Source organism: Mesoplodon bidens (assembly GCF_964165515.1).
Source record: "Mesoplodon bidens genome assembly, chromosome: 2".
NCBI classification, from domain to species: domain Eukaryota; kingdom Metazoa; phylum Chordata; class Mammalia; order Artiodactyla; family Ziphiidae; genus Mesoplodon; species Mesoplodon bidens.
Genome location: NC_138177.1, coordinates 78,286,082 through 78,407,977, shown reverse-complemented (window position 1 = coordinate 78,407,977; position 121,896 = coordinate 78,286,082). Strand labels below are relative to the sequence as shown.

Below are 121,896 nucleotides of genomic sequence, written 5' to 3'. Positions count from 1 at the left end.
GAACCAAGTATCAGATCGAGGGCACTCAAAAACATGGTCTGAACCGCATCATGGCTCACCGAGCTTCACCTACTCTCACGCATGCACTCACATCTGAAGCCTGGAGCACGAAGGGGAAGTGAAGCAGGAGTAGTAAGTCCCTACTGAAGTCCGACTGAAGAGACAGCCGAGGAGGAAAGAGGGGAACATTAAGACTAGAGTCACTTTGAGAAAGAAAGATTTATTTATGAAATCAAGGAAAATTTCAGGGCTTGGGGGTGTTGGGGTAACAGTTTATGGGGTTGTATAGAGGGAGATTGTTTAGGAAGACCAGGGGCTGGAGAAGGTTCCACTTCTGTGTTATCATTAACATCACTGACCATTCCCACAGCTCAGCCATCCTGGGATCCGCTTCCAGGAGCTCCAGAGGAAGCCAAGGGCCTGGCTTCCATTACCAGAGCTGTTTCCTGACTCATACTCGAACTTAGCAAAATGATCTCCCCCTCTCTGGACCCTTCTCTCAGCAGTTTCTTCATTCTTCCCACCCCACACTGCATATATAATAAGGAATGTAACAGTCCTTTTCTATTCTTTGGTAACTCTAAGGGTAGAAAGGAAAAGAGAGGTTCTGTTCCCCTTAATAGAAATGACTTGGACATTTTGATGCTCTTCTGGCAGCTGCACCCTTCTTTTTCCCCATCAATTCCTCCTCTCTTCATTCTCCCAACCTTAAAGCAGTCTTTTGCCCATCCACATAAACCCCAAAGCTGACCCTCATCTTCTTTAGGACCTAATCTACACAGCTGCTCTTTTCCTGGCCAGACCCTGGAGCGAGGCTCTGCAGCCCTCCAGTGGCCCCCTGTCTTCCACGACGGCCCCTCCCCACTCTTCTCTCAGCCCAGTCAGTCTCCACTGCCAAACCGCTGCCGCCTGACCCAGCATAACCCAGCGGGGGTGGGCTGCGAGAAGGAACTGGGAGGGATCAGTGTGGCGGCCACCAAACTGCAATTCCAGATTTTGGAGGAACTCACTTGCCTCACTCTCACCTAGCAGTCTGGCTGGTGAAGGGGCAGGAAGGGGAGGAGACCCAGGGGAAGTGGCCCAGAGAGATACACTTTTTCAGTCTGAGAACAGAAATGGGGGGAAGAAGCCAAAGCTGAGTATCCTTTCTTCCCTCTTCCAGGAATCAGACTTTTCATCCCTCTTTGCACCTGGGGCAAAGAACACTGACTACATAAGACCATGCACCTCAAATCTAGACACATGGTTTAACACATGATAGAATATTTTAGATTGTACATCTTGAAGAAAATCTAGGTCTCTCCATCTATCCTTCTTAAAAAAGATAGTGGACTGAGGAGTCCCAAGGTAGAGAAAAAAAGATTAGAGGTGTGTCAGTCAGTAAGAAGCAGATTTGAGAAAGAGAAAGGAAGAATGTCAATCTCCATTTTTACAGAGGGCTGTTTTTCAAACTGTGAGAATGCTGTTTTTCAAACTGGGTCTTGACCCATTAGTGGATGTATTGTAACCAATATTTTTTGATGGAATATAGAACGGAATAGAAATAGTAAGGGTAAATATTATTTCAGGTATGTACACACAGGATGTAAAATGTATTTGTTACTATGGATCATAATCAAAGTTTGAAAGCAGCTAACTTATGGGGCCATTTGTGATCAAAAGGAATGAAAAAGATTCCTTCCCCCATGCCCCTTTAGGCAGAAAAAACAATGACACCCAACATCATCCTGCCTCCTGCTTTATTCTCCACAGAGCTGGCTTCCATCCACACCTCCTCTGATCTCATCCACGCTGATTCCAGGGTTCAGGTTCTCAGGTCTGGGGTCCATAACGTCAGGTGAAGCCCCACCCACACACCTGTAGTGGCCAACCCACCACCCACCACAGCCTGTTGGAGGCTCTGGCAACCAGGGATGCTCTATTCCCTGAAAGAAGAAATTCAAGGATGAAATACACACACTTCTATACCCTCAGTCTCCTCTCACCCATGCCAAGATGCTAAAGATGATCCGCATCTATCTGGACTGGAGAAGATGGCTGCCTGCATAGGGGCAGGGAGAAGGATGGAGGATGACTACACTTTGAATGAATGGTGTGGCAGTGAAGGAGAGATTCTGGAATCTGTAGAGTCCCACACTAGGAAACAACTGTGCACCACTATCCCACCATTACTCATCTTTCACTGGTATCTCTCTACCCCAGACCTTAGGAGAGTCATTCATCTCCTCTTTTCTGTCTCCATCTCATAAGTCAGACCCCTTCAGTCTACCTGCTCACTGATTCCTGACTCCACCCAGTGATTTCCCATATCATGTCTTCTCAATTGACCTCACCTCAAACGCTCTATGCCCCACAGGACTCCCTAGTGTCAGCTACCACATGGGGCAAAAGGAGACTCCAATTTCTATCCTTAAGCCTCCTTTCTCCCAAGCTCCTTCCCTCATCACCCTCAAACCACAACTCACAACAGAGAGATCCCATATTCTTCAGGGCACAGGATGCCTCACTCCTCCTGGATGCTGAGGATTCGCAGTAGGATATTGTACACATCCTGTTCCATGTAGCCCTGTAGGCAGCATGAAAGAAACAAAAGGAGATGAAGAAAAGGAAATGAGAGAGACAGGAAAGGGAGAGTTTCTATGGTAGAGTAGGATGCTACTAACTACGTGCCCTCACTTATACTACTTAACTTCTCAATAGCTGTTTCCTAATCTTCACAAGGAAGATAATAATGCCGACTTTTTAGAACTGCTGTGAAGGTTACAACTGTGAATATGGAGCAAAGCACCGGGTACACAATAAGTGTTCGATTCTTTATAGTTATTATTATTCCTAATAAAGGAGCGGGCCACCCACCTCTTCTTCCTTGGCGAGGGATAAGCTGGCTCAGGAGGACACTGAGAAGTGGCGTAGGGGACAGGAAAAAGCCTTACAGTCAATCAGGGAATTGAAAAGGAGGGGCAAACACCTCTCCCCCTCATATTCATGCATAACTTCTCTCAATCTGCCTAATGAGATCCAGAAACCTGGTACTGGGACATCTAAAGTCCAGCTTCCTGAGAGACGAGTCTGTGCAGGTTAGAGAAGGGATGCCAAATGCAATGCCCCCTGGCCAGCTCTCTGCCTCTACCTGCCCCCAGGCTCACCTGAGCAGCATTCAGCAGATGATTCCTATAGGTGGAGATGATCTCTTCGTGGTTCTTCTGGGAATCCTGGGAGTGAGCATCAATGGGAGGTCATGTGCCCAGCCTCTCACACTCACCCTCATCCCCCAAGCATGAGGAACAATGAAGTAAAGTGCTCAGCTGTGCCAGGTAGGCTCCCTTGGCCCATCACTGGCTCAGCCTAGACCACTGACAAGCCAGGCCTCTGGAATCCCCAGAATCTCTCCCACAGGTACATCACTTCACTGTGCACCCTCTTCTCTAGCAGTGTCCATTCCCCTGAGGGCCAGACATACCTGCAGCTGTCGGGTAAGGTGAGCATTTTCTCCCCGAACTGCTAGAATCTCCTCTGAAAGCTGCTCCAGCTTCTTCAACAATTCCTTGATCTGAGGTCAAAAGGAAAGAAAAGGAACCAATGAGGCCCCAGTCATTTCCCACCCCAATACCACCCAAAGTCAAGGTGAGTTTCCTTTTATTGGGTATTTAATATCTGCCAGATGCTTTTACACACATTGTCTCACTTAATACTCAAAACAGTTCTTCTTCTGTTCTGAGAAGAACAATCCTTCTCTGAGGGAAGTATTATTATTCACATTTTGTAGATAAGGTGCCTGAGTTAAGTAATTTGTCAAAATCATACAGCTAATAAGTGATGAAATCATAATTTGAACCAAGATCTCTTTGAATTCATGGGCCACACTCTTAACTCTGTCCTGGATCCTGACTTACTTTGGCCTACTGACCACTGAGGAAAATGGAGATGAGTTTCTGTGGTTTGTGAGACTGAGGTACAAATGCAGTTAACGGTAACCAGCAGTAATAGGAATAGTGGTAGTAGGAATAATAAAACTAGCTAACTTCTACTGAGTACTAGCCATTTGCCAAAAGTTGTCCTATTTTAAATATAATGTCTTATTTAATGTAATCCTCACAACAACTCTGTTATTATCCGCATTTTATAGATGAGAAAACTGAGGCTTAGATAACTCAGCCAAGATCAATCAGTTTTGGTTTTTTTTGTTTTTTGTTTTTGGCCATACCGTGCAGCTTGTGGGATCTTAGTTCCCCGACCAGGGATCAAACCCAGGCCGCCTGCAGTGGAAGCGAGGAGTCCTAACCACTGGACCGCCAGGGAAGTCCCAATCAGTTCGTTTTGAAATTGAAATTCAAATGCAGACAACCTCAGTTCAGAGCCCACTATACTATTTTCTTTTGTTCATTTGTCTACTTTTATCTTCCCCTTCAACACCAACAGAAAATTCCTTTCTTTAATTAGCCCCACCCCACACTGATTCCTATTCTGTATAACGTTCCTTCTATTTTTATGTCCTTTATAGTCCATAAAATGTATACTCCCTATATTTTTTAATCCTTCTAAATCTGATCATGTACACAAACTTTGGTAAGTCTGAATTCACTCACTGCACAGGTAGTTCTACAATTACTAAATTCATTTGTAAATCGATGTTTTCGAATTTGTAAAACATGTCTGTTGGAAGCCTGTAGACTTATATTCACCTTTGGAGCAATCATTAGGAAACTTGGGTATCTAACACAATGGTTTTCAAACTTTTGTTTTTCTCTGCATTGGCACCCTCTTTGCCAATGGAAATCTTTTGTAGAGCCCACTCTGACTGAAGTGGGAGGGGAGAAAGGGACTACAGTCTAGTCTACTTCTCTTAACCCGTCAGCAACCCCTAGCCCAGGCACCTCCTCAGAACCCTAGCAAAACCACAGGGACTCACCACAGCATCCGCTGTCTTCGCAGGCTGATACATTACCTAAGTCAAAATGCCGATTAAACCATAGTACCCCAACGGTGGTAGCCCTGACCACACTGCATCTGAACCCTGCGTCCGAAATTCTAATACCTAAGCCCCCCTTCTCTCTTGTATTTATAACTTACCTCACCTCCAGTCTCAATCCCAGACCCCCTCAGACCCAGGAGAACATAGTGCGGTCCTTGCAAATGACTGGTGTTCTGTTTGGGGTATTAATCGGACGAAACCAAAGATAGATTCTGGTCAGCCAACCCTAAACACACAGAAACCTGCCCCTTCGGCTCCCTTCGGCTGCCTGGTCTGCTCACCTTGGCCTCCTTGTCCCGGCCAGCCCCGATGAGATGCTCCACCTTGTCTTTCAGCAGCTCTGCCGTTTTCTCCAACTGCTCGGAGCGCCGGCGCAGCTCGCTGGCCTGGCGCTCCTGCCCCGCCGCGCGCGCGGCCAGGTCCCCGCTCCTGTGCCGCTCCTCGGCCACCGCCTCCCGCAGCCGCCCCATCTCCCGGCAGGCCGTGTTATACTTTTCCAGCAGGGCCTTTAGCTCCTGGCCCCAAGCCCGGGCCTGGGCCACCAGTGAGCTCCGAGTTTGCTCGTGCTGCCGCAGCCCAGCCGCCTCCCGGGCCCTCAGCTCAGCCACCTCCTCCGTGGCTTGGTAGAGCAGCTGCTTCAGCTTCCCGATCTCCTGACTCTTCCCGCTCATCGTGGCCTGAACCGCCCGCAGCTCTTCCTCCAGCTTCCCCAGGTCTTGCTCCAGAGCCTCAACCTGGGGGAACGCTGAGGCCTCTGAAGAGGCGCCCTGTTCCCCACGTCGGGCAGGGGAGCCCCGCAGCTGCTGGTTTTCCTCTTCTAGCCGAGCCAGCACCTGCTGGGCCTCGCGGTGCCTGGCCACCAGGACGCTGACGCAGGCCTGCAGCTCCTCCAGGCTCTCAGCCGCTGGGCACCGTGCACTCCCCCTGCCCACCAGGTCTGGGGGCAGGCAGTCCCACAGTCCCCGGAGGCCTCTGCTCTGGGAGGCCAGGCGCTTCCGCAACTTCTCGGTGGCCTCCTTCTCCAGAGCCAGTTCATCTGTCAGCAGCCCCGTGCTCCACCGCAACTGCTGTAGCTGGACCTGCGCCTCTGGCTTGGGCACGCACTCCCACTGTAGCCGCTGGCTCAGGGACGGCAGCTCCCCCTGCAACCACTGCTGCTCCTGGCCCAGCTCCCCCAACTCCTCCAGCAAGTTACTGTCGCTCAGCCTCAGTGCTGACACCTCCTTCTCCAGCTGTCCCTCTGCCAGGCCCCCTCCTGGCATCTGTTCCCCTCCAGGCGTCCCTAGAGGCTCTCCCCAGGCCCCAGGAGCCCCTTCCTCCTTCCCTTCACCCTCTTTGGTGATGGCCCCTGGGCCTGCCTTTGGGGCTCCCTCTCTGGGCTCCTGGGCAGGGGCCTCAGGTTTCATCTGTAATCCTGCTTTTGCCCGATCTAGCCTCACCAGCACCCGCTCCAACCTGGCCTCCATCTTCTCCCAGGCTGCTGCTGCAGCCTCAGCCCGGGACGTCCCCAGAGCTCCCTCCAGGTCTGGTCTTGATAAAGCCCCCCGGGCTGCATCCTTTTCTCGCCACACTGCAGCCAGTTCCTCCCTCAGCTGTAGCAGGAGCTGGTTCATGGCTGCTGTGCACACTGGTTCAGCCACTGTGCCTGTTGGTTCAGCCCCTGGGGCCTGGGGCCTCGCCTTCTGGCCAGCATGCAGCTGGTCAGTATGATCAGGGCCAAGGGCCTGCCCACCATTGGTGGTCGGTTGCTGTCCTATGGATTTCCCAATGGTCTCAGACCTTGCGCTCTGGGGTGGCTCCTGTTCTTCTGGTTGGGACCTTCCATGGGTGTCATACTGGATCACCCCTCCAGCTGAATCCTCAGCCTTCTTGGAAGCTAATACTGGCTTTGCTGCAGCTGCGGCTGCTGCCTGTCGCTGCTTCTTTAGCTCTTGTATGCACGTAGCCAGCATGTCGAGGGTACAGCCCTGCTCCATGCCATCTCCTCCAGGCCGGAGACTAGAGCGCAGGTCTCCCAGAGCTCCGGGCTCTTGCGATAGGAGGAGCCCCAGCTCCCGAACCTGTTCTTGAATCTGGTTCTCCAGGCCCAGATAAGCTGCCGATTGAGCCTTACACTCTTCCGTATTTCGCAGCAGCTCCTGCTCCAGCTGGGAAACTTTCCTCTGCTCCTCTTCATACTTCCACTTCCACTCCTCTGAACATGGATCTTCATCCTCTTCTTCCTCCTGCTCCTCCTCAGGCTCTGCTCTCCATGGGCTCTTAGGTGGAGAACCCACCTAATGGAGAAAAAGGAACAGTGAAGTAAACCCGGGCAGCTAGCCCAAGAGGGCCTTTCTTCTCTTAGACTGTCTCGATGCCCCCGGTGATCACTGCCTGGGAGATATCCCAGCGGGAAAGCCTGGGGTGGGTCAGAAGCAAAAGGAGAAGGCACTTAGGGTCTTACCTGGGATGCAAGATCTGGGTGTTGAACTAACCCCTGACCTATATGAAAAGATGGGGAAAATGAGAGAGGAGACAGGGCCCACGTGCTTCTAGCCCACACTCTGCCTTCAGACTTTCCATGAAAGGAGTGGCCCCTCAGTGTTAATCCTTTACCACACTTGTCGAATAGGGAAAGCCACCCCTATTTGATGGATCCCTAGCTGTCCAGCAACCTTCTTTTCCTATCTCAGAGATATGCCAGCTCATTCATTTCATTCACTCACTTATTTATTGCACACTATGCCAGGCACTGTTATAGGTACCAGGACCTCAATGGTGAGCAAAACAGAGATGGCCTGTCATCTGAGGGGGTTACAGTCTAGTAGGGGAGAGAGAGAGATTGACCATCAAATCACATAAATAGATGTACAATTGCAACTCATAAATGCTAGCAATAGTACTAGCCAGAGTTGCCTTCAGTGAGAGACAAGGCTGCTTTGAAGAATTTTGTGACCATGCTTTTGGGAATTTGGAGTCATCTCATAGCAGCAGCAGTAAATAAGTAAACTCTCAACTAAAGTGACAATTATTATTGCCATGGAAACAAATGGGATTCTAAGACACTTCTCTGATTCTAAGGCTATCGAGGAGCATCTTGAAGTTACAAAAGGGTATTGGCTTTACCTCCCCGCCCCTGCCGGTTCAGGGCCTGCCGCAGCAGCCTCCACAGCATCTTGTCTTGTGTGCGTAGAGCATAATGCAAAGCATCATGCCCCGTGCTGTCCACCGCCCCTGCATCTGCTCCGTAGCTCAGGAGCAGTTCAGCCACCTCAGTGCTGCCTTTTTCACAGGCCAGGATCAGAGCCGATCTATGGGTTGGGACAAATCTGAGCATAAGCTTTTCTCATGGAACCCAGGAGTCCTGGTTTCAAAAACTCCACTCACAAGGTCAGCTCTCACTCAGTGTGGTCAGGAGAACCACAGACCAACACCAGCCAGTGACAAAGCATGAGGCCAGACCAGAACTTTTCAAATGTCATTCCTTGGAGCTGTAGCATCAGAAAGCAGGGGGCCAGTTGGAAGGGCTCCACTTCCATCTGCTTTATATATTGAGGTTCTGCATAAATTCTTTACTGGGGAAAAAGTATTCCATTGATTAGAAGATAGTTTGAAAACCAGTAAATTAAACTAGTGGATCCAGAGGTATTGATTCTACTTCCAGAGTCACCTATGCTAGGAAGATGGCAGTGTCAGCAACAGAATAGGAAAGTATAAGGAAAACGTTCTCAACTCACCAAGAGGAAAACAGTGAAGCAACAAACAGTGCTCTTCTGAACCACCACTGAGAAGGAGAGAGGTTCCCAAGAAAACAGAGACCAACCTGCCTTCTTCCCCAATACACACGCACACACACACACACACACACACACACACACACACTTTGCCCAGTGGCTCCTTTCTAGATTGGTCAGGGTCGGGATTTGGGGTGGGAAGACGGGGAAGGCTCACTTGTCATTCTTGTCAGTGACATTAACCCGGGCGCCTCTCTGCAGTAGCTGTGAGCAGATAGCTGCGTGACCACCCAGCGATGCAATCATCAGGGGTGTACGTCCATCCTGCACAGATTGTGGGAAGGGGGTTCACGAGGAGCCGGGGGAACCAGGGCTTTGACACAATGCAACCAACTCCCCTGTTCCCGCACCTCTCCAGGAAAAAGCCCCAATCCTGGGGCTAAATATTCCTTCTCAGAGGGTTAGAAGCTCTCCAGAAGATAAGCCTTAAACCCTCTGTGTGGAAGAGGAGGAAGGGGCATGGGGAGAAGGAAGAGGAGGTGGTGCTACACAACCCCTGGTCATGGAACTTGGCTAATTAAGTTCAGAGAAAGCATCAGCCTCCCCATGTAGGGCCCTGCCCAGCTGCCCAGCTGACACTCACATTATCCAGGACATCCAGGAAGGCTTCGTGATCACACAGGAGGAGCACACTTGAGGCACAGCCAGAGAAGGCTACGGAGGGTTGCGGGATGTTCAGGTTAAGGGGAGGCAGGAAGGACACCTAGTGAGACCATGACGCAGCATCCCCTCCGACCACTTCAGCAGTCAGCTCTGGCCTGCCCTTCCCACCAAATGTTATCCCCCCCCTCCCTCCCCACCCTCTGGTCCCTGTGGTCCTGTTTCCCACCAGTCCCCTGTCACACACCTGCCCAGTGCAATGGACTACGATTTTCCACATCTACAGCATCTTCATTGGCACCATGCTGCAAACAGCCACAAAGGGAAGCAGCATGGAGCGTGGTGTTAACATTCTCATCCCATACCCCCTGTTGGGTCACCAGCTTTCACAGTACTGTGGGGAGGGGCAGGAGGACCATGACTTTGGCCAACTACTAGGCAAGTCCAATGTATTCCTTGCAGATGATAAGCAGCCTTGAATTTCAGCCCTGGTTCATAAACCTAGGGCCTAAGAAAAATCATATTATAGGTAAATAAACATGTTAGGGAAAATGACAGCGGAGTCTATGTCTGGTACTTTAGGATCATAATTGGGAAACTTGGAAAGGGCCAGGAAGAACAAAGCAGAACATCCATTTGCACAATGGCCTGTTGAACTGTGCCTTTGAACTTTGGGAGACTTATTTCTGAATTGTCCACATGTCATTTCACATGTATATTTCTCTTTGTACTCCTATACCACAAACTCCTCAAAACAGACAGCAGGCTTTGGGTTTAATGTGAACACCTCTGCCATCCTTCCACCTGCCCATCATCACAGCAGTTAGTCTCTGCAGTGCCTCTGCCAGTGGCTGAGCTCAATACATGCATATTGACTGACTGGCAGTCAGTCCCTGGCAACGCTGCTTTATGACATGCCCTCAAGGGCAGCATTAAGCAGGGTGCCTGCACATAGCAAGTGTTAAATAAATGTTGGCGAACTAATGAATAAGTGATTACTAGCTCTCTTATTGGGGATGAGAGGGGTACATTTGACCAAATATTGCTGGTGAGTACAAGACAGAGTAAGGAGTCTCTGGGTCCTCTTCTTCCTTTCACAGGAGTAGTATCAGGGGTTGCTCTTACCTGCAGCAGGACCTTGACACATTGTGGCTGGCAAGAAATGGTGGCCAAGTGCAGGGCGGTTCTCCCTGGAAAGCGAAAGAAGGGGAGAGGGAGGGTGGGTGGCCCCATGCATACCGATGACTCACAGGGAGGGAAGGCAAGAGACGCACATATAATCAGGGAGATTAGAGAGAGAGGCTCTCAGCCACATGGGGCCAGAAATTCCTGTTCCCCAAGTGCCTGGTACCTGCGGTGGAGGTGGGAATGGGGGTGAGGTAGGCCCAGCTCGCAGGGAGCGGAACCCCTGGAAGGAGACTGGCCAGAACTTATGAGGAGAGAAGCAGGAGGGCTACAGTTGGAACCTCCAGCAGGGCCCAGCACTGGCCCCCCACCCCCCGACTGCTGCTGTAAAGGGAAAAGCAAGCAGCATGACCCAGTGCTTTAGTCTAACTCACCATCGTCATTCTTGCTGTTGATGTCAGCCCCATTTGCAAGTAGTACAGTCAGACATTCTGTCAGGCCTTTGGAGGCCGCCAGATGAAACCTGCCAGAATCAACGCCGAGAGGCAGAAGGATGAAGGGACCAGGGAATGAGGAATGGGAGACCCTTAATAAGCACCGCCTACTAAGCTCCATCACCCCGAAGCCAATCCCAAAAGCAGAGAGGGAAGCTCCCGTAGCCTGACTTTCTGAGAAAGAGAAGCCTATATAAATGGCCTACTGTTAAAACTTCAGAGGAGGCTGGGAGCAAAGGTAGAAATAAGAGCTACAGATCTCAAGCAATCTCAGAGTACTGCAGGGGTGTACAGGGAACACATAATTACCTGTAACTCAGCACAGGACACTTAGCAGACTGGAAGTGTCACAGAGTGGGCCAGAGCAGAGGGCTGGACATTTGCAGGCTGACTTGGGAAGAGACAAGGGCTAATATCCCTCTTGTCCTAATCACTCCTTCCAGCCACATGACTCTCATGACTCTCATGGCCACCACTGCACTCCTAATTTCTCAAGCATACACACCCTCCTATTTGTACAATGAAGAAATACTCTATTTAGTGTATGTTTCAGTTTTCCTTTCGTTTCATGGGCTTTATGTCCTTTTTTGGTCAATTTTGTTGATGTGGGTCGTGAGGTGTGTGGACCTCAGGGACAATATCTTCTTCCCCCACTTTGTGCAGCACTTGATATGTAGCAAAGGTTTACTGATATACTTGCTAATTAAGACAAAAAAGGGCTCTGACGTTGTAGGCATTTCCTGGTCTTACATCATATTGGGGTTTGGGGTTTTTAAAGAGAACCACATACCAAGGGTGGGGATCAAGAAGGCTTACTTACGGGGACTGGCCATTCGAGTCTAGCTTGGTGGGTCGGGCAGATTTCCTGGAGGCCAGGGCAGCCACGCATACCAGGTCCCCCCGCTGCACTGCCTCCAGAAGCTTCTGATCACGGCGGTTCCATCTCTCCACCTGGTCCAGAGCCACAGATTGTGTGAACATAAGAGGCAAGGGTAGAGTGGAGAAAGAAAAGAAGAACATGGTTAGGATGCCAAGCAAGGGAAAAGGGACATCCCTGAGATCCTTTCAATGTTCCACAAGTCGCTCAGTCTAGATCATTTAGTCCTTCTAGGTGGGCCAGTTAAATAGTCACCAACTCTTATGTCACTGGGGACATTATTGCCAGCCCTGGACCAAAAGGTGCTTGGACTCTTGAGTTAAAAATCATTTTTGAGGACTGAATGCGTAGTATTTCAAATGTCTTTTTATCAGCATTATGATTATTGTTGTTAGGTGCACAACCTCCTAGCAGTCGTAGCCATGACTCCCTTCCCTTTTGCTCTTTAGGTCTTGCTGGAGCAAACTGAACCAAACTGACCACTCTGGACTGGGTTCGCCTTGCCTCTCAACGCCCCACCCCCGTGCTCCTCTGTTTCTTTGTTCTCAGATATTTGAGAAATCAAGGCACCTAGCTTTGGGTCATAGATAGGAGTCCAAATACCCATCCATAGCATCTCTACCCATTGGCTTTGGGGCCCAAAACTAGGAGCAGAAGCACAGAATTTTCGTTTTCCCTTCTCGTACCTATGTCCTCTGGCTAGTCCTTCTTCCCCTTCCATGGCAACAACAACCAAAAGGCAAAGACAGGTCTCTAGCTAGGCTTGAGGAGGCAGCTTCCCTCCTCCACCCTTCCCTCCCTCCTCATTTTCCTGGCAGGGAGCAGCTGTCCCAGACAACAGCCATACCTGGGCACGCATTGTTCTACCGTGCCAGCTTGACTTTTACAGGTGGTGGGGTAATTACAATAATTGAAGTATCACAGGACATGAGAGAGCTGTGTAAAAACACCCAGAGCTGAAAGCACAGAAAAGCCTGGTTTGGTCCAGAGAGGAAAGGAAAGGAAAGGAAGAAAGGATGCAAAAATCTGTGGAATGGTGAAAAGGGCCCTAGGTGAATATTTGTCAGCAGGCCTAAGTTCACGGCCTGGTTCAGCTACTTCAGTAATTCACATACTTTAGCTATGTGACCTAGAGTAAGCCACTGAACACCTCTAATCTGTTTCCTCATCTATAAAATGTGGAAAATAATAACTACCTCATCATGCTGTGAGTATTAAATGAGCTAACGTATATAAAATCTCTCTGTAAACTGTAAAAAGCTATACAAGTGTATGGCATCCTTATAAAAAAACAGGAAGCAGTGGGGGACTGGTGGCGGCACATTGCATTTTATGAGGTGTAATTGCAAAAGAAGAGGCTATAGGAGAAGGTGGGGAAAAAAGGGGTCTATGGAAGCCAACTCATTTTCAGATACATAGCCAGGGCAAATTATTAATCAAGAACAGGAAAGACTTTAAATGCCTAAACCATAAAATTATCTAAGATAGATGGATTCTGAGGTAATACTCGTGAGGTAATTCCTCGTAGCCCATTTAAGTGCTATTTCAATTACCCTCTCAACACCCCTAGAAAGTAGTTAGGGCTGATATTATTTTATCTAGTTGACAGAAAAGAAACTGAAGCACACTGAGGTTAGATAACTGTCCAGGCTCACACCACAAAATAGTGGTAAAATTGAGATTAGAACCCAGGCCATCAGATGCCGTATTCTAGTTCTCACCACCAGGCCATTTACTACAGAGCTATGGAAGGTTTACTTATTTTCAAATAAACAGTCTAAGACCGCCTCCAGGGTAAAGCCACCCACCTTCAGATACTACTCTGTACAAGGAGAAGAGTCTCCAAACAGATTAATTCTCAAAGGACATAATAAGCAAAATGACTGCTCCACATACCAACAGACTGAGATGTAATAACAGGTTATCCAATGCCCCCTGGGGGGCCATATCACCCTCAGAAAAAGCAGACAGCTAGAACTACACCTCCACCACAGGACACCACCATCAGCTGACCTCAATCTGAAGTTCTCTGTTTAAAATCCTGATTCTAACACTTTCTATCCTTGTGAATTGAGGCATGTAACAACTTTTTTGAACCTCAGTTTGCTAATAAAATAACACTATATAAAGCACCTAGCACTGTCTGTCACGTAGTAGGTACACAATAAATGTTAGTCCTAATCTCCATCCTTCCTAGCCTTGCTTGGCCCATTTTGGGTGTTCCTGGGCTCAGAATTCTCCATCCAGGGGAGTGGGAGGAAGGGATCTTGATCATATCGGGTAATGTATGCCAGTCAAGTTGTATAGATGGTAAAGGTGCTTCTTAGCAAGGTAGATAATTCTCTTTCCAGCTAGATAGTTCTAAATCCACCCAATTTACTTCCTATAATCTTGTTATACCAAGAAGAATTTAGAATAGGTAGAAGTTCTTCACAGCCAAACCTCCACAGAGCTAAGGTGAAGAAGAACAGAGGGGAACTTCCCTGGCAGTCCGGTGGTTAAGACTCCACACTCCCAAGGCAGGGGGCACGGGTTCAATCCCTGGTAGGGGAACTAAGATCCCGCATGGCCACATGGCATGTACCAAAAAAAAAAAAAAAAAAAAGAACAGAGGGATGCTTCCGAATTCCAAGATCCAGTCTATTGTTCACCCCAGCACCTTGGGAAAGAGGATAACCATCACAGCCTCAAGGGAGCAATCACCAAATTAATCAGCAGACTCAAAACAAGGATAAGCTTTGTATCTCCCGTAGGATTGGGCGGGTGGGGGGGTGGCTTTGTAGAAGTAATTGCAGCCTCTCCTTATCTCTGGCCGTGTGTCTATGACCATCCTATCAAGACGGAACTCACCAACAGTAGAGAGAGAAACAGCAGAGAGAGTGGCTACCTCTGTAGGACAGGTGAATGGAAATGGAAATGCTGCCCTGGAGGAACCAGGAGCTGTCTCTCAATTTTTTAAATGCAATTGACATTCCTCTAAGCTGATCCAGTGCCTACTGTTTAAAGCTATTTTCTGACTTACTTCCTACATAGGCAGAGTAAGCTGCCTATGTAAGACACCCTCAAAGGTATCCTCTACTTGACTAGATCAAAATGAGATTATAGGAGCTGGCTTTTGTTTGTTTGTTTCTTAAACTTCCTATATGTATTCTGGATGACTTAGATTAATTTTTAAATGATCACAGATCCTTCAGTCCTTATCTCAATCTGAGGGTGCAATCTGGATCCAGGGGTGGGAGCGGGATGGAAAGGGGCAATCTTCTGCCATGACTGGGAAGCCAGGCTTTGGGAGTGGTCAGGAAGGCTGTCACACTATTTCTCTGACAAACTGGTTCAGAGTGGTTAGCCATCCAGGGAGTGGAGGAATTTATCATGAGAAGTGTGGGGAAGTTTCAAGACGAAACAATTTACAGCTTAAATTGGTTTATTTTCAATCTCGTTGGATCCATACCCTGACTGAAGAAACAGTTTTCTTTCCAGCTAAGTAGTTCTAAATCCACCTAATTTACTACCTATAATCTTGTACTAAGAAGAGTTTAGAATGGGTAGAAATTCTTCATGGCCAAACCTCTGTAGAGCTGGGATGAAGGACAGAGGAATGCTTTAGAATTCCAACATTTAGCCCATTGTTCATCCCAGCATCCTGGAAAGTAGGCATTGACCAACAATTGGAGAATCAGGATGAATGAGATAGTTTCCTGATTCCTAAGGAGCAGGCAGACTCCACAAACCTGAAAGGGCAGGGCAATGTGGAGGACTTTCAGTAACTAAGGAAGAGTCCACGTGAATAAGAAAATCATCCTGAGTTAAGACATTCTGGGCAGCCTCAGTTTCTGGTACTTTTAGTAGTCATTCAGTAAATGCCTTTTGATTGGTTGATTAATGTGTGGAAACTAAGTGGGGAAGCAAACGTTAAGTGGGATGAGAACAGGCCTCAACAGAGTTCCTACTCTTGCCTCGTAGGTCACTTCCAGGCTTCTGTGGCCTGCCCATGCAGAGTGAGCTGAGCATTTCTCACATTTGCTCAATGAATGACACCACAAAGTCAAGTTAGTCTAAGCAATATTACTACAGGTAGTTGGCTACTTCACTTCAAAATGAACCGTCATCCCAGTCTCCACACAAAATTTCATCCCTAGATAGGGGGTCTCTCTGTAAGAGATCTTCGGAGAAGAAGAAGCTATACCCTCCCTTAGCCACTCCCTTCTGTAGTCTTCCTCCCTGTGTTTTGTTCTGGGAGCACAGTGACTTCTACTGGGGACTCTCAGAGTGAATCCATTTTATCCTCTTTGCCTCTCACCATTACCGTTCCCCAGCTCAGTCAAAGGAAGCAGAGAGTATAGGCCCTAAACAACTGGGTGAGGGTCTAGAATGAAGGAAGATTCTGGGGAGAAGCAGGCAGAAGGCCTTGAGTGGCCCAAGAACCAGTGTGATGACCAGGCACTGCAGTGAACTGGCCAGAGTGGATTCTGCAGGCAATTTACCCATTCCTTGGGGAGCAGCCAGGCAACTGTCCTCCTCTGGCAGTTTCTGTCGGGCTGGCCAGGCCGGACTGCAAGATTAACCCGCAGAGAGCAGGCAGAAGGAGGTCGGGGAGTTGAACTGCCACTGGACAGAGAGGAGCAGAGCTTGAAGGGGAGAACAGGAGAAGACGGCTGCTGTCAGAGCACCGATTGGAAAGAGGTTTGGAGTGATGTCTGAGAGCCAGTGGGGGTGATGAGAGAATGGAAGTGGAAGCGGCATGGGGTGAGATGGGGGCAAGGACAGAGAAGACTCTGTGAGGAAGGGCTAGGGGAAGGCACGGGGCTGGAAGTACCTGCTGGACTGAGAGCAAGGATTAGGACATATAGGAGGACAAGGCAGGGCTGGTAAATGGGGCGTGGGGCAGTACTTGGGAGACAGAAAGGGGCTTGGGGCTGAGCAGGGGCTGGGGATAGGACAGATGCTTGAAGGTAGTTCAGTACTGGGAAACAGAGAAGAAGTAGAGAATATAGCCTTTGGGAGGGGGCAGGGGCTGCCGGAAACATATCAGAAGAAGTTGGGGATGTAGATGCTTGGAGGACAAGAAAGGGCCAAGGGAAAGGACCTTGTGGCGGACAGGGTCTTGAGGAAGGCAGAGCGGGAGGGCTGAACTGCGGGAGCGGAAGAGCTAGAAAGACCGATAAAGAGAAAAGGCGACGGTGCGTGGAGATGGGACTCAAGACTTTTGTCACCACAGGGCTTGGACCCCAGCCCCATGCCCATCCTCCCAGACATTGCAGCACATACCGCCACCTGTGAGCTGGAGCAGGAGAAGATGCGCTTCATGGCCGGGGCCGGGGCCACGGGGGGACGGGGACGCGCGGAGAGCGGGGTCACAGGTTCCTGAACCCACCGGACTCGTCTGCAGCTGTGTAAGAGAGCTGTCAAAAGCAAACCGGGACCCGCCCCAGGACCCACCCCGTTCAATCAGAGGCAAGAATCCGAGGGCTGGGCTTAAAACTCCGCCCCTGGCCCAGCCGCACTCTGCCGTTGCGGAGGCAAAAATCCTGCAGTCTCCGCCTGGGCTTGGTCTCAAACCTCACCCTCCCAAACCGAACCCGCCCCCAGCTCCGACCTGCTCAATCGTAAAAGGGACCTCCGGTCCCCAGACCCGGGCTCCGGCTAAAACTCCTCCCCCTGCCCCGCCCCGCCCCTCCCCTCCCCTCAGTTCCAGGCTGCGGCTCCACCCCCAGCCCCGCCTCAGCCCCGCCCCCCGGGGCGCAGCCGCAGGAGTCTCCCGGTGTGCAAGCCTCTTAGCAACTGTCGCATTTAACCACTGGTGACGACGATTTGATTATATCCAGAGACGTTTGCCAACTTAGTTACCTCTGCTTCCTCCCCCCATTCTGCGGCCAAAAACCCGGGCACAAAGAAGGATTTGAAGAGAGCAGTTTGGAAACGGGAGGAGATTGTAGTGCCGAGCAAGGGACTGAGCGTCGATGATGCACGACCCACCGCAACGTGGAGAAAGGGGACCAGCCCTAATATCCCAACGCACCTCTACGTTAGAAAAGGGCACAGGGAGAGGAGGGATTCTTTTTATTCTAAGCATTCCCTTCCACAAAAATACTCACAAAACTGTCTTCACTATTTCCACTGCCCTTTAAATTCAGATTCTCAGCAATTCATGCTTGAACAGTCAGTCTACCCGGCTCTCTTTTCTCCTCCCTTCAGCTAAAGAGAGCACACTCAGATGCATATGAAAGCCTACAGGAGAAAGGTCAGCGTTCTTAACGTGGTTTACTAGGCTTATCAGGAGCTGCACTCTGCCTGTTCAAGTCTCATCTCTCACTACTTTCACAAACAGTCTAATGCTCAGGCTGCTCTAATCTACTACAATTCCCTTCCCGACTGGTGATTAATCCTCCCTGGAATGCCTCCTCTCACACTTGGTGGCCCCTCAAGACTTTTTTTTTTTTCTGTAAACTTAAAGTCCCTCCAACTTCACCTAAAAAAGTGTGCCTCTTGTGTGCAACACATTTCTAATACTGATATGTCGTCTAGCAACCAGCTCTCTGTATTTTCCATTATATGTTTACATGTTTGTTTCCCCTACTAGACTGGGATCTTTGATGGTAGGAGTTGCATTTTATATTATTCAAATTGCCTAGCACATATTAGGTGCTTAATGTCTGATGAGTGAATGAACAAAAGAATGAATAAAGGAACAAAGGAGCAACGATGAGAAGAAAGCAACACCTGTGTGTCTGAGGAGAGCCTGGTGTTTCTACAGTTGCTTCTCAAACTGGCTCTGCTTCAAAGGAAGAAAGAGGTAACAGGCTTTTTGAAGAATAGGTTGGGGTTAGAGAAAGTCCCGTTCTGGCGCTGAGGAATAGAGAAGAGAAGGATCTCTAGGTGGAGAAAAATATTAAAAGTGCTTTTTTAATCATGTGGAGAGAGAATTAGATGAACCAGTCCTCAAGGATATCCATCACCCTTTGCAGGCTGACTGGGGATAAAGAGGGGAAATCTGTCAACATAACCATGGCCTTAGTCCTTGCCCCAGAAACAAGTGTGCTGCATAAATGTTGATCAAACTATAGCCTATATGAATTGTACTAAGGGCCACCATGGATCCTCCTGCCACAAAATAACTCACCAGCTTGGCACAGAATGGTTGTCCCAGCCTAATAGGCCAGGTAACTATAACAATAGTTACCATTTATTAAGTACTTACTATATGTTCACTTGAATCATCTCATTTAGTCCTCACAACCCTAATAAGTTTAAAGTCAAGAAAGTCAAGACATTGAGAAGTTAAATCTGTTCAAGGTCAAGCAGGATTTAAGTGGTAAAGCTTAGATTTAAACCCAAGTCTGTCTTCATTCTTTTTTTTTTTTTTTTTTGCGGTACGCGGGCCTCTCACTGCTGTGGCCTCTCCAGTTGCAGAGCACAGGCTCCGGACATGCAGGCTCAGCGGCCATGACTCACGGGCCTAGCCGCTCCGCGGCATGTGGGATCCTCCCGGACCGGGGCACGAACCCGTGTCCCCTGCATCGGCAGGCGGACTCTCAACCACTGCACCACCAGGGAAGCCTCTGTCTTCATTCTTAACCACTGCTCTACACAGCCTTTTATCTGAGCCTCAGGGTAGTTATGACTTGCCCAAAGCTGCTTAGCTCATAAATGGCAGACCTGGGATTTCAGTATAGGCCTATGTGTTTACCAAACCTAGACATTTTACACTCTACGCTCACTTAAGTAGGTGAGGATTGCAGGAGGCTAGAGTACATCTCCAGTGGGAGAGTCACAGAAAACATTTCAAATACTTCATAACCTTGCCTTCCAGGGACTCAATTGTATAAGGTCTCAAGGTAAACCGAGACTCCACCTCTCACCCTTTGTGAACAGTCTATATCCCAGGGAACTCAAAGAGAGCCAGAAGTCATTTGACACTGAACTTTATTTGTTCTGACCATCTGATATACTGTCTACCCTGCTAGGAAACAGAGACAATGTTGTCTGCAAAAGGCCAGAGACATGCCAAAATAAACACTGTGACCAGATCTCAAGAACAGCCCTGGAGGACAGAGTCTGTGGCGGCTAGTCAACTGCCCAATCGGGTCCCCTCTCTTCTCAGCTCTAAATGGGTGCTAATTCTTTAAATGGCTGTCAGAGCTGCCCTCTGGAGACCAGTAACTAACTTTGGTGTCCAAAGTCTTGATTACAGAGAACAGTGTTACCCAGTTGTCAATGAGAAACCAATTCTCTTTACTGGCCATGACCAAAAAATGGGAGGCAGGTGGTGGGGTGGTCCAGAGATAGAAACTAACTTGAGAATTTCCAGTAAACATCAAGCAAGGGCTGTCCAACTGATTGTACCAGAGAAGCCCTACAAGGTATGACTGGAGATGCCCCAGAAACTTTTCCTAGGAGCTATTTGTGCTACATAAACAGTGCCAAGTAAGTAAGGGCTTCCTTCCCAGAGACCTCTTGCCACCTACTTCAGCTTCTTCCTTAATTCAGACCCCATGGAGCTGCTGCTTCCCAAATCTAGTAAGGTGAAAGCGTTTCCCACCATCAACTCCCTTCTCTCCCTTCTCTCTAGTTTCTATAAGGAGGCTCCAAGGAGGGCTCATGAGTGTGTGAGGCCTGAGAGAGGAGAAGACTGCCTAGGGTATCCAGTCTTCTCTGTTATTCCAGCTCTAGCCACGTGGGGGCCCCTGGCTCCAGAGAATCGGGCACCCAGCTCTGGCTTTGCTCCCAGGGAAGGCTGGAGAGTTGGGAAACCCTTGCCCAGCAGGCCTGGGGCAGCTCCGTTTCACCAGCACCTGAGGGCGGGCGAGTGCACCACCAAAGTCTCAGGTTTCAGGGGGATGGCATTTGCCTGTCTAAAGGCTTCTCTGTTCCTTGGAATTGTACAGAATGTCTCTTGTGGCTTTTCCTCCTCCCTCCTTTTTTCCTGTTGACTCTCCCCATCCGGCCCTCTGAATCACCAGACTCCACAGGAAAGCAGCAGATGTTGACTTTACTTCGTTCAAGCCAACGTCAGCTCTCTCCTGTGGAGTGGGGAGAAGGCAGGAAGGTGAGAGGTGGGAAATGGAGGAAGATAACCCTCGTTCTTTCCAAATTGTGAGGGAGGATGTAGAGGGAAACTGAAAGAAGTCAGGGACCTAGGCAAAAAATTCTTGATTCCTGGGGATGGGGAAAAAAGGGCCCTACACTAAGGCCCCAGTGTTGGCTCTGGAACCAGGATGGTAAGGAGGGGAGCACAGGGTGGGAGTGTTTAGTGCCAGCCCTTCTCGTCTGAGGTAAGGCCTCATCTCTTGCCAGCAGCATCCTCATGACTCAAAGGTCAAGTCAGGCTGCAGGTCTGGGGAGATAGTCCAGAGGCTTCTTCTTGTCCCATCTGAGCCCCCAAACCTCTGCTGTTATGCAAGTCTTTTGGAGAAGCTGCCAGGGAGGACTTTCTAGGGCTTTATTCTACATTCATTGCTCCAATTTCTCTTCTCTTTTTTCTTCCTCAGGGATTTTCTTACGGGCAAAGAAGCCAAGCTGTAGGGAAAGAGATAAGAGTCTTCACCAAATGCCCTGCCTGGGGACCCGGCCAACAGCCCTCAGATGTATCTGAAGTCTTCAATTTTGTTCTGCTTCCAAAACTGAGATTCAAATTTATTTTATTTGGCTTAGTTTAATTCAACCAACATTTGTGGAGGACAGTGAAGGAGATCTGGGCATGACACCCACAGCCTGCTTAGCTGCCCAGCACAAATCCAGTTCTCCCGGCTATAATCAAGGATTCCTTAATTCATGAGCACCATGCCCCCTACTCCCCACGACAGCAGTGCTTACCTTCCAAAGGCAGAAGACAAGGAGAGCAAGCAGAAGCAGCCCTCCCAGGACACTGCCAATGAGGATCCACAGGGAGATGAGGACAGGGCGGGACTGAATCACCTCCAGGAGGCTCTGCATAGGAAGGAGAGTTGTTTTTTATTTCCACCCTTTTGCCCAGCTAGCCTCACCCCACATTATAGCAAAGCCAGCCGCAAAACAGAAGACTAAAAGGAAAGAGACTGAGGTAGGAATGGAGGCAGTGGGACCCCACCATTCTGATTTATCACTTCTGACTCCCTGACTGCTGCCTAGTGAAGACACCTCTGTTCTGAAAAAGCTCACAGGTGCCCTTAGGCCACTGCCACCCTTACTAGTTCCACAACTCTCAGACTCAGTCTCCAGCCCCACCTCACTCCAACGGGAGGCTTCAGTCAGCTGTAGGACACTGCCCTCCTCAGTTCCCAGCTCGAAGGTGCTGACCACTGTCAGAGACTTGAATTTGGCCTGTGAATGGAAAGACATTTAAAGTGAGCCATCATCTGAACTGGGAGATTGGGATTGACTAATATATGTATAAAATGGATAACTAATAAGAATCTGCTGTATAAAAAAATAAAAGAAAATTCAAAAAATTTTTTTTAAAAATAAAGTGAGCCATCATCAGGTGATAAGGCTCTCAGAACCCTAATGGCCAAGATGAGGCTGAGGGGCACAACTTCCAGGACGTTCAAAACCAGAGGCAAAGGTTGGAGACCGATGGGGAAAGAAAAGAAGGGTAACAGATGGAAAGCCTATGGCCCTTCATATACTCTGTTGGCTCTACCTGAAATGCATTCAACTCCTCTTTCTTTGGCTAACTCTTACCCTTCCTTTAGATGTCATCCCCTCTGGGAAGTAGGGAAGTGTTCCCTCCTAACCCCCATCACCCTGGATCAGGTTATGATATTCTGTTTACTTCTCTGTCTTTCACCTCTGAACTATAAGATCCTTGAGGTCAAGGGTTGTGTGTTAGTAATTTATGTGTCCCTAGTGCCTAGCACAGTTTCTCAATAAATCTTTGTTAAAAGAATAAGTAAATGAATGAAAAAAGGATACCAAAGAGAGATAAAGAGAGTACCAGACTTAGGGAAGCATGGCCTGTCAGACTTAACTTCCCTGAAAGATGCCTACATCCCAGGGACCTTGTGTAATTCAAAGTATACGGAACACGGGAAAGCACAATATAAACCCCTAGTACTAAACAGCTGTTATAATTAAGAGGTCATTTCCCTGCTCAGGAACTCACACGACTCCTGACTGCCTATCATATTAGGTTCGATTTCATCTTCCCGGCTTTAAAGAACTTTCATAATCTAGATCTCTTTCACTATACAATATCACTTCCCACTACCCTCCATGCTTACCCTGCATGTAATATCAACTATTTACTCATTCATTTAATAAAAATGTATTAAATCACTACAATGAGAGGCATGGTGCTAAATGTTGGGGATATTCTCCTCAGTGTCTACCTAATAGAGGGCTTTTTATATAGCAGGCATTTGATGGGTTGATTGAATTTAGGTATCCTATAAATGTTGATTGATTATTGATATAACACTAAGAGATGATAAATGGAGGAAAATACAAGAATAGTAACTAGCTTCTAGTGAGTTCATCTCATTATTCACTTAGTCTTTACAACAACCCCATGAAGTAGGTCTTTTCTTCCCCATTTTAGAGATGAGGAGAAAGAAACTTAGAAAAATGAAATAACTTTGTGAGTAGGAGGCAAAGCTCGAACTTGAACATGAGTCTGTCTACTGGAAAAGGCTATGCTAAAGTCTCAGATAGGAGCAGCAGGGGAAAGCAGTGGAAAAGGAAAAGTTTACCCTTCGGAAAAATTCATTGTGAACCAGCCTCAGTAGTCCAACAGAGACCTCAGTCCCCTTTGCCAGTCGTCCAAGGTGGCACCTCATGACCTGACACCGGGAATTGTTCCCATTCTACCAGAAGAGAGAGACAGATCAGGACGCTGGGGTGGAAATATCCCTCACTCCCCACTCTACTCTCCAGCCCAAGGCTCCAAACTCTACTGCTCCCCCCTGCATTCCCACTCTGGACACTTCTTCACCCTCTTGTGACTCATACCAGCCAGCTTGTGTGCTGAAGCTCCTCTGGATGCACAGGGGGCTCTGGGGGCTCAGTCAGGTTCTGCACTGTGCAGCTTGCCTAGAGGAAGATCCAACTTGAGGGACCCTCTTGATGGTGAGAGGCCGGCCACTCCAGGCTGAGCAGGAGCACACCACCCACACTCTTGTAGTTCTCCCCTGGGTGATCCCTTTCTTTCTTCTCAAAGAAGCTACATATGTGAAAGAAAGGCGCCCCCAGGGAGGGAGGAGCCCTGAGAGCAGTGACCCAGGACACTGGGAGCTGGGTGAGTCCACCAAATCAAGATGGCAGGGTTCCATACGCCCCTAGCCCAGACTCACATTGTTAGTGATGACTTGAGACAGTGACAGGAAGTAATTGCCCCCATGGGCCACAGCTGGAAGGAGGGCTGAGATGATGAGGCCACTGACCACATAGCAGCCAAGGTTCTGAACCTAAAAGGAGGATTGGAAATGGGAAGAGGTGAGAGACAGAGAAAGACCCTTCCTCATCTGTTCCCCTTTACCCTCGATACCACTGAAATCTAAGAGAGACTCCTCCCATCCTTTTCCCAGTAACTCCTCCCCCTCCCTCTGCTTAGGCCAAGATCCCTCCAGCTTCTCACCCTAAGAGTGGTTTTGAATTCAGGGCCAGGGCCCACTGGGAGGGTCCCATATGGGTGAACCTCATAGCGGTGCAGAGTGGACTCACTGCGTGGACACCAAGTCAGGAAGCACATGGTCACAGCCACGACACAGACACAGGGGCACATGATCAGCACACAGACATGGATTCAGGGAAGGTAGGGCCAGCACATGGATAAACAGATGGGGGTACATAGAGAAGATAGAAATGAGACATGACACAGACTTGGTACACACTTTATGACCACATCCCATATCCCATCACACCAGCTCCAACCCCCAGGGCCCAGCAAAGCCCTACAACTAGGATGCATAGGTATACCTATACCTAAGAAAGAAAGATGCTTAAGAGAAGCTTCAGCGTGAGTGGGACTGAGGGCAAAAAGATAGAGCAGCCCTAAGGGTTTGGTGTTTGGGAACACTGAAGCACATGGAGGGAGAGTGGGGAAACATAAAGAGTATGAGTCTGGGGTCAGAATGGGGTCTCAGTGGGGGAGCTGAGCCATACCTAGAGAATAGGAGGTGAGGCTCATACTGGATGTAGGCTGAGGTCTGGGCTGTGTTATCATGAAGCGTGCCATTTCTCTCCAGGCTATTGCTGTAGGGTCAGGGGGAGAGGCTCGCATCCCAGCCCTGTCTCAGACACCCCTCTCTAGAGTAAAGGAGTCACGCTGTTTCCACCCCTGCTCCCACCCGCACACCACCACCACCACCAAGACCCAACAGGAGAGGCCTGGGAGGAAATGCCCATTGTTCTCACCTGGTGGCAGTCAGCCTCACAAGGACCTGGCTCAGGAGGAAGGAGCAGCTAAACTCAAACTCTAGCAGAAAGGTCACCTGGGGGAGAGGGACATGGTAGATTTCTCCTCATGGGACAACTACAGAGGAACAGAAGCTCTTGTGTGTCTCCTTTCCTAAACTCCCAGGCCCTGGGAGTTTAGGATCTGAGTTTAGATCAGATTCCAGCCCCTGATCTCTCAGAGGCCCTTTCTCATCCTGGGCCCCAACTCACCTTGGCTCCAGCCTGGAAGACAGGATGCCCCACGCTGCAAAGGCGGGCATGAGGGGAAGGGGCTGCACACTCCACCTTCACTGGGCCGTCCCCCTGAGAGCAGAGGAAGGGGGGTAGAGGCTAAGGTGGGGCTGCAACTGCCCTCCTGCCTGCAGCCTCTAAACACTGCAAGCCTTTCCCTAGGGCCCCTCACAGCCAATACCCCAATCATCCTCCTCCCATATTCCCTCCTCCAAGGGCACCTGAGGAGTAAAACTGGATAGGTGAAGGTTTCTGGAGAAGCTGAGGCTCAGGCTAGTGTTGTAGGCATTTTCCTTCCTGTTCTTCAGAGTTGCTGACACCAGCACTTTCCTCCGACCACCTCGAACCACGAATGGGTCCTTCCTAGGAGTCGTGGATAAAAGAGAGCCCAGAGTTGAAGGAGCGCCAGAAGCCTCACTTCTGTCTTCCTGGTCAAGAAACAACTCTCCATCTCCCTTCAAGTCCCTTCTGATCTGTCTCGGGTCACCCCCATTTGGCCAGTTCACGTCCACCCCACCTGGAGCCTCTGATGTCCATATTAGCTCGAAGTACCAGATCTGTGACACATTCATTGTCAGGGCCACAGTCCTTCGAGAAGGGGACCTAGAGGAGAGAGAAGGGGCTGAGGGCTGAGAGGAAGGCGTGGGAGAAAGGAATGGGATTGAGGGAAAAGTGAAAAGAGTGGGTGCCCAAGTTAGATTTCACTGTGATCTCATGTCTCCTCCCTCCCCTTTCTCTTGAATTCACTGAGAAGGGCAGTGTTGGGACCCAGGGCAGGGCAGGGCTTGGCACTTCTGACCAGCTTTCGTATGGAGGTGGGTGAGCCCTCATCCAGCACAGGCCCTGGCTTTGTGGTGTTGTCCAAAGCAAAGGTCACAGTCAAGGCCACTGGCCGGAGGTAATCTGATGTATCCTGAGAGAAACCAGAGTCAAGGATCATGGGGAGCCAGGATTAGGGATACGACCCAGGAATCCTAGCAGAATGTGATAATTATGGCGATATTTACTGAGCACTTTCTAGGTGCTGGGCACTGTCCTAAGGTTTTATCAATACTATTACATTTAATTCTAAGACAGCTAACTCCTATTTTGTAGTTGTTATTATTATCCCCCCTTTTCAGGCAAGGAAACTAAGGTTTGCAGGTTATATGACTTGCCAGAATTCATAGGTGGTAAACGGCAGAGTAGGATTCAAACCCAGATCAGCCTGACTCCACAGTCTGCTCTTTCTCACTTTCCTGACTCTGGCTTTCTTGCCGATCCAGCAGAAAGTCCTCCCTCTGATCCAGTCTTCTTCTCACTCCCAGGCCCTGATGCAAAGCAGTTCCTGCCCCCTCCTCACCAGCACATGGAAGTGCAGTGGCTCACAAGTGATAGTCCCCACACTGAGCCGGAGCCGCCGAGGGGACAGCCTCTGGCCAGAGCCGTCAAACGCTGCACGGGCCCCAGCTGTCCACTCATCCAGCGATGCTGTGAACCGCACATCTGAATGGGGCAGGCAAGAGTGCAGGTGGAGAGGGGTCCCAAGACCATGGCAGGCAAGGGGTTGAGAGCTGCCTAGCATGCACGCTAGTCACTCACGGAATTGGCGATCCCAGCGGCCGGGAGTGCGGGAGGTCACTTGGAAGCAAAGGGCTGCGGATAGGCAGGCTGCCTCCTGGCTGCGTCGCTTGCAGTCCCTCTGAACCACACTGATGGCCGGCGGGGTCACATCCAGTGAAGGGGCCAGGTGGACAATGGGCCGGGAGCTGGGAACAGGGTGGGAAAGAAAGTCTAGCAGAGGGAAGAAAGCCCTTTGAGAAAGGCAGTCCCCAGTGTTTGCCTCCCTGAGGTCAAAGGAAAGAATAAGGAGCTAGGGGACACATGTGTCCGCCTCCCCTGAACCTTCTGACAGAAGTAAGATAATAGCTAACATTTTTAAAAAATTAATTTATTTTTATTTTTGGCTGCCTAGGTCTTCACTGCTGCGTGTGGGCTTTCTCTCTAGCTGCGGCGAGCAGGGGCTACTCTTGGCCTTGGTGCATGGGCTTCTCATTGCAGTGGCCTCTCCCGTTGCGGAGCATGGGCTCTAGGTGTGTGGGTTTCAGTAGTTGTAGTACGCGGGCTTAGTAGTTGTGGCACACGGGCTTAGTTGCTCCGCGGCATGTGGGATCTTCCCGGACCAGGGCTTGAACCCACGTCCCCTGAATTGGCAGGCGGATTCTTAACCACTGCACCACCAGGCAAGTCCCAATAGCTAACATTTAATCAGCACTTGCCGTGTGCTAGGCACTGTGTTTAGATCTTTTCACAGATTATCGCGTTTAATCCTCACAACAAACCTCTAAGACAGGTACGATTATTATTCCCATTTTATAAAGTAGGAAACGGAGGCACAGAGTAAGTTGATCAAGAAAGCCAAATGTAACTTTGTGACTCCAAAGCCCTTGCTTTTAACAGCTATGCCATGCTGTCTACTGCCACCTGAGCTGGGGCCACTCACCTGAGCAGGATGGCTGCCCCTTGGGCACCCACAGCGATATCTACCAGGTCATCTCCATCCAGATCTAACCGGCCATCCACACTTCGGCCAAAGTAGCTGAGGGCCTGTGGCATGGAGACAGCAGCAATCCGCTGAGAGGGAGAGAGGAGACACTGAGCAGAGACTCACACAGCTGGTTTCCCAGGCCTCCCACCTGGCTTTTTCTCATTCTCCCCTCAGGCACGAGGAGGAATGAGAGAAACTTGCCTGTGTTCAGGAGTCTCTAGAACAACAACATGTTTCCTACCCCACCGCCTCACCTTTTTGACTACTGATAAAAAAGGCACTTGTTCCGTTTGGGTCTCAAGCCCAGGGGAGCAATGATGACCAAAGGGTGCACCTCCTTTCCCCTTCCTCCCACCATGTCCCTGCCTCATCGGGGCACTCCTGACCTGGGCAGGACAGGGCTTGACTCCACTCTGGGTCCCGTGATAGAGGTACAGTGCTCCACGGTGCCCATCCTCCAGGGGCGCTCCCATAGCCACATCAGCAAAACCATCTTGGTTCAGATCAGGAAGGGCAGCCATGGCAAAGCCAAACCGAGCATCCTGCGGGGGTTCTGGCTGAAGTGTTCCCTGGAGTGTCAGCAAGGACTGCTGGTGGAGGTGAGGAGAAGACAGAAGATGCTGATTTGACAGTCCCAACCTCTCAGCCAGCCCTCAAATGTGTGTGCCTTCCCTCACTCCCTTTGCCCCCACAGACAAGTTCTAGGGTATCCCAGCAAGTCTCACCTGGCCCACCAGATACACATAAACACGTCCTGTCTCCTTGTTCTGGGGCCCCAGGAACATGGGGGCAGCCACAAGCAAGACGTCAGTTGTTCCATCCCCATCCGTATCCAATGGGCAGAGCTCACTGCCAAAGTACGAGCCAATCTGGAGAGCGGTGGGTAGTGGTGACCCCAGAGGAAAGGGAAGGCAAGACTATGGACAATTGGGAAGCACCTGCCAATCTGCTCCTCACATCCCTGACAGACTCTGCCAACCAGAATTCAACACAGACTTTTAAGGCCCCTCTCTTGTCCCTTCACTCTCTTCCCCCACAGCCTGAAGGTCCCTCAGAAGCCAAGGGTCTCACCCTCCCTTGGATGCCCTACCTGCTCCCCCTGGAGGCTCTGGGCGACCCTCACAGCCCCATCTTTCTTAAGCTGGAAGGCGATGACCTTTCCTCGATGTCTAAACCGAGGAGCTCCTGAGAGAAAGAGGCGGCGTCCACCCCGCAAAAGCATGGAGGAAACAGAGTAACCTAGAAGTGGACAAGGAATCGGGGGTGAAAGGGAAAGAAGATGGGGTCAGAGTAGGAGGTTTCCCTAAAGGCACAGAAGGGGGTCCCAAAGGAAGGTAGCAGGAGATCAGTGAGAAATTGCATGAGTTAAGAGTGAGTACCTTATACCCTCCATCCCACCCCCCACTGAGGAAGCATTTTTTTCCCCCTCCACCATCTAATCCTTTGCAGCTCTCTGCTACTCACCCAGGTAGGCTGCATGGTTCTGCAATGCAGGGGGGAACTCATCTTCCAGGGCCGTCCGTGGCGGGAAGAGGCGGCGACCTTCTTCAAGCCATAACACTGAGCCCCCCCAGTCATAAGCCCCTACCATCCCGAAGAGAATCCCATCCTGTAGGGCAGAACCAGATGGGGTCGCTAAAAAGACAGTGGGGAATAAGAAGAAAAAGCTCTCCAGGAGTGAGAGGGTCACTGAGGGCATGCTGGGGTTAGCTGGTGAGGTAAGGGAAGGTCAGCATGGACATTGGTTAAAGGAGGAATCCAGAAGAGCCCTGGGGTTGAAGCTGTCTGAGTTAGAGGCTGGAAGGAGTCAGACGTTAAGAGGGTTCAGAGTCTGTCCAACCTTTAGCCGATGAGTAGAGAAACCAATCTGAGACATTTCCAACCCAAAGGAGCTTTCATTTTCTCCGTGGGACCCTTGAGTGTGAGAAAACATCATGAGGCAATATAAGGGAAGACAGTTTCCCCTTTGACCTTCTGAACTTACTCCAGAAGCCCACCTATACCCCAGAACTCCCCCTACCCTGTCCTCTGTTTCTCCAGGGTAATCATTACCCTCAAGGCCAAAAATCCGGTCCCCTAATGCATCCACAATGTCAGTCAGTGCTGCTTCATCTGTGACATTGAAGAAGAATCTCTCGTCTGGATCACTGGCAATAGCTCTGATTTCCCGCAGGAAAGAACTGGGGTCTCGCTGCCGCCGGAGGTAGTGACCAAGGACCTGGGGTCAGGAGATAAAGGTGGGGTCTGCTAGCTGTGTGCTGTGAGACGGTAGAGCTGTACAGGACACAGCCAACTAAAGAGAAGAAAGGGAATATGGCTGATGTCTGGGAAGTGGTCAATGTCCGTTTTCCTTAAGTTCCCAGTCCTCAGTGTCACCCTCCCCAATCCCTTCTATACTTCCAGATCCAGAGCTGTTCTCACCGCAATCCCATAGCGTGTCACTCTTCCAGCTTCGCAGGCCTTTAGTGCTGTAGGAAGTTCCTCTCCATCATGTGACTCTCCATCAGTGACAACCACCAGTAGCCTGGCAGCCTCTGGTCGGCCCCCATGGGACTGACTGAATCCTTCTGTGCTGAGAAGATAGAGAAAGGAGTGAGGTGTGATCAGATGTGTGCAGATAGATACACATACACATAGTACTTAACACTGTCGGCAGTTCACCGAGGCCAGGCCTCTTGCCTTTTAGCCCATCTCCCCAGCTGTCTAGCGTAGAGACTGGCACACAGTAAGAGCTCAAATGTCTGAATGTCATAGAACATGTAGAGCAGCATATCATCAATGCAAGTAAGTATAAAATCCATTCACTCATAGATTCATTCAGCAAATATTGTATTTAGGAAGACAAATATTAAGGGAACGTAGAATAAAGGAGAATGGTCAGGTCAGGGGAGTCTTCCCAGAGATGAGTTTTGTCACGTTTGGAAAATGGGCTAGGACATGAGTGGTGGAAAACCCGAGGGCCAAGAGCAAAGCGGGAGTGGAGGTATATAGACAGAGAGAATTGTCTGCAGAGATAAATAAAGCAGAAACATGGAGAGACACAGACACAGACAATTTGTAGAAATGCAATGAGTGCGATGACAGCCAATTTAGCCTTCCCCCACCTACATTAGTGTGCAAACAAAGATAAGCTGGCAAGACATCTTGGGATGTACACACTGCACTCCAAAGCCTCCCCTAACCCTTCTGGCTTCCCAACCCCCTTCCCAGTGCCTCACCAGGCCATCATTATTGCTTGAGCAGTCTTTGTTTCTCGTCCCTCCCGCCGGCTCAGGTTCCTTGCTGCTCTCACCACTTCTTCTTTGGTTCGGAAATCTCCCAGGGACCACTCATGTACAGAGCTCTCCCCATACTGTACCAGTCCCACCTGAGAATAAAGTGTGCACTCTAATGGAGTGTGTGTATGGGGGTGGGGGTGGAGAAGGTATGCGAGGGAGGGGAGATGAGCACCTGGATACTACTGAAGATGCTACCTACATTTATCTCCTCTCTCCCTGTCTCTCCCCCTCCAAGCCCATCCATGTTGCCTTCTCTTACCTGTATCTGCTCCGGGTCAATAAATAATCTCCCTACTAGTCTTCGCAGGAAGGTCTGAACTTCAGACCAGGGGTAGATGCTGTTGGAGCCATCCAACACAATGACGACATCCATGTATGTGGGGCAGCCTAGGAGGAGGGGTATGGTGATGGGGAACAGAGGGGTAAAGGACATTGGGCATGGGGGCAACAAGGGAAGAGGTCACATTTAATTCAAACATTTATTAGGCACTTCTTACATATAAGGAAGATAGTGTGCCAGGTCCTGGGTAAATATAAAAATGAATAAAAGAGAAGATGGGCATATATACAATTGACTAAAAAAACAAAGAAGAAGGAATCAAGTGCTAGTAGAAACATAGCACCACTATATGATGTGAGAGAAAAAAGGAGGGTCAGTCCTGTTGATGGAGAATCAAAGGAGGCAGCGACTGAGAAGATACTGAAGACTGGAGATGTTTGAGGAGAGGAGACTAAACAGGAAGGCATTTGGGTGGAGAACACTTTAAACAAAAAGAGATGGAGGTATAAAAATAGATGACACATAGGAGAATGGTGAGGTGAAGGCTATAGCCAAGGTGCAGGGTATGAAGGATATAGTGAGAGTTGAGTTTTTGAAGTTGATTAAATCAGTTCATGGAGCCTTCACAACCTGGTAAAGAGTCTGAATTCTCATCTGTTAGGAAACATGGAGCTTTTGCGGACATGTTAGGTAGCAGTGAGGATAAGCCATGCAGTTCCCCTGTCAAGCATCATACCCTGTGGCCCCATCTTTTTCCCACCCTGCACCCCGTTCTAGGGACTGAGTCCTCAGGCCCTTCTCCTGGCTCACGTTGTACAGTGGGTGCCAGGCTTCCCTGGGGCCGGAACGAAGCATCTACACGGGCACATATCCCAGAACTGAAGACAGATGAGCCACAAGCACGAGACCAGAGAGGGGCACAAGCCTGGGGATGGGTAGAGGAAACAGTTATTCCCAGGCTTGGGAGGGCACCCTCAGAACATGCTCTTTGTCAAAAGAGGCATTGAGACCACTCCCCAAGACGCCCCTCCTTGCTTTTTAGGGTTTTTAACTCCTTGACCCCTCCACATAGACCAGTTTCCCTTATCATACCACGCTTTTCTCTACCACAAACCGTCAGAGACCCCACCACCACCCTTTCCTTAGCTTACCATGAATCCCCCATCACCAACTGTCTCCAGTAGAGACATCCCCAGGTGCATATTCACAGCAGGACGAGATGAATTTCCCAGTGGGTAGTCACCTGGTTGGAGTGGAGTGGAAGAGCATGAGATCATGGGGTCACAGATGGGGTGATTGAGTTCAGGGTGATTTTGGAAGAGGATGAGAAGAGGTCCAGATCAAGTCAGGAAGAGGAGTACATGGGATATGGAGGTAAAGAAGTAAGGTGTGATATCACTCATATATGGAGTCTAATTTTTTTAATGTTATCTATGAACTTATTTACAAAACAGAAACAGACTCACAGATTTTGAAAACAAACTTACGGCTACCAAAGGGGAAACATGGAGGGGGGAGGGATAAATTAGGAGCTTGGGATTAACATACACACACTACTATATATAAAATAGATAATCAACAAGGACCTACTGTATAGCACAGGGAACTCTACTCAGTTTTCTATAATAACCTATATGGGAAAAGAATCTGAAAAAGAATGAATATATGTATATGTATAACTGAATCACTTTGCTGTACACCTGAAACTAACACAGCATTGTAAATCAACTATGCTCCAAAAAACTTAAAAATAAAAAAAAAGTGAGGTATAAGGGGTCAAAGCTATTAGTGAATCAATGTTAGGGGTTAGGAGTGGAAGAGTGAGGGGTCTTCTTACCCAAGTGGCCCTTGGCACATGGGGCATTGTGGGAGCCCCCTACAGGGCAGCGATAAACATCCCCCCTTCGGTCACCTGAAGGCCCATCCCAGGGGGCACCCACCAACATCCTGGGAGGAGGAAATGAATACAAGCATAGCGTAAATATGACACTTGAGATAGGCCAGAGGGAAAGGGCATGGTGACAGCAAGTCTAGAGCTCCAGCCATTTCCAAAAAACCAGATTAGTTTATATTTCCATCTACCTTGCCTCCCCTTTAACAGCTCTATCACAGTCCCAATCCCACGGCCCTCTGGTTTCCTCCTCACCATCGGCGTCCACCCCCAACATGTTGTAAGACACTGTATCCAAATTCAGTCTCCGGTGGCCCTGGAAATAGGCGTGGGTGATGCACGTCCAGGTTAAAGGGGGAGCAGAGACCTGGGGGGCCAGGATCATAAGGTTAGCAGGAATCAGCCAGAGAGCCTAATGAATGCCCAGAGGTACAACCAGAGAGAAACCATGAAGGGAACTTTTTGATCTCAGCCTATCTCCCTTCTTTTTACTCATAAGCTGCCCTGGACTCTGTGAATGTCATGTACTCCAAGCAAGGATGATTTTCTTCCTGTGTTTGGGTCCAGATGTCTAAACTGTGGCCCTCTGCCATGCTGTTGCACAGATGTATTTCCATTCCAATCCCCCAAATTTCATTTACAGACATGTCTGGAAGGGTCAAGTTCCTCTTTTCTACATCATTCCTCCTACACATCCTCCTCTCCAAGCTGTGAATCCTTACAAATTCTCCCTAAACCCAGGACCATAGGGAAAACAAGAGGAGGTTAGTGAACACTGCATGTCTGGGTCTCTTCTTCTCTTCCTGTCTCTTCTGGACTCCCAGTATCATTGTTACACTCTCACTCTCTTTCTCCAATGTCTAGGTCTCTGGCTGATTCCAGCCCTGGAAACCTCAGTGGTAATTAACTGGGTGGAGCCACTTGCCTGCCTACATACATGGTTTGCCATACATCCTTTCCAAGGGTCCCATCACTCCCAAAGTTTCTCACGATCCACTTCCTTTCTAATTCATCCCCCCTCCCAACTGCCCTCTGCCTACTTGCATTTCTTCCTTAACTCTCAGCCCACTCTAAAGACCCCCTCAATCATGTTCTTGCTGACTCTTCCCTCCCAACCCCAATCTGTTTAAAATCAGAGCTGGTATTTTAGGAAACGAAGATTACAGGGCACTGATGAGGAAAAATTCCAGGCCTCTTGTCCCTCCCACGGTTCCTTTCCTGTGACTTGTTCCTTCAAGTAACCCCGTCAGGCCACCCCACCACCACTTTCACCAATGGCTATAGCTCTGTCTCAAACCAAGCTCATTTTCAGAAAAGTGTTTTGTACGTGAGCCTTTTTGCATCCAGGAAACTGGCAAGGCTGTATGACCAGGAACTGTAGCTCATTGGTTAGATAAACCCAGAGTTCTGACCACACTGTTAGTCAGTTATGTCTCAGGAACCCAGAGACCACCAAGGGCAGGGAGAAGTAGGGAGGGAGATAATAGTAATCAGACTAGCCATGTGGAAGTTCACATCATGTTTCTTTTTGGTCGCCTCACTCCTCCAGGGCTTAGGACAAAGTTTTATTTAATTGGACACAAATATTACACAAGGCACTGGACAGCTTCAGCCCTTGCCAGGCAGTAATATGTGTGGGCAAAAGAATGCAAACCCATGCGCATGTGTACGCGCACACACACACACCACACACACACACACACACATGAAACATAGAATCAGTTAACCTCTTAACCTAAATCCCAAAGAATTTTAACCGTAAAGATCCCAATGCTAAACAATCCATATATCTTCCGTTCCCACCAGAAACCAAGAAGTTAACCTCCCTCACCTGTCAGGAACATCAGGGGCAAGAACAGGTGGGGGATGAGGGGGAACTCCATGTCTGGATGGTCTCTGTCTGCGTGAGAAGTCCTCTGTGCCTCTGTCCCTCTCCTTCTCTGTTTTCTGTACTTTCCCTCCCATCCTGCCCCCTCCCACTGGCAGCTAAAAATAAAGTTGGAAGGAATGGGAGGAGTAACGGTGGGGAAGTGTGGGGAGCCCCAGACCAAGGAAAGGAGGAATGAGCGATTTTAGTGTATTTCTCTGCCTTGGTGCTGCCCCCTGGAGGCATCATCTCAGTATCCAAAGAGAACACAATTCTTGACTTTCTGTCCTTTCTCCTCCTTTTTTTTCTATCCTTTGTTGTTGCCTAGCAATAATGCTTTCCTCAGGTTTGGAATAGAAGGTAGGAGTGGGAGATAGATTATTTTTACCTCCTAACCTTATTTATCTCGACCTGGAATATGGAAAATGAAAGAGCTGATAACAGTGGTATCATTTCCCCACCTACTCAGAGTCCCAACATGTGAAGACACAGCCCACCCACAAACCAAGACTTACCATCCGCATTCCACTTAGTTCTGTTTGTGACTCTTAGCCTATGCTGCCTTATGGCATTATAGTTTTTGGAGGAACTATAAACCATGAACTGGTGTGGGGTATGCTTTGTGGAACCAGTATTATTACTTTAACATTAGACCCCCATCTCCTCAACTAAGCTATAAACTTCTGAAGTTGGGACCATGGAGCCTCTTAGCTTTCTGTATCTCTACCACTTAGTATTATGCCCTACATACTGTAGATGCTCAGTAAAAGCCTGTGGGTAATAATGCCAGTGGCTAATCCTATGGAAAACCCAAACCATAGTGACAGAAACAGGGGTCTCAGATGACCAGAACACATGGGACCAGACCAAACATCAATGAGCAAATTGATCTTTAATTTGCTAACCTGGAAGGCTTTGCTATCCATCATGGACTTGGGCCTCAGCTATTTACACAGAATCACTGTACAGTATTTACAACAAGACGCTAAACATAGCATCATTCTGGATAGGCAAAGAAGGGGTATGGAAAGGCTAGAACAAAGCCCTGAAATCAAAGTGTAAGCAGAAACCTGCAGGTGTGAGTGGAGGGAAAGGTAAGGGCAAATCATGAGAAAGGTTGGTGAGGTAGACATGAGAGAGGAAAAGGAAGCATGAAACTACTTCTGGTGCATGTGGGAAGAGTCCACTGGGATATAAAGCCTTCAAAATTATAATCTGGAGTCTGAAGGGGAAAATAACGGCCACAAGTCACCTTTGTGAGGAAAAAGAAGAAGGCAGTTAGAACCTTATAGACTATACCTTCTACCTTCCATACCAAAAAGTAATCCTGCTGATTAAATCCCTATGACAGGGGACTGAGAAGGTACAAAAGAGATACAGAGACAGAATCTTAAATAGAATTAAGAGACAGTAAAAAGAGTCAAGAGAGACACAGACAATGCAATGAAGGAGGAAAAGAACAAAAGCTCCAGCAGACCGGAACACGTGAATCATCCAAGTGACTAAACAAATCACCTCTCCTCACCTCATCTTCCCCAAAGCTCCTCCTCTTACTCCCAAATCTCTGGATTTTAGCTTTAACCAAGGAGTGGAGTTAGAATGAGGCCGGTACATGGGGACAATCTAAAATTCCATCTCACCAATTCAGATCCCCTCCTTATCCTGTACCAGAATATCAGGGCTTGAGTCGGAGCCAAGGGCAGATTAGGGTGAGAATAGACAGGATGGAGGACACGAGGCCACAAAGTCCCACAATTCCAGGACCACAGCGCCAGAGGCCTAGTTTGTCCAGTGGAATGAAGAGATCACAGGCATTTCTGACCACGTCCAGCAGGAGAGGGGGATGACCTCGAAGAACCCGAGCCAGGAGCAGGACTCGGAGCCGAAGCTTCAGAGCCACCTGGGGCAGACCTCCTCCTGGAGCCCCTGGACCCCCAGGTCCCCCAGTTTCAATTCCTCCTGGGACTCCTCCTCCAGAACCCTTCAGTCGCCGACTACAAGCTGAAGACTCTTGTTCCATCAGTAGGCGAATCTCATAAGCATCACGACTCAAATTCATGATGAGGGAAAACAGATAGTACCTGGGATACACAGGGGAGAAAGGTCAGTAGAGATACATATACCCACTTAGCATACCCAACAGAACATTTAAACTTTTTCCCCCATAGTGCAAAAGGATTACATATTAGAATACCAGAAGTGAATGTTATTACCCACTATTAGAAATGTCATTCCACCTTTCCGTAAGTAATGAGTTTATGTGTACCTTAAGATCCTGGCTTACAATAATGAGCATCATGAAATATTCCAAGATCAACCTCATATTTCACTTGTCCACTTGGCAACGCATTAGCACACACACATTCAACTTGAACTACAATAATGCAAAAATTTTTTAAAGAACACCTTCAGGGCTTCCCTGGTGATGCACTGGTTGAGAATCTGCCTGCCAGTGCAGGGGACACGGGTTCAATCCCTGATCTGGGAAGATCCCACATGTGCGGAGTAACTAAGCCCGTGTGCCACAACTACTGAGCCTGCGCTCTAGAGCCCGCGAGCCACAACTACTGAGCCCACGAGCCACAACTACTGAGCCCACGTGCCACAACTACTGAAGCCCGCGCGCCTAGAGCCCGTGTTCCGCAACAAGAGAAGCCACTGCAATGAGAAGCCCGTGAACCGCAATGAAGAGTAGCCCCCACTCGCCCCAACCAGAGAAAAGCCCGCGCACAGCAATGAAGACCCAATGCAGCCAGAAACAATAAATAAATAAAATAAAATAATAAAATAAATAAATTTATTTAAAAAAAACACCTTCAGTTGTTTCAAAGACTCAAACACATAGACCACTTAAATCCAATACTTTTGTTAAAAGAAAACAAACAAAAAAATGACACCTAGCTTGCCAAATGTGTTAGATTATAAATTCCTTAAGAACAGTCTACGTTTTTTGATTTTTAATCCATTCTGACAACAGTGGTCTGTATTCAATATAACTGCCCTACCTCTAATACATATCCTGAATCCACATCTATCTATTGTACTCCACCACCACAGTCTAAGCCACCATCATCTCTTGCTTGAACTACTACTTTAGTCTTTTAACTGGTTTCTCCACTGCCACTCTTGTCCCCCACCCCCAAGAATCTAGTTTCATATAGTAGCTGGCATAAACGTAAATCACATTATACCCTTTCTTAAAACTTTCCATGGTTTCCTTCCTATCACATCTAGAATAAAATACCTTAGACAGGCTTACAGAACTCAACATCTGACCCTGCCTCTCTAATTCCGTCTTGTACCATTCTTTCCTTCAATCACTATGCTCCAGCCACATTGGTTTCTTTCTATATTTTGATCCCATTAAGCTTGTTCCTGCTTTAGGACCTTTACACTACCTCGTCCCTCAACCTGGGATAATCTCTCTCCAAAATCTTCAAATGGCTGGCTCTTCCTTGCACTTTAGGTCTGAGCTTACATGTCACCTCTTCAGAGAAGCCTTCTCTGACCCCCGATTCTAGAGTAGCAAGCCATTTACTGTCTATCACATGACCCTATTTTAATTTCCTGCACAGCACTTACCACTCTCTGATGTTTTTCTTATTTATTGTTTCTTTGTCCCCTCCCATTATAATGTAAGCTCCATAGGAGCAGGGATGTTGTTTGTCTTTACCACTGTATCCCTTTGTCTAGACCAGTGCCTAGCACATAGTAAGAGCCAAATAAATATTTACTGAATGAAAGTATAAACATGGCATATAAACTCTTCTAGGGAGTTGCTTTTCCATACCACTCCAGCCATGCCTCTGCCCCCACCCTTCATACACCATAAGTCTTGTTATAACTGTAATCACTGAGAAAGATGAAGAGAAAAGAGAGACATAAGTGGAGATGGAAAGATGCTAATATAATGTAAAATAACAAAGCAAATCATAGGGAAACAAATAATATGTATAGAGATCATTTTATTCCCAAATCATACTCCTTTCCACCTTCATTACAGCCTGCTCCTTAGTCCAAGCCAACATCATTTCTTGGCCATATTAGGGCATCTTCCCCTCTTTAGCATTACTGCAATCCATTTTCCACACTACAGCAAGAGGGATCTTCTTTAAATGCAATTTGAATCATGTCACACCCCTACTTAGAACCCATTGTACTTAGGATAAAATTTAAACAAAACTATATGAAAAAAATCCTACCATTACCTAGAAGTCCTTGCATGAATGATCTGGCCCATGTCTACCTGTCCAGTTTGAACTTATGCCCTTACTCAATACCACCCACCACACTGGCTTTCTTTCTACTGCTCTAATTCCATGAAGTTTTTCTTGGTTCAAGGCCTTAGAATGAGCTATTTTCTGTTTGGAATGGTCTTCTCTGCTAACTGTTTGCTTTGTATAACTTCTACTCAGACATCAGGTCTGAAATAAAATTTAATTTTCTCTAAGAGTTCTTCTCTGATCTTTCAATCGAAATTAGCTCGCTCTGTTATATATCTCTTAACACCCTGTACTTCCCACAAATATTTGGTTTGGTGATGATTTGTTTTAATATCTGACTCCCCCACTAGACTAGAAGCTTCATGAGAGCAGGAACTACAGCTCTTTGGCTCTTTGCTTTATTCCCTGGCTCACAGTAAGCAGCTACTAAGTATTTTTAGAATGCATGAATGAATGAGTAAGCAGTGAGGGGCATAAACCTGTGGTAGAGACAAAAGCGGAATTAAAGCAATGCAATGAATATCTAGTCTTGTCCGATCTTAGTCATTCATCATGAAAGAGCATCTGTCTTCCATCTGCCCCCATTCATTATTCTCTGATGGTTTAAGATCTAAATGAAGGTTAGAAGCCAAGTGATTAAGATGGGTATATTATGGGAAGACCCTAAAAGATCATTCTCTTATGAAAGGCAAGCTATGCAGTATGGAGAATACGATAGGTCTTGTAGGATAAAAGGATATCAAACCTGAATGAACGCTGGGCCCACTTCTCCTGATCCACACGGGGAGCAAGTCCAGACTTTCCAGCCCACAGGACATTGTCACAGGCGAAGTACAAGGCTCTATTGAGGTGACTAACAGTGATGCAGAATCTCAGGACAACATCTGATAGGTGCACAGCTCGTTTGGCCGACTCAAGGGCATCTGCTGAGTTACCGAGGCGTAGAACTTGTGGGGATTAGCAAAGAAAAGGAAGGATTTGAAAGTAGAGAGGCAAACAGAGAGCAAGACACAGAGAAAGAGAGAAAGCAAGAGAGTGAAAGTCAAGCAAGTGATAGAAACAATAATGAACATTTTTTTTTAAAAAGAGTAGAAATAGTTCAATTTTTTTACATCGTTTTTATTAATTTGTGTCCCAGTTTAGTTTTCTCAAATTTGCCTCATTCTTCCCAATCCTTCATTACTCTTACACCTGCTCTCTCACCTCAATCGGGAGGCTTGCAGAGGATACGGGCAGAGGCAAATGAGGGAGAATCGGCAGAGAAGGTCAAAAACAAGGAGGGACTAAGGAAGAAGAGCTGGGGATGGAGGAAGCGTTGAGGTAATAAAAGGAAAGGCACAATTACTTACGCTTTCTCCCTAGGCTCAGATGACCCTCCAGTTGTCGAATCTGTTTCTGTAACTCAGAACTGGCCCCATGTTTCTGCAGTGCATGGCCAAGAAGGGAGCAAGCATACTGGGCGGCCCTGGAGGAGAGAGAGGAGAAAGAGGTAAGGTAAGGTGGAGACCTCCCTCCTCTCCCCCTCAAAAATGTACTTCAAAAGGCAAGTATGGAATCCCCCTTCCCCTGTTTGAGACCATTCCCTTTCCTCCTCTTCATGGCCATATCTCACTGTTTCTCCTCCAGGCCAGGGGAAGAGACAGGCGTAAGAATAAAAAGGAGCCTAGAAGGGGTTGGGAAGCACTACTTCGAATTGAGGAAGTAAGAGATCTGATAATGTAAGGCCTGAAGAGGACAATGAAGGCGGCAGGGGGTCCATCACAAGCACATCAGTGTGAGCATGTATGTGATATGTGAGGGAGTGGGGGATAGTTGGAGGACAGGTTATTCTTCAAAATAGGTGAACTAAGAGATTTTCCAGGCCCTTGAGATGAATCGAGACTAGAAGGCAAGGCGGAGGCAGAGGAGCTAGCGGGTGACAGTAGGGTGGGGGGACACGGGAACTTCGGAGTGCCTGCTCCGCTCTGGGAAGAGTCCAGGTCGCTATCTGCCACGGGGCGAACGCTCCTCATTCCACCATCGCCCAGTGAGGAAAGTGCTGGTCTTAGGTGAACACGCAACCCTGAGAGGCCTCCCCACCGGCCCACTCGTGCCTCAGTTTCCCCATCTTTCCCGTGAGCAGAAACGAACCATGGCCTCACGGCCGGCTCAAATCAGCCCCTCTCGGTCCGTCCGGGCCCCCGTAGCCCGATTTGACCCTTTTTGACCCCCGTAGTGTGAACTGACCTCGCCTCAAGAAGATCTTCCTCTGCCCGCCCTCCCCCCATTCCTATTCGGGCCGCACCTACACAGCCGCTCCCGGGCCTGGCTCTGAGCGCTGAAGCGGACCCAGGCGTCCATGACAGCGGCAGCCCCGGCTCCACAGCTTTGCTCCCGCCCCACTTCCCGCCCCTAGTCACGCCTCCTGGACGACCCAACGGTGCCGCGCGAGGGACAAACATCATCAGAAAATAAAGGGAGTGGAACCGGCCCCTGAAGCGGAATTTCAGAACGAGAAGCCCTTGTCTCTGGGCCTATACCTGCGTATTTTTTGTGCGTGTCTCTGTCGCCTTGTCCTCTAATCAGATGATCTCTGTTTCCTAAGCACACCTCCAGAGGCACATTCTTCTTTAAATATTCTGGACTAAGGGCGGGGCTTGCAGGAGTCCGGGCGTAGCGAGACGGCGCCGCAGTGCTCCCGCCAGGGCCGCTAGGATAGAGTTGCCCCCAACCCTGGGGTGTTTCCAGCAGAACACCCCCAACACACACACACACACACACACACACTCACTCACTCACTCACTCACTCACTCGCACGCTCCGACCGAATAGAGTTGCCCCCAACCCTGGGGTGTTTCCAGCAGAACACCCCCAACACACAAACACACACACACACACACACACACACACACACTCACTCACTCACTCACTCTCTCGCACGCTCCGACCGAATCCAGGCCTGTAGGGGCTAAAGAAGTCTATGGAAGTAGAAGCCAGCACCAGATCCCTGTTCCCTGCAGGACCCTGAGAGTTGGACAGGTAACCTCCAGAATACAGAAGGAGAGTCTCCAGAGACAGAGGCTTTAGTGGACGAAATTCGCAAAATAACCAACTCATATCCTTAAAAGGAGAGAGAAGAAACAGTGGACGCAGCTAACCTCTTCAAACCCACACTTCATCCCCCTACCCCTTTCCCTTCCAGGTCACCATGTCGGCAGGCAACGGCACCCCTTGGGGGTCAGCAGCGGGGGAGGAGATCTGGGCGGGATCAGGAGTAGAGGTGGAGGTCGCAGAGCTGCTCACCTTCTCAGCTGCCGCCAAGGTCCGAGTGGGAGTGACTGTTGCTGTTTGTTTCTTCGGCTGGAGGGAACCTGGCCGTGCTGTGGTCAGTGACACGGCCGCAACCCAGTCAGTTCCGCCCCTCTCCGGTAAGACGACTCTGCCCATTTAGCAGCTGCCTACTTACTGGTCACTTTTGTGGTTATGACCCTAGATATAGTTATGCCACCTGGAATATCACTGTTCAATGGCTGGCCGGGGACATCGCATGTCGGACACTCATGTTCCTGAACTAATGGCCATGTATGCCGCAGCTTTCCTGCCTGTGGTCATTGGGCTCGACCGCCAGGCAGCCGTACTCCACCCGCTTGGACCCCGCTCAACTGGAAGGAAACTTCTGGGAGCAGCCTGGGTACTGGTTTTCCCGCTTGCCTGGAAGGTGAGTGACTTGTCGGAACTCAGGGCTAGACTGGATAAGAATTTGGGTACACAACAGGAGCCTTCGGATTCAAGGGGTGTGCTTGGCCGTGGTCACCGTTAATCCTCAGCGTGGGGGCCTCTGCTATCTCTCTTGCAAGTTAAGATCATTGCATGTTAATTTGTATTTCTGTTAAGAGCCTTTGTTTTTACTACACTTGACTTCCACCTTTTGCCTCCTCCGAGTCCCACCTTCTTCAGATTATTGCAGAAAAACTCTAGGGCATGGTGGAAACATATACAGGAAGACATTAAGAAGACAGTGAAATCAGGGGCTTTGGGTAAAACTTTGTGGTACATTCATTCATCAATTCAGAAACTAATGTGCATCCCCCAGGTGCGTTCAAATGCTCTATCAAGGATAGAGCAACAAAGTCCTGCCTTCAAGAAATTTATAGACTAGTGCAGAGTCAAATTAGTACGCAATTACAATACAGCATGCAGTTAAGCATTATGCTAAAGGTAAGCATAAGGAACTAAACTGTCCAAGACCCACGCTTGGACAGTCAGGGAAAGCTTCCTGACTTCCCAGAGATGTTACAATTTGATTCTTGAGAGATAGGTGTTAAGACAAATTACAGCAGGAGGAATGCTGGAGAAGGTGGAGGGTGGATGATCTCAAAGTAGCTGCAGCTAAAGTTGAGGACTAGAAATGGTGAATAATAAGCCTGGAGGGGAAGGAAGAACCAGATCACAAATATTAAGCTTGTACTTTATCCTGAGGGCAGTGGAGAGACACTAGAGTAAAAGGTGGAGAATGACATAATCAGATTTGTATTTTTTACTCTAGCTTTATTGTGGGTGTCAAAACTGGAACAAAAGGGAGCATCTGAACTTGAGTACCAATTAATCAAATCTCAATATTGAAAATGAACTAGAAATCTAGAAAAAAAAAAGCTAAATATGAAGCAATTTCTTCAAAACAACCAAAACCACTACCACCATCTGGGAGGAGGGTGTAAAGCAGCATCTCTGAGTCTAGGGTTAGGATTGTCAGGGAGAGGGCTAAAATTTCAGTCTCTGGAATAATGCATTACAGAGTCAGATTTAAGATTTGATCCTTAAATCCTCAAATATTAGGAATATAACTAACAACAGTTAGTCTGACTGCAGTTCTAAGACAAACAAAAAATGTTGCTTCCAACAATATGTTGCAAACAGGACCTCTGCTACCCAAAGTTTTAAAAAGCAGCATGTTGCCTCCGTGCAAAAGGAATAGTTGGGTTTATATGAAGCAAATTTTAGATGTGGACTGGGAATTAGAATTAGGATTGCTTTTGTTGTTCATTTGTATTACTTTGCTCTGTTTTTCCTGAGTCTAGGCTCTACCACTAACTAGCTGGATGACTTTGGATAAATCACTTGAAACATATAGGCCACAAGATTATGGAATAGAAGATGCATTTCCTCCTTTCTTAGAGCCTGACAATCCGACGACAACAATGCAATCTCTATTTGCTTCAATAGCAAACTGACGGTAACATGATTCAGGTGCAAAAGGTGTTATTTTGGGTTCTAAATTAGCGACCTCTTGTATAAATTCTGCATTGCCCATATGTTGCATTTAAAATATTAGTGTCAATAAAAAATTGTTAGTATGGTAAAGGGAATATTGGTGTAGTTAGAAATTATTTTTGTAGACTCAAGTTTTCAAGTATCAGAGGTAAAGACTTCTACAGTAGGTGGTAAATTGCACATAAAATAGGGAAAGAGTCAGAGGTAGGGCTATGGACCAAAGTTTAAGTCCAGGAGACTTGCCTATTTTTTAAATTAATTAATTAATTAATTAGGTTGTGCCAGGTCTTAGTAGCGGCAGGTGGGCCCCTTAGTTGTGGCATTCGAACTCTTAATTGTGGCATGCACGTGGGATCTAGTTACCTGACCAGGGATCGAACCCCGCCCCCTGCACTGGGAGCGTGGAGTCTTCTACGCCACCAGGGAAGTCCTGTCCTGCCTATTTTTAAACCCCTTCTCACAACGTGTCAAGTATTTCTAGGCACGGTGCAAAATCGTGCCCCCACCCCACAAGAAAACGGCCAGAAACATATGGACTCAAGATAGGGGAAGAGGAAAGACCACTTCCCAACTAGCTCAGAATAGCCTGATCATAACTCCAAGCAGTTCATAAAATTGTATGTCTGTGGCTCATACTATTCACCTTTCCTAAAAGTCCCTCATGCCTGTTGAAATCACTTTCCAAATGCCTTCCTTGTATCTAGAAATTTGATACCTACTAAGGTTGCCTTTTATCAAACTAGTAGTGACTCAATCTACCTTACCTGAAACCAAGGTACTAACCCTGAAGCTCTCAACTGAAAAATGCTCATTACTGATTCAAACCAAAAACCTAGCAGTTTACCAAAAAGGAGAAGGGGCAGCCAACAGCATTTAGAAAATGTTAAATTTTATTAAACGTTGTTTCACCATTATAGTTGTAACGACTACTAAAGGTCACTTTACAGAGTGACTGCAAAATGGCCTGAAATTTTAGCAGCACCCATTTTACACAAGATTTCTTTTTTCCACAGAATCACAGACACATCAGGAAAATAATTTCAGCTAAAAATGTTGGTGAGGAAAAAAAAAATGTTGGTGAGGTGGTAGAGATATCCTTTGATAAAATGCAATGTTAGAACAGTACTTGAGAAGACAGGGTTCTTTAAGTCCCAGATTTAACAAACATAGCCTAAGAGGAAGATAGGGATTTTCAAGATACATTCCTAACCTTTTAAATATGGCACCATGGATGTACCATTACTCAGCACTGCAGGAAATTAAGAACGAATTGGGATTATGCACTATATTAGCTCCCAAGTTTTCTCAACAATCTCATTTAAAAAAAAATGAATGAATTGGGAAGAGATAGTGTTGAACTGGTGGGTAGGTTGGCATGGGAGGGAAAAGGTAGACCAGTTCTAATAGTCCTTGACTCCACTCCAGCTGTTCCTGTTCCATACCGTCCGCTGAGCTGGTCCAGTCCCTTTCAGTGTCACCAAAGGCAGCTTCAAGGCTTGATGGCAAGAGACCACCTCTTCACCTTCTGCTGTCTCTTTCTGCTGCCACTGACTGCCATGACCGTCTGCTATAGCCGCATTGTCCTCAGTGTCCAGTCCCCAGACAAGGAAGGGGAACCATGGTGAGACCCCAACCCCCAGGCCCTAACCCGTACCCTGAAACTATTGCCTCTAGCCTCATAAATTTGATAGCTATCTATCAAACCAAAAGTGAGTTGCTAACCGTATCTCTAGCAGCTGATGCTGCACATAACTTTATTGAATGCCTTCAATTCTAACCAGCCACTAGCCATCATTCTCTGAAGTGGAGTTAGCTGGGCAAGAATTAAGAAGGGTGATCAGTATTCCTTTGCTCTTGAACACCAACAAGACTTCAAATAGACTTTGTAGCTTCACGTAACACAGCACCTCAATCGAAACTTTTGCAGCACGTCTGTCATAATCTCTGGTGGGAGGGGAGCGTATAATCCCAGGTTGGGAAGGGGAAAAGGGCTTGTACCATTCTCTTCCTTTTAAGGGGAGAGCTCCATCTCACTATTTCTGCCCATCCATCAACTCAGAAGCTGAGTGGTTCTGAATTTGAGTGTATTTTCTAAGTTCCCAGCCCCTGCCGGTGAATTTGCCCTCCGCCGCTCCTTAGACAATCGCCCCCATGTTCATCTTCAGGGTTTGCGACTGGCCCTGATTGTCTTGCTGACCTTCGTCCTCTGCTGGACATCTTATAACCTGCTGGGTCTTTGGTACTGGTTCTCTCCCACCATGCTAACTGAAGTGCCTCCCAGCCTCAGCCACATCCTCTTCCTCTTTGGCCTCCTCAGTGCTCCTCTGGATCCTCTCCTCTATGGGGCCTTCACCCTTGGCTGCCGAAGAGGGCACCAAGAACTTAGTATAGACTCCTCCAGGGAAGGAGGTTCTGGGAGAATGCCCCAACAGGAGATTCAGGCCCTTAGACAGATGAAAGTAGAAACAAATGTGGCAGCAAGAAAGGCAGGAGAAACGAGACATTCCTATGACATCCATTTGCTCAGGAGAGCATATATAAGAACAGAATAATTACTCTCTAGTATCACGAGAACATCTCCCTTGTACCCCTGCTCCCTTAGCTTCCAACTAAAAGAAATACTGAGCAGTGTTTCTACTTTGACCCTAGGTGAGACTTGAGACTATATTTAATGTAGAAACTCACAGAGAATTCAGTCCCTGGAAGAAGTATCTTCACAGTGACCCAAAGTGTCTTACTGTAAATAGTGCTTCAGAGCTTGCAATGTTAGAACAGGAAAGTAATTTTAGAAAACAAAAATTGGACATTTATTCATAACTCAAAAGAAACACTAAGCAGGTAGGGTAAGAGATTAAGTGTAGACACAGTGAGTTCCACCCCAGCCCTATTTCTCCAAGGCTGCATAGTCAAATGGCATATCTGGAGAGAACACCTGGACAACAGAGGATGGGTCAGCGACGCCTCCGGTCTGGACTCCTGCTGCGTCTGCGGCCACCTCTAGGGAGAAGGAAAAGGGGCAGGGTCCATCAGAGGGACATAATACCATGTCCTTATTCTGTTTTGCTCATATTTCCTCCACAAGGATAGTGTTTCCCCTCTCCACTTTACCTCCTCTTGCCCTTGGGTGGACCCCGAACAAAACACCAGTCTACGCTGATCGGCTGTCCCATCAAATCCTGGCCATTGAGTCCTTCCATAGCAGCTTGGGCCTCCTTGTATGTTTCATACTCAACTAGAGTATACCCCTGGACCAAGTGAAAAGACAGATTATCAACACTCTCCTATTCCATCAAGCTTTTTTTTACTCAAACAGAAAAATCCATAAACTCTAAACAACAAATGTACATCATATATCCCTATTATATATACAACTTGTCTGTCTGTTTCTGCCTGTCTCTTTGCTATGTCTAACAAAATAAATTCCCAAAGTCATTTTATTTCAACTTTACTCTTGGCCAACCACAGCAAACATGGGAGAACTACCAATGCTGTCTAAGGGTTATGGGTGAAGAGAAGCAATGGGGTATCACTCAGAATACCTTTAGATATCCTGTACGTCTGTCCAGGTTGAGGTGGATGTTTTTTATTTCTCCATACTCTGCAAATTTATCATGGATGTCTTCTTCCGTGGCTTCCTCATGGACTCCAGTAACAAAGAGAATCCAACCTTCAACAGCTGTTTGGGAAGGGAGGGAGGTTGTTTGAGCACATGAGAGAAAAACTTCAAGCAAGATCACAGAAGTAGAGTGTGTGCAGACTCCACAGAGATTGGTTAAGCTACCTCTGACCCCATTCCTACTGGGTTTTATTTCATTGGCCCCTAATTCTCTACAGACAGACAGGCTCCATTTACTTACAGCGCTGTGGTCCGGGTTCATCGCCATCCTGCTCCACGCTGTCATAATCCTCACGCATCCGCGCTCGAGACCCCTCTTCTATTAGAAAGACACAGGAGATCACCGGAAATCCCCCTCCTCCCACTGTTCACCATGAGTCTTTATGGGGACTCCAAAGCTCGTCGCTCTCGCCATTCTAGACCCCATTCCACCCACAAACACTCACCGGAGCCAAAGCCACGGCCTTTCCGTTTCTTCGCTTTTTCTTTCAGTTTGTGGATGCTCTCTGCAGCCCCAGAAGTGAAAGAATAAGTGAGAAAGATAATAGTTATTTACAACAATAGTCTCCTTCCAAGACATTATCTGAAACCAGACCCCACCACCTCCAGGCTCAGTCCCTTCCCGGCCCGCCCCCAATTGCTCCCATCGGGGGCGGAGTCTCCAACCAACCGAAACCCAGTTCCCCGGCTCCCATCCTCCCTGCTGGGGAGAAAGATTGTATTTTCCTAATACGTCCTTCTCTCGCACCTTCCCCGCTTCCCGCGGCCGCCTCCACTGTCCTCACCGTCCCCATCCTCATCCATGGCGAAATCCTCGCCCCCGGCCTCATGAAGATCCAGTACGTCCGCCATCTTGCCTAAGCTCTAACTCTCGTCCGTGACGCTCAAGCACTTGGCTCCTCGGGAAACTGTCGCGGATGGGAAAGGTCGCCAGTCAAGTTGACCAATTAAAAACTAACTCTAAGTCCTGCCCTCGGCGCGGTAATAATACGCAAGGAGGCGGGCCTACTTTGGGAAGATACCGGAAGTGCTCCTGTAGTCATCTTGAGCGGGTCGCGAGCAGAAGGGGGCAATCCTGTGTGGGACACGCTGGGGGTGTGGGCGGAGTTAGTGACTTCCTCTTACCTAGAGCAGACGACGAGAAACACTACTGACAGGGAAGCCCAGCCTAATTTTATTAGAGGGTTGCTTTTCGTCTCTTTTCATTCCATACCAGGAAATGGAAGTTGAAGAAAGTTTTTTCTCTAAAAACTTGCAGGCCTATACTGTTCCGAGGAGCAGCCGGATCTGTGATGGAAGCATTAAAAAAAAAAATTGTTCGGTCAGCAATGCTTGCCTAAAAAAGCTGTTTCTGGAACGTACTGCAGCACGGGCTTTCTCTCTCAGAAAATCAGCAGACCTGGGTGTCCGTGTTGATTGATGAGACAGATATCAACTTTTCTTTTTTCTTTTTTTTATTCTATTTATTTATTTATTTTTTGCGGTACGCGGGCCTCTCACTGTTGTGGCCTCTCCCGTTGTGGAGCACAGGCTCCGGACGCGCAGGCTCAGCAGCCATGGCTCACGGGCCCAGCCGCTCCGCGGCATGTGGGATCTTCCCGGACCGGGGCACGAACCCGTGTCCCCTGCATCGGCAGGCGGACTCGCAACCAGTGCGCCACCACAGAAGCCTAAACTTTTCTTTTTTAAAAAAATAATCTCTCTGGGAATTCCCTGGTGGTCCAGTGGTTAGGACTCCCGCTTGCACTGCAGGCAGGGTTCAATCCCTGGTCAGGGAACTAAGATCCTGCAAGCTGCCTGGCGCGGCCAAAAAAATAAAACTAAAAATATCTCAAACTCTGCCTACCACCTCTGGGAATTAAAAAATTATGGCTTTAAACAAAATAGGGGCTTTAGCTTTTTTGAGGATAGTACAGATATTTCACGTTTAAAAACCCAGGAGTTGAGGCAAGGAAAATATTGCCCCCACATTCTGGAATCTGACGTAGGCCTTACAGAAACAATAGTGGACTGCATATTCACTTATTAATTTTTAAATCAGTTATGAATGCCTATATGTGTCTAATATTAGAAGAGGTGCTAGTAAGACAAGGGGAAATACTTGCCTTATCAACAATCATTTATAACATGATGAAAGTGATCGTTGCCATCACAACGCACTAAGGCAACACAAAGAAAGTTTCTAATAGGACGGGAAGTAAGGAGAGTGCATTTAAGGGAGGGCTTCCATTTAAACTGGGCCTTTAAGTCTGGGTAGTTTTCCTGGCAAAGGAGTTGTAGTGAGACTAAGATACACTAATCCATTCTCTGCAGTATGTAGTGTGATCTTTTAAAAAATCAGTTGGTCACATCTCTACTAAAAACCCTTACTTATTTTTGCACTTAGAATAAAGTTCAGACTCACACAGCCTGCTCTGCCTATGTCTCCAAACTCTTCCACCACCATTCTTCCCTCTCACCCATTAAGCTCTCCCTATACTTTCCCTCAACTGTGTTCTACTCTCTCCCATCTCTGGACTTTTTGTAGCTCTCTGTCCCTGATGCTCTTGCTCCAGCTTTTCACACGGCTAGTTCAACCCCGTCCTGTAGGTCTCCCTGAGATACTACTGTCACCCAGAGGGGTCTTCTCTTATCTTTCATTCTTATTTCCTTCACAGAACTTAAATTCAAATCTTTAATTACCTTGTTTACTTTATAACTTGTTTATTTTCTGTTTTTCCCCTTAGAATATAATCCTTACGGCAGAGATTCTTATGTACAACTATATCCTCAAAGTTTAGACCAGTGCCTGGTTCATAGTAGACATTTGGTAAATATTATTGAATGAATATCAGAATGGCAAGAAATTCTATATGCTTGATGCTGTGTAATCAGGAAATAAAGCTGGAAATATAGTTTAGGGCCAAACTGTATGTCATGCTAAGGATTTGGAACTTACCCTATAGGCAAGAAATTTTTCTAATTCAATATTTTAGTATTCATAATTTTTAACATTTGCAAATAGTCCCCATACTATTTTCAATTTGTGTTTTTTCCTTAAATAGACTGGCGTTTTAAACAAATTTACACTAAATTTAAATATCACTGCCATAAATGGAAAACATATTTTTCTATTACAAATTCAGCTAAAAGCATAACTAGTAAAAATGAAAAATGTTTGGCCATGTACCACCTAAAATCTTCTCAGATAATAGCAAGGGTTCACATATAAAATTTGGGAAGTGCTGCTAAAGGTACAGATAGCTAAGTGATGGTTTAAGCAAGGGAGTGGTACAGTCATAAATATTTTAGAAAGAAATCTGATAGTAGTGTGGAGGATGTTAAGAATGAAGGTAGAGACTAATTAGGAAGCTACTGCAGTGGACCAGCCCCGAGATGATAAAGGACTGAACTAAGACAGTAGATATGGACAAAACAGATTGGGAAGTTTGTACAGAAAGTAAACTCAACAGTAAGTGACTGATTAGATGATAATAGGGAGGCACTGAGGATGGCTCTGAGGTTCTAGCTTAGGTAGCTGGGCAGATAATAATTTCAATAGCAGATCTGGGGAGTCAAAGAGGAGCACGTAGGGAGAAATGGTTTTATTTTAGATATGTAAGTTCAAAGAGCTTGTGTCATTCAGATGGTAATGTCCAATATGTGGAAATATAGATGTAAAAGCTCAAAACAGTTTGGGGTGGGAGGAATAGTTTTGAGCATTGTATGATAGTGGGTGAGATTGCCAGTGGAATGGGTAGAGCTTCAGGAGAAAGGGCCAAGAACAAAGTTCAGCCTCCTCAAATGTCTGGAGAAGCAGAGGCAGATGCCTTCCCCCAGCAGTACAACCTTATTTCTACCACCCAAAAAATAACTAAGAAAAGTTCTTTTTTCATATATATGTAAAAGAAAGGGTCATTTTGGAGCTCCTCTGATACACAGGTCTCAAGAAAGAATCAATCTGGCTCACTAGACAAAAATCTATTTTTAATTGTATAAAATTATACATATAAAATACATAAAAAGTACTAAAAGGTAAGTAAAACTTTAACACCAAAAGTAGACAGATCAGGGAACAATTTTTCTCAAGTTCTTTGGGATCTTACTGGTTGGTATTTGAGAAAAATAATCCAGGGGGTGCAAAGACAAGTTCTTCCCGTAACTCAACACCCCTTAACACTTCCCAGAGAAAAGAGCAAAGGAGAAATGAGGGTTTATGATATCTGGATTATAAATATCAATAAAAATTGAATAGACACACCTATTATTTAATGTAGGAGCCTCTGCTCCAACCCTACATGTGCTTCATGGAATACAGAGATGGAGCTTGGTGAATTCAAGGAAATCCCTTTCAAGCACTAATACAGTTGTTGCTAGATTCCTTGCCTCTGATCCCATATGTACTGGTCACTAAGATGACTTCAAAAGCAAGAAAGCTGACTTTCATCTTTTCCCTAACTGATCCAAAAGAGCAAACTGTAGCCTGTTTCCTAACCCATTTCTAAAAGCAAAGTGTATAACTGTTAAATGGAAAGTGTAATTGCAGGAACATTAAATTTCCCAAACTCAGTTTACGAAGTGCACTGACCTATAATATAGTATAAAGGCGATTACAGAAACAAGGAGAAAATATATCTTAGAGAGACCTACAAAAAATTCTCCCAAAGGGAAATGATTTAGCTGTACTCCAGATCATTTCTCTCCTATTTTACCCAGGAAAGAGGTGGGGGAAGAGAATAGTATTAAAAACACAGGTAGCTGATCATTGATTCTTTTTCCCCTCCTGCAGTCTCTCATGGTTCCAATTAGGAAGTGCCATAATGCCAAAGTCTCATCTAATTTTTCTGATCAACTCGTGCTCTAATAACGTGGAGGAAGAGGAAAGAAAAGAGGGAAAACAAATGTGAATCTAAGATATATACATCTAAGGTCGTAAACAGCCGCCACTTCCTGGGAGTAGGAGGAACATAGCCCTCACCAAATTGGACAGATAATGTTTCCAAAGAGCAAAACGATGGGAGGAGAAAAAGGAGGGAAATATGCTTTATCTTCTACCAATCTTTGCAGGCAGGAAGATCTATAGGCAGGGCTTAACTAAGCTAGGTGAGCAGGGGAGGAGGAGTAAAAAAAGAATACTGAAAGGTAAGCAACTTCAGCCCTGACCCCTTCAGTACAGTAGAGTATACTGGAAATCTGGACTACTGGTATGGTATGGTATGCATGCCCCAGAAGCAACATAGGTGATAAACCCTTACAGATTGTGTTTATACTCCCTCTCTTGTTTCTGGGCAGTTTCTCAGCAATGATTTTAAAAATAAGAAACCAGATCTCCACTTCCTTCCAAATAATAAAGTAAGGAAGCCCCAAAAATGCAGTACCATTTGGAGGCAGAGGAGGAGTAAGGTAGTGGTGTGTGTGGGGGGGTGTAGGTTAGGAAATATCTAGTTACTGGAGGAACAACTTGGTACCAAGTAGCCCCAGCTCAAGAGAAACCAAAGCCGAAGTCTTCATTTTCATGTCCTGCTGGGTCCAAGAGAAAGCAGGAATGAGGGTGAGGGTGGGGCACATAGTCCTTATTCAAGCTCCCTGTTATTTTAAAAGAAGGAGACATGAACAATTAATCAATCATTTTGTGCTATTGAAATGACTACACAGAGTTACTGGAGTGTAAGAGCTAACAAAGCTCCAAAGACAGCCTGCTCTTCTTGTAAAGTGGTGTGGAGATGTTTTAAAAGCAACTGCATCCAAAAACTACAAGTAAGAAAAGGGATCTCTCAGCAAGTAGGAATCCAGGTGTAGAATTTATACATATATATATATATATATATATATATATATATATATATATATGTATGTATTTTAAAGTATAAAATTGAGAAAGTATGTACAGAAATCACACTAAGTCTTAGAAAGGACATATAAAAAACGGGCCTGGAGAGGATGGGGAGTATGTGGGTAGATGCCTAGCAATTGGAAGAATGCATGTTGCCCAACTGCCCAGCAGCCAGCATGAGAATATCTTTCTTCTCCTTGTGGAAGCGCAGCTCCTTGCCTGCCAGCCGGGCTTCATCCAGCTCCCGCTCAGTAGAGGCCAGCTCTCTAGACAGCGCTCCTGGCACACTCTGCTCCCGGCTCACCCAGTCCAATGCCATTTGGTGGCGAATATCATCGTCTAGGGCCCGGTGTGAATAATGAGCCAACACTTCCTGGAGGGGGAGAGGAATGTCAAAGTCACGGACAAAGTAAAGGTTCATACCACATTGACCCAACTGGGACTAGGAACTCTCAGCCTTTGAGTCGTAACTGAAGTCAGCACTAGAGTCCTTTGAGGAGATTCTTAAGGGGAACTTCCTGGTGGGAGAAGCAAGGCAGGTAAAAGAATCACAGTTAAGATTTTAAAAGGAAAGATTATGGGAATGAAGCCTTTAAGTAAGGCTTTTAAGATTCACAACCCGGTAGGCTTGCTTATTCTAACACAACATCCACCTCCAAATAGTCCTTCTGGGACTTCCCTGGTGGCACAGTGGTTAAGACTGTGTGCTCTCAATGCAGGGGACCCGGGTTCAATCCCTGGTCAGGGAACTAGATTCCACGTGCACGCTGCAACTAAGAGTTTGCATGCCACAACTAGGAGTTCACATGCCACAACTAAGGGGCCCATGTGCCGCAACTAAGACCCAGTGCAACTTAATTAAATAAATAAATAAATAAATAAATATTTTTAAAAAAATAGTCCTTCTGCCAGACTCCCCTCACCCATAGGAACTCTTACCTGCCGAGAGCACTGTCTTTCTCTCATGGCCTTAAGGCTGCCATTCCAGTGCAGCAGTTGAAAAACTGTCATTAGCTCCTGGAGGAAGAAAATATGAAGTGCCAGGACAGTGGCATATATATTGGGGGGTTGCATCAGAATTAAATGGAGAAACTTTCACAAAATGTATTTGTGGCAGCATCTCTTATACCAACTCTGATATGTCCTTGGGGGAAGGAAGATATTTATATTTTGAAAAATATCCTAATAATCTTTTCTGCCTTCCTTTCCAATTCAGTGTTAGTAGGAGGTGCTCGCGCATGTGTGTGTGTGTGTGTGTGTGTGTGTGTGTGTGTGTGTGTGTGTGTGTGTGTGTGTGTGTGTGTGTGTGTGTGTGTGTGTGTGTGTGTGTGTGTGTGTGTGTGTGTGTGTGTGTGTGTGTGTGTGTGTGTGTACAGGCTGACCCATGTTATTAGAGCCAGGGAAGTAGGTGGAATAGTATAGTACCTGGAACTCCAACATTGACTTGCCCTTGTTGGATTCCAACATGAATCGGAAGGCACCAATCCCTGTATTTGGGTTGTCAGCTTCTTCCCTGTTGCCCTGGTAACAGAGGAAAGGAAAAGACAAATAGATTTTCAATCAGGATTATCACCTCAAAGAGCACTGTCCAAGAGAAATATAAACGCAAGCCACATGTTTAATGTAGTTGCCACATTACAGTAAAAATATACAATAAATATTAATTTTAATAGCATATTTTATTTAACCTAATAAACTCAAAATATTATTTAAACTATAATCATTATAAAAATTATTAATGAAACATTCTTTTTCTTGTACTAAGTTTTCAAAATCTGGTGTCTCTTTCATCTTACAGCACATCTCAATTCATACTAGCCACATCTCAAATGCTCAATAGCTATATGTGGCTAGTGGCTATTCCGCTGGTTAGCACAGTCCTAGAGACCTCCAAAGTCACCACACATTTTAACTTAGGTGACAGAGAAAAGTCAACCTGGTTTTCCCTATTTTACAAAAGGGGGAACACTGAAACATAGAGAAGAGTCCTGATTTAGCTAAAATAACAGAGTGAGTTCAGCATACAGCATTGGACTAGCCTAGAGGACAATTGACAAATGCATTTTAAAGGGCAAAAATAAAAGTCATAGCATGGCAAATTCTGGGTAGCAGTTTTGCCTCCTGGACATTTGCTTCGTGTGTCTTCTACTGGCGACATGACCCTGCAGGGGTAGAACTAAGATACATTGTCCTACCTGCAAGCCTAGTGTGTACAAAAAAACAATACAGTATAGAAGTTAAGAGCATGGACTAGAGCTCCTACTAGTCTTGCGGCCTTGGTGAAGTTATTTAACTTCTCTGTTTCTAGCTACCTTAACAGTAAAATGAGAACAATCATAGATCTACCTTACGGGATTGTTTTAAGAATTAAAGAGTTTTTAAATTTAAACTTAAAAAGAGATAAATGCAGTCTAACAATTCCAATCATATAATTTGGGTGCATTATTGTATTGGACCTGGTGTCCAGTTACACAATCCAAATCCATTCAGGTACTGGCTCTGGTTTGTGCTATTTGGTGGTGGTTTCATATTATTGGAGATAATTCCAGATCCTAGGTCTTGCAGGGACTCCCAAAATAAGGGCATCTCCTGGTTTACTAGTGACCCTTTTGTCAACCTGATCTAGAAGAATAAGGCCAGGAGACTACTGGGAACACAGGGATCCAACTTTCTCCTCCTGCTTCCTGAGAGGTTTCCTGCTCTTTCTAGCCAGTTCCACACGCCCCACACCTCCCAAGATAAGAACTTTATTCTGCTCTCTTTGAGCAAGGGGACTGGATAGGGGTCAGGAGCCAATCAAGTTATATCCAAATTCAGTTTATTGTGGGATGCTTTATCATGAGGTTTTACTGTATATGTATCACACCTAAAATAGTGCCAGGCACTTAGTAAGTATACCATAAGTGCTAGTTTATTATTATTATTTGCTTTCACTGTGCTAGAATTAACAAGAAGTCAGAACTACTCAAAGTCAACCCACTTTGTTTTGTGGCTCATGAGAAACAATCATGCCACATGTAGTTAATCTTTGTGGTGAAGCAAAGATCACAAAATTTGGATTTAGAAGTGAAAATCTAGAGGCAGGAAGGAAAATGGTGGTAATTTTCACCATTAGGATTTAGGGCTCTAAAGCAAGCAATGGTTTTCATTTTTATCTATAATAGTTCAATGCGATACCTTATTCAGTACCTCCAAACTTTTCCATGATATGGCCCAAAGAAAATAATGACCCTATCTGTACAGCCAACTGGGATATACAGAGAAGGCTGCTGGCAGAGCAGCTGCCAGCAGAGGCTGTGGGGAAGAGGAGTCCATCTGCCCTAGGCCTTGTTCAATTTCCCTGAGAGTTGAGGGGATCAATATCATGGCACATCGGTAACCTATTTGGAGTACACGAGTGTGGAATGACCCACCATTGGCAAGTTCCACCACATACGACACTTCTACACCTAACAAGGTGATAAATGAGCTCCATTTATTCAATAAACATTTAATCACAGAATACTTGATTAGTGGTAGGAACATTAGAATATAATTGGAAAGGAATTAGAGTTAATTTTAATTTAACCTACTTATTTTACAAATGAGGAAACTCAGACCCACAGAGCCTAGGTGATTTGTCAAAAGACATAATATAGTGTCAGATTCAGGACTTTTGAAGGACAAAAGCTAAAAGCAAAGAATGTGGACATCACTCTGCCCATGGCTAAGACCAAATGAAAATTGTTATTCTGGACTATGGGAATTCCATTGGGATATTAACGAGAAATCCATTAAGTTCTCAATTTGGGGGGTTAATCAAAAAAGAATAGTGGCATGAGAAGAATAATAGTTTACATTTCTTAAACACTTTGTAGCAGACACTGCTGGTGACCTATCCAATATCTATTTCCTTCTTCCTTACTAAAGAACCTTAATCTTATTCTAGTGCTTATACATCTCCCAATTGCCTCAGAGAAGAGTGATTTTATCCTAACTCCAGTAGGTAAATCCTAATCCCTTTTGCCTGTAACTGGTTTTAAGGTGGGAATTCTGGGCATTGGGTGGTAGAGGGGAGTTCTGCTGGAGAGCTTCTGGGAAAAGATTCCTTACTACTAAAGAGACATGAGAAAAGATGGTCTCTTTCTGTCTCTGAGTTTAGTTTTGTCTGTATTTAACAACTGGAACTCTGTAGCTGTCTTGCACCCTGAGGGGAGTCAGCCCAAGGGCAAAGCCAATATCTAGAGGATGGCTGAGTTGAGAGATGGAAAGAATTTGGACCAGTAGATGATGACATTCTTTTTTTTCCCCCCAGGTTAAATGTCTGCTTTATTCAGATCCAGTGACCAGAGGCCCAGGCAGCCAATTTTGCAGGAGATTTTGCACCTGAGTGTCTCCCTGCCTCACCCTCCCAAGAGTGTGCTCCTACAGATGGGACATCAGAACTCATCCTTTATGTCAAAATGGGACTGGTCTCCAGGCTTGAAGTCCAGGTTGGGGCTGCCATCCTAGATGATGACATTCTTGATCCATCGAATTATCTAACCCTGAAATCTGCCCTACTTCTAGACTTCCTATCATGTTAGATAATACATTTCCTTCCTTTATTTATTAAGTGAACTTGAACTGAGATTTTCTGTTACTTGCATCCAAAGGCACCTAAACAGATAACATGTACTAAGTGCTGGAACATATTCTCTTTTATCCAATAATCCTATGTGACAGGTATAATTGTTATCGTATTCTACAGATGAGGAAACCAAGACAGATTAAATATCTTGTTCAAAGTCACATAACAAGTAGAACCATAATTTCAAAAGGATGAATTCACAGCCCGTGCTCATAACCACTGCTTTCTATAATCCAATCTAATGTTTCATTTTATAATACACTAGGTGACTTAAGAGTGAAAAATGTGCTTTCTTAATTTTAACTGATTTGATTAATATAAAAATGTTTTTATTCCCTGCAGATACTGCTGACTGGGGCAAAAAGTAATAGGAGAAAAACAGATGGGTCCTAGGTTACAGAGGGATTATGATTCAGAGTGTTCAATACTAATCTACAAAACAGATAACTGAAGGAGTTTAGTATATGTAATTACATCATAAATGCAAAGAAAACATAAACAGAAGATTGATCTGACTTTATATCCCTATCAATGGTCTTGTGCAGAGGGAGGAAGAAGGCAGTGCTAATTTCTAAGATGTACCTCTAAGCTAGAAAAGTCTGTAAGTTGACGGGTTCTAGTCTTGGCTCTACCATTTACAAGCTGTATTACTTTAGGCAAAACTTCACTTCTGTGTTTTTAGTTTCCTGATCTGTAAAATAGGGGTAATAATAGTACTTATACCTCATAGGATTGTTGTGAAGATCAAATGAGATAAAATACATATAAATCCCCTAAAACAGTCCCTGGCACAAAATAAATACTCAATTAGGATTAGCTATGGTTATCATCATTATCATTATCATTTGAAAGAACAGATGTTCTTTTTAAAGGGAGTAAATAAATTACACTCCCCATTCCTAGAAACATAAAAAGAAAAGACACTTGTATTATAAAGTGTTTTTCATTAATAAGATGAAGTAATGGAGGCAGGAAACAAGTGACAATAAAAACAGTCATAAAAAAAAGAACAGTGAAGGAAGAAGGGACTAAGGTCTTAAACCAAAGTTGGGAAAAGTGAAATTCAAGCTCAATTTTTATTTTGTAATACCTCTAAATTTCCATGAATCTTGAAATAAAGGTTTCTAGATACCAAAGAGACATAATGAAAGAGACAAAATGACAAAAACAAAAACACACATAGAATTAGAGACTGAGACATGTGGAGTATATAATACAAAAGACTGACAGAAAATAAACAGAAAGAACAGAAATGCAGACAGGAAAGAAAACCAAGAATTCACGCTCTGTTTCCCAGGAATATACAAGATTTCCCAATCAGCCAATTCTCCCATCCCCCACTCTCCTCCCTTCCAACTCCAAGTAACTTACATTGAAAGATGCCAGGGCCTCAGAGACACTCTTCTCAATGAACTCATCAGTGATTCTTCGGGAAGGATGTTCATTAAACACAGAGTTCATTAGCGCAATCTTTGCAGCACTCCGCCGGGCTTCAGCTTTTGTGGGGCAAAACTAGGCAGGGAGACAGAGAAAATATGTGTGCATGTGTATCTGAGAGAGAGGAAGGAAAAGTGGGAGGGAAACACTTGGGATAGAAGACACTTGGATACTCTTTGGCAAAATCAGTTTGTTCAACACACCCTCCAAAGTTTTTATTGTAAAATGGTTGGGGCATTTGGAAACATAAATTTGATTCAACATCCTGAAGTCATTAAGGAGCTGGAGACAGCTGTAGCTCATACCAAATTGAATGCAGGATGAAGAAGACTGCTGAGGTCAGCATATAATCACTGGATATGAAAAATACCCCTGTTTAAACTGTCAAGAGAATTAATTACTCAAAAGCCAGATTCTGGCCAGTCTGTTAGAAATTTGTATCTTGTTCTCTTATTCTGCAGACAGGCAAGAATTTTTTCATCCCTCTAGATAACCTAAGATTAAAACAAAGCTATGTCTAGGCTGCTTCTGCAGAGGAGCCCTCTAGTCTCTATCAGAAGCACCCATTTGGGATTCTTGGACTTTTCTTTTCGCTATGTGCAGGCAGTTTCCCCAATAATGTAGTCAGCTACGGAGCTATCCCTGAACAGAGTCTAAGGTCTGAGGAAGGATTTTATAGTATTCCCCCACCCCCTCCCAGTAGAAGCAAAGAGAAGAGAGGTGGCTAGGGAAAGGAAAGCTGACCCGAGGAAAACAAGAAAAAATTTTAAATTAATTCATGTTTTTACATTGTATCCAACGTATGTAGTATCATAGAACAAGACTGATTTTCAAAAGTCTTAAATCACTCAATTGCAGATACCTAGCCACCTTTATAATTCATCTTCACTAGCTGCCTCAAAGGCTTCTGTGTCCTCTGTCATTTATGATTAGGATGAGAGAAAAGGAAGAAAGTGATGTTATAGTTTTAAAAAGTAGATCAGGTTATGTTTGCTACTTAACCATCCATAATATCAGTAATTCCCAGTTTCCTTTAGCTGACAGGTCTCTCTGAAACAACATATGGAGTTTGGTACATTAATCCTGTCTTCTTGCTTATTCAGTTTCTCTGTTTCCACTTCTCTCACTATTTATTAGCCTGCTGCTCTTTCTACTATATAGTGCTCTTTCTGAAAAGTCATCTATGAAGAAAACCACCAGGAGAAGTTTCACCTGCCAAAGTGGATATAAAAGATATAAGCTAAAAGGGGCCAAGATAGATAAGTCTACTCTTTCAGGAAATAACAGAAATCAAATTACTCTAATGGTCCAGTTTGGGGCATCCCCATAAAATTATTAAATCTTTAATCAACAGTATGATGAGGTGGGAAAAGGAAGGAAAGGTCTTATTTTCTAGTAGCAAAAGATAAACATTAGTCATCTTGGGCATATGTTTATTTCTCTGAAATGGCTGGGGCTCTGAGAGAAAAATTTAGTCACCCGATTTGAAATGAAGCTTCCTTAGGTCTGTTTCCGTTTGAGGCAGGAACTGAGCTACAATGGCACTCACTCATGCAACAGATTTATTAAGTGTCTATTCTCTGCTGGGCACTGAGTTTGATGGTAGAGATTTAAAACTGAACAAGAAAGAAGACAGACACTACCTCTGCCTCCATGGAGCATAGTCCACTAGGAGAGAGAAACAGTCAATTATGATATGTTTTGATAAATGATATGATAGGGGAAGTTCAAGGCACTATGGAAGCACAGAGCAGAGGGTATAACTTTGTCTAAGGGTTATACAAACCATACAGAAAACAGAACAAAAGTGTCTAGTCTCTTCTCTAAATTCCTACTCAGGCTCTAAGTTGACATTTCAGGAGGCTACCTTCCTATCTGCAATGTGAAAAATCCATCTTTGATGAAAATATTCACACTAGTCAAATTTCTCGTTACTCTGTAATAGCATCAACGCTTTTCATCATCATATACTACAGGACTTTCATATAATTGTAGAATGCTAGTACGAGAAATACTGGTTAGAAATAATCTAATCTATCTCCTTCATATTATAGATGGGGAAACTGAGGCCCAGAGAAATTACTCGACTTGCCCTGTTAGCAGTCAGGGCAACAAGAATTTGGATCCCCTAACTCTTATATGAGTACTATTTCCACCATATATAGTCCCTCTCCTTTGATCTCTTAGAGAACTCAAACATTGCTTTCCTTAGTGATAGCCTATGAAAAAGTACCAGGGGCAATGAGTATTATTCTATGTCCTCAAAAAGAGATAGCAGGAAGTTGGAAAGCCAGATTAGAACGTGAGTTAGATGCTAGTAGGCTGCTTTTCTTTCAGCCTTCAAAAACTCAAACCCACTTTGAATTTGAGCATGGTTAAAAGAAATGCATGCTACTGAGGTTTCTTCTGCTCAAATGAGCCTCAGATGCTTATCAGAATGATTTGCCCAGAATTGGTCCAAGTCCTCAAATATGTGACTTTGGATAGAGATTTCATGGCCAAAGTGATAGAGAAAGACATTAGTAGCACCTAAGGGTTTATCTTTGCTACTGTTGCCTCAGAACTCTTACCTGGAAACTCCCAAAGCAACTTCCCCCAGGCAGGGTGACATAGCAGACATAGGGAGGGCTGTTGGAGGGAACCATCTCATAAACCACGAGAGCCCCATTCTTCAAGTCAGCCCCACGGGACTGTTTCATCTGCCAGAATTCCTGAAGTGCCTCCACCACATTCACTACAAAAAGAGAAGTAGTTAAGTTCAGCAGTAAGAACACTTCCAAGCAGCATTCTGCCTCAATACAGTATCTGTAACCTGTACTTACACTAAGAATTGAGCCCCCTTATCTCCCTACCTATTACCATTTAAAATCATTTTAATTAATAAGCCTATGCTGTGATTAAGTCCATTTGCATAGGAAGACCAGAGTATGCCTGCCCTCCTCCGCCACCTCCCTAGTTCACATTTGATTAGTCCTAGACACTAAAGGAGAAGAGCATAAATATTGGAGGCCAGAGTTTCCAAGGTCAGCATACCATTATCACTGACTGATGAAGGACAAGTAGATGATTCCACAATTGGTCAGCTGGCCTAGAATAGTAATAACCACCATGATCATAAGTGCTAACATTTACTGAACACCTACTGTATGTCACATTTTCTCCAAGTGCTTTACCTATTTAATCACAATAACCGTATGAGGCAGGTACTTTTATTTTCCCCATTTTACAGATGAGGGAAATGAGGCATAGGGAGGTTAAATAACTTGCCCAAGGATATAACAGCTAGAAAGCAGAAGAGCAAGAACTCAAACCCAGGCAGTCTTGGTTCCAGAGTCAATGTTCTTAACCATTATATAATACTGTCACTCAAGGAAATATGGCCCTATTAGCCATTCTCAAGGCTGTGCTTCTGGTGAGCAAACCCATGACTAGATTCCTTTTCCATCCTGGAATACTATGTGTATACTATATATATATGAGAAAGAGAGAGAGAGAGAGACACACACACAGAGAAAGAGAGAGAGAGAGAAAGGGAGAGAAAGAAAGAGAGAGAAAGAAAGAGAGAAAGAGAGAAAGAAAGAAAGAAAGAAAGAAAGAAAGAAAGAAAGAAAGAAAGAAAGGAGGGAAGGGAGGAGGGAAGGGAGGAAGTGAATGAATTCTGAGGCTTTCCCTAGGCATAAATGATCTTTGGAAGGACTGTATATTGGGAAACACTCCTCCACAGGTCTCTTGCACTACTTTCCATCTTGCTAGGTATGCCAGGATTTCAAGGCCCTGACTGCTCCTTACTTGGGCCCTTTCTCAGGATTGAATTTGCAGCAAGAAACCTTGAGGGATGAAGTAATGTCTCCCTCTGGGACAAAGAACAAGTTTGTTTACTGTTTGCTATAAAATGGCAGGTTCCCCAAGCTCGGTGTTCCTCTCCTGTAATGCAACCCATGGCCTGTAAGCATCCACCTGAGCCCTCCACATCAGACTTGGGAGACAAGGGAAACCAATGCAAGCAAACAGGATGCTCATGCTACTTGCTGTTCTATGAGTAATGAAGTCCTTTGTCTCTGACCCAGAAGTCTCTTGACTTCTGCCAGCATCCATGAAACAGTAACCGGCTATGTTATTAGTTGTATATAGGGTAAAATCAAACTCCAGACTTGACACTGTATTCCAGAAATTCCAGAACAGTTCCCTTCATCCCTCAGTACTTGGATTCAATTATTCCACAAATATGTATTGAGTACCTACTCTGTGCTAGACTGTGTGCTGGGTGCTAGGCTACAATAGTGAGCAAAACCATACACTGTTCCTTTTCCTATGCAACTTACAGTCTAAAGAGGGAGAGAGAGATTAACCAAATATATAATCTCATACAAATGAAAAATTGCAACAGTGATAAATGCTATAAAGGAGTGGTAAATGGTGGTAAATGTAGGAGCATCTGACTAATTAAGAAGGCCAAAGAAAGCTACCCTGACAAGGTAATATTTAAGCTCAGATATAAGTATGAATTCCCTAGGCAAAAAGATGAGAGAATAGCGCTCTGAGCAGAAGGAATAGCATGTACGATGGCTCTGCAGCAGCAGGAAATATGGTGAATAAAGGGACTAGTGTGGCCAGAAAAGAGAGAGTGAGGGGTAGTATAAATGCAAGGTGAGGTTGCACACACACACACACACACAAACAGAAGGGACCATATCAGGTCAGACCTGGTGGGTCATGTTAGAACATTGGCTTTATCCTAGGAGCAATGGAAATCTATGGAAGGGTTTTAAATGGAAGGAGGGATAAAATCAGTTTGTTTTTGGAAAGGATCTCTTTTTTTAAAAAAATTTATTTATTTATTTATGGCTGTGTTGGGTCCTCATTCCTGTGCGAGGGCTTTCTCCAGTTGTGGCAGGCAAGCGGGGGCCACTCTTCATCACGGTGCGTGGGCCTCTCACTATCGCGGCCTCTCTTGTTGCAAGGCACAGGCTCCAGACGTGCAGGCTCAGTAATTGTGGCTCACAGGCCTAGTTGCTCCGTGGCATGTGGGATCTTCCCAGACCAGGGCTCGAACCCATGTCCCCTGCATTGGCAGGCAGACTCTCAACCACTGCGCCACCGGGGAAGCCCTGGAAAGGATCTCTTTGACTCTAAGGTTCCAAACATTTCAAATGGCTTTAACTAAAGCCTCGTAATAAAAATTCATCACACACATTCTCCAATATCTTCCAACATGACCACTCTCTACTCTTAGTTACAACAAGGACTCATTAATTCTATTATATTACATCAGTTAAGATCGGACAAGGAGAAGATACCAAGATGGGACAGACAGGCAAGAGATTTACTGGGGAGGAAGCAGGAGAAGGGAGAGCCTTCAGACCATGTTCTAGGTCTGACACCTGTGGAAGGAGAAAGGGAAGGCAGAAAGTTTGGATATGTGAGTCTCAGACTGCAGCACCATTCCAAGAAAGGTTTGGCCAGGCCAGTAGGAAGTCCTCAAGCCAAAGGAATCCCACATCTCACTAGGACGCGCCTGAGTTAGTACCCCTGCTGTGCTCAGTCACTGACTGGGAGCAGCCTGCAGGATGTGTGGCCTCAGTGCAAATGTGGTGATGAACTCAGAGGGGACAGCAGTTTAAGGCTGTCAGTCAATTATGCTCCCTGCAGCAGGAGATATTAAACACGTTTTCATGGCTGCCACACACACACATTAAACAAAAATTTGAGCACTTAATAGGTGCATAGCTCTATTCTAGGCATTAGAGATGCAAAGATGAAGAACATACATTCCCTGCCAGGAAGGTGTTCAAAAGCTAGTGGCCAATAATAACTTATCTTACCTGCTCTGCAACTGAAGCAAGCACTCCATGTACCAGCCAGGGTTTGAAAAGCAGCATAAGCTCTTTACTAATACTATACATTTAACTGACTTTTAAAAATGTTCATTCTTCCATTAAAAGACAGCATGAAAAGAAAACTCTCTTTTTCCCACCCTTGGTTTTAGCAGAGGCTCTTCAGAGGTCACTGCTGCCCAGAAACCTTAGCCACCCTTGTTCTTTTCATTGAGATCTTTTCAGGCCCAGTTCCCTCTTTGAGACAATTTAGCACAATGTGCTGGGTGACAGCTCTTCTGACATGCAAACAACAGGGAGAATATTGAAATAAAGAGGAAGGGGAGGAGACTGCTATAATGGGGAAGGTCCTATTAAAAAGCATATGTCCGGGCTTCCCTGGTGGCGCAGTGGTTGAGAGTCCGCCTGCCGATGCAGGGGACACGGGTTCGTGCCCCGGTCTGGGAAGATCCCACATGCCGCAGAGCGGCTGGGCCCGTGAGCCATGGCTGCTGAGCCTGCGCATCCGGAGCCTGTGCTCTGCAAGGGGAGAGGCCACAACAGTGAGAGGCCCGCCTACCGCAAAAAAAAAAAAAAAAAAAAAAAAAAAAAAAAAAAAAAGCATATGTCCATTCCACGTCCAGTTAAATCCCTTTTGGCACAGAGTACAGGACTATTTTTTTAATGATTACTCAAAGCCAAATGAAACAGGGAGTCTTATTTCAGAAATGTGAGCATGAAATGAGAAACTGGTCAAAGTGATCAGGAAAAAAGCAATGAATTGTGATCTGCATTTGAAAATGCTCATAAGACTCATTCATTTCTAGAGCTGAAAGGGACTTTAGAGATTATCTAGTCCAACTCAGGCTAAGAAATGACTTGGTTGAGGTCACATAGCTGTGGCAGAAGTGGGGCATGAATGTAGAAATTCTGATGCCAATGTTTTTTCCAATTTGGGAATCTTAACCCAGGGTCCAAGGTCCAGTCCATGGTTGAACTTCGTGGGGGTTCACAAGTCCCCTAAAACTCTAAGTAAAATTAAGCATGTGTGTGTGTCTGTGTGTGGGTGTGCATATGAGTATTTGTGTGTGGGTGGGTGTAGGGAGGGTGCTCATAGTTTTGATCAGATTTTCAGTGAAGAATCATGGATATAATGGTTTATGTAAGGATGGTTAAAGAGACAGTGAGGTAGGAGGGTAGCAATTACTGAAACATAGATATCTGACAGCTACAATTAATTTTTGGAAGTCACTGATGGATGAAAGGGACTGAAAGGGGACACGAAAGACCAAGATAGTGAGGAATATTTAAGCGCTTGTACCGTAATGTTGAACAACAAGAAAGATAATACTTTTGGTTTTTCCTTAGGAGATAAAATATTAGATGAATGTCTAAGAGGTAAGACAGACAGATTGTATACCCACCAGAGTAAAAACATTAAAACAACACATGGGGACTTCCCTCGTGGTCCAGTGGTTAAGACTCCATGCTCCCAAGGCAGGGGGCCTGGGTTTGATCCCTGGTCAGGGAACTAGATCCTGCATGCTGCAACTAAAAGCCTGCATGCTGCAATGAAGATCCCACTTGCTGCAACTAAGACCCAGCGCAGCTAAATAAATAAATATTTTTAATAAAATAAAATAAAACACCACATGAAACTATAATAAAATTTTTATAAAAATAAATACAATCTTGTAGTGGGGCAGCATGGATAAATAGATAATAAACAGATAATGAAGTTGAGAGGTGAGTGAGAAGGTTCTCTCTGATCATACAGGATGATGAGAATAGTCTGGCCTGGCTTAATTCACATTATTATGAAGATAGGGAAGCTGGTTAACAATACTTCATCTGACATTTCCTATTTCAATTTGTAGAAGGTATCCCTGAATAGCCCATAGTGCATAGTCTCTGGAAGGGATGGAAGGGAAGGAATGAAAAGCAATGTGACTTTGGGAGAGGACTATGGCAAGCTGAATAATGCCCCCTGCCAAGATGCTCATGTCCTAATCCTTGGAACCTGTACATGTTACCTTATGTGGCAACAATTTTGCAGACGTGATTAAGTTAGGGATCTGAGGATGGGGAAATTATCATGGATTTTTGGTGGGCCCTAAATGTAAACACAGGTGTCCTTAGGGAAGGAGACTTGATGAAACACAGAAGAGGAGAAGGCAGCATGAACATGGAGGCAGAAATTGGAATGATGCAGTCACAAGCCAAGGAATGCTGGCAGCCCCCAGAAGCTGGAAGAGGCAAGGAAGCAGATTCTCCCCTAGAGCCTCTGGAGGGAGCACAGACCTGCTGTGACACCTTGACTTTGGCCCGGTGATACTGATTTTGAACTTCTGGACTCCAGAACTGTGAGAGAATAAATTTCTGTTGTTTTAAGCCAACTTCGTGATAATGTGTTACAGCAGCCACAGGAAACTAATACAGGGTCTAATCCAACATTCCAAAAATTAGAAACATTTTCAGATCAATCATTTTAACTACATACTCACTCACAACAAAGAAGCTGTCTGTGATTCTGAGGGAAAGGAAAAACTATAAACAGAAAACACCACACAAGATTCATTTGTTCAGCCTAGTGGAGTAGCTGGGCAGAATTTCCAATCATGTAACCATATTGTGATATAAAGGGACAGCAATAATTTTAAAATAGATAGGTTTGAAGAGGGCAACACAGAAGTTACAGAGCAAGGAAAGTGACTTGGTCACTCGGGCAATCGTGCCAGCTTAGAGACTACCAGCTGTCAGCCAGTAGAAGAAGGGGTCTATATGCCATGTGGAAAAAGGGGCAAAGGAAACGGTGATGCCAACAATACCTATCAAATGCACAGTTATCAAAGCATATCCACATGCATAATAATAGCAGCCACTCATTGAGTACTAACAATGTGCTGCGTGCTTTACATTCATTATCTCATTTAATCCATGTGGCACTATTAAGATAGGTATTATAATACCTATTGCACACATGGTGAACAAGCTAAGGAACAGGCCACAGTGGCAGAACCAGGATTTAGAACCAAGGTTTGTTTGTCTCCAAAACCAACCCTCTTTCTGTTGTACTATCCTGTTTTATTGCACCATTAATCCTCACAGAGGCTCTATAAAGTGGACTGTGAGCTCCATGAAGACAGGGACAGAGTACCTGTCTTGTTCACCACTGGTGATCAATAAATATTCGTTAAATGAATGAATGGAACAGATGAGGCTTAGAGAGATAAAGTAATTTATCCAAGATCACACAGCCATTATTTGACAGGGCCAGGTTCTCTGATTCCAAATCCTATGCACTATAGACTGATTAAGATCCTGTAGCATACTGAGCTAGGTGTGTATCTTGGGCAGGGACTGTGGGGAGAGATATAGGACAAACAAGTGAAATAACAGAAGAATTTAAAAAAATAAATGCTGAGGTCCTACATGAGTCAGGTAAATCTAAAGACTGTGCCTGGAAAAGGTGAATTTAGAGCAGTCAGGAAGAAGATGATGAAAGATCTGAATTGAAGATGATGCAGTAAAGCATTGCTGGATTGAGGACTGGTCTGGGCAAAGACTAAAGTAAATTATATTCAGGGGAATACAGCCAGCCCCCAAATACCATGCCATCAGTCACAAAGGTATGTGGACATATGCCAATGGCAGTTTTACCTATTAATTGAAGCAGAATAAGTGATTCCATGTGGTGAAGGACTTCTGAGCCAAATCAGCAGAGATTCCGCTTGCCTGAAGCTAAACTATCTGCCAAACTTTCCCAAAGTACTGGCTGGACACCCAGACTGGAAATGAGAAACTCAAGAATAATGAGAAGGACTGTGGTGGGAGGTAGGGAGGTTGGAAGGGAGAATTGCTGGAGAGTCTGAATCCTGACTGATTGCTCTTGGTCAGTACAATCCCCTTGTTCCCTCATCCTTTCTAAGGAAATGAAATAGGTTTTACAGGATGCTCAGTTTAGACAAGAGCCTCTCCAGGTAACCCAGACAAGAAAACTGTCACTCCTCTACAATTTTTTTTTTTTTTTTAATCTTTTTTTTTTTTTTTTTTTTGGCGGTACGCGGGCCTCTCACTGCCGCGGCCTCTCCCGCTGTGGAGCACAGGCTCCGGACGCGCAGGCCCAGCGGCCATGGCTCACGGGCCCAGCCGCTCCGCGGCACGTGGGATCCTCCCGGACCGGGGCACGAACCCGCGTCCCCTGCATTGGCAGGCGGACTCTCAACCACTGCGCCACCAGGGAAGCCCACTCCTCTACAATTTTAATAAACACCTATAAGTTTCTAAGAAGAAGGCTTCAGATTTAGGGCGCTCACTCCTGGCTACCCCTATGCCCAGAGGCAAAGACCTTCCCTTGGTCTCGACTTAAAAGAGACCTGAAGCAACAGGACAATAGCTAATGGCAATTCCATTACATTGCTCTGTTAAGTCTAGGAATTAAACTAGAAAAACAATTATATTCCCTCATGATGAATTTCAGGATCATGTGCATTTGCATTCCCAGCACCTAGCAGAGTGACTGCTCCGTGGTAGGAGTTCAAAATGCTGAAGAACAAAGGGAAACTGATGGGAAATGTATCATTGCACATATAAAGCAAAATGGATCTAAAAATCTGTTTTCATAGGCATCATTGGTTTTACACTGTTAGGATTTAACAATGAGAGAAAATGATGTGTTCTTCCCAAAGAAACATGAACCAATAAATTTGAGAGAATACTTATCATTTTTTAAAGTACCCATTATGTGTCAGGTGCAATATCTCATTTAGTCCACATCATAATTCTTGAGGAAACTGAAGCTCAATGAGGTTAAGTTGCTTCCACAGAGACACAGCTGGCAAGTGACAGAGACTTAATCTGGGATTTAATCCAGACTAGTCTGACTCCAAAGCCTGTGTGTGTGTGCTGTTTTCACTGCACTTTCTCAGGGAGGAAAAAAAAAAAAGTCATTACTATCTACAGAGAAAGCCCCACAACCTTTCTCTGTATTAATGTTAAACTAGAAAATTAAAGATACAGTCACTTCCAGGTCAGGCAGGACCTAGCCAAGCAGAGAGAAGTGATGTCTCAGAAATTCCAGACCTGAATGCTGTATCCCACACCGCTCACTATATATTTCTTGTTACACTATAAATCTGGAACTCAAACTCAGGAAATTCTGCACTGGTTAAGCAAAAACAACAACAAAAATTCTCACATCCCCCTTTTCAGAAACGCTGGAAATTAGACATCTTTAAAATGAAGATTTCTAATGGAAATAGGGTTTCTGCCTGGCTCATTTCCACTGAATTTAACATTGAGAGAGCCAAGGCCTGGGATTTATCCTCAGTTCCTGGGCAAAGGCCAGGAAAACAGAGCCAGCCAGACAGAGAGGCTGGAGTTGTGAGGCTCCATACTTAAAAAGACACCAAAGAGGTATTAAGTCACAGGAAGCTGGTGTGGGCTCAATGGTATATGGGTCCAGATTTAAAGGCACAATTATAGCGAACTTGTGAAAGCACTGCCTAATTCCCCAGCAAATCTGAAGTTGCATTGGAAATCTCAGAGTGACATAAGTAAGAAAAGAATTTAAAAGTCAAGGTTAAGGAGATGGAGTAAACTAGCAGGGAGCCCAGGAATTGCTGAGATCACAGAAGAAAGACTGAGAGGATACGGATAAGAAATGTCTTGGATCTGAGATAAAGGATAGGATCCCACACAACAGGGACTAAAGGCAGAGAGATGTTAAGGCATTAAGCTACAGGAGGAATTCCATTTCTAAAGGAGAAAAGGTTGGATAGAAAAGAGGGTTATATCTGTAAAAAGGGGTCCCTGGAGAACATAGTAGTAACTCAATAAAGGGGAGGGGTGGGAGGCTTAAACGTGTGTATGAATGTGTGCGTCTGTGTGTGTGCGAGTCTGTGTGTGTGTGTAGCCCAGAAGGAAACTCCCCAAAAGGAAATGCATGTGAAGGCTCTGCGCCAGGAAAAGCGATCCAAAGGACTGTGGGAGCAAAGCTCCCTTACAGAGAGGGTGTCCCACAGGAGGCCAGACCCCGCAGACTCACCTCGGCCATAGCCCTGCGTGTGTTTGGCGAAGCTCCTCACCACGGCCTCCACGGCCTCCCGCAGTACTGCGGGGCTGCCGGCAGCGCCGGGGGGCAGCGGCAGCCCGGCGGCCCCGGACAGGAGCAGAGGCGGCGGGGGCGGTGCGGGGGGCGGCGGGGCCGGCGGGGGGCCCGCCTGGGGTGTGGCGGTGGCGGCAGCGGCCCCAGTCACTCCGGGCCGAAGCGCTCGCAGAGTGCCCCTCCCGCTGGTGCCCACTCCAGGCTGCAGCCGCTGCGCTCTCAACGTCTCCATCCCGGCCGCCAGTGGAGTAGCGGCCCAGAGCCTGCCAGCCTGGCGAGCTAACGGTCCCAGCCTCCCCCGCCAGCGAGCGCCCAGGGACTGAAGGAGGTGCCGGAGCCCAGCCGTCAGTCAAGCCGGGGCTGGGGGGAGCCAGGTCCTATGCCAATCACCAGAGAGGGGGCGGGAGCTGGCCGGCTGCTGCTCCGCCATAGGCAAATTACTGAGGAGGGCGGAGGTTCTGAGGAACCAATTACAAAGAGAAAAAGCGATATCCTCTATACCGGAGAAGCTTAGCTTGGGCGCGTTTCTGGGAGTCCTGTGGGGAGTACTAGAAAGCGGGCCAGACCCCAGGACCGAGGCTAGAGGCAAAAAAAAAAAAAAAAAAAAAAGGCCTGGATGCATGGCTGGGGAGAACTGTAGACAGAGTGAGAGGATTCTTAGAGAGCCTTTGTCCGACCACTTCATTTTACAGATGTAGATGAGGAAACTGGCTCAGAGAAGTGACGTGACTTGTCCAAGATCACATACAACTGGTGGTGGAGCTAAAGCAAGGAAAGACACTGGCATTTAATGAGCATATACTTAGTGTTTGTCAGACACTATACAATGTACTTTAGTGCACTGTCATCTAATAGTCACAATCACTAACTAGACTTTATTATTTTACGGATAAAGAAACTGACAGAGAGGCTAGATAAATTGTCCAAAATTAAATAGCCAGGAGATGGCAAAGGAGGGTTCAGACATAGATCTTCTGATCCGCAATATTTTAATCTTTTCGTTATACCACATCGTTGGGTCATTTTCCGATTTCACCTATTCTAGGTTGAGGGAGGGAGTAAGGAAGAGTAGAAGGGGTTGCTCCCATACCTCTCATTAGAGCAAGGAAGAGTTAGATTATAGGAAGAAAACCAGCAAGCTGAAAGGTCCAGGGGGACAGATTAAGACAGGTACCTTCGTTCACAGGTACCTGTCAGGCTGGGTTCCTCCAATTACTCTTACATGCACACACACGCGCATACACACACACACACACATACACACACACACCCTGTTTGTCAGTTGACTATCATACCATTTTTACCTAGGCGAGATTATACGATTCCTCTCTCACTCTCTCTCTCTCCACCCTACAGTGGCTCAGAACTCAAGGATGCAGAAACAGAAGCAAGAAGTAGAAGAAAATGGATGAAATGCACCTGGTGAGATAAAAGTTAGGCCCCCAAGGAAAAACTGTGAGTGGTCAAGACATAGGAAGCTTGAAAGAGGGACAGTTAATCTATTGGGATATATCTGCTGATGGTGGAGGGAGGGATTCTTTGTAGGAATCTTAAGTTAAAGAATTTGAGGATGGACATAGGGGAGACTGAGGGAAATGAAAATCTATCAGATGGCTTAAAACCTTCAGGACATGGGACACTTGCCTTTTCTTCTACAACCACAGTTGGTCTCCTGGAAAGAAGGTGGCTGGAACCTCGAAGTATCCCCTAGATCATTATAGCTATAGTCAGCATCACCCTCCCTCCCTATTCCTCATTCCCCACACCCTCCACCCCCAGCAGAAGTGACCAAACAGAGACTTCTGAACACATTTATTTGATATGTCAAGTGGAGAGAGGAGTGATTTAGGGTTACTCCCCACTTCTACCTGTGGGGGTGTTCATAAGCTCAGACAGACAGAACAGCAGCTTAGAGCCCATGACCCACCTCCTGGAAAAATGAGACAACCTGTTGTATTAGTTGGGGGAACAGGATGGGAAGAAAAAGCAGGAAGCTGAGAAGTAAAGCTGAGAGCAGGAAGGGCAGCAGCAGAACTGAGGCTGGGGATTGCTGCAGGAAATTCCCAAGGAGAGTGAAGAAGATATCCTGAAAAGTGGTTAGGGCTGGAAGCAGGGTGTGAACAAGGAGCCAAGCCTGGAGAGAGAAGCAAGACCTGCAGAATGGGGTGGGATATTCACGAAGAGGGTAGAGTGTCCAAAATCATGAGTGGGCTGTGTTGCAGGGCATACATGGAAAGCAAGGGGTTACTATTGCAGGAGGTCAAAGAAATTGGAGACTACCCGTAAGTAGGGGCTCCCTAACGCTTCTGAACAAATGCGAGTGAGCTTGGGACCCTTTTGGGGCCCTAGCACAAATGGTCCTGTGTGTGAGTAATTCCCATATGCATGTGAAGTGGCCACGGCATGAGTGCATGTGTCTATATGACCAATAAATAAGAGTACTTACCCTTCCCTGCAAGTGCGAGTACTGTGCTTGTAGACACATGTTTACCCATGTGTGCGTGCGCCGAGCCCATGAGCACATGCAACAGACCCCTATGTCCGAGGTGTGTGTGTGAGCTGGTTCTTCCACCCACCCTTCCCAAGGTCTTGATCCCCACCCTCCTTGGCTCCTCTCACTCCTCTCAGCGCCCAGGCTCCCCTGGCCCGCCTAGACTCTGGAAGCCCCCTAGCAGGCGGATCTGCTCAGTCTGCATGGAGTGGCGCCTCACCAACTTGCGCTTGGTCCTGGGAGAGCCTGGCGCCCCCGCCTGGGGAGGGGCGGGCAGCGAAGGCGCCCGACCTCCGGGTTGGGGGCGAATGTCGGGGATGGGAGGGTGGGGACTGACATTGAGCGGGGGCAGGAAACCAGGCCGTGTTTGCGCGATGTGGTCCAGAAGCAACGTCCCCGAGCCCCTCCGCTCCAGCAACCCCGGACTCCGCCTCCGCCCGCTCAGCGGAGACACAGCCCCAGGCAGACTCTCCTGGGACTGGCGCGGGGAGGGAACAGAGCCGGCTGGAGGGAGGGTCAGCGGGGAGGCGCTGTATCTGCGGCGCTCCAGGGACGGGCGGCTGCACTCCGGCGAGTCGGGGCAAAGATTTCCGGGGATATCGAGCTCCACCGGTTCCATGCGGCTCAGTTTCTGCCTCAGCCCTGAAGGGGGGCCAGGCTCCTGAGCTTCTGGCGCTGTGTTTCGGCGCGAGAGAGGACCCCCACCCGTCACTTTCTCCGCCCACGGGGGCGGGTCCTCTGGGCCTTCAGTGCTATGACGCCTGGAAAGACGCGGTCGACCTGTCAGGGTCAGGCCGTTGAATTCGGTGGTCAGCCGCTCAATCCCCGGCCTCCCTTCGGCAGGAGGGACCGGTTGAGGAGGGGCCACTAGGCCCCAAGGCTCGGAGTTGAGCCTTTTGAGTGGTTTTGGAGGATGACGGGGTGGTTTGGGGAGTGGCTCAGAAGGGGAGGGGTCATCAGGGGGCTTAGGAAGAGGGAATTCAAATACGTCCCGCTTCTCCTCTTCTTCCTGGGCGCGAGGGGATAACAATCCCTGTCCTCCTACTCCTGCAGTCTGCAGTTGGATTTCCGACGGCGACGTGCAGACCCCCGGGCTAGGAGGAGCGGGAGCGGGGTCCTCCACCCCCGGGGACGGTGGGGAATTGAGATACTGCCGGGTCTTCTTGGTGCCCGAGGGCGAGGTGTCGGTGGTGATGATGATGACCTCCGTGCCCTTGGCCTTACAGGCGTCCAGCAGCGTGGCAAGGGTCTCGCGATCCCCGCGGTCCAGGGCGTGGACAAGCGCCGAGGCGCCAGCGTGATCTCGGACTGAAGGGTCTGCGCCATGGGCAAGGAGCAGGGAGGCCACCGCTGCGCCCCCGCCGCCGGCGCAAGCGTGCATAAGCGCCGTGCGCCCTAGGCGATCTGCGATGTTGGGGTCCGCGCCTTGCTCCAGAAGGTAGCGTACCATGCGCGCCTTGTTCTGGGGGTCGTCGTAGCGGGCCCGACAGGCCGCCATTAGCGCAGTCTCCCCTTGGGCATCACCCTCATTCACGTAGGCGCCCCCCTCCAGAAGCAAACGGGCCAAGCGTAGCTTACCCTGACCCACGGCCCGAAGAAGAGCGTGGCCCTCGGTGTGCAGCATAGCTGCCGCTGGGGCGAAAGCACGGATGGAGCCGGGACTGGGACCTGCCGAGGATGGCTAGGGGAGCGGGGGTGGTGGTTGGCAGAGGCCCGAAGGCTCAGTGGCGAAGCCAATCCCTGCAAAAAAGAGAAAGATCTTATTTACTGATTCAGGCAGGGAAACTGAGGCACTGGCGGAAGGACCGGCGTGGGGCGGGGGAGATCTCCCCGGCACTGCACACAGTCCTTCTTCTAACTCCTGCCTTGAGCCGCCCCCATCCCCCCAGCGCATGCCTGAGGAGGTGGGAAGGGTGCACCCGCACTGAAGTACGAGCGCCAGTGCAAATGCGTACGTGCACGCGCAGGGATATCCGCACCGCCACCCTCACCCCATGGCTTATCAGACCTTTCCAGCATCCCCCTTTTCTTATCCGTACTTGGAATCCCCCTTCCTAGGATGCTGAACGCCACCCCCCGACACACATGCACCCATACATTCACACACAGTCCCATTCCTAACCTCTTTTAGGTTGCCACAGCCCCACAAACTGAATGGGGGGAGGGAGGCAGCTTGCGTTTGGGACCTAAAACGGGTGGGGGGAGAATTGCGGGTTTCTTTTGCCCCTGCTACATTCCCCATCACTCCTTGCTCTTTCCCCTTCCCAGGCTGTGCACCCAAATAGATACCTGTAAGTCCGCAGAATCTCCTCCGGGCCAGGACTGAGGCCAGGGCCATGGGGCAGCTGGGGTGGCGGAGCCGGGTTCCTGGGGGCCCACATGGCGTGGGGGTGGGCACCCGGATTCCCTGGGTGTCAGTATCTGCGCCCGGGCACAGAATCCTGGTCCCTCCTCCCGGTGCGCCCCGGGCACAGCGCCGGCTCGGGAGGAGAGAAGCTGGGGGGGGGGGGGGGCGGAGCTCTGCCTCTCTATTTATAGCCTAGTCTCTGAGGGTGGGGGCGTCGGGCACCAAACCGTTACCCCACCCATGCACACATAAACCCTCAAAAGCTAGAGGCTCCAATCCTGACTTCCCTTGCTTAGCCGACCTCCCCTCAGTCACAACAAACCTAAGTGTTCCTTAGGAGACTCCTCCGCGACCCAGACTGGGACCATCCCAGTTCTTCGTTGAGCTTCAGCAGATCCCCATTCTCCGAGCTTGGTGTGTTGATGCGCGCCTGTGCGCCAGATCTGACCTGCTACACACAGCACATGGCACACTGTGCAGAGGGGTGGAGAGAGGCGATGGCGATCCACAGCCGGGGTCCTTACTGTGCAGAGAAAGGCAAGAGTTGTGGCTGCCTTCTCGTAGTTTAAATGTCAAGGGGAGCTGGAGTCACACAGCGATACATCTTCATTCCACCTCCCCCAAAACGGAACATGTACCACAAATAAACTTGGACCTCAGCTCCCTTGTACACACCTCTTAGATAAGTATGAGGAGATTGGATATCTGGGGTCATTTTTAGATACAGCAAGGGGCATTCCCAGTTGTCTCCTCTCCATATTCTTGGAGGGGTGGGAAGGAGAGAGATAGAAAAGGGGCAGAGAAGAGTGAACCTTGTAACACATCCTCTCTCATTGCATCTCTTTACTCTCAGTCTTGCTTAGAATCATTATTTTTCCATCTCGCTTAAAGGTCTCTGTTTGAATCGCTCCTTAAAGTCTTCTTCTCCCTGTCCGTAGCAGTCGGTTTCTCTCACTGTCTGTCTCTGCCTCTCCTCACCATCTGCCCTGTCTCCATGGTTACCATAGCTTCCATCTGCATATTTTAGGAATGAGTTTGTGTCCAGCTGGAAGGCATCAGGGGGAGTGGGAGGGGGAGTGAGGAAAAAATCCTAAGGATTTGGAAAACTCACCTGAGGTAATTCAGAGGCTGGAGGCCACCAGACACAAGATACAATGTTCCTGGAGAAGGGGGAGAGAGAAATATTTGCAGGGAAGCTACTCATTTTTAGTAGCTGCCATTTATTGGAAACCAACCATGTGCCAAGTACTTTACATACATTATCTCCAATCCTCACAACAACACTATAAAGTAGGAATTATTTTCTTGTTATAGATGAAGAAACTGAGACTTAGTAAAGTTAAGCAAGTTCTCCAAAGCCTCACAGCTCTGTTTCTGTCCTATTCCAAAGACTTGGTGCTTGCCACTCCACCTACAGCCTTCCCAGTCCAGAGGCTTCACTCCCAGGGCCATTTTCTCTGACGTCTGGGTTATTGTTCTTGACGAACTCCTAGATTCTATCTCTACTCTGAACTCTTTCCCTCTGTTTTTTGCGAAAGTGGGACTCCTACTCCCACCGTGCCCCCTTTTACCAAGGGCTAGGAGGAACTGGAAGGCAGTGGGAAATGCAGAAAACACTGGATTCCTTCCCTGTCTCCTCACCTCTGGTTATCTGATTCCAAATCCTTCCTTTCCCAAACCCTCTTTCCATCTTCTCACAGACATGACAGCAACCCACAGGAAAATATTTTTCTAGAAAAGAAATATTCATTGGTGGTGCTGGAGGGAGGCAGTGCAGGATCGAAGGGAAGGTTGGAGTAACGGAGGAGAGGCCCAGTGTGAAGACAGAGTCACAAAAAGAACGACCCCTAGGAAGCAGGTTTCACAGAGGTTCATTTCTCTGTGGAAGCTCCGTCAACAGAGTCCCTCGGTGAGATGTGAGAGTCAGGTTCCCTCTGTGAACTGTCGCTAGCCAGGGGGATCCTCCATCTGAGATGAGGTGTGAAATGACTGACCCCTAGTTGATTCTGCAGCTCCATCTGCCTCCTCACCCGGCTTCTCTAGCCTGAGTTCCGGCGAAGTCTCTCCCTCCCTCCCCTCCTCAGCTTCAAGTGGGCGGACCTCCCTCCTCGGCTTCTCCAAGATTGGCCGGGAGAACTCACCAATGGGGAGCTCTAGGAGGCGGACCTAGAACGCCGACAGCTTGAGGAAGACCAGCAAATTTCAAGTTGGCTGCGGCGTGTTTTCCGCGTGGGGGAGGGGCAGCAGGTAAGGCCCCGACTTGGTGGCTCTGACCTGGTTCCGTTCCACACCTTCCGAACTAGTTTACCAGGGCCAAGCTGCTAGATAGATAGACAACGCTTTCCGGCAGCCTGTTGGATCAGCCCCCTTCTAGTTCCCTACCCTTTTCCTCTGGGCTCCCATTGCTCTGTTGATTTTGTACCAGAGAACCGTAGTTTTCTTTCGCGCAAAGGGGAGATATATTAAAGGAGAAAGTGAAAGACTCACTCTGGTACCTCTGACTCTTTGCTATGGCGTCAGCTTCCCCTAAATCTATTACTGTTAAGAGCCTGACAAACTCCTGTTATCTATCAAGACTCTGATGAAATGTTACCTTTACCTGTAGCTTTCCTGGTTCACCTTTTTTTGCAGAATTAATTGTTCCCCAGTCTGACGATAGCATTTTAGGCATACCTCTGTTGGAGCACTTAGTGCTCTATCCCTCTTTAATGTTTCTATTCTTTTTAGAATATAAGGTTTTGTAGGGCAGGTTCTAATATTTAATGCACAGTGCCCAATAAAGGTTAATTGGATGGAATTAATTGGGGAGGAAGAATTTAAACTCCTGATGTAATTAGGGGAAAATTAATAAAAGATAAAACAAAATAAAATGCAGTATATAATTATGACCTCTTAAATTAGTGGTTCATAATATAATTGCTCCCACAGTCCAGAGAAGGGAGAAAGCTAGGAGGACTGGGATGGTGAGGGGAGGCTTTAGGAGTCACAAAGTCTTAAGTTTGGAACAGACCTTAGAAATCATATATTCATTCATTCATTCATTTTTAAGCAAATATTTATTGAGCATCTACTATACACCAGACATAATGCTAGACAATGGGGATCATAGTGAATCCTCTACTTTAGATATGCATCCTTCCTTTGATAAACCATATTTAGTAAATGGTTATCCAGCTTCAGTTTAAACTTCTTAGTAAGAGAACTTCCTATCTCACTTTGTTCTTCAATCAGTATCTAACAAATAAAACAAATACGTGGCTCAACAAAATGCATTCCACATTTCCACTGTAAAGAGGAAGAGCTGTCCTAGTGGTAACATTCTTAAAGATAAAGAAAATCATCCCTTTTGTTTTCTGATTATAGAAGTAATATACATTTATCCTAGAAAACTTGGAAATACATAAAGGTATAAAGTATCTATTATTTCATGACCGTGATATAGTGTTATTATTTTAATATGTATCCTTTCAATTTATTTTCTGCTTGTATACATATGTATAAATCTGTGTGTTTGTGTGTATATTACACACATAGGGCCATACAACAAATACAACTTTATATCATGCTTCCCCCACTTTACATTATATTGTGAACATTTTCTGCCTTTAAATATTATTTGAAATAATTATTATGTCTACATAATAGTCTAAGATGGATGTTTGATTTTTTTTAACCATTCATTTTTTTTGTTGGACCATTTAGGTTATTTCAGAATTTGTGCAACCATGGATAGCTCTTTGATAAACATGCTTTTACTTATATCTCTGACTATATATCTGATGATTTCTTTAGGATAAGTGTTTAAAGTGGGATTACTGGGTTGAGGATATGAACTTTTAAAAGGCTGTAGATTCAAGTGGTCAAATTGCTCCCCCAAAAGACTGTGTTTATAGTCCTTCCAGTAAGGTGTGAGAGTGTCCATCTCAAAAAAACCCATGGCAGCCTGATTTTTTTTTTTTTTGCGGTGCACGGGCCTCTCACTGTTGTGGCCTCTCTCGTTGTGGAGCACAGGCTCCGGACGCGCAGGCTCAGCGGCCATGGCTCATGGGCCTAGCCGCTCCGCAGCATGTGGGATCCTCCCGGACCGGGGCACGAACCCGTGTCCCCTGCATCGGCAGGCGGACTCTCAACCACTGCACTACCAGGCAAGCCCAGCCTGATTATTTCTTAAATCTTTGTCAATTTGATAGGTAAAGAATGGTTTTATTGGCTATTCTTTTCTTAATTGCCTATTTGCACATTTATTCTATTCATGTTCTTTGCACATTTATTCTATTGGGATGATTTTTTTTTCGTTTGGATTTCCATGAGTTCTAATATGAGTGTTAACTCCTTGTCTTATTTATTACAAATATAGCAAACTGTAAACATTAGAGTGCTCCAGACCTCAGTCCCTGGACCTCTTCTTTTCTCTCTTCACATCCACTCCTTTAGGAATCTCACCCAGTCTCATGGCTTGAAACATTTGTATACTGAGAACGCCACTAGAATGTAAGCTCCATTTAAACTCCATGGGTGCAGGAGTTTTTTGTCCATTTTGCTCACTGATCCATCCCTAGCACTTAGAACAGTGCCTGGCACTTAATAAGAACTCAGTAAGTATTCATTGAATGAATTTAGATGGTTTTTTAATTATTATTATTCCCATTTTACAGATAAGGAAACAGGTTTACAGTTATTAAATAAATTACTGAAGGTTGTATAGCTAGAAAATGACTGAACTGGGATTCAAATCCATGTTCTTAACCACTACATGTACTGCCTTCCTTAAATTTGATGTAATTGTTTTTCTGTATATTCTGTTGAAACCTGCTTCATAGTGACTTCCACCACATCACACAGTTATGCTTAATTGGGAATGAGTATAATGTATATGAGATGTTGTTGTTTGCAGGGGAAGGAGAGTACAGGGGTAAACACTAGGGAGGGTTGATGTTTATGGAGGAGCAGTCTGGGACGAGGTTATGGGAAACCTTAAACATCTTCAAGAATTTAGACTCAATCACAATCTTAAATAGAAGAGACTCATTGTAGATTCCTGAGCTGAGTGGGGTACAGATAGTTTACAGTTTCCCAACCAGTTTAGTGCCTTAATTAACTAAAATTTTGTCTTCGTTTTACCCCACATCCTTGAGGGTCACTTGGTTAGTATGTGGAAATGGAGTTAGATTTGTCTAACCTGAAAGCTCATGGCCTTTTCTTAACTCCTCACTGCTTTGCAGTCAAAACAGCTCCTGTGTCCACTGCTAGAACTGTATCTATCAGTGGAAAGACATCTAAGCTGGCTAGTTAGAGTGTCTTTTCCCTTGAAAGGGCCTGAAGACATGGTGGCAAATTCTTACTACTTCTCTAGTGTCCGTAAGACATCCTCTCTCCTCTAATATGTTCTTTAAGTCAGATCACAGTTTAATCTATTAACTAACAGCCATCTTTTCCTGACATTTTTCTTGGCACTTGGACTTGAAACTTTCCAAATTCCTCAGGCACACATTTTCCCACCTCTCCTTCCTGCTGCATATTATTAATCTCATCTACTATGCTGTTTTACTATATTTTTAATTTTTTTAATGAATATTTTTTTCTTATTACAAAAGCAGCACCTATTCAGTACAGGAAAAAAAAAAAACCATAAAATACACATCATCAAAAAAAACCAAAACCCCATCACCTCCAATTAACCAATGTTAATTTTTATTGTATATCCTTCAAGAACAACTTTTTAATTCATACATCTGGGTGAGTGTATCTGTTTGACAAAACAGATTACCTTGTACATATTTTAAAATCTTTTTTCCCCCTAACTAATCTTTAGTGCAGTGCATCTTGTTGAGCCATGTATTTCTTGATTTATTTGTTGAATATTGATTGAAGAACAAATATCCAAAAATGGAATGACCTGCAAAGTGAGAGAGGGAGTTCTCTTACTAAAAAGTTTAAGTTGAAGGTGGATAACAATTTACTAAATATGGTTTATCAAAGGAAGGATGCAGGTCTAAAGTAGAGGATTCAATATGATCCCCATTGTCTAGCATTACGTCTGGCATATGGTAGATGCTCAATAAATATTTGTTGAAAGAATGAATGAATGAATACATGATATCTAAGGTCTGTTCCAAACTTGAGACCTTGTGATTCCTAAAGCCTCCCCTCACCATCCCAGTCCTCTTAGCTTTCCGTGGGAGGAATTATATTATGAATCACTAATTTAAGAGATCATAATTCTATACTATATTGTCTCTTATTGCTCCATAGCTAACATATTGTTAGTATGTACCCTTAATATGATGTGATGAAAATGGCTCTTTATCTCTGTGATCTTCCTCCCTGAAACACACAACCCCAGTCTAATCAAGAGAAAAACATCAGAAAAATTCAAACAGAGGAACATCCTATAATACACCTAACCAGTACTCCTTAAAACTGTCAGGGTAATGAAAGACAAGGTATGTCTGAGAAACTGTGAATTTTGAATTCCTACTCAAGTTTCTTGCTTTTTTTTGTTAAGAAAATTTATTTCTCAAAACAGTTTTAGATTTACAGAAAAACTGAGCAGATAGTACCAAAAGTTTCCATATGCCCTGGCACCAGTTTCCCCTATTATTAATGTCATATATTAATATGGTATATTTGTTACAATTAATGAACAAATATTGATACATTATTATTATTCAAGGTCCATACTTGATTTGGAGTTCCTTAGTTTTACCTAATGCTCTTTTTCTGTTCCAGGATCCCATCCAGGATACCACATTACATTTAGTTATCATGGCCCTATTATGTATTGAATATGTCTATACATACATATACTTACATGCACAAACATATATGTATATGTATGTATACATACATAACTGAAATTGAAAGGATACATAAGCAAATACTAATAATGATTATTACTACATCATGGTCATGAAATAATAGGTATTTTTATATATACCTTTATGTTTTTCCAAGTTTTCTAGAATAAATATATACTACTTCTATAATTAGAAAACAAAAGGAATGGTTTTCTTTGTTTTTATGAAGGTCACCACTAGGACAGCTCTCTCTCTTTTACAATGGAAGTGTGAACTTTCCTTGTTTTTGATGACCTTGACAGTTTTGAAGAGCACTGGTCGGATATATTATAGGATGCTCCTCTTTTGGAATTTGTTGGCTTTTTTCTCCTGATTAGACTGGGGTTATCAGTTTGGGAGAAGAGGATATCACATCATATTAAGGGTACATATTACCACTATGATTTAATTTTGTTCATGTTGAAACCTTGCTCATCTGACTGAAGTAATGCTTGTTCAGTTTCTACACTGTAAAGTTACTCCCTCCACCTTTCCAAAATTGTTTTGGACAAAATTCCCTATACACAGGCCATACTTAAGGAGTGGGGAATTACACTCTCCCTTTTTAGGGTGGAATCTACATAATTTTTTTGGAATACTGCATAAGAAATTTGTTTTTTCTCTACCATGTATTCATTTGTTCAAACGTTTATTTATATCAGTATGGTCTCTTGGATATTTATTTTATACTTTGGTGTTATAATCCAATACTACTTTATTGCTCAAATTGTTCAGGCTTTGACCATTGGGAGCTCTTTCAGTCGACTCTTATGCCCCTTTGACACAGCGCCATCAATGTGTGTGCTGTTTTTTTGAGTGCTTTCTTACTTTCTGGCACTACAAGATGCTTCAGTCTCATCTTGTATATTTCCTGCCCCAGTCCTAGAATCGGCCATTTCTCCAAGAAGCCCTGGTTCCTTTTATTGGAAAATGGTGTTAGGAGCCAAGATCTGGGCGCTAGGTATCTTCCCTGCTACTGGGATTTCATTTTCTTCAAGTTTCATTTTCATTTGATGACTTTCTTTATCCCCCATGCTATCTGACTGGCTTCTCAAAAATGATGACAAGAGGCAAAGTTCAGTTATGGTAGCAGGAGGAACTTTGAGTTCATCACAGTTGATCACAGTGGAATGGGCTGCCTTGGAGGAAAATGGACACCCTCTCTTTAGGAAAATGCCACCAGAAGCTGAATGACCAACAACTTACAGAGGGTAGTACTCTACTGGGAGGGTGTTTGGGCTAGAAGACTCCATGGGTCCTTCCATTCTAAGATTCTGTGTTTCCAGGTGGTGTTTAAAAAGATCAACTTGATTGTAATGGCTCTTATCACATACATCCCCACCCTCAATCAAATGACAATGAGACTGATGACTCATTCCTGTTCCCTCCCAGTGTCTGGCACACTACCTTTTTCATGGTAGATGCTTAATAAATGTTTTGCTGAAATGCATTGCATTAGATTGAGTTTAGGCCTGGTTGGGTTTGGAAAGTGAGGGAGAGAAAGAATTCAAAGATCATATGTAGATATGCAGATGGTGATAAGCATCAAATTAACTTAGGGGCGTAGGAAAGTTTTATCCAAGGGTCTAGTCACTTTCCTCTTTGTGCTACAGTCACACCATATTGCAATTATCTGTCCTGTTGGAACCGTGTCTCATCCATATTTTATATTTTTAGAAATACCTTGCTTGGCACTATGCCTTCTCAAAATTTGTTGAATTAAACTGGCTTTTCAGGTCTCTGGGAGAAAAGATTGAGTGTCTTGTACCTCCCTGGCTTCCTGTCTGTTCTACTGTACTTCTTCTCTGTGTTTTTGTCTTTATCAGGTTTTTCCTATTGGATGTCTGAATCCCCAGGCCCCCTCCATCATGGCCAGCCGGGGTGGGGGCCGGGGTCGTGGCCGTGGCCAGTTGACCTTCAGCATGGAGGCTGTGGGCATTGGGAAGGGGGATGCTTTGCCCCCACCCACCCTGCAGCCTTCTCCACTCTTCCCTGTGAGTGTCTGCCCTCCTTTCCCAAGACTCCCATATGCCCCTGGCCGACTGTGTATGATCCTGGATTCCTCCTGAGCCATCATAAAATCATCCTCATCTTGCCCCTCCCTGTCTGTATACTCCCATCTTATATGGGATGTTTTCCAGACAAGGAAGTGTCTACCCTCACTTTTTACATTCTCAGCTCCCCAGCTTTCAAAATGCTGTGTTGCTCCGCCCATTTGCCTTGGTCCTCTGCTCAGTGGGAGCATTGGATTGAATTGTGCGGAGAGGAGAGGCCCTCCCAGATTTGTACTCCAGCATTTTCTCCCTGAATTGACCATTGCCTCTGCCTCCTTAGCCCTTGGAGTTCCGCCCAGTGCCTCTGCCCTCAGGAGAGGAAGGGGAATATGTCCTGGCACTGAAGCAGGAGCTTCGAGGGGCCATGAGGCAGCTCCCTTACTTCATCCGGCCTGCTGTCCCCAAGAGAGGTCAGTTGGAATGCTAGTGTCATGTTCTGAGTGCCTTGCATAAGTAGTACCTTGTACTTAGCACCGCTGGGGCCCAGAGAGGCCAGAAGAGGCACAGAAAGCTCACTGCCTAACTGGGGAGATCACAGTAATTACCCCTGCATTTGAAATGCATTATGGTATCCATGGTTTGTTTTGAGTCTCACAATAGTCTTAGACAGTAGGAGGTTAAGTATTGAGATGCCCATTTTACAGATATAAATGAGGAGATGTATTAAAATTTTTAACAATCTGGATATTGCAGGTACCAACCAATCAGAAGAACTTGAGAAAGGGGTCTCTGAGAAGCCCTGTAATTAAAATATTACCCCTTTGGTTTGTGGATCATGGAGATGTCAGGGAGCCAGGAGGGACTGGAGAACAGGGTGTACTTGGGAGGTCTGAGATAGTGGATATTTACCAACTGGTGTGGAAGTACAGTATTTCAGTGTATTGACAACCAGTGCTTTCCTACTAAGCCCTAGAAGCTAAAGTTCAGAGAGATGAAACACTTGCCTAAGTTAGTCCCATTAACGAGGAGTAAAGAGAACACTGAAACCCTCGTTTCTTGCTCTAGTATACTTTCCACCGTACCACACTACCAGTCAATATAGCCGTGCCTTTGCGTTAAGGGAGATAACAAAAACATTGTAATTTGAGGTGGCAAAAGGACAGGTTAGAAGAGTGTTGAAGGTCCTCATGGAAGCTGACCCCCTGGGCTCTGAGTCTGGGGTGAGGAAAAAGACAATTTCTGAGTTTTGAGAGGGCTGGACCTCAGGAAGAACCCTGTTCTAGGGCTCTGAAAGGATAAAACTTTGACCCTTGACCTCTGATCCCTCAGATGTGGAGCGTTACTCAGACAAATATCAGATGTCAGGGCCGATTGACAACGCCATAGATTGGAACCCTGGTAGGTGATGGGCCCTTTCATTGACCTCCCTTCTTTCAAATGCTTGAGATGCCTCAAGCCACAAGCCACCACCCTACCCACCCTCCTCTGTCTCCACCTTCACCCTATTCAGGAGCCTTAGATGTGCTCCAAAACACTCTCAGACTCTACCTAAAAACCTATTAAATGGCCCACACTCCTCTGGAGGCATCCAAGCCACAGTTTTGTTCCAAGCAACTATGACCCAGCCCCTTCCTTCCTCACCCTTAACCCTGATCCTTACCTGTCCTTTCAAAGAGTCATCATTCATAGGACACCCCAGGGCAGAGTCTTGCTGACTTTTTCATTCCCGCTATTCCTAGATTGGCGACGTCTACCCCGGGAGCTAAAGATCCGAGTACGGAAGCTACAGAAGGAGCGTGAGTGTATCTGGAAAAAGGAGGGAAAGGAGAGGTTTCCTTCATCAGCTGTAGGGCCAAGGCTGCTGGTGGTCTTGCCTGCCCTCCCAATTCCTACCTACCCAGTCTACCCAGTATTGTTGCTGGGTGCCATGGTGGCCACATGAGGGCAGCAGAGTGACATGGTCTGTGCAAGAGGGTGGGGTAGAAAGTGATCTAGGAAGTTTGCTCTGATGGTTCACCTTTTGATCCTCTCACCAGGGACCACCATTCTACTCCCCAAGAGGCCCCCTAAGACCACAGAAGATAAGGAGGAAACAATACAGAAACTAGAGGTAAGGAAGAAATGCGCATAGAGACCACCTGGGCCCCAGATTCATTCTTCCCCTTTGGCCCATGTGTGCCTCAATTTTTCCCTTCTGTGAGCTGAGTTTCTCTTCCTATTCATCCTCACATAAGACCCTGGAGAAGAAGGAAGAAGAAGTGACTTCAGAGGAAGATGAGGAGAAAGAAGAAGAAGGAGAGAAGGAAGAGGAAGAAGAAGAGGAGTATGATGAAGAAGAGCATGAAGAGGTGAAGGGGACCGCCTTTCATTCTCAGGCCCCCTTTCTTCCACTCATAAGCTCTGGGGATCTCAACTTCAGAAGGCTGGAGGGCCAAAGGAGATAGTGCCTCCAAAGGATAGCGCCCTCCACTTTACCTGTCCCTAGGCTCTTCTCAAGAGTGAACTACAGCTTGAACTCAGAGTGCACTATAGACCTGGAATGCTGTGATTGCGAGGGAAGGGGACTGGTACACAGGGATGAAGGAGAATGCTGAAAGCATGCCGACATACCTTTCTTTCTTTCTATTTCAGGAAACTGATTACATCATGTCATATTTTGACAATGGAGAGGACTTTGGGGGTGACAGTGATGACAATATGGATGAGGCTATATACTGAAGAAGGACTCTAAACAATATCCTGGACATTCATATCTTTCTTGATTTAGGACACAGAGAGTAGCTGTCCCCTATTATTAGGTTTTGTGGACAAGCAAAGCATTTGCTCAGAATCCAGATAACCTGTTTGGTCCCTGGAGATAGGAATAGAGAGTGACAACAGATAGCTCTTTTCTACCCTTCCCTTCCCTCTCTCCTGTGGTATTGTATCACCTCTAATATCTTGGGGGAAGGACAAAGGACCAATGTCTCAATTGTATGAAAAGGAGAAAGGAGGGTCGAAAGAAGGACTGGAGTCATTAGAGCTGAGACAGCTGTGCACATGCCCCTACCCATTTATAGTTCTTTGTGGAGATAATTGGGGGTGCGAACAGTTAGGAGGAACAAGGCCAGTTTTATATTTTTAAATAAAATGTTTTTATCTGTCTCTCTGTCCAAGGTGAAGCCTAGTGGGAGAGGGCTGGAGGAATGAAGGGGATGCCTAGTAAGCCATTCTTCTCTCCTCACCTGTTAAGAGTCCAGTGTGACACACTGGGGGTTACAGCCTTCCTGTCCTTTGCCCCTTTCCTCCTACCCCCATGATGGGACACCTAATCCCCATCTAGCTCTGCCAAGGCACATTCAGGGGCTCATCTGCAGGGCTGCTCAGAGAGAGTTGTATACAGCCCACGCCCTGAAGACCAGCTGGCTTCTGGGCTTCTGGGCCTCAGGCAGTGGGGAGGACATGATTCACGTGTGTTCACATGTGTTCACAGGGACACAGGCCCTCACTTTCCCACGCTTGACCTTGATCTTGTCCTTGTTTACAAAGAATGATTACAACTATTTTTGTGGGGAGAGTCAAGAAAGCCAGGTGTGGGGAGGAAGTAGGGAGGAAGTGCTGATTCTTCTTCAGCACACTCACCCTCTTCCAGGCCCTGGAGACCCCACTTTGAAAGCTGCGTCTGTGAAGCAGGAGCCCCGTAAATATCCTATTCTCCACTTCCGGAAGCTGCTGTGTGGCTGAGTTGCAGTTTCCCTTCTGTGGAATTTAGTTCTTCCTTTGTGGAATTTAGTTAGCCTTTCTCTCACTCCCTTTTTGTGGGGAGGGGGAGGGGGTAGGCAGTGTTGCTTTACAGGAAGTAAGGAGGGTGCGGAGGAAGGGGGTGACTTAGGGACACTCAGCTCTGAGAGGTGCTTTCTCACCCACACAGTTCTCCCTTGGGTGAGGTCACTTCCCTGGGCTCTGATTGGCTTCCGAGGAAGCCCTAGATGTACTGATTGGTTCCAGCCACTTGACATGCAACAGTCACGGGCGAGCTGCATGTCCAGAACAGGGACTGGATAAGGAAGCAGGCACAGATAGCTGGGATGCTGTCATAGCGACCTTACTAAACATTTGAAAGCCATAAAGATGGGATGTAGGAGAATCTTCAAGAAATTCCCCAGCCATATTCAGGTAGGCAGACTGAATTCCCTGTGGCATCAAGTGATAGAGACTGGCAATCTAATGTTAGATATTTCTGACCCAATTGTAAAGAATGAATAGGGGCTGTGACTCCATTGAGGGAAAGCACCTTAAAAGCCTGGTTTGGGTGTGGTAGTAGGTGTTAAGGTAGGAGCCAAGAGAACAGAGAAGGAAACAGGAATAAAATAGAATATTCCAGAGTTATTGAGCAATTTGGATGATGATGTGTTTCCTTTTCTAGTTCTCTGAGGTATTGTGTGAGTGGAGTAGGGGGCGGGACCAGGGGACCTGTCACTGGGGTTTCCCATAGTCACACTGTAGCCTGTGATTGTGGCTTGGGAGAAATTAGCAGAAAACAAAAATAAAAGACCCTGGAAAATCTCCTTTTACCTTTCTCCCCTGCATATACACACATACCAGACCTAATCTCGTTAACTATGTTTGTGTCTATGTTGGGGGCACAGTTGACCTCCTAAATCCCACCTAATGCCAGCATGTGTACTTAAAAGAGTGGGAACAAAGAAGATTCTAGACAAGAGACAGTAGAGGAGAACTGAACACACCCCTGCCCCCACCTCTATACACACACATCCTTTTCCCATGAAATAGGGGAAGGATAAAGGTTAGAGTGGCCTCTTGGGATCACTTGTACTTCCTCAAAGACAAAGTGTCAGAGAGACCAGACCATTCTTGGACTCTTTCCTATCTGGCCTCCTGCCCTTCCTGGCAGGTGACCTTGCTGAACAAAGCCAGAGACAGGGGACCCAGCAGCTTCCCCGGATTCCGGAACAGTTCCAGAAATGAGCTAGACTGTTTCCATTGACCTTTCCCCTACTTTCCATAGGTACTATTGGGCAGGCTGAGGCAGAAGCCTAAGACTCAGTAAATAGAGTCAGGGCTGCTAGTCCTCCGGAGGACCACCTGAGAGGGTAGAGGTCCAAGCACTACTTGCAAACATTTAGAGAGGCCCCACGCGGTTCTTGCTCAGCCCTGTACTACGTGCCTGCTTATGTTGAACAGATTGCTCCCATGCCCACAGCCTAGGCTGCTCTGGCCCCAGGCAGGGTAGGTTCTCAGTCAAGAATCCTATCCTTCCATACCCCATGTTCCATCCCTAGCCTACTGGTCCCCTCCCACCTTGGGCAGGAAGCTTGAGATTGGGGTCTGCAAATTTAAGCTCAGGGACTCAAGTGATTTGAGGGAGGGCTGAATGAGAGACCTGGATACAACATGCAGTTTAGAAGGTTGGGAGTAGAGACCAAAGAAAATTGGAGGGTAAAATATTGGGTGGACAGGACACCCATGGTTGGTGAGGTAAAGACACATATTTTCCTCAATTCATTTTTATTGCTGTTTGAAAGGAACGAAGGGTGGCTTGTAGGCCTAGGCTAGTTTAAGAACTAAGCCAAAGGGAAAAGCTGCCATCTCAACTGGGCAAAGCACTGGTTTATGGTCCTAGTTTCACCACTCCATAGCTCTGTACCCTTGGGAAAGTCATTTAGTCTTCAAGCATCAAATTCCTCATGTATGAAAAAGAATTTGAGTTAGATGTCCACGAGGAAATCCTTCAAGCTGATGTTGATCTACCTGCAAGAATCCAAATGGTTCTGAGAACAAAGGTCAGGATGTGTCCAACTTTTGCTGAATTCATTCCGTCTGCTGGATTTCCCCATCTTAATCTCAGCTGGGCAGGCTAAACATACCTCAGGCAACTAGCCAGTCCTTTCCAGGAACCTGCTTCAGCCCAAGTAGCAGAAGGATCAGCAAGTCCATTAACTAGCAAGGAAGGAGATACCCCTGCAGCAGAGTTCAAGGTCACAATCAGCAAGCCAGGACTCAAATCAAGCAGGCCACCAAGGAATTTCTGACTGAGGAGGGGGCCTGTGGGGCAGGTCCTCCCTATCTCCCCTCATGTAGCATGTCTGGCCAGAGGACAGAGAAGAGAAATGAGCTAGACAGGAATAGTTCAGTTAGCTAACCTGGCCAGACCAGTGGTGACCCTTTCTCCACTGACCTTTCCCCTACTGAGGCTCACTTTTTCCCCAAGGTCATTTGGGACCATAAAGTGGGAAATAACAAGTTCTAGTTTCCTAGTATCGCCTCAGAAAGGTCTTTGCCTTATCCCCAACAGGACTTAATTTGCCATTTTGTACTCCGGAGGGAAGGGAGGTTCCCCTGCAACTCTAATGGGAGTCAGTGGAAAGACAGTGATCCAACCCTAAGTGCGAGACCTGAGAGGCTAAGTGGGCACCCTGGGCACCCAAAATTTGGGGGGAAGGAATCCAGGGATTCCTCAGACCCAGTCCTGACCAATGCAGGGAGGGGCTATGCCCCGGTGACCTCTGACTCTGGGACTGTTCTCCATTCTCAAACCTCTCCTCCTCCTGGGATTCTCAGCTATGGGCTGAGGTTCCCAAGACTTGGACCCCTGCCTCTCCTTGAGTCTTCTCCATTCTCTAATTCCATTTCCCTTGGTATAAAATAGACAAGGAGAAATATCCAAATCCTCTCTCTTAACGTTCTCTGTTACACTCAGGGCAGCCTTAATAGTGCTAGAATAGGAAGGAGGTTAGACCTGTCTTTGCCTTACCCAAAAGGATGGGGGGGACAAACTAACCTGAGTCACAGACACAGATCTGTGATATTTCCTATCCTGGAGAGAATAGATGAAATCCCATGTGGACAGGGAAAGAAGCCCTGGTACTCATCCTCCTTATGCTCTGCTATGGCCAGAGAAGTAGCCATTCTAGAGGGGAAATTCCCTCATCTAAGGAGGTCAAGGTAACTCTTTTACCTCATTTTTCGTGGGCAGTGGTGGTAAGAAGATGTGAAACAAAGATGGCCTCAGTGAGAGGAAGGACAAATGCTGACCGGTCCTTTTCTCAGCCCTCTGCTTCCTGTCTCCAAGCCTCTCTCTTGGCCCTTGGACAGTCTTTCTTGTCTGACCATACTTGGATGCTCTTGGCCCCTCACCTCTTCCTTACTTGGCTCCTGTTTTGAGACTTGCTTTGCATCCTGAGCCACCATTCTAACACCTGTCCAGAGCTATCAGGGATGTTTATAAACTTCTCAGGAGCTGGACTGGGCCAGGTCAGGAGGGGTGGCTAAGAGCCAGAAAGAGAGCTTGTCACTCATACTCATTCTTATTGTCTTTCAGATTCCTTTCCTTTTCTGACTCTCTAACCACGTCTTCCTCTCCATGTCTCTCTTTGCCTCACGTCTTTAGCATTATGCTACTTAAATTAGGTTATCAATGGGTGATATGGTGAGGAATATTTGGAGCCACAGACTACACATCTTCCAGAATGTCAATTTTACTTTTAAGATTTGCTGGGGGAAGATAAATTATTCTTATACTAAATTTACACAAATATATTATGCAGTGTGAATCAAAATTTGCACTTTTTAAACATAAAACGGGTACTTCAAAGACATTTCTGGCTTGTGACAGGCTACTTTGGACTGTTCCAGAAGCTCGGGGGAAAATTCAGTTTCCCTAATCTTAGGGGTCCTTCAGAGGAAATATTTGAGAAGCTCTACTTAGAGCAGAGGTGACAACCTAAGGCAAAAACCTTAACACCAGACAAGAGCCAAGGGTATAAATGAGTGAAGCAGGTGAGTGTAATGCAATAGGGAGTGGTGAGAACTGGCAGATACAAGTCTGCATGACCCTTTTAGCTCTAGCAGGTTGATGCCATGAAGGAATGTGGGCTCAGTGTTACCAAATGTGGTTGCTTTTTAAGGGAAGCCAGAACAATAGATTTTAGTGAGATCTGGTTTTTTAATGTTTACAACCAATTCAAATATTTAGGAAGAAGCTGTACAAGTTTCTAAATGCCTGCAAGCTGATTCCACCTATGGACCCTCGCTTTGCTGCCTCTGACCTCTATCAACATTTCTTCCACTTCCCAAAGGTGTATGTGGCCCAAATCTGGGCTTCCAAGGTCTCAAATTCTGTTCCCAAGAGCTGGGGGCAGTGAGCTTCATGAGGTTACAGGGGAGAATGGAGCTCTCCTGCAGGACAGCTTGGGGAGGTAGAACTGAAGAGAAGTTTTTGGGTACCAATGGCAGGTGACACCTTTCTCCAGCGGGAGAGAAGGAGCCATTGGTCCCTGCCCAACCACCTTTTCCCTGATCTTGGGATCAGGGATATGGAGCTAAAAACATTGGGGTCTGGAACAGAAACCAAAGATTCCTCAGAGTTGGAAGATGAGACAAGCATGAAAGCCCACGCATGGAGAGAAATGGGAGAACAGGAGATGAAGGAAGGAAGCTGTGAGTCTGGATAGATGAAGGAGGAAGTCAGAATTTAGACAGTTAAACTGGAGAGGGAGGGGTCTTTAGCCACAGAACCATATATGGGAAACACAGTTCTCACGCTCCTGAACCCCACCTCCCCTCCCAGCAACTGAAATCCTTCCCCTGTCCAACTGTCCAAGAGGTTAAAAATATCTTAGCTGGGTACCCAGCCAGACATTTCCACGAACCTGTTTACCGACCATCTGATTGACTTGGAGAGGTGGTCAGCAGCTCCATCACCCAACAGGGAATGAGAATGGACCTTGCTTGACATTCCAGGACTCAAGGCCCATGGGTGTCACAATTCTGTCCCCATGTTCTGCCTTTCCTCTTCCTTCTTCCATCACTCCATGGCCTGGAGATGACCAATCAGTTGGTAGTCAGAAAAATCCCAGTCTTCAGTCTGTCCATCCTTTTCATAACGGGCTCCATAGAAAGTACAGCAGAGTCACACCAAGGGAAAGGTCAGGACAAGACAGGGATAGCCTAAATAGGCTAAATTGGGCCTCATCAGTGGGGCTCACCTCCACTGGCTTTTGTGCTACTCAGTCTAGCCCACCTCAGGGAAATAAATCAAATGAGATGCAATACCTTCAAATAAGGAGTCTGACAGTTCTTTGTAGTGTCACAAACAGCACTCTCTGTTTCTTAGATTATCACTCCAGATGGTGGGAAGCTTTCCCCTGGAGTTGTATACTGAAAAGTTAAGAAAGCTCAATTAATTAATTCCCAGAAGGTGATAGAGTTACTCCAGAGGCCTGTGAAGCACGCTGGGAGTATGAGAGAGAAAACTCTAGTGGTCCCAGAGCTATACCATGGGGGTGTGCAGAAGGCCTGTCCTGGCCCGGGGGTGGGAGTCCCAGTAGTGGGCCACCTCTCCCACCACAAAATTAACTACAGGTTGAGTCAGCTTCTGTACACTGACCTCTTCTCAGACTGTTTTGCTCCCCCAACACAGGAAGGGAATCAAGAGGAGCAAAGAGAGAGTGGTGTTACTTATGATAGGTCAGAGAGGAGGAACAAATTTGGGGACATGCCTGGGAGTGAGCTAATCAAGGTAGTGGTGGTGAATATGCCTCCTCTTTTATTTTAGATAACAAGCACAATAACTTCGCCATTGTTCTAACACTTCATATATATATATATATATATATATATATATATATATATATACATACTTTTTTTTGAGGAGAAATAAAGCTGTATTAGTTTGCTAGGGTTGTCAGAACAAAATGCCACTGACTGGGAGGCTTAATTAATTTTCTCACAGTTCTGGAGGCTTTGAGTCCAAGATCAAGGTGTCCACAGGTTTAGTTTCTTCTGAGGCCTCCGTCCCTTGCTTGCAGATGGCCGCATTCTTTTTTTTTCATTTAATTAAAAAAATTTATTTTATTTAATTTATTTTTGGCTGTGTTGGGTCTTCGTTGCTGCACGCAGGTTCCTCATTGCAGTGGCTTCTCTTATTGCGGAGCAAGGGCTCTAGGTGCATGGGCTTCCGTAGTTGTGGCTCACGGGCTCTAGAGTGCAGGTACAGTAGTTGTGGCGCACGGGCTTAGTTGCTCCGCGGCATGTGGGATCTTCTCAGACCAGAGCTTGAACCCGTGTTCCCTGCATTGGCAGACAGATTCTTAACCACTGTACCACCAGGGAAGCCCCTGGCCACATTCTTGCTGTGTCCTCACATGGACTTTCCTCTATGAGCTGAGTGTGCATGTCTGTGTCCTAATCTTCTCTTCTTATAGGGGCACCAGCACATTGGGTTAGGGCCCAGCCATATGACCTCATTTTAACTTCATCACCTCTCTTAAGGCCCTGTTTCCAAATACAGTCACATTCTGAAGTACTAGGGTCTGGACTTCAACATATGAATTTATGGGGTTTCAGTTCAGACTATAAGAGCAGCTGCTCCCTGTTAGTTGAAGCAGAAGTCTCTTCTCAGAGGAGAGAGGAGTCTTCCCACATGGCCTAGAACTTGACCCAGCCAAGTCATGACCATGACTGTGATTCCCTGTTGTTTTACCACATGCCTCTGTGACTAAGAGTGTAGGTCAGGGAGTGAAAAAGAAATTATGTCCTTAGTACGTTTTCACTAAATATTTCAGCCTTTGTGAGGCCACGTATTCACAAAAGAAGTAAAGAAGTTATGTTTTTGTCACCAAGTGGTTGGCCTTGGAAGGCACACAACTCACTGAGGAACCATATAAGTGTCTCCAATATGCTGAGGCAAGCCATGAACACAGGAGCTGAAGACAGTGAGAAATTAGATGTCACATCCTAGTTGCATCCGAGGGAAGCAGGTGCATCACCAGGTTAGTTCAATCAAATCCGTGTTATAGGTGCTGGGGTTGAGGAGGGTGTCAGTCCTGGAACACTTTATCAGAGAAATTTACATTTTCATATGGCCTCAAGTTACTGGCATCCTCCAGTACTCCCTTTAGCATTTCTTGAAGGGTAGGTATTATGGTACTGAACTCCTTCAGCTTTTGTGTGAGAATGTCTTTCATTTTTCCTCATTCCCAGGGTTCACACTTAAAGAACTTTACTATTTTCTTACAGCTACATTGGACCACCAGGAAAATGACTTGCCTGGATATTATTTCTTGCTTTTAATGGTCACGATTTTTGCCAGAAGATGAGACAATGGATGTCCTCCAGCATCACATCTATGTACCTATTTCTCTGCAATGTGTCCAGCAGGTCCCACTCTTTGTGAGTGAGTTCTACAAACACGTCTTCAAAGGTCACTGATCTCTAAAGCATCATGGATATTCTGGTTCAGTCAGCATCATTTTTTCCATTGCCTCCCATGACTTGCTGTATTCTGTTGGTCAGAAGCCAGTCAATAGCCACTTAGTAGTTGCACAAAGAGTGGAGTTTCCTCGCTGGATGTGGATCACAGTCTGTGGCTGGGAACATCCAGGAAGGCGGGTTCAGTGTTCTCCCCCAGAACTGGCTAAAGTGGCTGCATTCTGGAAATAACTGAAAGTGATGAAAATCCAGCCTCAATCATCACTGAGAAGGTGGGGATAAACCGCACGGGGCGGCCGGAAATGAAGGCACGGTGCCGGGAGGAGCAGGCATGACCCCTTTTCACAGGTTGGGGCGCCGGCGGGAAGCGTCTTCCTCCTGCAGCCCCACCAGCCACCACGTGGGCCCCGAAGCCGCCACATGTGCTCCCGCGGCCGCCATGGAGACTCCCCTCCCCACATATATTTTTAAAATCCTCACTTCTAAGGTAGTTACTATTACTCTTTCCCATTTTACAGATAAACTGTAGCACAGAGAAGGTTAAACAAGTTGCAAGGTCATACAGCTAGTAAAGTGGTGGAAGTAGGATTTGAATTTAGATCGTTTGGCTCCAGTTGGTATTGTGCTTAATTACCACACTATACTATTTCTCCTTAATAGTATAGGGAGGCTGATCCCCGAACTTTTTCTAGGCTATAGACTCACCTATTGGGCCAGGACCTGCAGCCCTGGTTCTGCAGTCATCTCTGAGAGGGAGTTTTTCAGCTTTGGAAATGGAAGTGAATGTAGGGTCAGAACAGAGAATGGGACAAAAGTTTCTTTCTTTCCACTCCAGAACTACTGAGGTCAGGATGCTTGGGACAGGGGCCATCAGAGGGTCAGTAAAACATTTTCCTTAGCCATCTTATGCATTCCATCACCTAGAGATAGTCCGAGGAAAGAATACTAGGAAGGGGTCTGTCTACTACTGAAAGAACTGGGCAAAAGTAACTCTTTTACCCCACTTCATAACCTTCAGCTCTTAGGTGATTGTTTTTTGTTGACCAGGTGTTTGGTCAGATCTTCTCTCCATACTTTTCCCTCCCGATGCCTCAACCCAAGTTATATCCTTGTTTTTCCAGTCTATTCAGAGTTATCAAGGTAGCCAAGGATCCTGGTTGTGGAAGTATCTGTTCTTTCCTTGTTAATTTTACTTTCTCTAGCTCTTTTCTCTCTTTAGTTTTCTTTCTGTCTTCTCTCAGATCTTCCTATACCAGATTGGGCCTAATGAATAAATGATACCAAGAACTGGATCTCCTCAAATGGCTGTACATGTAGGTTATAGCTCTTTAAAAATTAAAAGGCATATGAGAAGAGCAAAGGAAAGGAAGACCCAAGATATCCACCCACTTAAGTGGAGAAACAGCTGGGCTGGGACCTAAGGAAGAGTACTTAAAGCAAGCCTATGTGCAGATGTCCTGGGGTGGGGTAGAAGTTGTGTATTGAAGGCAAAAGGAAGTCCAGTGGAGACTTTTGTGCTCTAAGGGAGGGATGCATTTCCTCTGGGTGAAGAGCTATAGATGCTTCCTTCCTTCCTCAGATTTTGCTGTGCTGTTCAATATGATAGTCACTAGTCATAGGGAGCTAACTAAATTTAAAATAAACAGAAATAAAGTCAGTTCATCAGGAAGAGTAGCCACATTTCAGAGCTCATTAGTCACATGTGGATAGTGGCTACCGTATTAGGGCAAATATAGAACTTTTCCATCATTACAGAAAGTTCTGTTGGACAGTGCTGGATTTGAGGTATTAGGGTATCAGTAGGTGGTGCATATGTTCTGGCCCTTCAAGGATCAAATCTCTATCAGACCTTGGGTGTAAGTTATCTACCCTCTCCATCCCCTTCTCATATCACTTACCAGTAGCCAGGCTGTATACACAAACAACCAGGCTTTTGTGCTCCATGGTCTCTCCATCTCTTTATCCTGCCCTCTGGCCTGCTCTTGTCCTTGCTCTATCCCTCCAGTCCCTGCAAAACAAGCTCCAGAAAAACTTTTCCATCAACTTTGACTTAGTTTCCTGGTCACAGAGTTGAAAAAGGGCGGAGGCACTAAATTCTTGAACAGGTAAGAAAAGGAGGCAGAGGTGAGAGTAAAGGTCACAGTCACCGTGGCAGCAGAGCTAGAGACTGACACCTTGGTAAAAAAAAAAAAAACGACAACGGCCAGGAGAAAGCAAAAGAGCTGCTGTGAATGAAAGATAGATGCAGACAAAGATTGAAGTGGAAAAGAATCTTTTCAATCCTACTTTCTGTTCAATTTACATTGATTTTATGAACTGCCAAGAGCTTGAGGTCTGGAATTACTATGTGGAGGTCCATAGAAAAGCCAACCCCCAAATAAGGGCTAGGACTAGATTTGTCTGCAAAGATTTAAATGAACCAGAAATCAGAACGTACGCTAACCTCTGCCATCTCAGGGTTTCTCATCACTAGTCACTCCTTTCGGAATAATAAAAATCATTTCAATTAGAGGTGGAATTGCGCCATCAATCTGTTATTACTCTACAAGAAGTAACAGAAACTGCTGAAGCATATCGTAAGGAATGAGGGTTGGTTTGAATATTCAGCAACCATTTACTAGGTTATGATCGTGTACTTGGATACGAACTGTAATGGGAGCTGCAGAGATAAAAAATGGTAGCTGGGGACTTCCCTGGTGGCGCAGTGGCTAAGACTCCGTGCTCCCAATGCAGGGGGCCTGGGGTTCAATCCCTGGACAGGGAACTAGATCCCACATGCATGCTGCAACTAAGAGTTCACATGCCACAACTAAGGAGCCCACATGCAGCAACTAAGACCCGGCACAACCAAATAAAATAAATAAATGTTTAAAAAAAAAAAAAAACAGTAGCTGCCTTCAAATAACTTGATGGTCATAACTCTAAATCCATATAAACCAGGCTTATACTGGGAAGAAACTATGATGAAACCAAATTATGAAAAAGACCCATAACCTTTTCCTTCCAAATCCCCTCACAAACTTCATTTCCCTGTATTTCAAGAGCTCATTAAACAAAACAAAAATTAAAGCTTCATGCACTCCGAAGTTGAAGGAATTTAGTAATGATTAACTATAGATGTAGAAAACTAGCTTGGACCACCAGAAGATCCCACTACAGTTCTTCAGTGAATTCGACAAAAGACAATGTAGCTCAAATTCCTTCCCTCTTCACCCCACCAACCCGCATTCTGACTATATTCATTTCGGTCAATAGGAAATGTTTTCTCTACAGGGTTTTCAACAATGTGAATTGTGAAGTAGGGGGAAAGCTCGTTTGGGCACATTTTCTTTCTAATAATGTCTTCAACACCATCTCAGAGACAAGAAAACAAACTTTTTTGCCATTAAAAAAAACTTTATTTTATTTATTTATTTTTTACAAAGAATACCCCCACCTGGGGTGAAAAAATATATCTGGTTAAGTACAAAATATAGTTTTTGTCATACAAAAAGATATACAATTAAAAAACAACAACAAAAAATGAAACCACCTTCAGCCCACATACTTTCTCAGGAAAGGGAAGATAGAGCTCAGTGCTCTGACACAGGACAGTGAACAAAGTGCTAAGGCTGAGGGAGACTGAGCAAGTGCTAGAGGCTGCAGTGAGAGAGGGGCTGTCAACATCCCTGTCTCCTAACACTGGGCAGGAAGGGAGCCCGCACAGCTTTTGTGAAGACCTGCCCTCTAGTTTCTCATGGCAACATCTGGATGCTCTAATCACAGTGTTGGGGCATTTTGATCTAGAGTTCCTCCTTGGGTTTGCAGAAGTCACAGTGGGCAAGGCTGATAGCAGCAACCCTTCTCATATAATTAGAGTGTCAGAATTGCAGAATTCTGTACACTGGGACAAAGTCTCAAAAGCAGTAACACTTTTTTTTTTTTTTTTTTGTCATTGTGCTTACCCCTAGAGACATAGTAGACCAGTTTTAGCTTACACTTGAGAAAGGAAAAAAATCCCAAATTTGACACAAACTAAAGTGCTAAGAACATCACCTCAGAATCAATTCCAAGGAGTCACACGGAAAGAAAAACACATTCTCCCACGTGAAAACGTTTGCCAACAGGAGAACACAGTGCAATAGGCTCTAAAAATGGCTTTTAAGACCTTTGGTGGGGCACAATTACTACCGCTTTACACCTGATTAAAGTACTTTCTGAACAAAGACAACCTTTGAGCTTCTTCCCTTTAATTCACATGGGAAGCTCACTCCAAAGTCCAAACCAAATCAGCTCTGGAGGGTTTTTTTTTTTTTTTCTATAAGTGTACAAACAAAGGGGAGCAACGATTTTAAGAACATCCTTTTCCCAAAGTTTTGGCCGTGATTTTTTTCCTTTTCATTTTCCTAGTTTGCTAAATTGGCTCTCCTCTACATGGCAGAGGTTCAAGGTCTATTGTTATACCAATCTATAATCCCCTCCATAAAACACTGGGAAGACCATGCCAGGAGGCCATTTCTACCCCTTATTCAAAACGACTGAAAATGCCTCAATTTTCAAAGAGATTTAAGAAAATGGGATTGGCTTGAATTTTTCTAGTATGTTTTTAAACCCATCCAGTAAAATACCCCGTATCACATCTCACTGGCTGAGGACGAGTGCACACCCATTAAAGCCCAGGAGATTGCATGCTGATCACCTCCTACACTGGAGAGTCAGAGGCTGGGGTGGACCGGTACCCCACTGTAGAGACTGCTGAGTCTCTAAAAAAGTACGAGTCCGGGAAGAGAGATGAAAAGAAACAAGTAGGTACAGCTGCTTCTTTTCTTCCACATGCTCACTGCACATTGTTGTTGAGGATGCAGGGATCCACCTGGGAGGAAGAAAGAAAACATTTTAGTTTGGGTAAGAACTAAAAGAACAACCCAGTTTAGCAATCCCTCCAAGTCAACTTCCTATAGTAGGCTTAGGGCAAATGTAGTGGTAAAATGACAATTCTCACCTCAGTGTAAGTAGGTGGTGGCATGAACTTGAACTCAGGAGCATACATAAAAATAGGGCTGTCTTGAGAACCATCTGTGTCATCTAGCAGAGGAGTAGTGGGGCTCTCCAATCGGTGATCTTCAGGAATGATATCCATATAGCAAGGAGGAGCTAGGGAGAGAAAGTATGGGGATAAGAAGCCTGGCCAAGGAATGCTTGACCATCACCAATTTTACAAATCCAAGCAGGCCAGAGAGGAAGAACAGACATTAGGTCTAGCTCACCTTCTGGGGTATCGGGGATGTTTAGATCTACCCAACTCATCTCAGAACTGGTTCGGCTGGCCATGCTGGATGTCCGGCTACTGAGGCCTGACCTGCTGCCAATTACCAGGGGCAGGTCAAGAATGACTTTCTTGGAGCCAGGAACGCTAACATAGATCTAGAAAAGGAGACGGCAGTTCGTTAGACTGGAGATCTGGAGAAAACATCACTATTATTTTGACAGATGAACAATTTCTCTCTCCAGCCCCACCCACTCACCAGTAAGGAGTATTCAACTCGAAGGATGTTGCAGCCCAAGATAGAAGGCCTGATCTTCTGCACCCTAAGGCTCTTGCCACGCCATGATGCGCAAGTTCCTGAGATAATATGATTGCCTCTGACCGATGACAACTTCTGCGTCAGCATCTTGGTTTGGCCATTGGCAAGGTAAGTGTGGCGGGCTACAATGGCTGCTTTGGGGACCACGATGCGGGAACTTGTATTCTCAAAGTCAGCATGGATGTTAATCTCATCACCTAGCAATGAGAAAGATGAAAACTGATGCTTAGTACAGTTGATGACTTTTCATCTGTCCCTGTCTCCTGCCCTCACCCCCAAACCCACAGTTCCTGTTTTAATAGTCTCCCATTTTAAGCACTAAATCCTTACCTTCACAGAATCCTTTTCTGTCTATTTGGGCAGAGACGGACACCCGCCCATCAGGAATAAACATGCAGGAAACTTTCTTCTCCTTTTTAGCAGACACAGGTGCCTATGTAGAATGGAGGAGAAAAACGTTTTGAGAATTTCTAGAGATCCTTTCTCTGCTTCTCTTTCCTTTCCACTGCTAATTCAGAATGGGCAGCTTTCCCTCCCACCTTGATGACTTAGGACTTGATTCCCTGAGGGGCTTCACTCTAATGCCCTAGACACTTATTATCTCTGAAACCCAGAAAAATAGAATCTTAAAATGAACCTCACCAGTAAATCAGGGGTATTGACATCCACTAGATCCATCACTTCAAAGTTTTTCTTTGTCTCCTGAGTTGGGTGGCTGGGGCGATCAAGAAAAGCCTTCACCCAGTAGTCTACACACCCATATTTTCCTTTGAAAGATGTTCCCAGAGGCCTTTATCAAGAAAAAAGAAACAATTAAAAAATGCTCTCCAGGAAGAGTAACTGATCAAAGGAGGGGAAGATAAGTCCACAGATGCATTTAGCTGATACATACCCCTGAGGAAGCTCAAAACCAAACTTGTATTCATATTTGTTTCCAGGTCTCATGATCACCATTTCATTCTCACCTGAAGGGAGAGAAAAGCGAGTAGCCATTAGGTTTCTTGTTACACTTAAAATGCATCTGTGCGATATGGAATTCTTGGGCAGCACACAAGAGTATTGTAGAACCCCCATTTTCATCCCTTATGTTATTAAACGAGAGATTCTGATGCATTTCGTTGGGCCAAAAAATTGCAAAGCCCTGCAGTGCTCAAAGGCTCAACCAGGACAGTTAAGCTACTATCATCTCAAACAGGAAGCAAACAGAATAAACAAGTTATGCACACAGAAAATCTTTCAATAGCTAAGGCAACATCCCTCAGGATCAACTACAGAACACAGCACCATAAGAAATTGCACACATCACCCTTTTTTGGGTGGGGGGTGGGAGGAGTTCGCAAATTATAACTAAAAAAGATAAGGAAGCCACACAAAATGCAAACCACACAACCTGAGCAACTTAGAATCTATACTGTAGGCTCCATTTATTCGTATCAATTCTCTTCTCGAATCAGCTTTCACCTTCCAGCAAACAGCTGGGTCACTCACCTGTTGGCTGGTCGTCCAGGAGAAGCGTGTCTTCGTAGCGCAGGTAGTTCAATGTCTGTTTGCACTGTTGGGATCCCTGCATCCACAGGACTTTGGCCATTCCGCAAGCCAGGATCCTGACAGCTTTGACTCCAGTGACTTCACACACCTCCACTATCACCCGGCCAGCCACCTTCTCCCCACTGCCGTACACCTTTTCGGGGTCGTTAAAGACCACCTCGAAAGACTTGATCTTCTTGAACATCACCATAATCGGGCTGGGTTGGCTTAAAAGTTAAAAACGAGGGAGGAAAAACAGAACCCCAAATCAAAGGACCCTTAGCATTAAGTTAAAATTATTTCACTCTTCAATCCTCTACTAAAGTTTCGACAAAATGTCCACAAAAATTGTAAGCTGAGGCTTAGGCCAAGGGATTTCAAGAGAAAAATAAACCCTTTCTTTTCTTTCTTTCCTCCAACAGCTGGAAGAGAGCCCCGGATCTCTGCGGAAAGGCTAAAAGAACACCGCCTGAGGAGAGGAAAAGAGAGTGCAACTAAGAGCCGGAAACTGCTCTATATAGTAGCCCGGCAGGCAGGGCCACGCGAGCGCTGGCCTGGAGGCTCGTGCTGCCCTCGTGCACAGCCCTCCCATTGGCTGCCCGTTCCTTGTTTACCAGGAGCCCGGCCAATCAGTGAGGTCGCACCAGCGCGTGGACACAGTGTGCTCCTGGCGGGGAAAATAGTTGTTGTGCATCGCTGCAGGGCCAGGAGGAGGGGGCGGAGGGGCTGTGGGGCGGCTTCCCTTGGGCCCAAAGGAAGTAAGGCTTCGCTGCCCCTAAAATTTATCCGAGGCCGGAGTCCTTCGAAGAATAGTTTTGGGGTGCCAGCGATGTTTTGAGGTAAAAGGAAAATGTGCTTATGAGGGAATTTCGTGCCTAGCCTCAGCCAATGCAATTAATTTAGAGGCAACTGTTTATTTCCGACTCACAAATCGCAAGTCGTGTGAAAAACAATCTCAGAGCTCCAGAATAATTTAGGATCGGGGCGGAGGACAGGGAGTGCCGCTGTTACTGTTCAGGAACATCCCCTTTGTCCTTCTGTTGCCCCGCACCTCTTAAAAACCAACAAACAACACCCCACCCCCCAAAAAACCCTGCTGTGTGGGAAGGAAAAGAGAGCTTGTCACAAAATTTTAACCTCTCTTCAGCGCTCACAGGAAAGCGAGTATGTGGGACTGGTCGGCTTTCTCCCTCCCTTTCTAGCCCCCCGGGCTCGGGGCTGTGTGCCTCAGCCCATGTGCCCTCCACTCTGTTCTCGGGACCGGAAACAGTGCGGGCGTGTCCACATCCTCTTGCTTATCCCCTCATCTCTTCAGTCCCTAACTGCAAAGTTGGGGAACACTATGTTCCGCCAGTTACCTAATTACCTCTTTAGTAGTGTGTTTTTTAGGCTCTGATTATCTCTCACTCCCAGCTTCTCCAGGAAAGGAAAAAAAAGGGTGCTTCACTCTTTTCACTGCCCCCCGCTGTTACTTTAACTCTTTCTTGTCTTCGTCCCCTCTCCAACTTAACGAAATCAAAGGTACATCCTAAATCTGCTGCCTGTGTTCCTCACAGCCTTCAAATTAGTTAAAAGCAGGAAAGTTCTCTTGTTTGTAACCAAAGTGTCCGAGGAAAGATGGCCGTATTCCTGTTTGAAGGAAGCATTCCCGTCTTTGAAAAGTTTTTCGTTTTTTGTTGTGTTTTGTTTTTTTCCCTAAGCTGTTTAGAAATTGCTGAGAAAGGGAAGAGAAAACAGAAGGATTACTAGCACACTATATATTCATGCTAAAAGAAGCCTTGACTCTTCGTCCTGTGTTGTCGTTTGGCTCTCTGTCAGATGGGCTTTTCCTTGGTGGCCATGAAATGCCTTAGGAACCGACTCCTGAGATATTTTTCATGAATGCAATAAGAAAAACTTGTGTGCAGAGATACAGGGATTCTTCTCCCTTGTCTTTGATTCCTGATTCCCTCCCATTTGTTGGGGAATCAGGAGATGACCTCATTTCTTGTGCTGGAAAGAGAAAGACAATGTTCCCAAGATTGAGATGGGGAAGTAAATAAGAAGCATTAGAATATCCAGAAATCCTACCCTCTCAGCAAAAAGACGGCTATTCATTGCTGTGAAAGATCCTTCTTCCTTCCTCACACACCCTAAGTGGGTTGACACTCTAAGACTAACAAGTTACAACTCAACCCCACCATTAAGCAAACTCAAAAATCAGGCATCAAGACTACTGGAAAACACACACACACGCACGGCACCAACCCCCAGGAACAAAAAGGGGAACATGTTGATCCTTAGGATATGTGGGTTTGAGGCAGCACCCTGTTCAAGAAAGTTAACCAATAAGGCCTGAGTTATTTTCAGTCGGTAAACAGTATTGATTGAGTTATCTGGAGCAGGGAAGGTGGGGCTCTCATTAAAGTAATTTTTAAATTTTGAATTGTAGCTTCTGAGAGAATTTTTAGCTTGATAGATATGAAAGTACATAAATATGAAATATCAAAATGTTTACAAAGAAATACATGAATCAATATTGTTAAACTGTGTGATGTGTAACTACATAAATTTTGAGGGACTGAGAGGAGAGGTGAGTGTAACAGACCAGGGTGGTGTTGATTTGGGACATCTTAGAAAAAGGGAATGCTGATATCTATTTGGACACATCTGTGAACTTCTGACTTTTAAAAAAACCCATAATACCATTCCCTTTTGCTCTAAGTTCCTCTCTTGGGCTCCAGTTTCTTCTTTCCCGTTCAAAACTTGGTACAGACCACTTGTTTGGGCTGTGCTACGGGGACTGGGTTCCCTTAAATGCCAAAAACCTATTTCACTTTGGCAGCAGCTGCTGCCTACCAGGCCTGTAGCCAAAGCATGTTCTGACATGGAGTCCCCCCCTGGCAGAGTTGTTTACAACCTTTCACCTTATAACCTGGTATTCTGATGAAAATGTGCCTTCTGATTCTTCTTTCTCAGTTCCTGTGCCAAAGAAGAAAAAATCTTGTAAACTGCTGTCCTGAAAACAGAGTACAAACACTTGTGGGGTGCAAGAGAGAAAAAGGGCAGGTCCAGTAAGGAACAGCAAAGGAGGGCTAAGTCCAGTTGTGCAAATTAGATCATCTTTACCTGCTCCTTCCCCACCCTCTTCAATCCCAGTGCCAATAGGAAACCAAGTGGTGATTGTTGTTTGCTTTACAGGAGGTGGTTGAGTAAAGCCAAAGGGTTCATGAAGAGAAGTGCCCTCAGTGCTCAACTGCCAATCAGAGACAAGGAGCTGGTTGCATTTCTCTTTTCTTTAACCTCTGGTGTGATAAACATTTAGGACTCTAAAGACTCAAGTTTCCTAATAACCCCTTCTTTTTTCCTTTTAATTGCTACTGTCATCTCCACTCTGTAAACTTCCCTTTTACTCTTATCTTTTCCATTCTCCTCTAGGGAATATTATTTTAGAGACAAATAAAGGGAGTGTGGCATGTGAGGCTGACCAAGTTTGCGTATGCCTCCAAGTCATAGATAACTGAGAACTTAGAGTTCAAAGTGACTTTTTGGCTATTTATTGAGCACCTATAATGGACCAGTTCCTTTAATAATATTAATAATATTTAAATAAATATTAAAATATTTAATAATATTTTATTTATAGGTTCATCTGTCATCTTGTTCCAGAAAGGATTTAAGGGTAGATTATTTCATTTAATTCTCACAATAACTCTGTGACTCAGGGTTGATGAAGTCAGGCTCAAAGGGTTAAGTAATTTGCCTGCAGTCACAGATTTTCTAAGTAGAGCAAGATGTTGAGCCGAGATCTGTCTATATGTACCCTTTCTAATGTGTTGTCCTGCCTCTCAGTGCTTTAACACATGGTATCCTGTTTGATCTTCACTGTAAACGATTCAGAGCAAGACTCATAAAATGTTAGAGTTAACGGGGACTCTAGCAGTCTTTTTTTAAAAAGACTATTCCCTTATTTTAGTTAAGTGACTTGCCCTAGGACATACAGCTAGTAACTGGTGGAGCCACTCTCCAAACCCAGGATTCTTAATACTTAATCTAGAGTCTTATCTCTAGTTTGCTTTGTAAGGGTTCTTGTTTTTCAGTTTAGCTTTAATTATCAAAAAATACTTCATCTGAACAGATTGGTGGTTGCCAGGGGTTGTGGGGTGGGCGAAATGGGTGAAGGGAGTCAAAAGGTATAAACTTCTAGTCATAAATAAGTCATGGGGATGTAATGTACAGCATGACAACCATAGTTAATAATACTGTATTGCATATGTGCAAGTTACTAAGAGGGTACATCTTAAAAGTTCTCATCACTAGAAAAAAAATTCTGTAACTATATATGGTGACAGATGTTAACTAGACTTATTGTAGTGATCATTTTGCAACATATTCAAATATCCAATCATTATGTTGTACACTTGAAACTAATATAATGTTGTATGGCAATTACACCTCAATTAAAAAAAATCCCTCATCTGGAAGCCCACATTTCATGTTTATTGGGGTTATTTTTCTACTATGTTGAGGAGGGAATGGAGATGTAGAAGTTGTCCAACTTCAGGGAAAGATGGGGAGAGGAGGTAAATTAATTTGCTCAGAACTACTGCAGACATATTTCTTAAAGTTGCCTTATTATATAAAAAAAATTGTTTCCCCCTCTCTTGCTATTACCCATATATTTTCTTTCCTTTACTGTCAAATTTCTTAAGAGAGTAACTTATACCAGCTTTCTCTGTTGGCTAAACTTGCCCCTTTGTAGTCTGGCTTCTGCTATCACTGAAATGCTTTTCTTAAAGTTTTCCAGAGGAAACCAGAGTAGTTTTTTAGGCCTTATTTCCCTTGACTCCTATATAATTTGAAAACTGCCATCTTTTTAAATTTAAACGTTCATCTTGACTTTTGGATTTTATCCTTTTTCTCCCTTGCTAGCAATTCATTTTTTTTCTACCCACCCCCTCCCGAAAGCTTTTCTCCTTGGCCCTCTCCTTTTCTGTCTTCAAGCTTTGCTGTTCAGTTTGCCCATCTGTACATCACTCAAGGAAACCTCTAGCCTGTCTTGAGATTTCCAGTTGGCATCTCAAATTCAACTTGTCTAGTATGGAGCTCATAATCTTCCCCTGTGCTCAACCTCAGGTCTTACCCTTGTTTCTTTTAATGGGACCATTATATATTCTCCTGGTTATCAAGGCATAAAGTCCCGAAATTGTCTTCAATTCCTTCCTCTCTGACATTCCCCACGTTCAATCGACTGCCAAATTCTGAAGAGGCAGTCTTTCCAGTGTTTCTAGAATTTCTTATTTCTTACTCCACTGCCATCACTCTGGTTCATGTCCTTGTTACTTTTGCCTAGATTATTTTAATAGCTTTTAGCTGATCTTTCTGCTATAATCTATAGACCATGACTAGATTAATCTAACACAATTGAGTTCCTATCTGTTCCTGTGATGCTCCAAAACCCACTGCTTATTGAATCAAATTCAAATGCTTCAATCTGGTATTTAAAGCCTTCACAAATTGACCTAAACCAAACTTTCCAGTCTCATTTCTCTCTGCTTCCTCAGAAATGTACCCTACACATCAGCCAAACCTGAGTACTCAGTATTCCTCTAATATATTGTTCTCTGCATTTGTTTATGCTTTTCTCTCTACCTGGAATGCCTGACTTTCCTCCCCATCTCTACTTTTTGAAATCCTACCCACTCTTCAGTAGACAGCCAAATGAATTTTCCTGTATGAAACCTTTCCTGATTCCCAAATCCCCTCATCTCTCACCTTGTAACCACATAGGATTTCATTCTCTTTGAATACTCCATTCCACATTGTTTATATTTCTCATATGGAACCTATATGTAAAGTTTCTTTTCTCTGCTAGGTAATGAATTCCTAGAGAGCAGGATCTTTGTCTTTTTAATCTTTTTATTCTTCAGAGCATCTAGCAGAGTACATTTCATAGAGAAAATATGTTATTAAATATAAACTGCATTGGTAGACTGGGATATGTCTCTGGAGTAGAATATGTTACTAATTCAGAACCTAGTATAGTTTCTTATCAACAATAAGAAACCTCAATCTCAGTTCCTTCTGCTATACTTGAACATAACCAGTCCCTCCTCAAAGCCTGTGGCCCAATTATGTATAGAGCAAGGGTGGTGAGGGTGGTGAGGTGGTGAGGGGTGACGGTTTATTTCTCTATGAGGGAAATTTGGACTGTATTGATGTTTATAAACATGAGAGAGATGGGACATTTTGTGCTTAAACCAACTTCCCCTTTTCTGAGAAATTCTTTCTTACACAATTCAGTAATCCAGTTGGCTCAGCCCTGCCCCCCAGTGGATAAATTAAAGTACTATTGAGATCCTTAGTCCATACAGAAGCTTTTCTGAGACCTGAAACTTGACCCAGACCACTCCCCTGAGTGACGAAGATGATTCTTTGATCCTGAGAAGGGAGCAGAGGAGGGAATATGGTGTTCGTGACTGAGAGGAAGAAATTACATATTAAAACAGTTTTCTGTTTTTTATCCATTTAACAGTACTTTCTATGTTAATAGCATTTTATAAATGTACATAGAGCTAAATATACATGTGCATTGTAAAGCAATTGCACAAACATTAGATTCTCACTAGATAGGCAGGCAGATATTTTGTAGAAAGGAATATTGCAATGTAGAGAGCTCAAGTGACTTTAACTTCACGCAATTAGGACAAAATTCATCTAATTTATGGCTCAAAAATCTTTCCACTAGAGCATCTCTTATCCTTTAAAAAAAAAAAAAGTCATCTCCTTTGTAGAGATTTCTCTGATTTCTACAAGCAGATTTAATTGTCACTTTCTTTGTATTCCTAACAGCATATTGGACATCCTTATATATATTATGAATATTGATCATTTATCTGTTTATTTGTCTGTTCCTTCCCACTAAACTGAGTTTCCCAAAGATAGGAACCATGTTGTCTTATGGCCTGGCATAGTTTAGGTGCTTCAAAAATTCTAAATAAGGGTAAAAGTCAGTCCGTAGAGGATTATTTTAGCCTGATCAGCTAATGTGTAGCATATTTAGCCCATCCCTTTGCTCATCCTTCTGGTTTTGGCTTCTTCTCCAGCACTGATGGTATTCTCCCCAGGCTTGGTCGTGGTAGATGCAGGCCAGTGATCTCCATAAAGAGAAAATTAAACCATGGCAGAACATTTTCTGTTCCAGGTGCTACAGTTTCAGCAAAGGACCTTTCGATTCTTCGCTGGGGTGAGACAGGGTTGGAGGGCAGGATGAAGACACTGATTAGTTTTTCAAAAAAATCCAGCTTAACTAGTTCCTCATAGGTAGAAGTAGAAATGCTGTATCAAAGACCGATTACACAAAACCCTTGATACTAAAAATATTGAACCAGTAGCAAAGAATGATTCCATAATAGCCCTTCAGTGGAGGCAGAATCCAGTTATCTTTCCTGATTACTCTTTCACTTTCTCAAAGCCCACCCTCCATTCACACACAAATTTTACCTCAGGAAACGTATGTAACTTATTTCTTCTTATTAACTATTAGGAGGGTGATGAATAATTTGGTGTGGGAGTAGGCAGAAAAATTGAGGAAGGCCTATTATTTTCTAATGTTCTACCTTCCTTCCTTTCCTTAGTGCTGGTGCAGTTTCTTGGCACTGATTTTGAGAACGTGTAATTACTGGACCGTGAAAATTATCTGTTTCCTTGAGAAGAAATGTGGGAAGGAACTTGCCATGAAGTATACAAGGAGGGGTGAAGTGGGTAAGAAGGGGGTTGGGTAGACCTGAGAAATGGTTGCGGTGTCCACAAGTATAAGAAGCTAAGGGAAAATGCTCAGGACTGGCCAAGGTGGAAATGCCCTCTCTTTTTAAAATCAAAATAATGTAACATAATGAAGTTAAAAATCACATAATATTTGATGCTTATGCAAAAACCCAGCAGTCCTCAGTTCACTCCACTGAGATAGTCTCTTCCAATTATTTCAGCTTTTTCATCTGGTATTTACTTCATATTTCTAAATTATATGTTTCTTCTTTTGTTTCTTAATTTAGAAATATTAGACATATCTGCTCTTTTTTTGTTATAGTATTTGAAATTTTAAGCATCTTACGTCACATTGTATCCCTACCTTCCTGTTCCTCCTACCTCATCCTCCTTATAGAGTTATATAACAGTTTTGGCCAAATCAGTAGTCATTGTTTACATTATTATCACTGTGTAAATAGCATCAATTGTGGAGCCAAGTAGTGTATTTTGATTGTTTTGTGTCCTGAACAACCCTTTGTTTGTTATGAAGTTATAATTATTTAAGCAATTTATTTAGTTTATTATGCACCTATCCTCAGTTTATGTCTGAAATGCCAATTCTGTCAAATACTTATTAATATTTTATCTCAAATGGTCAACAGATCAGATAATCTAAGAAATTAATTTTCTTTTTCCTGAAGGCTTGCTCCATCCCCACTAGGTAATTCTTTTTAGTCATCAGTACTATCTGCTGACTGTGAAGTGAAGTGAATTGGAAAGACAAAACTGAGGCACAGGGTTGATGTTTTTAAACCAGAAAATGTCCTTTCTGTGATCTCTGACCTGGAGAATGACAATCTGGAGGAAGGAATATGGTCCTTGTGATAGGAGTAGAAGAGAGAGTGTACAATATTTAAATATTCTCTTTCCTTTCCCCATCATCCTCCTCTTTTCTGTGTTTTCCTAGAAGAAGGAAATTCTGTTCTAATCTTCCTTTTTATACTGTGGTCATTCTAAGCCTTCGACTGATCCACCAAAGGAAGAGGGAAATGCAGGCTACCTATTTTTATAAATTACATGTTTATTGGGTATACTGGATGTTTGATGAACTGCACATATTTGAAGTGCGTATTTTCATGGCTTTTGAAATGAAATCACTGCCACAATCAAGATAATGAACATGTTACTCCAAAAAATTTCTTCAGGTGTCTTTGTAAACCATCCCTCCCTCCCTCCCCCTGACCATCCCCAGGCAACCATTGATCTTTTTCGTGTCACTATATATTAGTTTACACTTTCTACAATTTTATATAAATGGAAGTATACAGTATGTAGTCTTTTTTGTTGTTGTTTGGCTTCTTTCACTTCCATTCTTATTTTGAAATTCATCATATTGTTGTGTGTATCAGTAGTTTATTTCATTTTATTGCTGAGTGATATTGTATGCAAGTCATTGTGCAGACACATGTTATCATTTCTCTTGTATCAATACTTAGAAGTGGAATGTTTAGATTGTAAGGTAAGTATATGCTTTTAAAGAAACTGCCAAACCATTTTACAAAGTAGTTGTACTATTTTACTTTCCCACCAGTAGCATGTGAGAGCTTCACAATTTGCCAACACTTGATATGGTCAATCTTTTAAATTTTAGCCATTCTGGTGGGTGGGTAGTGTTTTCTCATTTTTTTTAATTTGATTTGCATTTCCATAATGAGTAATGATGTTGAGCATTTTTTCATGTGCTTATTTTGAGCTCCCCATTTTTAAATACTCCATTGGTAATAGGGTTAACCTAAGTTTGGGCAAAGGAAGCAGTGTTGCATGACAGGTGCCATAAGAGAATCTCACTCACCAATTCGCTATGAAATTCTTCTTAACTTGCTTGAAATTCCCACACCTGAGGGACAAAGTTATGTACTCTTTTGAGTTAAGAGAACCAATATAAGGAGCAGTTTCTAAAAAAGATGTTTTGAGTTAAAATGCCTAAGTTATCTGTAAGTGAAGACAGCAATGGCCATTTGAGAGAAAATATTAATAAGTATTTGACAGAATTGGCATTTCAGACATAAACTGAGGATAGGTGCATAATAAACTAAATAAATTGCTTAAATAATAATAACTTCATAACAAACAAAGGGTTGTTCAGGACACAAATTTCCTTCAAATTTCTTCCATTAGAACAGATTGTTTTCTAGATTAGCTAAAGGTCATATAGGGACTTCCCTGGCGGTCCAGTGGTTAAGACTCCTGCTTCCACTGCAGGGGGTGTGGGTGCCATCCCTGGTCAGGGAACTAAGACCCCACATGCCTCGTGGTGTGGCCAAAAAAAAAAAAAGAAAAAAATTGTAGAGACTGTACTTTGTGGGAATGGCAGAGTGGCTATGGTCCTTAAGAGAAGGTGGAGAGACCGGAATAGAGGATGAAGAATTGCAAAAGAAATTTGAAATGGCAGCCCAGATAGGACCCCCTGTCTGGTAAGCAATGGCTGGTGTGTATATGTATCCTGGGGGAGTTTGCTCAGGTGGGTGAGACTGAGAGAAGAAGGATGAGACAGGGTGAATACACAATTATGTTAGGGAGGGCAGGCCCTAGATAATGGAGTGCCTAAAGGGGAGACTGAGACCAGAAGCAGGCTTCATAGTTTTGTTCAGAACAGAACTGTTACTTTAGAACATCCTGAACTAGAACAGCTTCTATTTTCAGTCTTTTCTTCTACAAACTAGATTCCTTCAATTTGGGGCCTTTCCCACCCTTTTCCAGCTCTCCCTTTTGGGTTTCATATGATAGAAGAAGAGAATAGTTTTTGTGGTGGCAGCCACTGCCTGCCTGCAGCTCCCCTTCCCTGCCAAGCTCCACAACCAAAATCTTTAATGGCTGTTTCCTTGACAGCATAGTTTTGTGGTTTAGAGTAAGTTAGGTCTCTGGAGCCAAATTGCCTGGGTTCAGTCTCTAGCTCTACCATTTATTAGCTGTATTACTGTGGGCAAGTTGCTTAATCTTCCTGTACCTCAGTTTCCTTGTATAAAAATAGAGATAAGAATATTACCTTCCTTAGAGAGTTGTGAGGATTAAATGCATTAATAATTTTAAAGTGTTTAGGGAACCACTGGTGGTCCAGTGGTTAAGACTTGGCGCTTTCACTGCCATGGGCCCAGGTCCAATCCCTGGTTGGGGAACTAAGCCATGCCGCATGGCCAAAAAAAAAAAGTGTTTAGAACATTACCTGGCAAGTTTTAAGCTCTGAACAAATGTTAGCTGTTAACTGAATTTAAACTCTTTGGCCCCACTTTCAAGGCACTTCATAATCTGGCCTCTGTCCATCTACCCTTCTATCCCATTGCTTCTTGTCTACTTCATTTGAGTTTTGCTGATTTCCTCACTGAATCATGAATCTATGTATAACTCCAGATGGTGTCCGTTGCCTGGAAGGTCCTTAATTCAAATCCTACCTAATCTTCAAAGATCACTTCGAATCCCATCTCCTCTACTACCTCTTATTATATCTTGAGTTCTCATCAACCATCTTCCCATTTGGATTTATAGTACCATAGAATTTAGTGAATAATTACATGCTCATCACTCCTTCATGTGAATCAGTTTTGTCTCTCTAATAGCCTGTAAACTTCCTGAGGGCAGAAACAATATCTGATACTTCTGAGCCCTCTTTCAGTGGAGTGAACACATTGTCTTTATGCCATCTTAAGCGTCTGTAAAGAGATTCAACATAGGCAATAAATGTGAAGAATTCATAACTTTAATAACAGATTAGTTAGGGGTGGGGATGATAGTTTCTTTCCTATCTGTGCTATTCTCCAAAGACAGAGATTCCCTTCACCAAAAATCCAGACAACCCCCACTTCATCTCTGAACCAAGAAAGCAGAACACATCTTACCCACATATACTTATCAAATAGACTCTTCTCCCTATCATTTCCTCCTCTTTCCACCTTCCAAGAGAAAATATCATTAGATTTTGAGTTTCTGATGGGTAATGATCATCTCTTTCTCTTTCAGTTCTTCTCTATTAAAGGTCTCAACCCTTACATTTCCTACTGATGGTCAGGACCCCATAACCTCTAAGCTTGTAGGGGTGATCTCAGGAGTAGATGGACTGGAACAATTTGCTTACTATAAATAAGACTGGGAAAATTAGTGAAGAGCCCCTACTGAGGTCTGGAATGCAGAAACCTTGCCCAGAATCCTCACTCTGTGATCATTTCAACCCTGGACTGCAGCCTCTCTCACTCTAGATAAATGTCACTGTTTCATGTGTCTCTTAGTCCCCACTGTTTCCTTCAGTGATTCTTTATGTTCTTCCTTGCCCATCTCTATCCACAAATCACTTCTAAACCAGTCATGAGATTTCTGGCCTAGTTATTGAATGCAAAGCCACAGAACAAAGACCCCAGAAAGGAGCGGGGCTAGGAGGGTTGCTGAGGAAAGAGGAACCCCAGCATCCGAGGGGAAGAGGTGCAGTTTTTCCAAGTCTGGCAGGAAGGCTCGGGCATCCTCCAGAGCTGCCTGAGCTGCCACAGTAAAGTTGGGGTCACCAGAGATTAAAACATCAAAGACACAGGAATGGAAGTAAGCATCTTCAACTGGCAGCCCTTCCTTGCACAGCTGTCTGGCAGTATCAATGGTTATAGCTCCCCGACGACTGCGCTCTGAGCGTGAGAGTCGCTGACTTGGAGGGCATCCGCCAACGCAGAGCTGCAAGTCCTGCTCAGCTGAGAAGGCCCTGGCCACATCCTCTGCTACTTTGATGGAGAAGGAGAGCTGCCCAGCTGTCTGCCGAATGATTATAGTTGTGCCAATGTAGGCAGCTCGGATCTCCACATGGCTCCCAGGGTTAGCAGTTCGAATGGATAAACTTGAGCCCCCAGGTCGGTCACCTCCATTGATAGAACCATCTTCAAAGGCTGCGGGAAGATTGTCCACCTCAGCCTGGTAGACCTTCTGATCAATGCATTCCTGCATGTTCTTAAATATAATGGTGAGCTGTGAGGGCAAGAGGGAAAACAGTTTATTTTGGGCTCAGTACATCCTACCCGCTTCCACCAGTCAGGCCTCATTACATAGTCAGGGATCTGATCCCAGCAGAGATGAAAGGCTTATCATGGTTCTCACTCCTTGATCCCTTCTTTATGTTCCAATATTGCTTTATCCCTGCTCAACCCCTCTCTTTCTTATTTGGTCTCAACCTCGGAAACTCCCACAAGAGAAGGAAAAGTTTCCTTTCTGTAACTCCTCAACCCAGGGCTCCTCAACTTTCCTCTTTCCAAATTTCTCTTCAGTGTTTTCTGCATTGGCGTGAAATTCCCACTGAGGGAAAGTGATTTACAGGAGCGAGTGTTTGGTAGGAGGGCGTGATTCAAGATGTGAGAGCGGTTGAGGAGGAAAGGGAATAGGGAGCATTGCTGAGAAATAGTGGCAATGGCATGGGAGTGGTACCCTGAGGTGACCCTGGGAGGATCTGGAGGAGCAATTGAGTCCCTGACCTTCCGGGTGGTGGTGGCGTTGGCCCCCGCTGCCACGGGGGAGCTGGTGGCCTGGACAAAAAGGAAGTCATTATCCAGCAAGGGCCAAGCTCCTTGGACACGGCACGTGTGAAAGTGGTGACGGAAGCTGCGCACGTGAGGGTCCCCGAAGGAGGCGCAATGCAAGAAGCCTGGGGGCTGACCGTTCAGCCGGAAAAACCGGCCTTCATAGTCACAGGGGTCCGGGGCTGAGGGACCAGAGGAGCGCACCGGGCCTGCGCCTGGAAGGACTGGGCCCCGGGGTGGGGGAGGGGCCGTGGGGCCCTGGCGGGAGCAGTTGTGCTGGATCATCAGGTCTTCGATGCCGTGCACAGCAGAATGGAAGGCGAGGTCCCCGCGGCAGGTGCGGGCCGTGCGCCGAGTGCAGAGCGCGTAGGAGCGGAGGGCTCGGCAGAGGCCGCTGGAGCCCACCCCTCCACCCCGGCCTCCTCCTCGAAGGGCTCCTGGTGAACCCCCACCTCTAAGGCTCAGAGTGGAAGATACATACTCAGCATTGCAGCGGAGGATCTTGCACTGAGAATGAGCTGAGGACGGAAGGGAGAGAGGATTGTGAGATGGTCCCCAGATCCCCGCTCAACCATAACTCTCCCAAACCTCATCAGGGGATTCCAGCCGGTCCTAAAACCCAACTGAGAGCCTTCCACAGACCCCAGTGCACAGCCGCGAGCCCCCAGCCCCCCAGCTTTCTAGTCTTGTCCTCTTTCAATCTTGCTAAACATGTGTAAGCCCTGCTAGATCTATTCTCCCTGTGGATCAAGGGCTTTCCCAGTGCCCTTCCCCAAGTTGAATGGAGAATAAAATATACCTATCTGAGAGTGGGGCGAGTGACTGGAATTCCTCAGCACCCATCTCTTCTCACTCACCCAAGCTCACATGCCCACCCCTACATAGCAGCCTACCCCCTAGATTCCCCAAACCCTTATCTAACCCTTCCTTACCATGTCCACAGAGGAGCAGCAGGAGAGTGAGAATGCTTAGAGTTGGGGGACTGCCATGGGGGCACCAGGGACTAGGGGACTGGCCTGGATCCCCCATACCTATCCAGCCAGGTCCCCCCAGGTTCCGGTTCTTTCCAGCTGGTGACCCTCCTACCTAGTGAATTTTGACCGGACGTCCTGTAAGGGACTGAAAAAAGAAATTTGGCTGGGCATGGGGAAAGAGAAGAGTTGAAGATTGTTCAGAATCGTGTGAAGAGAATCTCGGGAGATCAGGAAAAAGATGAGCAGACTGTGGAGTTTGGGGAGAATGGGGCTCCCTGAAGTAAAAGCAAGGCTGTTAAGCCTCTGTGCCCTGCTCTTGTGGCCACTTTCAGGTCCCTTATGCAATACCCCTAGGTGGGGGTGGAAGAAAGGTTGAGTGAACTCAGGGGGGCAGAGTCCACTGTATTGCCCCATTCTGAGCTACCAAACAGCAGAAATGTCAAAAAAGGAGGAATCATGTGGATAGATCAGATCTCAATCATACCAGTGGCTCCCCAACAGAATTAGGATCTGAAAATACTTCAGAAACATACCTCTTATTTGCCCTTCCCTATCAGGAGGGGACACCCTCCAGAGGTCATTCATTTATTTTCCTCCTTTGTGTCAGAATTTTCAGCGAGAAGGGGTAAGGGTGGTATAACCATCCCTGTTCTCTAGAACGTCAGTATTCAAATGAAAAGGGAACCAGTCTCTTTCATCTACTCTAGAGAGCAAAAATTATAATCCCTCTCTTTCAGGGGATAATGGGATGCAAGCCAAGCATGCAAATAAATACTTGTTTGTAAGTCAACATTTCTTCTTGTATTTTTCCAAACCTCACTGAAGAACCACTCTTTCCATTAACCTTACCTTGCAAGTTTAGAAGTTCTCAATCTTTTGATGAGAACAGAGCTTGGGGAGAGGCTAACTCCCTTTTGCCAAACTACCCTCTCCTGGGATAAGGATACGATTGAGGGAGAGTCATGCAGGAGGAAGAATAGGATGATGGGACTAGAGTTGTGGGGAGAAATCATTTACAATAAGGAGTAACCCCCACCCTTGGAAGCGCAATGTGAAGGGCACTGCTAAGTAGGAGCAGGATAGAAGGGTATCAGTGACTAATCATCTCAGGCTACATTTGGCCTTGGTGAGAAAAACACAAAATAGGAAATGTGGGACACATATTAAAGAAGGAGACTTCATCAGAAGTCTTGAGGTAACAAGATAAGAAGAGAGCTGACTCTCAGAGGAGAGACGGAGGTTTAAATTTCTAATGGCCAGAGGCCAGAAAGAAATAAGACAGAAGGAGAAATGGAGATTGGGGCACCTTGGTATGGGAGAGATCCTAGCTTTTGGACCAGAGACATCCAAGTAGATGTCGTAATTTTATGAAATTCTAACTTCAATTCTAACTCCAAAAGCTTATTAAAGGAATTGCAGTTTCATTTTGACTTACTGTTTCCAGAGGTCAAACATTAGTCTGATATCCAATTCTCCAGCCATGACTGTCTACTGTCAGTCAGCTCCAGCCAGGGGATCCCCCGTCTCTTTCTCCATGTCTCCCCTAGGTCCCCAGACCGGCTGCAATCTCACTGAGGTCAGGGAACCAGAGAAGGTCTGGTGTGGGTGGCTGGAGTACTGGACAGCTGAGCAGGGGAGGGAGGTGGCTACTGAGTTGACTGTTTTAAAAATAGCTAAGTCCAAGATTCCAGGAGCATTGGTGGGGGTAGGGTGTTGGAGTGGGGGGAGTGGGGAGGGTAGGAGGATTAGAAACAATATGGAGTATAGGGTGCCAAGTGCGGGGGGGAGGACAGAAATATGACAAGCAAGTCAGATATCCAGTTCAAGCTTATATGATTCTAGTCACTGCCTACTGCAGGCAGCCCTTCAGCATTGTCAGTAATGAGCTCCTGGCCTTTAAAAATTAGAGTGGACAACTGTACGCATTTCATTCACCACCCTCATCCCTGCTGTACTGAATATTGCGTTTAGTTTCTACAGAACATATCTAGGAGGTAGCTGACTTTAAATAAGGTGCATAGCAGAGGTAGTTCACAGCCCCTCCCCCATTTTTGTAGAGATTTCAGAAGGACTAAAAAAGCCAGCTGTCTAAAGAAGAAATCTGAGCTCTGAGTTGTTTAGGATGAGGGTTTGTTTCAGTCTACCAGCTCAGATCCTTGCAGCTGTCTATCCCCCTACCTCCTCCATTCTCACTCCCTTGTTTATGTAGCAATTCCTCTTCCCAAGTATACATACAAACATATAAGCTCCTGAGTTTCTGGGGAGGAAGCTAGCAAAGGCAAAGAGAAGAAGAAGGAATGGGGATAGAATTTTTTGAAGGTTAGTAATCCACAGGGAAGAAGAACTTGGAGAGATAAAATGAGAGAAAAAGAGATTCAGAAAGATACTTTTGTGAAGTAGCATAATCCAGTGACCTTTTAAGATATTGCAACCAAGGAATTTAGCCATGTCGTATTTTTGCAGCCATAGGCACCGGGGATCATCATCATCTCTTAGTACTTGCCAAGTGAAATTAACAGAAGGACTGATTCCAAATACTGTCATTAAAGCATCTTAAGTTGCTCTACATTTAATTCAGAATTTAGAAGTCCACAGAGTACTCTTCTCTTTTTTATACATATAGATCTGAAAAATTTTCTCTCCACCACATGAAGCCATATCACAAGGGCTTTTATTATAAAAATGTAAAATGACCCCAACCAAACTATCCAAATGATTTTAAAACACAATAATTTGACTATGACATCCCAAGTGGGATATACTCTAAGGACAAAAAGAACTGCAAAAACATTTTAGGTAGTCATATTGTTGGTGGTACTGTTGTTATTGTTATTCTGAAAGTATTGTGGGTGTACTGTAGGATAAAACAAATGAGTAATAATGTTAGTGTCTTTGTGAGCCAGGATTTTTGATGTAGAATAAAGAGATACAGATTTATGATTGATGAAGTTAAGTAAAAACTCTATATTCTGAATTTAAATTGGAAGTATAATTCAGAGTTATACTTTTATATATGGTATATACTCATAGTTATACAGAGCTCATGGTGTATTTTATCCTAAAACATATCCTAACTTTATCCTGAAAAGGCCTAGAAACGATAACCCAGTAGCAATAAGCACCCCTGGTGTCCAATCTGAGCTATCTCAATACCATTTCACACTAAAAGGAACTCCTTGGAGAAATGGCTAATTTCAGGTATGGGGCAGGAATTGTCCAAGATAAGCAAGGAAGTTTTCAAAAACTGTTAGAATTCTATCAAAAGGACTCAGAAGCAACTAGAACAGTTCCCACTGGCCAAAGATGGGACAATTTGAGTGTCAAAATGGATACTGTATGCAATGGATCTAAACATATCAGGTATGTTTAAATCTATGAGTTTACAATGATTCTTAAACATACAAACTCATTGGTCATTGTTGGAGAATGCTAGGGGAACAACTAATTCATTATGTAGAAACTGGAAAGCATTAAGCATTTATCCTATTTTTTTCTGTGGGAACACAAGATGAGGGGAAATTTTCTCTTT

General features: G+C 45.5%; 9 protein-coding genes and 1 pseudogene across 20 annotated transcripts; 2 read left to right on the top strand and 8 right to left on the bottom strand.

The window, feature by feature from the left end:
• Positions 1-200: 200 nt before the first annotated feature.
• ANKRD35 (ankyrin repeat domain 35) lies at positions 201-17,950 on the bottom strand. Of its 2 annotated transcripts, none has more exons than XM_081255233.1 (15): positions 17,937-17,950; positions 17,110-17,230; positions 11,785-11,915; positions 10,905-10,993; positions 10,471-10,535; positions 9,593-9,650; positions 9,329-9,399; positions 8,903-9,009; positions 8,078-8,262; positions 7,416-7,453; positions 5,254-7,248; positions 3,461-3,550; positions 3,147-3,212; positions 2,466-2,566; positions 201-1,925 (listed from the first exon to the last, which is right to left on the bottom strand). In XM_081255233.1, exons 2-14 carry the CDS (start codon positions 17,146-17,148, stop codon positions 2,504-2,506), a joined length of 2,997 nt encoding a protein of 998 aa, XP_081111359.1. In that variant the 5' UTR covers positions 17,149-17,230; positions 17,937-17,950; the 3' UTR covers positions 201-1,925; positions 2,466-2,503. The 2 variants fall into 2 exon arrangements, with proteins under 2 accessions (XP_081111359.1, XP_081111358.1); XM_081255232.1 differs by lacking the exon at positions 17,937-17,950 and adding an exon at positions 17,438-17,470.
• Positions 17,951-19,627: 1,677 nt separating this feature from the next.
• Positions 19,628-35,634, bottom strand: ITGA10 (integrin subunit alpha 10). 3 transcript variants are annotated; one of them, XM_081223626.1, is made up of 30 exons: positions 35,251-35,633; positions 33,675-33,786; positions 33,366-33,475; positions 32,680-32,771; positions 32,339-32,453; positions 31,508-31,635; positions 31,189-31,337; positions 30,392-30,542; positions 30,023-30,188; positions 29,811-29,884; positions 29,435-29,579; positions 29,061-29,209; positions 28,696-28,839; positions 28,357-28,560; positions 27,926-28,056; positions 27,025-27,191; positions 26,786-26,928; positions 26,243-26,356; positions 25,961-26,046; positions 25,665-25,806; positions 25,423-25,515; positions 25,171-25,247; positions 24,919-25,008; positions 24,392-24,476; positions 24,108-24,221; positions 23,767-23,847; positions 23,508-23,621; positions 22,045-22,140; positions 21,655-21,768; positions 19,628-21,357 (listed from the first exon to the last, which is right to left on the bottom strand). In XM_081223626.1, exons 1-30 carry the CDS (start codon positions 35,300-35,302, stop codon positions 21,292-21,294), a joined length of 3,504 nt encoding a protein of 1,167 aa, XP_081079752.1. In that variant the 5' UTR covers positions 35,303-35,633; the 3' UTR covers positions 19,628-21,291. The 3 variants fall into 3 exon arrangements, 2 of the variants coding, with proteins under 2 accessions (XP_081079752.1, XP_081079753.1); XM_081223627.1 differs by lacking the exon at positions 24,919-25,008; XR_014014699.1 differs by lacking the exons at positions 19,628-21,357; positions 21,655-21,768; positions 22,045-22,140; positions 24,392-24,476 and having other exon boundaries at positions 23,533-23,621; positions 35,251-35,634.
• A 527-nt stretch (positions 35,635-36,161) lies between these two features.
• PEX11B (peroxisomal biogenesis factor 11 beta) lies at positions 36,162-41,950 on the bottom strand (the record flags this gene model as incomplete). Of its 2 annotated transcripts, none has more annotated exons than XM_081224076.1 (4): positions 36,162-37,367; positions 40,255-40,456; positions 40,859-40,974; positions 41,736-41,950. In XM_081224076.1, 4 exons carry the CDS (start codon positions 41,948-41,950, stop codon positions 36,962-36,964), a joined length of 939 nt encoding a protein of 312 aa, XP_081080202.1. In that variant the 3' UTR covers positions 36,162-36,961. The 2 variants fall into 2 exon arrangements, with proteins under 2 accessions (XP_081080202.1, XP_081080203.1); XM_081224077.1 differs by having other exon boundaries at positions 41,794-41,889.
• Positions 41,951-42,055: 105 nt separating this feature from the next.
• On the top strand, positions 42,056-47,409 carry LOC308611924 (gonadotropin-releasing hormone II receptor-like; annotated as a pseudogene). The gene is made up of 4 exons (XR_014017862.1): positions 42,056-42,527; positions 42,691-43,206; positions 46,185-46,380; positions 46,863-47,409. The product of XR_014017862.1 is annotated as a gonadotropin-releasing hormone II receptor-like (transcript).
• A 133-nt stretch (positions 47,410-47,542) lies between these two features.
• RBM8A (RNA binding motif protein 8A) lies at positions 47,543-49,310 on the bottom strand. 2 transcript variants are annotated; one of them, XM_081224079.1, is made up of 6 exons: positions 49,161-49,310; positions 48,822-48,881; positions 48,617-48,691; positions 48,299-48,435; positions 47,868-48,004; positions 47,543-47,756 (listed from the first exon to the last, which is right to left on the bottom strand). In XM_081224079.1, the coding sequence occupies exons 1-6, from the start codon at positions 49,225-49,227 to the stop codon at positions 47,711-47,713; spliced, it is 522 nt and encodes a 173-aa protein (XP_081080205.1). In that variant the 5' UTR covers positions 49,228-49,310; the 3' UTR covers positions 47,543-47,710. The 2 variants fall into 2 exon arrangements, with proteins under 2 accessions (XP_081080205.1, XP_081080204.1); XM_081224078.1 differs by having other exon boundaries at positions 48,617-48,694; positions 49,161-49,303.
• A 4,666-nt stretch (positions 49,311-53,976) lies between these two features.
• On the bottom strand, positions 53,977-72,482 carry LIX1L (limb and CNS expressed 1 like). Its single transcript, XM_081224075.1, has 6 exons — positions 72,093-72,482; positions 62,804-62,967; positions 60,168-60,308; positions 55,613-55,708; positions 55,127-55,204; positions 53,977-54,560 (listed from the first exon to the last, which is right to left on the bottom strand). Exons 1-6 carry the CDS (start codon positions 72,382-72,384, stop codon positions 54,318-54,320), a joined length of 1,014 nt encoding a protein of 337 aa, XP_081080201.1. The 5' UTR covers positions 72,385-72,482; the 3' UTR covers positions 53,977-54,317.
• A 1,393-nt stretch (positions 72,483-73,875) lies between these two features.
• On the bottom strand, positions 73,876-77,448 carry ANKRD34A (ankyrin repeat domain 34A). Of its 2 annotated transcripts, none has more exons than XM_081223816.1 (3): positions 77,313-77,448; positions 76,933-77,064; positions 73,876-76,383 (listed from the first exon to the last, which is right to left on the bottom strand). In XM_081223816.1, exon 3 carries the CDS (start codon positions 76,265-76,267, stop codon positions 74,777-74,779), a length of 1,491 nt encoding a protein of 496 aa, XP_081079942.1. In that variant the 5' UTR covers positions 76,268-76,383; positions 76,933-77,064; positions 77,313-77,448; the 3' UTR covers positions 73,876-74,776. The 2 variants fall into 2 exon arrangements, with proteins under 2 accessions (XP_081079942.1, XP_081079941.1); XM_081223815.1 differs by lacking the exon at positions 77,313-77,448 and adding an exon at positions 76,766-76,829 and having other exon boundaries at positions 76,933-77,123.
• Positions 77,449-79,164: 1,716 nt separating this feature from the next.
• On the top strand, positions 79,165-88,964 carry POLR3GL (RNA polymerase III subunit GL). 2 transcript variants are annotated; one of them, XM_081224073.1, is made up of 8 exons: positions 79,165-79,237; positions 85,653-85,820; positions 86,161-86,290; positions 87,150-87,218; positions 87,560-87,616; positions 87,857-87,930; positions 88,055-88,168; positions 88,452-88,964. In XM_081224073.1, the coding sequence occupies exons 2-8, from the start codon at positions 85,695-85,697 to the stop codon at positions 88,536-88,538; spliced, it is 657 nt and encodes a 218-aa protein (XP_081080199.1). In that variant the 5' UTR covers positions 79,165-79,237; positions 85,653-85,694; the 3' UTR covers positions 88,539-88,964. The 2 variants fall into 2 exon arrangements, with proteins under 2 accessions (XP_081080199.1, XP_081080200.1); XM_081224074.1 differs by lacking the exon at positions 85,653-85,820 and having other exon boundaries at positions 79,174-79,237.
• Positions 88,965-100,406: 11,442 nt separating this feature from the next.
• On the bottom strand, positions 100,407-104,616 carry TXNIP (thioredoxin interacting protein). The gene is made up of 8 exons (XM_081225168.1): positions 104,084-104,616; positions 103,488-103,560; positions 103,238-103,385; positions 102,926-103,028; positions 102,536-102,792; positions 102,278-102,434; positions 102,013-102,164; positions 100,407-101,883 (listed from the first exon to the last, which is right to left on the bottom strand). Exons 1-8 carry the CDS (start codon positions 104,331-104,333, stop codon positions 101,848-101,850), a joined length of 1,176 nt encoding a protein of 391 aa, XP_081081294.1. The 5' UTR covers positions 104,334-104,616; the 3' UTR covers positions 100,407-101,847.
• Positions 104,617-115,593: 10,977 nt separating this feature from the next.
• HJV (hemojuvelin BMP co-receptor) lies at positions 115,594-119,934 on the bottom strand. 4 transcript variants are annotated; one of them, XM_081224594.1, is made up of 4 exons: positions 119,803-119,934; positions 118,326-118,512; positions 117,349-117,911; positions 115,594-116,848 (listed from the first exon to the last, which is right to left on the bottom strand). In XM_081224594.1, exons 2-4 carry the CDS (start codon positions 118,420-118,422, stop codon positions 116,225-116,227), a joined length of 1,284 nt encoding a protein of 427 aa, XP_081080720.1. In that variant the 5' UTR covers positions 118,423-118,512; positions 119,803-119,934; the 3' UTR covers positions 115,594-116,224. The 4 variants fall into 4 exon arrangements, with proteins under 4 accessions (XP_081080720.1, XP_081080721.1, XP_081080722.1 ...); XM_081224595.1 differs by lacking the exon at positions 118,326-118,512 and having other exon boundaries at positions 117,875-117,911; XM_081224596.1 differs by lacking the exon at positions 119,803-119,934 and having other exon boundaries at positions 117,875-117,911; positions 118,326-118,367.
• Positions 119,935-121,896: the final 1,962 nt, after the last annotated feature.

What these genes read in the sequence shown, in the direction of transcription:
- LIX1L (XM_081224075.1), bottom strand. Translation starts at nt 72,384, where the DNA reads ATGGAGACGTTGAGAGCGCAGCGGCTGCAGCCTGGAGTGGGCACCAGC. An exon ending in AGGCCCTGGCATCTTTCAAT is followed by an intron (nt 55,709 to 60,167) that starts GTAAGTTACTTG and finishes CTCTGTTACCAG; the next exon opens with GGCAACAGGGAAGAAGCTGA. An exon ending in AAAGACAGTGCTCTCGGCAG is followed by an intron (nt 54,561 to 55,126) that starts GTAAGAGTTCCT and finishes CTCCCCCTCCAG; the next exon opens with GAAGTGTTGGCTCATTATTC.
- ANKRD35 (XM_081255233.1), bottom strand. Translation starts at nt 17,148, where the DNA reads ATGAAGCGCATCTTCTCCTGCTCCAGCTCACAGGTGGCG. An exon ending in TAGTCCATTGCACTGGGCAG is followed by an intron (nt 9,400 to 9,592) that starts GTGTGTGACAGG and finishes AACCCTCCGTAG; the next exon opens with CCTTCTCTGGCTGTGCCTCA. An exon ending in GTCACTGACAAGAATGACAA is followed by an intron (nt 8,263 to 8,902) that starts GTGAGCCTTCCC and finishes CCCAACCCATAG; the next exon opens with ATCGGCTCTGATCCTGGCCT.
- HJV (XM_081224594.1), bottom strand. Translation starts at nt 118,422, where the DNA reads ATGGGGGATCCAGGCCAGTCCCCTAGTCCCTGGTGCCCCCATGGCAGT. An exon ending in GCTGCTCCTCTGTGGACATG is followed by an intron (nt 117,912 to 118,325) that starts GTAAGGAAGGGT and finishes TTCCGTCCTCAG; the next exon opens with CTCATTCTCAGTGCAAGATC. An exon ending in ACGCCACCACCACCCGGAAG is followed by an intron (nt 116,849 to 117,348) that starts GTCAGGGACTCA and finishes TTGCCCTCACAG; the next exon opens with CTCACCATTATATTTAAGAA.
- RBM8A (XM_081224078.1), bottom strand. Translation starts at nt 49,227, where the DNA reads ATGGCGGACGTACTGGATCTTCATGAGGCCGGGGGCGAGGATTTCGCC. An exon ending in CATGGATGAGGATGGGGACG is followed by an intron (nt 48,882 to 49,160) that starts GTGAGGACAGTG and finishes CTGGGGCTGCAG; the next exon opens with AGAGCATCCACAAACTGAAA. An exon ending in AGGCCGTGGCTTTGGCTCCG is followed by an intron (nt 48,695 to 48,821) that starts GTGAGTGTTTGT and finishes TCTTTCTAATAG; the next exon opens with AAGAGGGGTCTCGAGCGCGG.
- POLR3GL (XM_081224073.1), top strand. Translation starts at nt 85,695, where the DNA reads ATGGCCAGCCGGGGTGGGGGCCGGGGTCGTGGCCGTGGCCAGTTGACC. An exon ending in AGCCTTCTCCACTCTTCCCT is followed by an intron (nt 85,821 to 86,160) that starts GTGAGTGTCTGC and finishes CTGCCTCCTTAG; the next exon opens with CCCTTGGAGTTCCGCCCAGT. An exon ending in AAACAATACAGAAACTAGAG is followed by an intron (nt 87,931 to 88,054) that starts GTAAGGAAGAAA and finishes TCCTCACATAAG; the next exon opens with ACCCTGGAGAAGAAGGAAGA.
- ITGA10 (XM_081223626.1), bottom strand. Translation starts at nt 35,302, where the DNA reads ATGGAGTTCCCCCTCATCCCCCACCTGTTCTTGCCCCTGATGTTCCTG. An exon ending in GTTGGGGGTGGACGCCGATG is followed by an intron (nt 33,476 to 33,674) that starts GTGAGGAGGAAA and finishes TCCTCCTCCCAG; the next exon opens with GATGTTGGTGGGTGCCCCCT. An exon ending in CCGGATTTTTGGCCTTGAGG is followed by an intron (nt 29,885 to 30,022) that starts GTAATGATTACC and finishes CTCACACTCAAG; the next exon opens with GGTCCCACGGAGAAAATGAA.
- ANKRD34A (XM_081223816.1), bottom strand. Translation starts at nt 76,267, where the DNA reads ATGCTGCACACCGAGGGCCACGCTCTTCTTCGGGCCGTGGGTCAGGGT.
- TXNIP (XM_081225168.1), bottom strand. Translation starts at nt 104,333, where the DNA reads ATGGTGATGTTCAAGAAGATCAAGTCTTTCGAGGTGGTCTTTAACGAC. An exon ending in TCAATACCCCTGATTTACTG is followed by an intron (nt 103,029 to 103,237) that starts GTGAGGTTCATT and finishes CATTCTACATAG; the next exon opens with GCACCTGTGTCTGCTAAAAA. An exon ending in CAGAAAAGGATTCTGTGAAG is followed by an intron (nt 102,793 to 102,925) that starts GTAAGGATTTAG and finishes TCTCATTGCTAG; the next exon opens with GTGATGAGATTAACATCCAT.